The 142,986-nt window shown below is 33.3% G+C and overlaps 16 protein-coding genes, 1 long non-coding RNA gene and 2 pseudogenes across 18 annotated transcripts; 8 read left to right on the forward strand and 11 right to left on the reverse strand.

Annotated features, from left to right (window-relative positions):
* Positions 1–2,180: 2,180 nt before the first annotated feature.
* On the forward strand, positions 2,181–16,921 carry LOC125830421 (probable protein phosphatase 2C 60). 2 transcript variants are annotated; one of them, XM_049509614.1, is made up of 10 exons: positions 2,181–2,814; positions 3,028–3,091; positions 5,785–5,893; positions 6,611–6,764; positions 12,264–12,389; positions 15,181–15,304; positions 15,404–15,480; positions 15,724–15,776; positions 16,230–16,284; positions 16,365–16,921. In XM_049509614.1, the coding sequence occupies exons 1-10, from the start codon at positions 2,686–2,688 to the stop codon at positions 16,572–16,574; spliced, it is 1,101 nt and encodes a 366-aa protein (XP_049365571.1). In that variant the 5' UTR covers positions 2,181–2,685; the 3' UTR covers positions 16,575–16,921. The 2 variants fall into 2 exon arrangements, with proteins under 2 accessions (XP_049365571.1, XP_049365572.1); XM_049509615.1 differs by lacking the exons at positions 16,230–16,284; positions 16,365–16,921 and adding an exon at positions 15,855–16,101.
* A 1,797-nt stretch (positions 16,922–18,718) lies between these two features.
* On the forward strand, positions 18,719–20,102 carry LOC125830440 (lamin-like protein). Its single transcript, XM_049509636.1, has 2 exons — positions 18,719–18,919; positions 19,634–20,102. The coding sequence occupies exons 1-2, from the start codon at positions 18,760–18,762 to the stop codon at positions 19,990–19,992; spliced, it is 519 nt and encodes a 172-aa protein (XP_049365593.1). The 5' UTR covers positions 18,719–18,759; the 3' UTR covers positions 19,993–20,102.
* Positions 20,103–21,182: 1,080 nt separating this feature from the next.
* LOC125830433 (probable WRKY transcription factor 40) lies at positions 21,183–22,943 on the reverse strand (annotated as a pseudogene).
* Positions 22,944–26,559: 3,616 nt separating this feature from the next.
* On the reverse strand, positions 26,560–28,686 carry LOC125830408 (UDP-glycosyltransferase 73C4-like). Its single transcript, XM_049509600.1, has 2 exons — positions 27,940–28,686; positions 26,560–27,537 (listed from the first exon to the last, which is right to left on the reverse strand). Exons 1-2 carry the CDS (start codon positions 28,658–28,660, stop codon positions 26,774–26,776), a joined length of 1,485 nt encoding a protein of 494 aa, XP_049365557.1. The 5' UTR covers positions 28,661–28,686; the 3' UTR covers positions 26,560–26,773.
* Positions 28,687–35,022: 6,336 nt separating this feature from the next.
* Positions 35,023–36,837, forward strand: LOC125830352 (dehydrogenase/reductase SDR family member FEY-like; annotated as a pseudogene).
* A 188-nt stretch (positions 36,838–37,025) lies between these two features.
* On the reverse strand, positions 37,026–39,187 carry LOC125830451 (40S ribosomal protein S12-like). Its single transcript, XM_049509649.1, has 5 exons — positions 39,107–39,187; positions 38,349–38,395; positions 37,661–37,952; positions 37,445–37,510; positions 37,026–37,337 (listed from the first exon to the last, which is right to left on the reverse strand). Exons 2-5 carry the CDS (start codon positions 38,354–38,356, stop codon positions 37,278–37,280), a joined length of 426 nt encoding a protein of 141 aa, XP_049365606.1. The 5' UTR covers positions 38,357–38,395; positions 39,107–39,187; the 3' UTR covers positions 37,026–37,277.
* A 13,995-nt stretch (positions 39,188–53,182) lies between these two features.
* LOC125830413 (F-box/FBD/LRR-repeat protein At1g13570-like) lies at positions 53,183–58,135 on the reverse strand. Its single transcript, XM_049509606.1, has 5 exons — positions 58,051–58,135; positions 54,956–55,047; positions 53,994–54,817; positions 53,748–53,906; positions 53,183–53,658 (listed from the first exon to the last, which is right to left on the reverse strand). The coding sequence occupies exons 2-5, from the start codon at positions 54,963–54,965 to the stop codon at positions 53,392–53,394; spliced, it is 1,260 nt and encodes a 419-aa protein (XP_049365563.1). The 5' UTR covers positions 54,966–55,047; positions 58,051–58,135; the 3' UTR covers positions 53,183–53,391.
* On the forward strand, positions 55,382–59,946 carry LOC125830353 (uncharacterized). Its single transcript, XM_049509541.1, has 3 exons — positions 55,382–56,014; positions 56,246–56,957; positions 59,834–59,946. The coding sequence occupies exons 1-3, from the start codon at positions 55,382–55,384 to the stop codon at positions 59,944–59,946; spliced, it is 1,458 nt and encodes a 485-aa protein (XP_049365498.1).
* Positions 59,947–82,880: 22,934 nt separating this feature from the next.
* LOC125830354 (uncharacterized) lies at positions 82,881–84,330 on the forward strand. Its single transcript, XM_049509542.1, has 3 exons — positions 82,881–82,955; positions 83,736–83,782; positions 83,865–84,330. The coding sequence occupies exons 1-3, from the start codon at positions 82,881–82,883 to the stop codon at positions 84,328–84,330; spliced, it is 588 nt and encodes a 195-aa protein (XP_049365499.1).
* A 3,456-nt stretch (positions 84,331–87,786) lies between these two features.
* LOC125830452 (uncharacterized) lies at positions 87,787–102,969 on the forward strand. The gene is made up of 3 exons (XM_049509650.1): positions 87,787–87,815; positions 102,461–102,867; positions 102,910–102,969. Exon 2 carries the CDS (start codon positions 102,466–102,468, stop codon positions 102,865–102,867), a length of 402 nt encoding a protein of 133 aa, XP_049365607.1. The 5' UTR covers positions 87,787–87,815; positions 102,461–102,465; the 3' UTR covers positions 102,910–102,969.
* Positions 87,795–102,933, forward strand: LOC125830453 (uncharacterized). The gene is made up of 3 exons (XM_049509651.1): positions 87,795–87,815; positions 92,532–92,938; positions 102,910–102,933. The coding sequence occupies exon 2, from the start codon at positions 92,537–92,539 to the stop codon at positions 92,936–92,938; it is 402 nt and encodes a 133-aa protein (XP_049365608.1). The 5' UTR covers positions 87,795–87,815; positions 92,532–92,536; the 3' UTR covers positions 102,910–102,933.
* Positions 92,528–102,829, reverse strand: LOC125830463 (uncharacterized). Its single transcript, XR_007443140.1, has 2 exons — positions 102,602–102,829; positions 92,528–92,672 (listed from the first exon to the last, which is right to left on the reverse strand). It is a non-coding gene; the product is annotated as an uncharacterized LOC125830463 (long non-coding RNA).
* A 6,098-nt stretch (positions 102,970–109,067) lies between the features above and the next one.
* Positions 109,068–109,562, forward strand: LOC125830443 (VQ motif-containing protein 11-like). Its single transcript, XM_049509640.1, has one exon. It carries the CDS (start codon positions 109,068–109,070, stop codon positions 109,560–109,562), a length of 495 nt encoding a protein of 164 aa, XP_049365597.1.
* A 6,189-nt stretch (positions 109,563–115,751) lies between these two features.
* On the reverse strand, positions 115,752–122,285 carry LOC125830458 (signal recognition particle 54 kDa protein 2). Its single transcript, XM_049509657.1, has 9 exons — positions 121,861–122,285; positions 120,614–120,713; positions 120,260–120,413; positions 119,336–119,486; positions 119,114–119,262; positions 118,225–118,325; positions 117,933–118,090; positions 116,454–116,568; positions 115,752–116,364 (listed from the first exon to the last, which is right to left on the reverse strand). The coding sequence occupies exons 1-9, from the start codon at positions 122,089–122,091 to the stop codon at positions 116,024–116,026; spliced, it is 1,500 nt and encodes a 499-aa protein (XP_049365614.1). The 5' UTR covers positions 122,092–122,285; the 3' UTR covers positions 115,752–116,023.
* A 1,924-nt stretch (positions 122,286–124,209) lies between these two features.
* Positions 124,210–126,515, reverse strand: LOC125830447 (uncharacterized). Its single transcript, XM_049509644.1, has 3 exons — positions 126,264–126,515; positions 125,783–125,956; positions 124,210–124,623 (listed from the first exon to the last, which is right to left on the reverse strand). The coding sequence occupies exons 1-3, from the start codon at positions 126,480–126,482 to the stop codon at positions 124,540–124,542; spliced, it is 477 nt and encodes a 158-aa protein (XP_049365601.1). The 5' UTR covers positions 126,483–126,515; the 3' UTR covers positions 124,210–124,539.
* Positions 126,516–127,631: 1,116 nt separating this feature from the next.
* LOC125830355 (uncharacterized) lies at positions 127,632–129,069 on the reverse strand. Its single transcript, XM_049509543.1, has 2 exons — positions 128,902–129,069; positions 127,632–127,796 (listed from the first exon to the last, which is right to left on the reverse strand). The coding sequence occupies exons 1-2, from the start codon at positions 129,067–129,069 to the stop codon at positions 127,632–127,634; spliced, it is 333 nt and encodes a 110-aa protein (XP_049365500.1).
* A 1,629-nt stretch (positions 129,070–130,698) lies between these two features.
* Positions 130,699–132,159, reverse strand: LOC125830409 (protein TOO MANY MOUTHS). Its single transcript, XM_049509602.1, has one exon. It carries the CDS (start codon positions 132,157–132,159, stop codon positions 130,699–130,701), a length of 1,461 nt encoding a protein of 486 aa, XP_049365559.1.
* A 2,024-nt stretch (positions 132,160–134,183) lies between these two features.
* LOC125830430 (protein POST-ILLUMINATION CHLOROPHYLL FLUORESCENCE INCREASE, chloroplastic) lies at positions 134,184–137,038 on the reverse strand. Its single transcript, XM_049509625.1, has 8 exons — positions 136,867–137,038; positions 136,155–136,275; positions 135,855–135,939; positions 135,673–135,751; positions 135,427–135,540; positions 135,214–135,326; positions 134,621–134,731; positions 134,184–134,528 (listed from the first exon to the last, which is right to left on the reverse strand). Exons 1-8 carry the CDS (start codon positions 136,955–136,957, stop codon positions 134,409–134,411), a joined length of 834 nt encoding a protein of 277 aa, XP_049365582.1. The 5' UTR covers positions 136,958–137,038; the 3' UTR covers positions 134,184–134,408.
* A 965-nt stretch (positions 137,039–138,003) lies between these two features.
* Positions 138,004–140,030, reverse strand: LOC125830442 (cucumber peeling cupredoxin-like). Its single transcript, XM_049509639.1, has 2 exons — positions 139,740–140,030; positions 138,004–138,548 (listed from the first exon to the last, which is right to left on the reverse strand). Exons 1-2 carry the CDS (start codon positions 139,909–139,911, stop codon positions 138,220–138,222), a joined length of 501 nt encoding a protein of 166 aa, XP_049365596.1. The 5' UTR covers positions 139,912–140,030; the 3' UTR covers positions 138,004–138,219.
* Positions 140,031–142,986: the final 2,956 nt, after the last annotated feature.

Below are 142,986 nucleotides of genomic sequence, written 5' to 3' on the forward strand. Positions count from 1 at the left end.
GAAAAAAAGATCTCTTTAAACTACAAAGAGAAGCAAAAAAGAAAAACTCAAACAATTTTTTCCAAAAAAACTTCGTGATACATATTATCATGAATTCAAAAATAATAATATTGAATGTATAATTGCAAAAGAGAAAAAGTGATGACTATATTAGGCATATCTAATAGTTTTACCTTGTAAAATCGAACTACACAAAAATGTCTAACAATCTTCATCATAGATATTTCTCCTGCAAAATCAAATGAAAGAAGAAAAAAAATTAACCAACAAAAGAGATAAAAGGTGAAGAATAAGGAAAAATGAAAAAAATAAATAATCATCACATATGTCTCAAAATAGGTTTTTATAAGTGTGATTTTAAGATGACATGAATTTGTATATTAAATTATTTGAAGGTTATGAATATGAAAGGTTAGGAGTTATGAACATTATTAAGGGTAAAATTTATATAATTGAAGAGGTATGAAAATAAAATAATTGAAAGAAATAAGAGAAAAATGCCAAAAAAATCACAAAAAAGATAAATAAGAATCATGCCCTTAGAGAGCGTCACGTCACCATTTTCATATTCACCTTTATTATAATAGTTTTACCTATCTAATAGTTTTACCTTGTAAAATCGAACTACACAAAAATGTCTAACAATCTTCATCATAGATATTTCTCCTGTAAAATCAGATGAAAGAAAACAAAAAATTAACCAACAAAAGAGATAAAAGGTGAAGAATAAGGAAAAATGAAAAAAATAAATAATCATCACATATGTCTCAAAATAGGTTTTTATAAGTGTGATTTTAAGATGACATGAATTTGTATATTAAATTATTTGAAGGTTATGAATATGAAAGGTTAGGAGTTATGAACATTATTAAGGGTAAAATTTATATAATTGAAGAGGTATGAAAATAAAATAATTGAAAGAAATAAGAGAAAAATGCCAAAAAAATCACAAAAAAGATAAATAAGAATCATGCCCTTAGAGAGCGTCACGTCACCATTTTCATATTCACCTTTATTATAATAGTTTTACCTATCTAATAGTTTTACCTTGTAAAATCGAACTACACAAAAATGTCTAACAATCTTCATCATAGATATTTCTCCTGTAAAATCAGATGAAAGAAAACAAAAAATTAACCAACAAAAGAGATAAAAGGTGAAGAATAAGGAAAAATGAAAACAAATAAATAATCATCACATGTCTCAAAATAGATTTTTATAAGCGTGATTTTAAGATGACATAAATTTGTATATTAAATTATTTGAAGGTTATGAATATGAAAGGTTAGGAGTTATGAACATTATTAAGGGTAAAATTTATATAATTGAAGAGGTATGAAAATAAAATAATTGAAAGAAATAAGAGAAAAATGCCAAAAAAATCACAAAAAAAATAAATAAGAATCAAGCCCTTAGAGAACGTCACGTCACCATTATCATATCCAACTTTATTATTATATATAGATTTGATCAAATATAATAATAAATAATAGTAATTCTTTTCTATGGTTCAAAAAATAGATCCAAATAAAATATTTAAGAAGTACATAAGAGAATAGAGATATTTTCTTTTACTTACTATTAAGATTTTTTTTTTCATTATACTGAGCACAAAATCAGTGGGCTACGGCGCTAAAATTTCAAAAACGGTGTGCTTGGACTACAGGATATGTCATATATGTAATAAATATCTCAATACGATAATTTTTCATAACAAATTTAATATAATACTCTCTCCGTTTACTTTTAATTGTCATAATTTCCTTTTTTAGAGTTAAATTATAAGAACTTTGACTAATATTTTTACAATGTATTTTTTCATTATATTGATATGCAAAAAAAATACAATTTATAGTACTTTTCGTATAGTTTTTAAATATCTATTTTTTTTGTTTAAAATATCAGATTAATGTTTTCTAATTTAAATTTGAAAATTAGTCAAATTGACTTTCGAAAAACGTAATATGACAAATAAAAGTAAACAAATGGATTAATAACAACAACAATTATAATAATAAAATATTCAATTATATATATGCAATATTTTACGGATAATAAGGTGAAAAGGAAAAAAAAAAATAGCATGAAAAAGTAGTGTCATGCACCGCCGATTGGCCGCTTCATAGCTAAACGATCTCTAATCATTTCGCCGACTTCGGCATTGGGAGAATAAGTTTTTTCTCAAACCCTAACACACAGTATTCTCTTTTTGATTCACTCCTATTTTTCAATTTTATCGGATCGATCTTTATACTGGTAACAAATTTTGTAATTTTTCAGCTTAATTATAGTACTTGTGAAACTATATAGCAATTTGAATAATCATAATTTAGAATATAGTGGATTTGTCTGCATAACTATGGAAATTTACTTCCATAAAAGTTATTCTTGCAATATGTAATCATTTCTTGTGTAAACAAACCAATTCTGTTGAAATTCTCTGTTTTTGTAGCATTTCTACACTAGATAAAAGGATTATGATACAAAAGAAGGATTAAGTTTGTGTATTTATCCATTTTTCTCCAGTGTATGTGCTTAACAACTCTGTGTATTTACTGTCTTGTGTGATGTATGTGTGTATCAAGTTTGTGTATTTTCTATATTATATATGAGCATTTATTTACTAAGAGGTTAAATTTATAGTGTTAATTCTGGATGTAAATATGTTTATTGTATGGCTTCCATATGCAGGTCAAGATGGGAATATATTTGAGTAGTCCCAAAACTGAAAAAGTGTCAGAGGATGGTGAGAATGACAGACTAAGATATGGCTTGTCATCAATGCAAGGATGGCGTGCAACCATGGAAGATGCTGTAAGTGCATGCATGTGTGCTTCTGTAATCTTTAAACTTCCGTTCGATTTGTTGCAAGATGATTCCTATGCCTTTCATATCGTCATATTCATCCCTTTCAGTCATCGTGCTTTGCCAATTTATTATTTATCTGACATGATGGCGACTCCCAAGTAGCTTTGGCTTCATTTTATTACTCAGTGTCCTAAATTGCTGATTTGATATTTTATGTAGCATGCAGTTTATCCGAGTTTGGACACTTCTGCTTCCTTCTTTGGTGTTTATGATGGCCATGGAGGTAAGCATCTTACACTTCTGATACAGGACTTTATAACTGTCTTTTGCCAACAATGCTGGTCTTTGTTTGAGTATGCATATTAGGTGGCACTTGATATTTGATACTTATGTTTTTAACTCTCGTTCTTTCTCTTTTGGCAACATATGAGCTTTTGGTTTCCATGTTGTTACTTTGACCAAAGTTTTTTCTTGAAGATAATGTTTAGTTCTCTTTTCTACTTCGCTGAAACTTTGAGATCTGGTAATGTTTTAGTTACAGATATGACGAAATTGAGGAACTTCTATCTTTTGACTGCATGTGTCATGTATAGTTGCTTTACATCTTTTTTTCTTTTCCACTTTTCCCTGCATTGAAGTAGGAAGTCACTTTAATGGTTTGTTAAATTTGTTTCCTTGTTGTATTGTAAACATATAATTACATTAGTAGTAGGGCGCAATTGCTTATAGAAATCTCATCTTATCAATGTCATCCAAAACTGGGAAAAGAATATGACCATGTGTGTAAGGGTATTTCAAAGAAGTAAAAAGAAAAGGATAAGAAATTTAAACTTCAGTATCTTTTTATCCTTCACTTTCTCCTCGGAAGTTGGATGTCCTCTCTTTCCATGGTTCTTAAATATCTTAAGAGGGGGTTATTGTCGATTTTTTAACGGCTCTTCAGTTGCCGTATCTTGTCCAAGGACAGTGGTTATATCGTTTTACATTTTCAGTTGCTCAATTCCATTTACTTTCTGTGATCTGCCTTCCCGTTATACATCATGAACCTCTTGTGGAGAACAATCTTTAGCTTGTCATTCTTTCTCCCTCCAAGAGGTCCCCAGCTCCAACAAAGTTATAAAAACATAAAATTGGACATGGATGATAATGCTGTGTAATAGTTACATCTAGCATGTTCATGCTATTCCAAATGAATCAGAACTTTACATGAACGTTCTTCTTATCATAAACTTGACGTTGATTAGAGTGAAGTGTTTTCCCATAGCAACTTGTCCTCAGGCCATTTCCTGGTGTTGAATGCCTTCACCATTATTTCCTATAGTGGACCAGTTCTTATTACTAACTTCTGTTAACTTTATTCACCCAAAAATAGTCCGTTAGGTTTTGTGTCGAAATCCGCACATGCTCTTCTCTCGATGGAGAAAGTTCTCATTAAAGTGAGTCATTTCTTCCTTTTGTTTCAGATAGCTATCGAGTGACTTTTGAAGTATTTCTGTGCAATTTACTGAATGTAATTTTATTGTCTTCTTTTTTATCACTTTCAGTATTGACTTTGAAATCCAAATGAAGTATTATCTATATAGATATTGAGTGTCAACTTTGATTATTTTGAAACAGATTTCTTATTAAGTCGGATATGTTAAGTTCCTTTCCAATTGCAATAATGTCAGTAATCTTAAACTCTCAAATAAGTTTTGAGAGGATAGGGTCTCAATTTGACATGTCTCCGTTCTCTTTCCTCATTTTCTTTTTGGTTGTTTCAGTATGTCCCAAAGCTCTGTATCCATCACAGAAATCTATGTCAGCTGCAAATAGTAGTAGTTTGAGGTCCCTTTCACATTTCTTGCTGCAGCTACAATTTTTTTTTTCTTCAGTGAGTCTTCATAGGCCATGTCTTCCACAGTCCTCTGCAGATTATCATTTTCTTGAACAGGGTCCCTGTCAGGTTATTCTCAATAATTCTTGGTTCTTTCCTTGCATCCAGTTGAGAAACAGCTCAAATTTATGACACAAAATTTTAGATTAATTTTGAGGCAATGAGATCAGGAAATTCTGCGTCTCCTCAAGAGGATGCAGAATAGTAAAAAAGTTAGGAAGATGGCAAAACATCATTAGCTCAATTACAAAAAGACTAAACTAGTACTAGGGAGCTAACAAAGCTCAAAAAGTTCTCAGGGGAATCTATTGGTGAAAGATGCCAACTAACAGATACAAAAAACATCTAGCCCTAAGGGAGTGATTTGGAGTTGATAAACCTTCAAAACATCTGTTGTTCCACTATGACCATACACAGCAAAAGATACTAGCAGGTACCAAAAAAAAGATTGGCTTGAATGCTTGATGGCCTTATCAACTCTCCAATTGCAACTGCAGTCAAAGGCCTCTTTGGTTCTATGTGTCTTTACCTAATTAATACCAAATATAGACAAAAACATATTCCATAAGTCAGCAGTGACTGTATAATGTACAGATAGATGGTTGTTTGACTCAAGGTTCTGTTGGCTCATGTAACATCTATTGGCAATCTGAAATTTTCTTTTCTTAAGGTCATCTTGAGTGAGGCAGGCTTCATGAAGGGCTGTCCAGCTGAAGCATATGATCTTTGTTGGGAGCTTAGTCTCATATCAACTTCCATGACCAGTTATCAAGTTCTTCATTAGGACCATATGAGTTTGCATAGCCTGCTTTCGTTGAGTATTTACCATCCGAGTCTGCGCCAGCTTTACTTGTCTACTTCCTGGATATTTATCACCTGGCCTTCTAGCCTAGAAAGTAGGGGGATCACTTGCAATATATGATTACTTCCTTCAAACAATACTGCTGGATTTCAAAAAAATTTCATCTCCTCATAATTGCAACCTTGTTGAGGGAACAGTTTCCAGTTCCATTCCATTGTTTACTTTATTAAGTAGCTTGCTGTAGTCACATTTTGCTTAGACCCCATATTAACACTTACTAAGGTCTTCCATTTTGTAGGCGATGAAGTTTCTAAATTTTGTGCCAAGTTTCTTCACCAAGAGGTTCTTAATCATGAAGCATACTCAGCTGGGGATATACACACTTCTATTCGGCATGCTTTTCTCAGGTCGCCTCAGTCCTAGTCTTTTCAAATTTAATTTCACTTTTCGTCTTGTGCCGCAATGCATTCATTGACCTAGTCTACACAAGGAAGCAGGAAGGTGTCATTCTCGTGTGATTTTCGTGTTCTCATCAGCCAGAGATTCTGAGAAAGGACAATTGCATATTCAAGTAACTAACCTTTTTAATCTAAGAAAGTATGAGGCATGTTGGGATGGGCTTATATTTTTGTACTTCTATGAGATTTCTTCCGATTAATGATGATGATTAAACTGTCTCCTTGACCAAAATTGAGCATTTTCATTGCTAATAAGGTTTCTAGCATTAGTGTCCCTTTGAGTCCTCCAGATATTGCATGTTAACAATTAGCTGTTTTATTTTTGCACTTGTTAAAACATTTTCTTTTCCACGTTTTTCTTGAGCCGGGGGTTTGTCGGGAACAACCTCTCTACCCTAAAAAGGCAGGGCAGTCTGCTTACACCCCACCCTCCCCAGACACCACAATGTGGGATCATACTGGGTGGGTTGTTGTCGTTAAACAACTAGCTGTTGATCTTGAACTTTTCTACCATAATTTTTCAATATGAGAGTGTTAATGTGGAAATTTATTGTGGCTTTTACTGGAAAAGGGGTTTTCCACGGTATTATCATAGTTTTTTTCAGTGTTATGAGCTTCTTGTCTCTATGTTTATGAGTCTGACCTTATGTATAATTCTCCATTCAGAATGGATGAGATGATGTGTGGCCAAACAGGTCAGAGAGAATTGGCCGCTTTGATGGCAGAAAAGGACCAAGCTAAGGACATGATAGAGGGTTTGATATCTCCTCCCAAATATGGTGAATCCAAGGGGCAAACAGATGGTGGGTCTTCAGAGGAGGTATCTGTCCCGACCTTTATTTTTTGTGTCGACCTATAGCTACAAGTACAAGGTGCATTACACTTGTTTGTTGCTATACACACATTTTTTCTTCTATTAATGAATTTTAGGGTCCTATTCGTCGAAAATAAATTGAAGACTGACGTCAAAATTTTGGAAGAACTTTTCATTTTTTGAGTACTTCAATTTGTAATTTCCTGCATCTTACTCCAGGTTGCCATGCCATAGCATGTCTAAGAGGTATTTGGATTGGCATATTTTAAGTAGCTTTTGGTTTTTAAGTTTTTTTTTGAAGGTGTTTGGGAAAGACAAAAAGAGATTTGAAGCACCTATCTTTAGATAAAAAAAGTACAAAAATAAGCTAAAAGCCAAGAGTTCGGTAAGACCAACTTATGGGTTTTAGCTTTTAGCTTATAGGCTACTTTAAAAAAGCCAATCCAAACACCCCCTAAGTCAGTCATCATGTTCTATTATGAATGTGATTGTATGGAATCATCTAAAAGGGCATAACTGGTCATGACGTTGAAGATTTAGTTGCAAGGCTTTTCTTTTCTTTATCTGCATCTAATATTTGTGAATCGCCGGTTTCCTCTCATGATTATCGTGGTCTGGCCATGGATGTTGTGGAGTATTCTGGCGGTGGTTCTAGGTGGATCTTTTGATGGGAAATATAGTGTTTAAGTTGAAGGATAAGAGAAGAAAAGGCTTGTAGCGAAGGAAGCAAGCCTGACACATGGTCACCCGAGGAGAGGGGAACACAGTTGTGCTCAAAATGTTATCTATGTGGGAAGGATTCAGAAAGTATTTACCATGTATTCCTACATTTTGAGGTAACAGACAGTTACAACAATTTTTTTAAAGCATGAAAGAGATCAAATGCGTCATGCCAAGGACTACTGGAGAACTATTAAAATTCTGGAACAACATGGGAGGGACTGTGGGGCAGAAGACATGGTGGAATGCAATTGCTTCAAGTATCTGGTGGACGATAGGAACAATTTTTTTAAAGCATGAAAGAGATCAAATGCGTCATGCCAATGGCTACTGGAGAACTATTAAAATTCTGGAACAACATGGGAGGGACTGTGAGGCAGAAGACATGGTGGAATGCAATTGCTTCAAGTAACTCTATCCAGAAATTTAAGATGAACTGCCTTTTTTACTTTTCATTTTTGAAGTAAAGAAGAACTCTTATGAGATGTAGTTTCCCTGTTAGATATTATTGGATCCTTGAAATGAAGGATGTATACTTTTGCTTGTTTTGAACTTTTAAATTTGGCTTCCAGTATAGTCTTTGTGCTGAAGATTTATAATACTGTTACCTTTCTCAAAAAATAAAGGAGGAGAAGAAAATGGAGGGCCGGTTGGTGAAGCTTTTCTTCAGTGATGGAGGAAGAAGATGAAGATGTATGCTGTAAAATTGTTGTTTCCTGATGAGAGATCTGACGGTCAGTAGTGAGGAGGAGAATGGAGCAGTTCTGGTTTTTTTCCTCTTGGAGTTCAAGAAGATAGTTTATGGTGAGTAGAGAGGAGAGCTATGGTGGAGGAAGATAAGATGGTATGAAGAGCATGCCTGACACAAGAAGTTTTGAAGAATAAAGGGGCCATCATAGTTTTCAGGTGTTTCTTGTGCAAAGAGACAGATAAAACCAATAGCCATCTGTTTTTACACTGCACATTCACAACACCACTTTGGTCCTTATCCTCAATATCAACAGAGACAAGTTAGGCTATGCCTCTGAGCATACTACAGATTGCTTAGCTGCTGGATGAAAAGAGGAGGTAGCAAAAACCAAATGAAGTGGTGGAGAATTATTCCACAATGCATTGGTGGACAGTTTGGAGAGAAAGAAATGGGAGATGTTTTATAGAAACAATTCCATTCATAAAGTTAAATGGAATTGTATAGGATCTTTCTATTTTTGGTGTAAAGAAGAAGGTTTAGAGGATCTAGATCATTTTGTAGATTTATCAAGATCCCAGTATCTTCTTTTCTCTTTGTTTTTTCTGTATCTAACACTTTTTGATGGTGTACAACATGTCCTTAATGCTGAGGAATACACATTTACCCCTTTGAACAATTTTTGTGTAGTAGGGATTTTGTGAAAAGAAGTTTCAAAGCTATTTTAGTACAAGCTGGGGGGAGGGGATAAATATATATCAATCCTAAAATTATTGTCCATTGAAATAGTGTAACGACAACATTTTTAGGCTAAATTATATGTTTGGACAAAAAATTGAGTTGAACTTGATGAAGACTATGTGAAGTTGAAAAAAAGTTGTAAAAGTTCTGTCATGACTCAAGTTCATAGCACGTATTGTCCACATTGGGCCTAGGCAAAGATGAATTTGTCTTTTGGGCTATGCCACATCGATCCCCAAAAGAGTGTGTATCATGTGAACTTGAGCTATACCTTATAAAACATTTCACTTTCCTCCACCATTTTGATCTGGAAAGATGTCATATGCACCTCATCTTTTGAAGCTTGCCAGTCCTGCCCTTATCAACCAATCCTTTGTTGGGGGCATCACATATACTTCCCTTAGGGACTCAACATACTTCTTAAGGTTTGCCCACACTATCGTATTGACAAAGGACATGCTTTGAATACTATATATGTCACAATCCAAGTCCATGACATGTATTGTTCGCTTTGAGACATTGCCAGCACAGATGGTCCGTCAGGCTACGCTACATCGAACCCCAAAAGTATGCGTACCATGTGAACTTGAGTCATGTCTTCACTGGCCCCCTCCCTTATTCTGACGTCGAACATGGCACCTCAATTCAAAAGCTTGCTAGCCTAAAAACCTGTCGGTCCTACTTGACCTGGCCTCATCAACCCACCTTCATTAGGGGCATCACATATACCCTTCTGAGGGACTCAGCAAGGATGCTGAGGTTTGCCATCATTGTACTGAGGGAGTACAAGCTTTGATACCAGATTTTTCATGAACCAAGTCCATAACACGTAATGGCTGTTTTAGGCTTAGGTCCGCACAAATTTGGCTTGCAGGCTACGCTACATCGAGCCTCAAAAGTACACGTACCATGTGAACTAGAAATATGCCTTATAAAGCTCTTCACTTTCTTCTCTCATTCTATTGTGAGATTCGCTTAAGGTGTCATGTGTACCTCAACTTTAGAAGCTTGCTAGCCTAGAAGCCTAATAGTCCTGCTTGACCCGCCCTTCGTCAGGGGCATCACAAGTTCAAGTTTTGTTTTGATAGGAACTCTTCTTAAAAAAAGTTTGTAAAAATGATGTTATGAATGGAAGTTGAATATTAGATAATTTTCACTTGAAATACACTTTCAGATCATTATTTCAACTTAATATAATATTGCACTTGAAGTTTAAACACACAACACAAATTTCATGGCTAAATGTCAACTTCCAAAAAGTTGAATTAATTATCTACAAGTGAAAGGGGCATCAGAAAGCACATGATAGACTTTGGGTTGAAATATTTTTCAAGGTGAGATGGTACAACCAAATGTTGAATGGTATGTTGGCACGGAGGGAATAGTGAAATAGATGGTACAACCAAACGCTGAATGATACTTTTTGCGTGAGGGAATAGTGAAACAAAGTGTTCTCCTATCAAAATCATGTTTTCCTGAACATTGTTTTACATGAACAAGGTTTTTTCCCTTTATAGAAAAGAGAAGGAATTTTGAGAATGTACTCACTAACTTGGCTCTGATGCTGTGTAGAAAAGAGGAAGAGAAAAGAGAATTGTACCTATTGGTCCTAAATAGTTTGTAAACATGTTCTAAAGGCATACAACAAAGTCCCAAGGGACATTATATGGAGATGCTTGGAGTCGAGAGGCGTACTTGTGGCTTACATTAGAGTGATTAAGGTTATGTACTATTGATCCAAGACCCGAGTAAGAATTGTGGGGGGAACTCGGAACACTTCTCAGTAATGATGGTGTTGCATCAGGGATCCAAGAAAGCGGGAAGATAGATGATGATGTTACACATTGTATTAGAACAACGTAGAAGGAATTGAAGCTCGCATCTGGTGATCTATGTAGTACTAGTGTGTCGCCAATATTTAGAGGAAAGTAAGTTCTACAAAGTAGTTGTTAGACCAACTATTTTGTATGGAGCAAAGTGTTGGCCAGTCAAGTATAAGGATACTTTGATGGATGTGTGGCTATATCATGAGCAATAAGATTAGAAATGAAGATATTTAGAGCAAGGTGAAAATGGTCTCTGTGGTGGATAAGATTAGGAAAGCAAGACTAAGATGGTTCAGTCATGTGAAGATGAGCACAAATGACCCAGTGAAGAAGTGAAGAGGTGCAAGAGGTTGATAGTGATAGGCCTAAGGAGAGTTAGAAGTAGATCGAAGAAGAATTGGGGAGAGGTGAATAGATAGGAGATGGTATATCTTCAACTCATCGAGGACATGACCCTAGATAGGAGAGCATGGTGATCAAGGATTAGGGTAAAAGATTAGCAGGTAGTTGAGCGATTCCTCTCTTTCCGCTTGGAGTACCTTAGTTGCTCCCTCTTCTCCTTTTTAGTATTATCATTATTATTTCAGGTTTATCTTTTTCATCAATTATATCACTATTGTTGTTCTTTTTCTTTGGTTATCTTACTATTTTTGCTACTAATATTTCTCTTTTTTTTTTTTTTGGTTTGTAATTGCATCAGAGCTTCTCTCACCTTGTATTTTTTAAACCTATTTTCAAGTTTTTTCTTTGAGCTGAGGGTGTATCGAAATCATCCACTCTCTACCTCACAAGGTAGGGGTGAAGTTTGTGTACTCCTTGTGGGATCACACTGTGTTTGTCGTTGATTTTTCTGAAAATGCTATACAATGACAGGAATTGAATCTTCTATGTGATTCATAATTAGTTCTTTGACAAGCACCTTTCCCCCCCTCCCCCCACCCCATAGGTGAATGTTATTTGATCTTTTGGTTAATCTAGTATCAATTCCCATTAAATATCGTAATATCTTTATCATTCTAGCAGCATGAACGGAGGTTATTCTACTCTTGCCATTGTCTGACTTCTGTTGAACATTGTACTGAACCATGTTGGTTCATAATTGGGATTGAAGTACTCTAGATTAAAGGAAATCTATTTCCAATCATTTTAAATTCTTGTGCTCGTTTCAAATCCCAACCCCCTACAAATGACGTGATATATTTGCAATAAAAGAAAGTAGAGAAAAAGAAAACATTCAGAAAGAATGAGAAACAAAAGTGTTGAGAATATCTTCAGGTATATTATTTTCAAGTCTTTTTATTCTCAGAGGTGTAAGGTATATTTATCCAAAAATAAAGGGTATAAGACTCACGAAGAGGTTACAGAAAGTATTGTGAACTCCTAGTTTTGCAGTGGTCTGATTACTCCAATAGACTGCTCATAGTTATAAATATTGAGATTCTAAAAATTTATTTTCTAACTATTTTTAAGAGAATCGATATACTGGAGTTCAATTTTTTAACATTTTGCTTCTTTTTTTTTCCAATGTAGGGGGCTAACTCTGATTACCGTGGGCCATCTGCAGGAAGCACAGCTTGTGTAGCAATCATTCAGAATGTTCAACTTCTTGTAGCAAATGCTGGTGATTCTCGCTGTGTCTTATCTCGGAAGGGTCAGGTACCATTTATTTTTGAAGCAGTAAAGTGTTCTGGTCCAGGATTTTTTTTATGATAATGACAAAGAAATAGTATTAGATAAAGGATTAGCATCAAGCAAGTGCAAAAACTGAAGTTACAAATTGTGCAATCTTCAATCATGTCTGACAAAATATCTACATCCTGTACTAAGGTCAACTTGCACCAAAAAAATGCAAAGAAATAGTTCTAAGCTTAAGGCTAAGAATGGATCTATTGTTGCCTTAATGAATCTTGTTGTTCCTTTCTGTCTGTACATTCCACTAAATAGCATGGGGTATGGTATCCCAAATTTTCTGTGACTTTCTGTTGAGTCCGGCCTTGTTCCAGCATGAGAGAAACTCAGTAGTGGAGTTTGGCATTGTCCAGTGTTTGCCAAGAATGTTAAAAAAGAAGCACCACAGTTGAGAAGTGGTCTTGCAGTGAAGGAAGAGGTGATTCACGTCTTCAGATTGGTTTTCACAAAGGGTTAATCTGCCACAAATCTGAAAACCTCTTTTCTGAAGGTTGTTTCGGGTAAGGCAGGCTTCCCTTGCAACTAACCAGGAGAAATATGAGACCATCTGGAGGGGCATTGTTATGCCAGATTTTCTTCCAGGACCATGCCTCGATGCAGTCTTGAGATGTCAACAGGCACTAGCAAGATTTCACAGAAAAAGACCCCTTTCTGACCTTTCCATACATTGGAATCCAGTTTCTGATTATCTATCTAGGGAGATGTTGATGAGCAATGTAAGCAGATCACAAGTTCTTTCCACTTCCCAATCGTTTAAATTCCCTATGGGAAATAAATTCCAGCCCTGTTCAGATAGAAAGTCAGCATTATGGAGGGAGGAAATGCTGTAGCTGTCCTGAAAAAGTTCTTTGAGAGGTGTTGGCCTGACCATGCGTCCTCCCTAAATCTGATTTTTCTACCCATGCCAAGTGAGAAACCAGAATTTTCCATGAATTATGGTCATAAGAGCGAATATGTTTCCAGGTTCCTGTTCCATGCGTGCGTTTGGCTCTTTGGTGAACCAAGAATTTCTCAAAGAGAACTTTTCGATGAATAATCTTCTCCATAAGGCATTTTCCTCCTTGTTGAATCTCCAATGCTGTTTTAACAAGACCTCTGTCATGGCATTTCAAGTTCTTGATCCCAAGACCCCCCTTCTTTCTGTTCTTGGAAACTTTATCCCACTTGACAAGACAAAAGGAGTTGTTAGCATCAAGGAAACTATTGATAAGGGTAATTCCCCCCCCACAAGGATAAATACTGTGGCTTTTAATTTGCCAATTTGTATTAGGAACCTGATTGACTGGGAAAATTGAGCTTTTTGAATAATTGATGTGAAGATCAGAGACGGCCTTGAAAGCATTAAAAATTAGCCGTAGAATCATCATTTGGTGCTCCACGGTATCGCCAAAAAGCAATGTATCATCAGCATACAGAATATGTGAGATATTAACCTCTAAATATGCCGGAAAACCAGAAATCTAGTTTAATTCAGTAGTCCTGTAAATCATAAAAAAGGAGAGAGAGGATCTCCCTATCTTAATCCTCGTTGTGTAAGAAGGAAACCATGAGGTGTGTCATAGATAAAATGAACTTCACAGAAGAGATACAGAACCTGATCCAATTGTTCCATTTAGGACCAAGACCTATTCGGCTCAATAGATTCAGTAAGAAGTTCCAATTTACATGGTCAAAAGCTTTTTCAATATCCAATTTACAAATAATACCCGGGCTTCCCAGTTTTCAGTCTCGAAAACACAGGGAAGAACTGATTGTTTTATGGTGCTGAAGTGATCATTCCATTCGGTAGTGAAAAGAAATCTGTCAATCTTTGAAACCACTGTGCCAGAAAAGTTTCTGGTCCAAGTTTAACTTTCCCCAAATAAAGGAGGAGACAATCGAATCAAGCCTTTTATGATGATGGAGAAATCAATCATCCCCCGCCTATAAGTACAACTGTGCTTTTTTTTCACTCGGTACCTGGTAGTGTTAAAATTCCCCAATAACCCAAGGTCCCTCCAAAAAGCCCCTGGCAGACGCTAACTCGAGCAATAGAAAATTCCGGGCCAGTCTTTTTGTGGAGCATAAACTCCTGTCAGGTTCCAAGAGAAGTTGTCTATCAAATTAGACAGAGAAATGGAGATGGAGTGAAGACCTTTGAGAGCTATATTTCCCCTCGAGATTCCCTATCCTACAGTATAATAATACCCTCAGAGCTGAATGTTACATAACCTGCCCATCTACCAAAGAGTAATTTCCCAGCCAACTAGGAGACCAAACCTCAATTTGTTTCTTGAAGGGAAAGATATATCAATTTCCGCTTGAGTAGGAGGGTTTTGATGAGGTTTGTGAAATCATTCAACCCTCATAACATTCCATTATAGTATTTTAAGGTTCATTTATGAGAAGAAGAAAGTGAGAACTTCCCCTGACCCCTTGGTGACCTGCTCACAAATTTTAGACTGAATACCAGATTCTTGACCTCACTTGCAAATTTTGGACGTGGAGAGGAGGGATCTTTTGCAGAAGAAAACTTTCTGCATGAAACCTTTCTTTCTCAAGGTTTTGCAGAAACTCCATATTCTCTTTTTCTGCCCCAAGATATTTAATTCCCAGCAATTTGCAGGTCTTTGGTGTGTCTTCGTATCCAAGAGGAAAATTTTCTTTCATCAAAATGTTGTGGTCTGGGAATGTTAAAGTGATTTTGCATCATTGTACATGATGCATGTCTTTCTTCTAAGTAGGCACAGTTGTATTAAGAACAAAAAATGTTATGCAGGCATATGATATGTCTAGGGACCATAAGCCTGACCTTCAACCTGAAAAGGAAAGGATTAGAAATGCTGGTGGATATGTTCGGTGTGGACGGGTCAACGGGACTTTAAACATGTCAAGAGCAATCGGTATTTGAAAAATATTGCATTTTCTCAAATATACAATAAATAGCGAGTTTCCTTTTTCCGCTTGTGTTATTCCCGGTCTGACCAATTTGATAATTTCAGGAGACATGGAGCTGAAACAGAACAAATCATTGCCTGCTGAAAAACAAATAGTGACTGCTAATCCTGATATCTGCACTGTAAGTAAATTCAATGGCTTACGAATCTGTATAAATATGTAATGTGTGGAGGAAGATTTTCTACAGTATATTTTGTGTGTACAGTGAGTTGAAAGGTCGTTTCTAAAGAAATGTCTTTTTTTGGAGCATTATTGCTTTTCTTAAATTATTAACTGATCAGAATTGAGAATTTATGTGTTCCTTTCTAGCTGAGGATATGATTTGTGTATTTAACATTTTTTTTTCGAATTTTTCTCAAACCAGGTTGAGCTTTGCAATGATGATGATTTCCTTGTTCTAGCTTGTGATGGCATATGGTAAGAATATTGTATCATTTAATTTTATCTTCCCAGTTTGGTCAACTGTATTTGAAACCATCAGTCGATGATTTTTAGGGGAATACCAGCTTATGTTTCTTCAAGAGTTGTTAGATTGCTGGGATTAGAGTACTTGAATTTGCATACTGTTTGCTAGTAGGTTGACAAGATCCACGAGGAAAAATATTGGTATGGGTTTTTATTGGTCTTTTTGAAGTTAAATGGTTGTTTCCATACCAAAAGAGGAAAAATGATGGAGTCAACCAGGGAAGGTGGAACTTGCATCTTTTCAGTGTAGTTAGAAACTCTCTGCCACATGGTTATTTTCTTGTACTTAGGTCTTCAGTTTACGTTAGATGTGAGTACCTTTTCGAGGCCTGTTTGCACCCCCTTTTTTTGTTATTACTTATATCATAACACTAGAATTTCATATATGTATTTCTTGTGCATTAGGGATTGCATGTCAAGCCAAGAAGTCGTGGACTTTGTCGGGAAACAGTTAAAACATGTGAGTCTTTAATTACTTTGTTCGCTGTTAAAATCATTCTTTTCAGTTTGTAAAAATCAATGGTGTCACTATTTGTGCAGGAAAAAAGGCTCTCGACTGTTTGTGAGACAGTGATGGATAAATGTTTGGCCCCAGCCACGGGTGGAGAAGGATGCGACAACATGACCATGATCTTGGTACAATTCAAGAAACCTTCCACGATCTCCACAGTGATCAAGGAGCAACCACTGGCCTCTAATCAATATTCTGAGTGTAACGGAAGCACAGTAACATCTAACGATATGCCATAGTAGGATCTCACTATAATGATAATGCAGCTAAAAAATCCTGAAACCAATGGCAACACTTATCATCTCCTATACAGGAAGAGTCATGCTGTCGCTGTAAGCTTTTGAAGTTTTGATAGATAAAAGGGTAGCGTTTTAGATAATATCTGAAGATCTGTTCTGTATAGGTTCAAATAGGCCAATAATGTACACGGGACAAAAATGTTTTCAGTTTAGTGGAATTGATGAGTGTAGTATTTTCCCTGTTGTAGAGAGAAGAACCATTAGTTGAAATACTTAAATGTGGATTTTGATTGTTTGCTCTACGGAGAACGCCAATGCACAGTAAGATATCATGCTGTTTTTACAATAACTTTTGTACTGGGAAGTGAGTTGTGTCTTTTGTTCCAATTAACTACGAACTCTTTTGGTATGGAGATTGTAATTTGGTCATGTCAAATCTAACTAGCACATAGGCTTCTTACATCTACTAACTGATTCATCTGATTGAATTGTTTTGTAGGACTAAATTCGTTTTTCTTATAAGCTTTACTCTTTAGTGAATAGTTAAATCATCCTATAAAGACTAGATCATCCCTATTCTGGAATTGTAGTTGTCCCATATTCTTGGATACAGGTCTATTTGTAGACAAAACATCATTATATGTGTGTGACAAAATTCTCGTACAATGAGAAGGGATTGTTACTAATAAAGATTACGTGCCTAGTGGTAGGATTAATTAGATTTAATTTGGTCTGCTACTTTTAGTGTCATCATGAAAATAAAATTGGTGAGTTTTGAGTAGTAGTAATAGAGTAGACCATTTACTTTAGGAGGCAAGGTGATTGAGGCGTGGTTTTCTTTACACATGAGGCGTGCTGCTACATACTCGATTTTCTCATCTTATTTTGTTGTTGTCTCTCCACATGATGTCTAATATCTGTCCCCATAGTAATCCGAATTAGCATCACAAAGTCCTACTTTGGGGCCGTGGCATTTTTGAATGAAGTCTAACCGAACTGAATTAGCACTTCTCAGATCAGGCTAGGCTTCTCTAGCTCTAGATGCTCTAGCGATTGGCACACAGAAATAATTGCTCGGGTTACGGTCGTGATATCTACACTAAATTGTGCTTTAGGCCCATCTAGTGTGCTTCTTTCACAACATGCTATAATATTAGATTCAAGCTCAAGTTAAGGATGGATGAATACTTACTACTCCACTCCGTTTCAGTATTAAAATGGACTTTGCTTTAAACTCACGGTGTATACATGGCTATCATCAATCATGAGCAGTGGATGCACGTACATACTTATAAAGTAATATACTACATATGGTTAATGAACTTTATACAATAATAATGTACGTACATACTTGCAATAAGTGATGCACAATATTGTGAATGAGTAGGACTCAACCATGCATACTCTGCATCTACTAATAAAATTCTTTTCTGGAAACAAATAAATCGTTAGTGCGTGCAACAATATTCATATTTCTTTTAATTCAATATTAATATCTTGGATCCTCTCTATTTAGACTTTTTTTTCTCTAAAATTGTGTCTGCTCAAACAAATTGGGTAGTTGGTTAGAGTTATGCATGTATTAGTAATATAAAAATCAGTTATGGATGAATCTATGTATTATTTTATGCAGATATTAATTAGTTATTTATGTGTTAGTTATATATGTATTAGTTATTTCACTTTCTATCATGCATAAACTAATACATAGATTCTCTCATAACTTATACATGTTTTAGTTATGCGCGTTTCTAAATTGTCAACCTAACATCATATTAATTTTAATATAAATAACTTATTTCCTATCTACCTACCAAACATCATATAAGTTATACAAAACTTAATATATAAAGAACTTATTTCTTATTCACCTACCAAATAACGACATAAAAGAATGAATTTAACTAACAATAGTATCTTCCATTATGAAATTTGTTAGCCACCGTTATACCATAAAACTTTTGGCTAACGTAAAAAGAAAGAAAAAAAATTGTACACCATAGATAGGAGGTGTATGTAAAAGTGAATGATAATTGTTACCTAATAAATATGTACAATCTATAATGATGGTTTATCCAACTTTTTACCTTTGGATTCCTTTATATAAAGGTTGCCATCTAGCCTTTATTTTTAAGGTTAATAAGTAGTAGCAAATTAAAAACAGGACTTAGCTCTGGTCAATTACATGGCTCTTCATGTATTCTTCCTTATCGTCACCACCACCATCGTTGCCACGACCGTCTCCGCCACTGATCACATTGTCGGAGCCAACAAAGGTTGGAATCCCGGCATCAACTACACCATTTGGAGCAACAACCAAACCTTCTACGTTGGTGACTTTATTTGTACGACGTTCTGTTCATATTATCTGTCTTTTATAATTTTACCTAGATAGTTAATAGCATGCTTATAATTTTAGATGGTCTAAATTACCTTTTTATCTTTCCTTAAACGTCTCACTACTTAATACTCCCCAAGTTAGAAGGTAATGGTATGTTTTTTTTTGGGAAAAGACTTAAATTTGCGATCGAACTTTGAGGAAAGACACATTTATGTCATCTGTTAAAAGTTTGATTCATCTATGCCATTTGCGTTTGAGAAAAAGTTCATTCATGTCATTATTTGTTAACTGAAAAAATGACATATATTAGCCAAACTTTTAACGGATGGCATAAATGAGCTTTTTCTGAAAGTTTGGTGACATATTTGAGCCTTTTACCTTTAAAAATGATTTAATTATGACATGACCGAATTATACTAACTGACTACATGTAAAAATTATTTTTTGCACAATCGAAATTGTTTTCAGTTAACAAATGACATGGATGAGCCTTTTTCAAACACATAAATGATATAAATGAACCAAAGTTCTAATGGATAACATAGATAAACCTTTTCTCAAAGTTTGATTTTATATTTGAGCATTTTCCCTTTTTTTATTTAAAGAAATAGTACTACTCTATTTGTCTCAATCCAAGAAAATGGCATACTTTCTTATTTAGAAGTAAGCTTCTCATTTTATCATTAATGAGATGATTTACAAATGCATTTGGTGGCAGCATTTAGGTATCAAAAGGCACAACACAATGTGTTACAAGTGGACAAAGTAGGATACAATAATTGCACAATAGAAGGTGCACTAGGGAATTGGAGTAGTGGAAAAGACTTCATTTTACTTGACAAGTCCAAGAGGTACTACTTCATTTGTGGCATTGGTGGATGCTCTAATGGCATGAAGGTATCTGTTCTTGTTCACTCTATTTCACCTCCTCCTAGGTCAGACGTCGTCTCCGCGGTGCATTCTTCCGAAAAATCTGCTGCTCCGGTGACATTTCGTGGTAATTTTGGGTCGATATTGGTGTTCGTTGGATTATCAATGACCATATGTATGTTGCAGGATTTAATGAGTTTCGGCTAAAAATGTTAAGTAGTTGGATTTTGAAATTGTTTGTTTAAGTCACTAGTACTATTGTGTAATTGTTACTTCGAAATTTGTTTTCAGTTTGAAATATATCTACTGTTATTTTTTCTTTAATTCATGTCCATTTAATAGGCACTCCATTTGTCTTGTTATCGATCTTCTTCTTTTTTTAGCACTCTGAGACTTATTTAAGCATTGTGTCCAAGCTTTTAAAACAGGAGTCTTGCGGTTTCAAAAAGAATGATCTATTTTTTTTTAATCTGTTTAACAAAAATGACAATTTTTTTTTGGTAACACTTTAATTTCAGCTTTCCACGTGGTATGTTTAAGACCACAAGATTAAAGGATATTTTGATAGTATATTTGACATAACTTTAATTTAGAACCACAATATTGAAATGTCTTCTTTATTTTCTTAAACTTTATGTCAAGTCGAACTAAGTTATTTTTTTTAAACAGGAAGTAAAATGTATTAGTTTGATGAAAAAGAACAAAGGATTAGTGAGGTCATTGTATGGTGGTTGACTAATAAGGTTTCCTAGTATGGTTTCTGGCATACTCTGTATTAGTACTAAACTTAGTGGCTGAGACCCCACTTCATCAATAATAATAATAAAAAAAAAAATCAATATAAAACATGTATATATTTACATCTTTACTTGAAAATAGTATATAGTAAACCATCAATTTGGGACAATAATTAAAACTTCAAGCACTCACATACGAATTAAGTAGTAATAATAGAAGGATACCATTGACACTAGATGATTTTAATACTTAAAAGAAAGCAGAAATGAAGGCTATGTATATTAAGAAAAATGTTGTCACATCATGAACTTGCATTTCATAGCATACAAAAAGGGAATTCAAAATTTGGCTGCACTTTGAAAATAAGTCAATTTAATATATCCCATTCTCACTTGAGCCTCCTAGTCCAATTTAACCTTCCAAACACATACTCTCTGCTTTTATCTGATATGACATGTAAGCCTAACTCAACCCCAAAGACTAGTTCATGAGGGGAAGATTGTCCAAGTCCATATAAGTAGACCATTAGTCCATTCCTCAACTAATGTGAGACTTTAAACCCACTCTAACATTGTACGAATAGTTGGTTACATTGTCTTCTCTCGAGTCAACCCTTCTTAATATTGAATAATTGTGTAGCCAACGTAACTACCCTCTATTTATGTGTAAGGATAGTTTTTTCGCGAAGGGCAGCAGCAAGGGCAGCTTTAAATTTGGGATCTCTGGTTAAGGATGACGCCATTTGATCTATCAACAACTTGTTAAACTCTGGCTGCTTGTGACTATGACCAATTGTAGTAGTACTAGAGCCCTCACCAGCCTCTAGTACTACTTTTGAATGGTTATGTTGTCCTTCATATGTTGCTACTATAATGGACTTATCATCAACACTTCTTTGCACCTACAAAAATGTGTACTTATAAGTTAAAACTTGTAACAACTATTTTGACTAATTAGACACAACGTTTATATAATTGTACCTACGCGATCAACATACATATTAGGAAAGACACATCTGAATACCTAAAGACCCCTCTAAACTTGATACGTTTTATTTAGAGTTCTTACCTTTTTCTTAACGGGGCAAGTAGGAGCAAATGAACACTTGAAGTACGCTCTCGGATACGGGTTGTCTCTCGTTATTTTCTGACCGTATTTACGCCACTCGTATCCATCCTTCACTAGCTGCATTATGTCTTATATACATTAGCATATATACATGATATACAAAAAAAAATTACTTTAAAGGGAATGTGTAAATTAAGTTCGAATTGGATTTAACTTGATTAATATACTACATCTTTTTGTTGCTATTGGTGTAAGTTAACTGATTGTACCTAACGAGATATCTGTTTTATTTTCGGGATAGCTAGTGACATATTACATGGACAGTTATCTTTTAGGTAACGTGATAATGCAAATTCATCTTACGAGAGTTGTATGGTCAGATCTTTGAATGTGGTGATGATGTACTAGTACTCTCGATTTGTTGCACGAAGAGTCTTCATCACTTAGTTCCGAATTTACTCTAGAGGTGATTTTTTCAGCTTTTCGTTTTCTTGAGGTTCCACTAGTACTACAATTGTTCATGTATTGTTTTCTCAAAGTATTATAGTTGTCATACATAACACTCAGCACTTCTCGTAGCTTCGTGTTTTCACCACTCAATCTCTTTACTTCCTTTGCCAAATGATCACTTGCAGCCTAAACACACACATTTAGATCAATAGATTTAGTTAGTTAATTAATTATATAAGTTTGATGGTATAAAAAAAGACATAATACATAAATGTGTCCTTTAACTTGACATTGAGTGACATTATATGTCTTCCAACTGCAGGTGTGCTTGTAGGCACCTAAACTATATATCCAAAAGTTGAATAAGTAGACACATATGTCCTATGTGGCATCCTACGTGTGTTATGCCACATATATAAGATGTGTGTGTCTACTTGCTTAACTTTTAAATAGTTTAAGTGTCAATTTTCGTACACCCAAAGCTAAAGGGCATGAATGTCAGTTAATGCCATGTTAAAGAGCACATTTATGTTGATGCCATGTTAAAGAGCACACTAAAACGAAGATTTACAAACCTCATCATTTGATGGTATGCCTCCTCCCAATCCAATTACTTCTTGTTGTTTCTGAAAGCAAAAAAAGTGAAGGAAGATATTAATTAGAGCATATAGTAGTGTAGAAATTCATAGATGGATATATTGAAAAGTTTGGACATACAATTGGTAGTTCATCAAGAGATGTTGTAGAATTCAAACTCAAATCCAAGCAAGTATCAAGCAAAGTGAATTCCATATATATATAGCCTTAATTGTTTCTTCAAATCAAATGTATTAATTAAGTAAAGTAAACTAAACTAATTAATTGAAAGAAGACGAAGCAAAAATTTAATTAAATTTGTATGGAGAAATAAATGAAGAGAAGGAATAATTATAGTACTTATTAGAATGCAAATTTAAGAGGCTGAGATGGGGATTACAGCTTATATTTATATATAATTTATAGTTGATGAATGTAAGCTTCATTAAAAAATATCTTAGTACTAAATTTATTTTCTTGTTGATATGTTGAATTTATTTCCCCTTTTAGTCAAAGTCAAGCCAACCCTTAGAAAACATGTGTGTGTACAAATTAAAAGCCAAAAGGAAAAAGTACTTGCTCCGTTGCTATTATATTAGCCAGCCATTTAGGTTGGTAATGAAGAGCGTGCTAAGGTAAATACGTTTTTTAATTTGGTCCCAACTTATATTTATATTTTTTGATTTTTTTATTGTGTACAAGTAGACACTTAAATTTATATAAAGTGGAACAAGAAGACACACATTTCCTACGCTACATCTTATGTGACAATTTACATCCTACATGGTGTTCTACGTGTAGTATGCCATGTAGGACTCATGTGTTTACTTATTCAACTTTATACAAGTTTAAGTGCATACTTGTGCACACCCAAAGTTGGAAGGCATAAATGTGAAACGAAGTCAAGTTAAGACACAATTAAGTATTATCCCTAAAAAAAAGGTTGAAGAAAATAACAATTTAAAAATAGTATTTCCACCGTTTCAACTTCACATCATTAGTCTTATTGAGTTCAAGTTATATATACTCTGTCAGCAATATTGTCGTTAAGAAAACACTCAAGAATCAAGTAATTCAATTGGATGATAAAAATCAATGACAAGTATAACCTATAATAGCAAAGCAGAGATATTTGAAATTATTAGTCACCCACGCTTACTAATGAATATCGTGCCTTCCTAGTAAAATAGAGCCGTCTTTTGGAGCCTCGATCTCAAAGAAAGGAGACGAAGCACATGTAAATTTGTCCCTTCTAGTCTTAGCTTGATTAGTTTTTTTATTTTTTTTTATTTTCCATTCAGTGTTAGTGTCTGGAGCCCACATTGAAGCCCCCGACTAAATCTAAATCGCGCACTGCAGGGCTCATTCAGGGATGACTCTTCCAACAAAATTTTCTCCATAGTTAGAACTCAAATTCGAGACCTCTGATTAAGGGTGAAGCAATTCCACCAGTGTATCACAACTCACGTTGATTAGCATAATTAGTAGCTTTTCTTCTTGTTGACATTTTATCCCCAATAGTTGGCGGAGGCGGGAATAAGACATAACAATGTTTTACAAGTCAACTAAAGTCGAAAAGGGAAGGGAAGTAATATTTATTTACAGTTGTTATATTGTATTTCTTATTTTTTGATTGATCTTTTAATTAATAAGTAGCACAACTACGAGCGTATTTAGACTTAACATTGATTGAAATAGTTGTTGGAGAGAAGACACTAACTTGCAACTGTCCTATGGGGTGATTTTGAATCATACAATATGTACTGATCTTAGTCTCACATTTAGTGATAGTCAGTTATCCGTCAATTTTATTAATATAATAGATAATCCATCTTATTTTTAAAATTAAGAATCTCACGTTTAAAAGAAAAAAATGTAGATATTCTTTTAATTTACCTAAGAATGTAATTTTTTTATACTATTAACAACAATGTGTAACTTAAACTCTTGCTTAGCTTCTATGTCCTAATTAATTATGCGACAAAGTTATAATTTTAGAGTTGATTAGTTTTTTTTTTTTTTTAAGAATTTCTTTTAAATGGTTAATTATTGTGATTTATAGTATTTTTTAATATAATTTTTAAACATATGAATATATTTTTTTTAAACTTAAAGCTTTTATGCATGGTCGAATATATAATTAAAGTTTAAAATTTTAAATTTCAAAATCTCAGTTATATCACGAGTTAAAAAAATAATATATAATATAGACATTTAAATCACATGATTCAAAACTCAAAAGGTCTTTTTTATATGAATTTCGAAGTCTTGTTTGACCCAATTAATATTATCAGTCACGTTAATTAACAAACTGATTAGCATAAAAAGAATAAGAAAAAATTCACACAGTATATATATATATATATATGTGTGTGTGTATATATGTTTTGTAAGTTTAAAACAACTGAGTTGCCAAAAGACAAAAACAATCTAATATAAATAAAATCCCATCTAATTCTTGATCGAGTCATGGAGTATTTAATTTGTTAATAATAATAATAATAGATAAAAAAAACACATTTTCTCTAAGTAGGGTCAAATTATATTTGTAAAAGTTGACATCACGATAGAAGTGAAATAGAAAATTTTGTTTGAATCGGACTTACTTTTATAATCAAGATAATAAAAGGAATGGCTCTAATTTGATTGGACTGAAAAAAAGAAAAAAGAAAAGAAAAATGTGGACGGTGAGTACATGAGTCACATTGATGGACGGTGATCCAACAACTCTGAAAAGCTATATTTTACAAGTATTCCAAAGATATTTTTTTGAAATGGAAAGTTAAGCATCATAAATATCACTCAACAAAAGATAAGTGATTGTGAGGCTCTATTATATTTTTGACATGAATCCATCAAACTACTTTTGCATATGAAAGAAAATGATCAAGACTTTAAGGAGAAAAAGTGTTCGGACCGAAATAAATAAGTATAATGTAGAAGTTAGTAAAGCAAATCTCGGAAGATCATGAGTAAGAAGACAAATGAAGAATATATCATAAGACATAAAAATTTAATCTGATTCGGTCAATTCACTATATAAAAGAGAATATAAAATATAAAGAAAAATAACTCCACCCAATTCACTGGAATATAAAGAGGTTCATACAAGTGATAAACTATCTCACAAATTCTCCTCCTAGACTAAATTCTCAAAGCCTCTAGGACTACATTGTGAATGTTGATATGTTAGAAGGGACAAACATCTATTTCTAGAGTCTTAAACCTTGGCTACCCAAATATGAAGACTTTTATATTTTCAGAAAAGAAAAACCCATTTATAATAAGAAATCAAGGCAAATACCCAAACAGAAAGAACAATATGTACAATATAGGTGTAGGATTTCTTTTTTAGATTAAATAGCAAAGTAATGAGAGAATAATATTGTAAAATATGTCTAGAGGTTAAAATTTTCAAGTCTTAGTGGGGTAACAAGTGATGAAACATGTCTTAGTTATTACATAAGTTACACCAAAAAATAATGTCTACTTTCATCAGTACCTCATGCAAATTAATATTATTATTTTAATATTAAAATGCATTTTGCTCGAACATATTCCAATGCGTTGTATTTTCTCTGTATCAAAGCAAAGAGTTCACTTTCAATGGGAGACAATATGTTCTAAAATTGCCAAAGTATCTTAATTTGAAATTAAGTTTGGGGAAGAATATTGATCGTCTAAGCTCAGAACAAGTAGAGAATTGTGGATATTATCAGACAAATTAGCCTGAGCATGACGGAGGAATATTGGCTAGCACCACTAATCACGTTCCCAACATTCATTAATTAGTATTTGGTGCTAGTATTTTAAGTATCAAGTGGACCTTATTTTGATTAGTTGGTGCCTCATTCTTGTAACCTATAAATATTTTTTTTCCTTCATTTGTAAAGACATTATCCAAGGCAAACGTCCTCGAACACAACATTCATGGCATCAATATTGAAATTGAAAGCTTCATACAATTCTCTCCTTTATTTATTTATATCATAATATTCAATGGCTAGTAACAAGATCTAACGTGTGAACAAAGTCGTATGTTCTTGACCTCTTACAAATTTAACTGTACCACTAAATCATAATCAGATATTCATAAATCAACATAAGATTTCACATAGATTTTCCAACATTTGCCTGCCTACTTAATCAAGAAACATTAGCTAGACTTAAAACCCCCAATTTTTGCTTGTTGTGTGACATCTTCTATTAGTTTTGTCAAATTAATGTGAGATGAACCTCCTTCTTCCACAGCCCTTATTGCCATTTCGCCAAGCTTTTTAGCTCTTTCTCTTCTCATTTTTGCTTCCTCTTCTCCCCCCATTACTCTTTCAATAACCATCTTAATATCATCTTTCTTCAATTGTGCACACACTTTTTCATCCTCTAAAAACATCACTGGATTCTCCATACCACCCTTCACTCCTGTCTTGAGTACATTCACAATGAGCTTCTCATTACAAAATTGTTCAGCAAATAATGGCCAAGTGATCATTGGGACACCAACCGATATCCCTTCTAAGATCGAGTTCCATCCACAGTGTGTCAGGAATCCTCCTATCGAAGGATGAGATAGTATTAGTACTTGTGGTGCCCAACCATTGATTAAAATCCCTTGTTTTTCAACTCTTTCCTCAAAGTTCTCTTCATTTAGCCATTTTCTAAATCCATTTGATATGTGCCTAATGACCCATACGAAGGGTTGTTTAGATGACTCTAAGCCAAGTGCAAGTTCAATCATTTGTGATGTTGGCAAGTGCGATAGACTCCCAAGACAAACGTAGAGCACGGAGTCTTGTTCCTTAGAATCAAGCCATTTTAGGCAGTGGTGTTCATCAATTGAAGCCTTGTTTCCTCTTTCAACTTTGTCTTGTTTCTCTTTGTTGCATAAGGAAACAGGACCAATTGTCCAAACCTTCTTACCTGTTCAGATATAATATAATTAAGTTAATAAAAAATATGCTCACTATAACAATTCAAGCTTCTAGAGGTAATTGTTTAAGAATCACACTTCCACTCGAAAGCATAACATATTTTCATTCGTACTAACAGTGGCGGATCTAGAATTTTCATTCAGAGGGTACGAAAGACAAAAATGTAGAGTCAAGAAATTGAACTTGGAACGTTAAGTACATTTTAAAAATCCCTTAATCACTGAGTCAGCCTCTAGTCTCATGTTCAAAGTTTCAAAATCTATATATATACCAAGAAGGTTCAGGTGAACACCCTCGCCCCCTCCTAGATCCGCCCTTGCTTACTAAGACATAATATGATGTAACAAACTTTTAAATTTTGAGATAAGATAGTCATGGACTTTAACATTACCTTTAGCCTTTTTCACTCCTTTCACATATTGAGGTTCCAACTCCTCAAAACTATTCACCACAATTCCATAAGCTTGAGCCTCTCCCTCCTTCATTTGGTCTCCGAGTTCTCTCCATTCAGGATTGCTTGGATCCACTAATGCTTTTAGTTGAGCTTTTGTCACTTCAACTTTGTCTGGAAGTCCAGGCACTGAAAAGTATTCGTTCTCAGAACCAACACTCTCCAACAACTTCTCATCTCTCAAATTATGCAAGCACAACAAAGAAAAACTTCCCATCCCATGAAAAACAATCCTAGGTATGCCAATCCTCTTAGCAACATTTGTTGTCCAAGGAAAACACAAATCAGAAATTAGACAATTTGGTTTCAAATCTTGCAACAACACTTCCACTTGTGTCTCAAGCATTTGAGTAGCATTGAAAAACTTATTTATCATGTCAATTGATAAAATCATGTCACAATTTTCACAATCTTTTGGTAACCCTGCCTCTAAACTTGGAAACTCGAGGTGAATTATATGAATATTGAGTCCTTTTTCGACTGCGCGGGCTATGACATTATTGAACCTTATGGCATTTAAAGGTGTCATAAGTATTGTGACAATAACACCTCTTTGTGCTAATAAACGAGCTATGTCTATTATAGGGATTGTATGGCCTTGTGCCATAAAAGGAAGTAACACAAAGTGTGGTGGCTCATCATCATGAGTAAGAATTGTCATTTTGATATGTGTGTTGTGTTACCTATGTTTTAGTATGGCTTGTGTTTTTATATATGAAAATACTAGGCAGCAAGAAAGCCTTGGGGAAAAAGGAAAAAAAATTGTGTTTGTATACTATTATTTTATTTTGGCTACTTGGAGGCCACGCTTGTCTATTATTCAAGAAAGACCGGAATGATCAACATGGGGTTGTGATATAGCGGTGGGACTGTTTCACCCTTTATCAAAGGTCTCGAGTTTGAGCCCTAGATATGGAGAAAATTTTGTTGGGAGCGCCATCTCCAAATGGACCCTGCAGTGTGCGATCCGAATTTAATCAGAACTCCAGTGTAAACTCCAGACACCGTGTAGAAAATTTAAAGACGGGGATGGAAGAAGCAAAAGCACCGCACCTTACTATTTGAAGTAAAATTAAAAAGAATATTTATATTAAAGTGAATTCAATTATTTACATACTCGCTTTAGTCCATATTGAGTGATATTCCAAATTATGTACCTAAAAAATGTTAAAAGTAATCACATAAGACACCAATATGTTCCAAATTGAGTTTGATAGACAGATAGGTGATGTAAGGGCATACATAAGCAAACTGAGAGTTGTACCCTTCTTTGTGTGTGTAGCTGGCAAGTGGCAACAAGCACCAATAATTCATGGATGATTAGTGTCATCTATACTACATTTAAACAAATCATGGAGAATCTTGTAACCAGGGCGGCTCTAATAAATCGGTGGCCTAAAGTCAAATTTGAATGGAAGTCTAAAATTCGAATATATTTTTTTATGAAGTTTATTATAGCTAATTATTTAATCTTTTTTGAGACATAATACTCATAATTTATCAAACTTCTATTAGTTCTTTAGTCTTTTATGAAAAGTCTATATTTTTTACAAATAATACTTAATATTTTTTTAAAAAAAATATGTATAACATATTTATTTATTTTTAAATGAGGCCCCTCAAATTTTGGGGCCTAAGGCAGTTGCTTTTTTTTCAAAGGGGAAGAGCCGCCAAGTTGCAACAGGACAAACTGAAATTAAACTTGTCAGTTTTCCAAGACACGTGGTCAAATTAATTGAAGATATAGAAGATTAAGGGGTTATTTGGTTGGGAGTATTAGGAGAAATAGTTCATATATTATCTATAATATTATCTAGTAGAAATTTAGGTCTATGTATAACTAATTCATGGATTAGTTATACGCCCTACATGATATTATAGGATGTATTAATAAAACCTTTCATTTGGAGGTATTAGTAATACATAGGATTTAATATCATGGGATAAGTCTATGTAAAGACAAAAATATCCCTCAATCATTTTAATTATTTTATTTATTTTCGTGATTTTATGTTTTATATTTGTACTAGTAAATTTATTTAAATAAATTAGCTTACAAATTATTTAGAGAAAGTTATTTGTTACTAAATAAATCCAACACAAATCAATACAATATTTGAATGTGAGTTATTTGACATTTGCTAATTCAAAAGGCAAATATATCATCACATGACGTTTGTGATCTTAATTAAATGTATTATATATATATATATTAAAACTACAACTTACAATTTTTATGTGTAAATGTAGGTGATTTATTCATTTTTATTATTATTTACTGTCTTTTCGATTTTAAAAGTAGATGGTTTATCTTTCTTAAATTCAAATTGATAATTTGTGAGTGATCGGTTTATTAAGACGACAATTATTTGTCCTCAAATAATTCAAGTGAAAAAATAACCAACATGAAAACAAAATTGTTCTTCCCCTGGCTAGTTAGAATTCAATAAAAATATTGTTCGGTAATTATCTATGTTGGCCCAATTACATAATAATTTAAGGGTATAATTGAAAAAAAAACTTTTTATAGAGCTTTAATCTAAACACAAGATGAGGTGGAAATAATGAACCAAACACTTTATATAAATAAACAATGCATTACTAATACTATTAGTAATGCATTGTTTATTTATATCAAGTGTTTGGTTCATTATTTCCACCTAGGGGTGGGCGTTCGGTTCTTCGGTTCGGTTTAATCAAATTTCGGCTCGGTTCTTCGATATTCGGTTTTAGAAAAGTGTGCACCATATTTCACACCAAACTAGATCTGTTCGGTTCCTTTTTTTTCTACTTCGGTTGGGTTTAGTTCGGTGTTTTAAAATTGGTTTTTCGGTGTCAACAAAAATAAAGAGAGAATATGATAAAGTAACAATTGTTATTCACTTCACACTTCAAACTTCAAAGTAACAACTAACCGTCTAACAATAAAAGGTAGGAACATCAATTTGTTGTTCTCACTTCAAAGTAACAACATAAAATGATAAAAAACGTAGAAAGTAGAAACACCAAGTTGCTGCTCAAACTTGAATTAAATTGAGTTTTGTTTAGTTTAGACTTTAGGTCTTTAGGGTTTACTATTTTGTTATTAAGATTTTTGCTATTTAAGTTTAGCATCTAAATATAAAAATTGAAATGGGCCAAGTAAAGTTAAAAATTAAGTAATATAATAAATACTTTTAAATTTATTTAATAAAACTTCGGTTCTTCGGTGCACCGTAGTTTCGGGACCCTTACACCGAACTCCAAACCGAAGAACCGAAGTTCCGAAAAAAACTGACACCGAACCGAAACACCGAAGAACCGACACCGAAGAACCGATTTTTTTTATTCGGTTTAGTTTTTCGGTATTTATGCCCACCCCTAACTAATACATGCGCTACTAGTCTCTGCATTATTAATTTTTGTACCAAACGACCCTTAAAAGTATAGTAGATAGACATTAAAGAAAGCAAGCACTACAATGAAAAATTATTTAAATTGATTGAGTGACTTTCTAAGTGAAATATCAATAGTTGGGTGACTTTCTAAGTGAAACCTCAAGAGTTGAGTGACTTTTGAGTTATAAAACAACGTTGAGTGACTTTCTAAGTAGGAGCGAATTAATGTATTAAAATTGGATCACCGAAATCCATGGTCATCCGACTAAACTCGATATATTACTTGTATAATTATTAAAGAATATATTAAATATAAGCTTGCAGAACCCACCCTCAAAGTGGCTAAATGGTTCACTGGTTTGAGGGCCGAATTTCAACACTAAGATCCCAAGTTTGATCCCAGCCAGGAACTAGGATTGTTTATGGTTATGGTTAAACAACCAAATCGAACCGCAATCCAAATCAAACCTATTAGAAAAAATGATATTTGATTTGGTTTGGTTTTAAATTTTGAAAACTGATACTATTTGATTTGATTTTGGTTTTACTAAAAAATTACCGAAAAAATAACCAAACCGGCCTGATAAATTAGATATATATAAATTTTATAATTATTTATATATTATTCATAAAAAAAAATATAAATATTTTATTAAATTTTAATTAACTTAAGTCTTTAACTTTATCATTTTCTCACGCTCAACACTTAAATTTTAGCCCAACTATTGCAATCCTAGGTCCAAGTCCATCAAAAAAAATTACTTTAGTCTTTACCTACCTTACCTCACATAAGATAGTCACATTTTCTCTTAGTTGAATCACTTTGTTCGTGTAAAATAACTCTAGTATTATTTAATTGAACTGACAATAGCTTTCATGTGGATTGTTCATGTACTAGGTGTTAATGTTTATTGAGATACATGTCCTCAAAAAATTTATTACTTTCAAACAAAAAAAATCAGAAAAACTGAACCAAACCGACAATAACCAAACCAACGGTTATTTTTTTCATTTGGTTTGGTTTTAGAAATTTTAAAACCGACTAGATTGGTTTAGTTTTTATTTAGCCAATAACCTATCCAAATTGAACCACGAACACCCCTACTAGGAACAATTCGCTTCAATCTTTTTTTATTAATTAAAAACATGTTTTCAAAAAAAAAAATGAAATTCTAAAAGCTCTAACGTCAAAAGACTTCAAAAGGTTTCGTTCCTACCCACTTTTCAAGTTCCAACAATATTTTTTCTTCTCTCTTCAAATTTGCCTTTTATTTTTCACACAAAAAATCTAAAAAAATCATCATTGTCAAAGTTTAAGATAAAATTCTTTTTTTTTTTATGATTTTTCTTTTTAATAACAAACTAACAAAATAAAATATATATATGACTTTAATTTTAGAATTTCCATAAAAAAAAATTTGTCATTACTTATAATAGAAATCATCAAGAACTAATGAATTGGTTATCTCAAACTTACATATTTTGCGGATGTAACTTGTAAGAAATGTGTGTTTATATTATATTATTAATTTTGAAGGGTGTGATTCCTTATATTTTTAATGTGAAAGGGGTGTTATTTCCTCCTTCTTTTTTAATGTGCAAGTGGTGTGATTCCTCTTCTTTATTATGAATATGTGATTCCGAATGCAGAAGAGGTATAAGTCCTCTTTTTATTATGAATATGTGATTTTCTTATTGTTAAATGTGAAAGGGGTGTGCTTCATCTATTTTAGTTAGATTTACAAGGATTGTGATTCCTCTATTTTATTTCGACTTGCAAGGGTGTGATTTCTTTATTTTTTTTATTGTGAAAGGTATGCGGTTCTCTTTTATTATTTTAAATTTGCTAGTTAAATTTGTGACTAAATTGAATTGTTATTTGAATTTGTATGAGCATCTATTAGTTCACATGTAGCTCCAGAAGCTCAAAGAGAGACAATTACGTCTTCTTCTTCAAATGTTGATTGTATTCTTTGGGTTGGATCTCTTAAACGGGATCCCAAAGAAAGAAAACTCATATTTGAATATGATTCCAATATTCGAGATGTTGTGAGGAGACATTATATTTTGATGGAGCCTTATCAATCAAAACTTCGTGTATATCGTAAAACAACATTTGGGACTAGGAATCGCCAATTTAATCCTGAGTAGTTTAATGCTCCAAATTTTGCTTGGTTGGAATGCATAAATGATGATGCTATATTTTGTTTGTGTTGTTATCTCTTCAAGAATGAATTTGAAAGTCGTGGCAATGCGGGAAAATCATTTACACAAGATGGTTTTAGAAATTGGAACCATGATTCAGAAATAATTTGATTGCATGTTTGTGAGGTAAAGAGTATTCATAACAAATGTTTGAATATGATGCTTGATTTTGCGAATCAACGTCAGTCAATTCAATCTTCTCTTCACAAGCAAAGTGAAAAAAACAAAAAGTGATTATCGAATTTGTTTAAATGCCTCAATCGATGTGGTAAGGTTTTTCCTAAGAAACGGATTACCATTTCGTGGTCATGACGAGAGTGAAGATTTCAATTACAAAGGTCTTTTTCTTGAACTTTTGAAATATCATGGGATTAATCGTCTGGATGTGGAAAATGTGATAACAACATGCTCCAAATGATATGATGATTTGTTCGACAATTCAAAAAGAGATTATGAATGCTTGTACTAAAGAAACAATTAAAGCTATCATCTAAGACTTGGATGGTGATTATTTTGGGATACTAGTTGATGAGTCAAAGGGCATTTCACATAAAGAGCAAATGACTAGCTTTATGATATGTTAACAAAAATGGAGAGTTGATAGAAAGCTTTTTGGGTATTGTTCATGTGAGTGAATAGTGATACATCCGCAAGATCATTGCAAAAAGTAATTTACTCTTACTTTTGGATCACTCACTATGCCTATCAAGACTCTGTGGACAAGGTAATGATGGAGCTAGTAATATGAAAGGAGAAAAAAATTGCCTAAAGTCTTTGATTTTGCAAGATGCTCCGTATGCATATTAAGTAATGATGTTATTATAGATCGTTTTCAAAATATGAAGTCTCGTCGAGTACAATTATAAACTGATGATATTTTTTGTGGTAATGTATTTTTTTTATTTTTGGCTTGCTTAGTTATTGTTATTATAAATTTTTAGATCTTATCTTTAAAGCAATGGTGCACCCATTTTCTAGAAATCTTGAATTCACCTATGTTCTAAGTGAACAACTTAAAGTTGAGTGCTTTCTAAGTGAACTATTCAAAATTGAGTGGCGAGATATTAACTTAACATCTAACCAAAAGAAAAGGACAATTTAGTTAAAAAGGATATATATGTGATTTTATTGGCTTAGCTCATTAAGTAAAAAAAAATCTGTTCCGGAATCTCTGTCAGTCCATTGCTTCTCTCTATTGATCATTATTTGAACATTTACTCAACAATTAACAAGTTATTATTTCATTCATATATTTTTCCTTGCAATTTTAATTTTGGTCTATTTCTCAATCTCAAGTTCATATTCAGATTTCTTGTTGGTTCATACAGAGTCATTTGTTTCGTTTCTCCAGCAATTTTCTTGATTATAGATCACAATATTGAGACATTGAAAGATTGATTCAAATCGAAAAAAAATATTAATCGTATTTTAAAGAAATACTATGAATTCATCATCGACAGGATTGGAATGGACAGAATGGCTACAAGGATGGCGTCGTTTAACATATGAGACACTTTTTCAGAAAATTCATGCTAAACATTTACAAGACCCTTTGCTTTTGCCTCCTCTCAATGGCCTAAATTGCATTGTCACAGGAGCCACTAGTGGCATTGGACTTGAAATTGCTAAACAATTAGCTGAGTCAGGTGCACATCTTGTTATGGCTGTAAGAAACACAAGTTTTGCTCATCAACTCATTCAGAAATGGCGAAGAAATGAAACTGAATCGAGGCCTTTAAGCATCGATGTTATAGAGCTTGATCTCTTTCATCTCGAATCAGTTGTAAAATTTGCACAAGAATGGAATTCGAGATCAAAACCCCTGCATATTCTCATCAATAATGCTGGAATCTATTCTATAGGACAACCACAAAAATTTACCAAAGATGGATATGAAACACATATACAAGTGAACCATCTTGCCCCTGCATTACTATCTGTTCTGCTTTTTGCCTTCTTTGAAAAGAGGCACTCCGAGCAGGATTATCAATATGAATTCCCTTATGCATGTAATTGGCGTTGTTGATCCTCAAGATATGAATTTCTTAACCAAGAAGAATAAGTTCACAAGTAGAAAGGCATATTCGAGTAGCAAATTGGCTCAACTGAAGTTTAGCAGTATACTTCAAAAATTTCTAATTAATACTAATATTCATGTATTGTGCGTAGAGCCAGGAGCTGTACGCACAAATGTCACCAGAGATCTTCCAAGAATTCTGAACATTCTTTATCAGAAAATGTTCTTTTTCATGTTTGATGCTCAACAGGGTTCAAGAAGTGCACTTTTTGCAGCTACTGATGCTGATATCTTGGATTATTGTGGTGACTTGAAAGCGCAAGAGTGTAATGTTTGTGCCTTCATTGGTTGCCATTGTAGAATTAGTGAACCTAGCAAAGAAGCATATAATGAGAGAACTTCTTTTGAAATATGGAATAAGACGATGGAAATGGTTGGTCTTCCTGCAGGTGGTGTTGACATGATCCTTCAAGGTGAAGAAATTCATTGCCGCTATGGGGCTAATTGGCCTATACAAAAGGTTTTGTTCTGCTAGTATAATTGTTCGATGAAAGAGATTTAATTGAACTCACTTTCTGGAGTAGTATGGCCCGTGTTAGATATGAATATCAGTAAGAAACATATCGAAGATCTGTAGTGATTATTTTGTATGTTGTTTAGTCATACATATTCAAAAATCTTCTAAATGAAACATGTAAACGTATTTTTTTATGAAACAGTTCCTTATGAGATGTAGCTTTATGGACATTAGGTTTTCATATTGATTGATGATATGAAAACATGTATATACGTTTGGTAATAATGCTATATATAGGATGCTTTTCTCAAATTTAAATAAAGAAGCATACTTTAGTAGCAGAGAAGTAATCAAATTAACACGAACAAAGACTATTAAGCTCAAACTCAGATAATTTTGTTGACTCTTGCAAAAAATCGAGTCCATACCTAAACAATCATCAAATGCTTATTGTAACACACCCTACTGTATCACTAATCAAAAGTTACAAGTACTCTGACATCACAACTAATATTTATTTTTTTTAAAAGTTGTAACAAGATTGGAAAACTAAACACTATTCTTACCCTTCTTTGTATTTCCAGGGCTTTCGCAAACTAAGGCAAATAAAGAGTTCTTATTCTCCAGTTCCACCAGCCGGAAGTAAGAAGCTTGCTGCTATACGCAGAAGGCTAATCATTAAGCTCATCTCTAATGAAACACAAAATTCAAACTTACCATAATATTCTATCATAAAGCAGTTTAACTCGTATATTTCCTCATATTGTTACGATTCTGAACATGTGAGATGTGTTAAACATTTATAACAAATATAAAATAACGCCATTATTGTGTTAAACGAAAGTACTTACAGAAACATCAACTGAAATATCGCTACAAAGCTAGTCAAATCATACAAGTGAATTGCATGTAATCAACAACATGATCAAATCCAATTTCAACTCAGTTTCCATGTATCTTGATACAACGTCAGGAGAACAGATTATAATCTCATTGGTTCATTCATAGGGGTCAAAAGACCTATAAAGTTTAAGAAGGCATGCATAACCAGAATCATAAATGACTACAAACTGGAAGTTAAAAAAAACTGGTTTTTAACCATCAAAAATGTTCATATCACAACCAAAAACAAGCTAAACCTCTCTAATTCAACGAGTGTCACTCAGTGAGACTTCACATATTCCTGAACAATGTGGAGCCCTTCGGTTTCCTCTCCAAAATCCTGAAAAAGAAATTTAAAAAAGATATAAATATTGATGAGCAAATTCACTCACAAGAATATTTCTTTTTGAAAATGAATAAATTCACTAGGTTCATCTCAGTCTTTACCTTTACTACAACACAACCGCATCCGACAACTTTCCTTGCTTTGCCTTCAGAATCAATCTTGCACAACTGCAAAAATAAGAAAGCAAGAGAGAAATTAATTCAACATTCACTTTCAAAACTCAGAACAGACTTTCACTACTGATAAATTCTTGAAATAGAAGAGGTAAATGACTGCTTTTGTTTTAACTTTATCAGAATCAATAGCTTGTTACTTACTCCAGCCCATTCACCGAGTGTCTTGGCATTAGGAACAGTGATCAGGCTAACATTGTGATCACCACATAGACCTTTGACCAATTTCACATAGTCTGGTTGGTCACAGTCCTCTGCCAATACGCAAAGTTGGGCAGCATGCTTCTCAATAACCTTAGCAGCCTCATGAAGACCTTTAGCTAAACCACCATGAGCCCGTGATTTCCTGAGGACAAGTTGCAATGCTGTCATGATATCCATGGGCTCCCCAAGAGCAGGAGCGGGAGCTGGAGTCTCAGCAGCAACAGGCTCTTCACTGCATTACAATAAGTCAAGGAATAAATAAAATGACATGGAGGTGACGAGATCTCTTTAAATGTCATCAAGCAAAGATGTTTTATTAAATGGCAAATACAAGACTATCAAAATGTGAAAACAAGGCAAGATCGGTAAGGGCCGTATGAATCTAAATCGTCTCATAGTCTGCAACCCATGGCATCCAAAGCAAAAAAAAACACAACAGTCATTATAAAAGAGAGCTGATGTAACTTGTTCATGCCAACAAATATGAAATTACCAAGTTTAAGAGGACCAAGATAGGTAGGTACTTTTTCAATAAACACTCACCTAAGGTACAAAAATAGTTTTTTCATGCCAGTTGATATCAGTTCATGCTGTTAAAACACATAGAAGTAATACAACAATTACTTACCCAGACATTTTCTCTTCTTGAATGTAATTAGCAGATACAAATTAAACCTGCCATAAGCCATCAAAAATACAATCAAAATCTGAAAATACATGGAGCAAAATAAGCTGAACAACAACCAATCATGAAAAAAGCATGATGTAGTTTAAAAAGATTAGTTATGTGGGCACCAATAGAACTCCTCCATCAAGACCCATTCTTAGTAATGACTTTAAGCAAACAGAGGACTTGAATAAGAGTTGCTTAGGATTCATGGACTAGTAATGTAGGATCATTATACAAAATGAAAATTCCAACCAAACACAAGACGATGAGTAATTCAATTTGACTTTAAACCTTCATTTTATAAGCGCGGTGTGCCTGCTGGTAAGCCTTAGCACATACATGACAGTGGCTATCACATAAAACTTTTACTATCTCTACAGGGATCTGAACCTAACGTAAGTGAAGTGGTTGTTTCCACAGGCGGAGCTAGAAGCCCGAATACGAGTTCCGTCAAATCCAATAACTTTGTATTAAGAAATTTATCAAATATTAAGTTCACAATCCAATTAATAATACTTGAAATCATCGTTATAAAATTCAAAACCAATAAGATTCAACAGATTGCATCCACATTGAAATGTCTGCATAACATGTACCCCTAGAACCCATCTTTTCAGATGTGTACAAATACAAATACGCAAAACAAAAATCAAAATGCAGATGCAGAATACAACATAAGATTCATGGATAAAAAGATTAAGTGAAAAATGACTTACAGAGAGAGCGAAGAGACGATGCGAGAGCAGTGTAGAGATGGTGAGAAGCTTGCGATATTATATTGTAGGCTTCAAAAACCTAAAACCCTAACACTACTCCAAGCCCAAATTCATCTTAATGGACCATGGCCCATAACTCTATTTCATGGATCTAGAGGACAAATTTGTTTCAAAATTTTTAATTTAGAGGATTTTACGTAATAAAATAATGTTAGAAAAAAACATTATGTATTTTTATAATAAAAATTGATATATGAAAAATAGCTAGCTTTAAGTGAAACACTTAACTTTATATAATCAAATAAATGTAACTCTTTTGTTTATTTGTACTCAGAGTTATTTACATGATGGAAGTCTCATCGGCCAATCGTCACTCGATAACTCAAAGCTAATTGGTATAACCTCTTTTTTCGCCAACTAACCTGTATAATTTTCTTCTTTATGAGTAGTAATACGCAGCATACCTCCTTACTGATCATCCACAACCTTATAATCTTTCCTACCTTCTCAAGGATTAATGTTATGTTTGTGACACTTTTGATATTTTTCAATGTAATCATATGGTCTTGAGAATGCTGTTATACACATTTGAAAGAAAGAATAAAGTTAGTATTTTATATTGTTCTCTTCTTCTATATTATTTCTCAAAATTAAAATATGTACTTAATGAAATAAAGAATGGAAATGAAAAGTTAGTAACAAATGTGATGTAATTAATTGAAATTAAACTTATGAATTTCCGATTTTTACTCACAACAGGGAAAATATGATATCAGAAGTCAAGAACTATGCCACATTTATATATATATATATATATATATATATATATATTCCATTAATTATTCTCTAGCAAGACCTGAAAATTTTGGGTAAAACTTATCCGCACCGGGTGTTTACATCAAATCAATACATGCATGTCATGTGTTTAAATTTATAGTTCATTTTACTTCATTAACTCACATAATAATTGAAATCGTATTGGCTTGGTGTAAACACCATGTGCGGGTAAGTTTTTTCCAATTTTAAACACATGTCATTGATAGCCAAGACTTCCATTTTTAGGCAAAAACGTTTAAATTTCGCAGAAAGTGTTACAAGTATAACTATGCTAATAATAATAATAATAATAATAATAATAACAATAATAATAATAAATTGGAGATATTAAAGTTAAAAGTAGAATATTCAATCGTTTTTGACCATCTAGCCATATTAGCTCCAATTTTTTTTGGAAAAGCATTTCATGAAGCATTCCAAAATTTAATTAGATTATTTATTCTTTTAACTCAAGAAGGAAGATGACTTATATTTACAAAACTATTTTAATTCTAATCTTTGTTCATCGAAGAATGATATAGTTGAATTTATAATGAGGTTAAAAATACGCGTCATGATTTATTTCGTTAAATTTGATTATAAACGGTTAAAAATACTCATGAATGAGTTAAATAAAAACATTTAGAAAGATAAAGCGAGTTAAAAGAATAAAAAAAGTGATAGAGCTCTGACAATTAGATCCGGTGATGTTTAAGTGTTCATGGTCCAATCCAGAATTGTTTAGTAAAGCATGAGAAGGCAAGACTTAGTGAAATAAGAAAAGCTTGGAGAACAAAAATATCAATATATTACTTTTTGTATTGTTTTAGAGTCTCATGATTTATAATTGTGTTAAAAACTATTAATTACGCGTTAAAAAAAAAGAGTGATGCTTCAACAAATAGTAAAATTCTACTCTAGTCCTTAAGTACTATGTCCTATGATCATATTGCACATGAAAATATTGTTAACTGTGCTAACTAATATTTCTTTATTGTTGGCAGGATAAGATACGAACATATCTGGTGTATCTATCCTTTTTTTCTTTTATCATGTTACCGGAACACAAACCCTTTATCTTTATACTATGAATTTCAATTTTGTTTTCTCGATGATAATCATTTTGTAATCTCGATAATAAGTAGAAATTGAATATTCACCAAACACTATCTTTCAAATCGATAATTTCCCCAAAACAGTTTCCACGACCATTCTTTACTAATGTCACATGTTCAACCTTCAAATACTATTTTTCTCCAATCTAGCTATTAATATTTTTCACAACTTCGCTAACATAGAAAATAATATTAGATGGAACAACAAAAATTATACTCCTACCAAAGATAGAATTCATCAGAGAAATCTTTAAAAAAAAAATATAAAGTAAACAGCTACCTTAATCCTTAAGATACTTAAAAAGTAGTTCTTAAAATTGATCATAAATAGCAAACTTGGTTTCTGTTATATTTTTTCTTAAACTATTGGTCATTTGGTAAAAAAGATAATACTAACATCATTTATTTTCTTGAATTATTTTTATTTTTTTAGTATTGATTTGACACAATTTTAAAGGAATAGGAGTAATAAATATAACATAATTTCATAATATTACTTTTTAAATATAATAAATTCAAAAAATAACCAAAGTTAATAATAAAGGAAAATTAGAAATTAAATTGTCTTTTCATTTTCCAAAGTAGACAAGTAAAAATATACATTTATTTTCCTAGAATAGTAGACAAGTAAAAATAGGTAGAGATACATTTATCAAATTGTTTTCACTACGTCTCATACTAATTGTCCATATTACCCAAAGAAAAAGACTATCTCAAATTACTTATCACTTTACAAAAATAAAATATAGTTAATTATTTTCTTTGTCGCAATGTATGTGTCGTTATTTCCTTATTAGTCAATTTATAAAAATTATCACTTTTTTATTTGACAGCCATTTAATGACATCATCCTTATTTTACCTTTTTGGCCCTACTTAACATTTTATTGTTAAAGTAATTTCTTTTGAATGTGGGTTCACACCTTCCCTGGTTTTATTTGGAAGAGGCTCCTCTCCAGTGATGATCTCTCCAGTTTTTTCCAGTGCTATCTTGTATAGTTGACATGTGTCTATTTAATTCTTTAATGGACCAGATTAATTTTCTTGACCAAATACCATTAACCATGGTTATTAGTTTCATGGGTTGAATTTTTTTAAATTTTATAACCCAAGTTCAAAGGATGAATTTTGTCTTCTTTTATCACAGTGTGAAAATAATGGAAAGGAAAAGTGATTTGTTATTAACAAAGCAAATTCTTTGCTAATTGAGAAATGTTTGTTGCAGAATTAAGTGAGAAAGAAAGAGAGGAGAGAGGAGAGAGAATTACTAATAACCATGGTTAATGGTATTTGGTCAAGACAATTAATCTGGTCCATTAAAGAATTAAATGGACACATGTCAACTATACAAGATAGCACTTGGGGAAATTGGAGAGATCATTACTGGAGAGGAGCCTCTTCTGTTTTATTTGGCAGGTTGCTGGTGTAGATCTCTCTCGCCTTGCTAGTTCCATCTGCTAGTGAAAATGTTAGTTCCATCTGCTAGTGAAAATGTTACTCCATTTCACTTTATGTGATATATTTTATTTTTCGAGAGTCAAACACTTTAAGTTTGATCAAGAATTTGCGCATGAAATCTTCAATTTTTTGAAATAAAATTTATATATTTGTAAAAAACTATAAGTTACAATAATTAACAATCAGAATATTTAAAAAATATATGGTAAAATTTTATTTATTTAAATTTTGAAATCGAAAGTATTAGCCTAATCATGGTAAGAAGTGAAAAACATTTGTATCACTTTCTTAATTGTTCGCAACATTGTCATATATGCAACCTTTCTGAATACACCTTCTAAAAGGGAATGGGATATCTGGATAGCTTGTCATTACATCTTTTTCTGTTACTTGCTAGCTGATGCGGTCTATTTGTTCATGGGATCCTCGTAAGAGGCCGACGACACTCAATTTCTTTCTTGCAGAGGCGAAGTCAAAATTAGGAGTTTAGGGTTCTAAAAAGAGATTTTTTGCTGGTAATGAGGTTTGAATCTACAACAGTACTAGTGTGAAGAACATTTCCCATGTCCTTCCTTACCACTGATCTATCAATCAAGTTTATTGGAAATTTACAAGTTAATATATATATATATTCTAATCAAAATACAGGATCTACGGAAAAGCTAGTGGATTCGTTCGGACCCACGAACTCCCACCTAGCTCTGCATTTGCTTCCAGGTGGACAACTCCTTCATTTTTTAACTTAATGTACATACTTCAGTATCGTCTCTCTATTATATTAGATGATATCATTTGTGATGTGGCAGAGTTGCTTTTACGTACCTCCTTCACTATGCATCATGGCTACTGTTGCTAAGACTCCTCCTTCTGGTTAGCTAAGAGGGGGATTCGGCTCCTCTCCATTTCTCTTGTCTCCATTTTCCCCAAGTTCTAGCTTGGATTGGAGACATATGTCATGATTTAGAATTAATGGTTGAGATTTAATTGATTAAAGTAAAGTCCTAACCATAGTTATTTACTTCCATATATTTGCTTTTTCAATATTTTTGCAATCCAATAATCCTAGATTTACATTATTTTTTTCCTAAATATATTTAAAAGTTTTTCTTTTCTTAATTACTTGAGTAATTTTATGCTGATTTTTACTTTTTTTCCCTAACGTTTGCCATTTCTCAAATAATATTTGCCAAATAAAAAATTAAAAATTGTGACCTAACTTTTTTTCTAATTTTAAGAGTAAAATAAATTTTGTCACTCAACTTTAAATTCTTTCTTACTCCCTAAATGGAGTCCATATTGCTCTATAGACATTGTAGCTCTTAATACTCTATTAGAATAATAAAAACGTTTTAACTTTATTATAAAAAAATTAAAAATAAAAATATTTAGTAAAAGTTTTATATATGTATGCAGGGTAGTAAAGAATTTTTTTAAATATATTTAGGAAAAATATAATGGATTGCAAAAATATTTAAGGACATATATGGAAGTAAATAACTATGATTAGGACTTTACTTTAATCAGTTAGATCTCAACCATTAATTTTAAACTATGACATGTGTCTTCAATCTAAGCTAGAACTTGGGGAAAATGGAGAGGAGCCAAATCCCTTATATATATATATTACTAGTAAGGAAACTTGGGTTTTATCCCATCTCAATAGGAATTTTCCTGCTATAGAGCCACCATTGTAGCGGCTACCTAACTACTATAGCGGGGTTGACGAGACTAGAACCCAGAAAACATGAATTTTATAAATTGACTCCTCATCTTTAGTGGTAAAATAGATGGGGATTACTCCAAAAAACCTCATTGGCTGCTCCAAGCTTAGGAACATTGGAGAGGAGGGATTCCAATGCAAAAAGATCAAAACCCTTGGATTTCAGGCCTGCTTTTGTCGGGATTCGCCCCAACAAAACAAAAGTTCATGTTCAAATTTTGCCAACAGTCATCTGGCGTCCAAGTAGGCTATGCTTAACTAGGTAGTTAAATATGACTCTGAATACATAAAAAGATTGTCTTGAAGTTTCGTTCAGTTAATAACATGGCAATTGCCCCTATCAATACCGTACATAGTAGAGTGATGTGATATTTCGTGTATAGGCTTTCGGCAAGACATCAGGATGGTTAACTATATTTATTATTATTGTTTAGGGTGGTAAGGTACGTGGTTAGTAATGTTGATCTTATGATAGTATTTCATCCATAGGCCTTCAAACACGGAGTCAAGATAGTTAAATGTGTTGATTATTGTTGTTTAGGATGGTAAGGTACTTGATTAGTAATGTTGGTGTTATGATAGTTGTTGGGTGATATCCTATGATGGTAACATGTGGATGACCTGATTTTGAGCTGGAAAAATTATTTGTGGAGGGTCGTTTAATGTAGGTAATGGTTGAACCATTTTCCAATTTACATTATATGTTCATGTCAACTGTTCCATTAGCAATACTTGTACAGTACATATTCAAGAGTTGAAGGATTAATGTGAAATGATACATTATTTGTTGTTAAATCCCATGCCATGAATCTGTTTTAACTGCTTGTATCTTGGAAGGGTAGTTGTATTCAGTATGGTTGTGTGATTTTTGTGATTGTCGGTTGGCAAGGATACCATGCTTGGTACACCTTATCAATTGGATCGAATATCACACCATATTATCGGTTGGCCCAGGTACCATATTTGGTACATATTATTGATTGGCTCGAATACCACATTTGGTACAGATAGAGCTGTCAATATGGGCTAGCTCACCCCATCCAGGCTAACCCATACAGGCTTTGACATTTTACGGGTCAGGCCGGGCTAGCCCATTTTTGGTGTGGGCCAGAAAACGGTCGGCCCAACCCACAAGTACGTGGGCTACAGACTTGCCGGGCCAGCCCACTTTTTTTAAAATTATATTTTTTTTATAATTATTAAAACAAATTATAAATTATAATTTAAAAATATTATCATAAATATCGACAAAACAATATTACATCATGTTAATGTTACTACTTGTTAATCAAATCCACAAATAAAATTATCTTTATAATATATATTAAGGTTTTTTCAAATAAAAGTATAAATATATAAATAGAAATATTAACCTAATTGTTTTGTCACATTAAAACACAAAAAATGTGACAATATTCCAACCATAAAAAAGTTAAAAATAAACTCCTTAAAAATGAAACTTATGGCGTATCCAACACTTCATGATCATTTTCATCAAGTATATCTGAATCAGCTTGTGGCAAGGTTGTCTTAACATCTTCATTTTCATCTGCAATTTATATGCGGTTTCAATTAGTTAAATATTAAATAGATTTTGAGTTTGGATTCTCTTTAATTTTAAATTTTAATATTATATTATATTTTTTTAATTATTTTTATTTGGCCCACGGGCCGACCCTACCTATATTTCTCAAGCCCCACAAATCAGCAGGCTTATTCAGGCCAGGTTAAAAAACCCTTTTCTTAAATGGGCTACAAAAATCTTAGCCCAGCCCTATTAAATCCCGGGTCAAGCTAGGCTGGCCCAACAAGCCTAGCCCATATTGACGGCTCTAACCTCTAGGTACAGATTATTGATTGACTTGAAACCACGCTGATACAGTTCTATATTGGTTGGTTGGGGTACCATGCCTGGTACATGCTTGATTATTCACTATCTGTGGGTTTTGTGAGTGAATACAATTTATTCTTTATTTGGTATCATCATATGTTGGCCAATGAGTGGCCAGATTTATGTGTTAGATGTAGGATAGTCCTTTTGTTAGATTGGGAATTTCATGTTAAACACTGTAGATTATATTTTAGGAATCCTTGGATGGTTCGAGTTGCTTGAGGGTGTATTGGATTATATGTTATATTAAGTTAAGAGGGATAATCAAGAGTTTCGCGGGCAGTGCACTAAATTAACTAAGGGCTAAGGATCAAGGTATTTCCAAAGGGTCATAGGATAGGGGACTAACCGGTTAATAGAGTTAGTTGGAGATTTAAAGATCGGCAAATGTGCACAAGATTGAGATTCAAAGATTAAAGTTTTTGAATTAATGTAACGACCTCCCTCGTCGTTATGGGCGAACTGTTAGAAAAAGAAAATGAATGATAAAACTTTTGAAGTAATGAGTTAAATTTTTTAAGGTAGGCTAGGATTAGATAAAATCTAAGTGATGTAAGGTCTAGAGAAATTTGGGGAAAGGATTGGGTGGAACGTCTAAGTGAGGTCTACTTTTCTTGTCGCTAAGACAAAGAAGAAGTCCATAGAACTTTTTGGAAGTGAGTTCGGGTGAATAGAACTTCCAATAATAAACTTGACGTGAAGGGGTTTGATTGCAATATTAAGGTTTGAAGGTGTATTACAAAATAGGCTAATTTTGGAGGAGTTTTGAGTCTTTGTCTTGTTCAATGCGCTATAGCGGGTGACAGACAACTATGGTGGTGGATTTAATTCCTGCTATAGCGAGAGATCATGATATAGCATCGTTGCTATAGAGGGATTGGACAACTATAGTGGGATTAATTGCATTTAATACAGAAAATTCCTAAAATTGCTCATTATTTTGCAACCACATTTTTGGGGAAAGAAGGGGTGACCTACGACAAATTTCATCTATCTTCCATCACTATCATCGGTAAAGGCAAGTAAATTTGTCCCCTAGCTTGGTAACTTGATTCTTAGGCCTTAGAATATATAGTGATTACTTTAGTGGGGGGTTTGAGTGCGTATAATGGTGGAAAACCCCCGTTTTGGGTAGAGTTATCATGAAATTAGGCTGAGATTTGGGATTAGGTTATGATCTAGATGTATTTAGGTCATTTGAGTTTGATATATATATATATATATATATATATATGGTATATTGATTGTTTGTAGACCAAGAATAAGCTAGGTATCATAACACGGGGAAATATGAGGTTTAATAGAGAATTTCGGGCTTGATTAACAGTAGGTGATGGTTGTTTGTTTCCTGTTTATGTCATATGTGCTTGTTAACTGCTTCATCAATATTTTATGTATAAGGCTAGGGAATGAAAGGAGTATAAAGTGAAATGTTAGCTTGTGTCAATCTCATGGAATGAATATGTTTGGGTGTACAAGTGTGAACTTATGCTCATGATTGTAATGTGTGATTGTCAGTTGGATTAGGTACCACTTCTAATACTTACTAAAGGTTGACTCAAATATCATGCCTGATACATGATATCTTTTAGTTAGCTTGGGTGCCCTGCTTGGTACATATTAAGTTGCTCATGTATCACACCTAGTACATATTCGATTAGATTGGGTACCACGCCTTGTATGGAATATCTATACGGTTGGATTGGGTACTATGCCGGTACAAATTACTAACGGTTGGCTCGTGTACCATGACCGGTACATGTGATTGTTATGTGTAGGTTCCATGAGTGAATTGAGTTGTCTTTGTTGTAATGTTGTTGATCATGTTCGTTGCGTATGCTATCTATTTTACTAGGTTGTGGTCACATGTTCATATTTCATATAACTAGAACTGACCGATGATCCTACCAGTACATTGTGAATTTTGTGTACTGATACTGTATTTGCTCTTTCTTTGTGGAGTACAAGACATACTTTGGAGGCTACTTCACGACCTAAATTGTAACTCCAACACTTTTTGAAACTAAGGGTGAATCTTACCTTCGGAGATGCTATGGATTCATTTTTTCTCTCTAGCCCATTTTCTGAACATAGGCTCTTATTGTTTTGGGGTTTCATCTCCACATTCTAAATTACATAGATGTTATTGTACACGACTTTTAATTTCTAAGGAGTTACTTTCATAATGTTTGGTGATAATGTTTTTTATTTATGAAACTAGTTTTTAAGTGTTGAAAACTGCTTCCTTTTGTTGTTTAGTTGATGACATGTTAGTAGATAGTTGGCTTCCATCGGGAGTTAGTGTGAGTGTTTCTCACGATGGATTGGATTGTGATACACTTGGAAGAATTGTATCCCACTGAATATTTTCAAGTAGGACTTTCAACAAGGCAGTCAATATGCACATTACATATTTCACTATTGTAGAATTCAATAGTTACAACTACTTATTCAACACTATATTTAATTTTACCCTTCTAAAACGAATATCTTTTTCTTCACTAGAATTTTTTCAACTAGATTTTTCTAGTAAGATTTAATTGAATTAGCCACATTATCTATCAAATAGACATCTAAGGGTGAGTGCTCTTAATATATTTTATGTATTATAGTGAATGCTAAAGATAGTTTCTTTGGAACTACATCCGCTTTTCTCTATAAATACAAGGATTTTCATTCATTGCATTTCATCTCTCAAGAGAAATAATACGTTTTCTCACTTTCTCTCTACCTCACTCTACAAAGTTTTTCTTCTTGATTTTTTATTTATAACAAATATCAAACAAAAATGACTTTTTGAAAATATTAAGACAAGATTTCACATTATGGATCAACTTGGGCTAGATATCAACCAAAATTTTGATGGTTTGAAATGAATTGGACTGAGATAATAAATACGTAAGTCAATAAACAATCTATGTTTGAACGAGTTGTATATGATTTCATGGACTATTTTTGTCACCTTGTTTGACAATTGAGCAAATCCAATTTAAGTATTACTACAATTAGAACTTGTCATTATTTCCAATAACATTAATGTGAAAAAAAATCCTAAATGCCTAAAGATGTAATTTCACTAACTTAGACATTAATTGTGTAATAAAACATAGTTTGACTAAATAAATGAAACATTTTCTCATGAAGGATATATAATCATCCTTTCATCTTGTGAGTATCATGAAATTACATTCTTTAAAAAAAATTCTTTAACATGAATTTTTATATGATCACTAGTTTAGTCTTTTCATTTTTATTTATCTTGTCCTTGAGTGGAGTTGTTGCTACTAATTCTACTAAGTCGCCTCTAGCTCACTATGAAATATGGATTGTTAGTGACCTCCCTATTGGAACAAATCCTTTATTTTTTCGTTGTTGGTCTAGACATAGTGATTTGGGATCTCATTTCCTAAATCCTGATCCTGAGGGCTTTCATTGGCGTTTTCGTCAAGATTTTGGGGAATCAATTAGGTATCAATGTGAATTTGTTTGGGTTACCAAGACCTTGACGTTTTTTGTTTTTGATCAAGACTTATCAGACAAATGTGAAGGGCGTGGTAATATATGTTATTGGTTGGTTAGGGAAAATGGCTTTTATTTTGCAAATTATGTCAACCCTTTCCCAAGTGACTTAAAGCAACTGTATTCATGGTGATATGATCAATGGTAATCATATGATAATGAAAACAAAATACTATTGACTTGTTGGGTGTTATTAATTGTTGTTTTCTCTTGATATATGATGAGTATTAACAAACACTAATAATTTCAACTCAAAAGACTTAAGTGCGATTATATGTTTTTAAATCTAGAATTCTAAAATGTGTCACATAGACGGAGAGTATTAGTCTTATCATGGTAAGAAGTCTAAAAACATTTGTATCACTTTCTTAATTGTTTGCAACATCGTCATATATGCAACCTTCTTGAATACACCTTCTAAACTATTAAAAACTATTGTGTTAAAAACTATTAATTATACATAAAAAAAAAAAGGTGATACTTCAACAAATAGTAAAATTCCACTCGAGTCCTATGTCCAATGACCATATTGCACATGAAATGATTGTTAATTGTGCTAGCTAATATTTCTTTGTTGTTGGCAGGATAAGATACAAACATATCTGGTGTATCTGTCCTTTGTTTTTTTATCATGTTATCGGTACACAAGTTCTCTAACAAGAGTGGTTAAGGTTGTTTCTCTTTGTATTTATTTTCCCAACAAGAGTGGTTGGGTTTATTTGCTTTGATTTATAACCATAAATAAGTTTTCCTTTTAGGAAAAGGTTTTGGTATTTTACTAGTCCTTTTCTTGCAGGAAAGGTTTTAGGACTCTATAAATATAGACTTGTTCCTTCTAACTTAATCAACATTCACAATGTAGTCCTAGGATTTTGAGAGTTGCAGTTATTGGGGAGAATTTTGTGTACCTCCTTGTATTCCGAGTGAATTGGTTGAGGTTGTTTCTCTCTGTATTTTGTACTCTCATATTTATAGTGGATTACTCATCTCTTTTGTAGACGTAGATCGATTGACCGAACCACGTTAAATCTTTGTGTCTTTTGGTATGTTTCTTGTTTGTCTTCTTACTTGTGAAGTCGTGGTCTTTCGAGGTTTGCTTTGCTAGCTTCCGCGTTACACCTGCTTATTTTCGGTCCTAACAAGTGGTATAAGAGCCAGATTCAATGATGTAGCCAGGTTAGAGATGGGTGTTCATCTTGGTGGGTGTAGTTTTAGCCGCAACATTTATGTTAGTAATGAAGATTTGTGTTGGAGAAATTGTTTCATAGAGGTTCTCTGTGTCGAGACGTAGATTTGATGTGGGAGATTATGGAGAGGAGAAGCAAACTGTTGAAGATTATGTAAAGAAGGTGGACGAATTTATTTTGTCAAAAATTCAGGTCAAGGGGGAGATTTGTTGAGTTTAATTTGCGCTGACTTTCTTACCATAAATAGGTTTTCCTTTTAGGAAAAGGTTTTGCAATGACTAGTCCTTTTCTAGTAGGAAAAGGTTTTAGGACTCTATAAATATAGGTTTCTTCCTTCTAACTTAATTAGCATTCACAATGTAGTCCTAGGGTTTTGAGAGTTGCGGTTATGGGGGAGAATTTTGTGTACCTCCTTGTATTCTGAGTGAATTGGTTGAAGTTGTTTTTCTCTATATTTTGTGTTCTCATATTTATAGTGGATTGTTCATCTCTTTTGTGGATGTAAGTCGATTTACCGAACCACGTTAAATCTTTGTGTCTTTTCTTTTGGTGTGTTTCTCGTTTGTCTTCTTACTCGTGGTCTTTCAAGATTTGTTTTGCTAGCTTCCGCATTACAACTACTTATTTCGATCCTAACACAACTTGGGTTAGATATCAACCAAAATTTTGATGGTTTGAAATGAATTGGGCTGAGATAATAAATAAGTAAGTCAATAAACAATCCATGTTTGAACGAGTTGTATATGATTTCATGGACTATTTTTGTCACCTCGTTAGACAATTGATCAAATCCATTTTTAAGTATTTGTATAATTAGAACTTGTCATTATTTCCAATCACATAAATGCGAAAAAATCTTTAATGCTTAAAAATGTTATTTCGCTAACTTGGACATTAATTGTGTAATAAAACATAGTTTGACTAAAATAATGAAACTTTTTCTCAAGAATATACAATTTATCCTTTCATCTTGTGAGTATCATGAAATTACATTCTTTAAAAAAAATTCTTTAACATGAATTTTTATATGATCACTAGTTTAAGCTTTTCATTTTTATTTATCTTGTCCTTGAGTGGAGTTGTTGCTAATAATTCTACTAAGTCAGCTCTAGCTCACTATGAAATATGGATTGTTAGTGACCTCACTATTGGAACAAATCCTTTATTTTTTCGTTGTTGGTCTAGACATAGTGATTTGGGATCTCATTTCCTAAATCCTGATCCTGAGGGCTTTCATTGGCGTTTTCGTCAAGATCTTTGGAAATCAACTAGGTATCAATGTGAATTTGTTTGGATTACCAAGACGTTGACGTTTTATGTTTTTGATCAAGGCTTATCAGACAAATGTGAAGGTCGTGGTAATATATGTTATTGGTTGGTTAGGGAAAATGGCTTTTATTTTGCAAATTATGTCAACCCTTTTCCAAGTGACTTAAAGCAACTGTATTCATGGTGATATGATCAATGGTAATCATATGATAATGAAAACAAAATACTATTGACTTGTTGGGTGTTATTAATTGTTGTTTTCTCTTGATATATGATGAGTATTTATAAACACTAATAATTTCAACTCAAAAGACTTAAGTGCGATTATATGTGTTTAATTTAATAATGTTGTGATCTTATATATAGTGATTCAACTTTATTTTAAAGTTTTAAAGTCATTAAATTAATTTTTGTAATAAAAAAATCTTTTGGATTTGTTCTAAGCATTAAAAGTTACTTTCTTTTTCTTCGTTTGGTTTGCTTGATTTGGAGTATAAGAGTCAAACTAATAATTGTCCACATGTTCATGTGAACTCAAACATAAAGTTTTTATTTTTTTAATAATAAATTTATATATTTAGAAATTACATAAACAAAATTTTATAAATCACAATAGTTAACAAATCAAAATATGTGAAACATTCTTGAACGAATTATTATTAAAGTAAATATTCTTTGATTGATCAAATAGTAACTAAGAAATAAAATACTTCTCTCAGCTTTAACCAACGAATTTGTATCAATTGTGTATGAAAAATAAATTCACTGATAAATTTTTTGTAAAAATCATGGACGAAAGCATGAAAATCAAAGAAAAAATGTGTGTGAAAAATATCAGGAGAAAATGTGAGAGGAATATACAACAAGGAAACATTATTTTAAGGGAATTGGTATCCTTAAATTATGGGATTAAATTGACAAACTTTTACCATGTTTGTAAATAAAATAAAATTACCCTCTTTGTTATATTTTGATAAAATTCTACTACTATGTTCTGAAAAGTGAAAACTCCTGTTAGAACTTACAATACGTAATCTTATATGGTACTATATTTATGTTTTTATCCACAAAAACTAATAGGATATCAAACCCAACAACAACATTCACAAAGTAATCTTACTAGTTGGCCTCATGTATATAGATATAGAGACCAAAACAAGCTCAACTGTCAAAAGATGAAGATTCAGATATATTGGAATATCAGGAATGCCATCAGTCATACTTTCCCAACAGTAAATATGGAAGAAAACTGGATCAACATTTGTGACATATTAGCTAAACTTATCGACAACAATCAGATAATGTATCGATTTAACTTATAACTAGCTCAGCTTTAGGAGAAGCTCTGGGTAAACCACTCAATTCTTTACTGGATTTAGTTCCTATCGGTTGTTCAATGAAAATCCTTAGCAAAGATGGTGCCTGAAAAATGAATAGCATAGCAAAAACCTCTACACAGTTTGGACTTGCAAAACCATAGAAACTCACATACTCTAGCTTGTTGAGTGGTAGTTGCAAGCAGCCAGGCGTCTTCAGACATTTCACAAATGCTTCAACATTATCATCGGTACCTTTGACCTAATGGTATAAGCAAACACCAATAGCTTCAACTTCAAATATACGAAGAGCAAAAAAAAGAACCACCAGATATATTTAACATTTCTTACCCTAATCTCAAGTTCATTCAAATTGGGCGAACACTTAATTAATTGTAGAACGCAAGAAATATGACCCAATTTGCCAAAGTCAACAGAGAGGGACAGCTTCCGTAAACAGTTGAGCATAAAAGGAGGACCAGTTGATAGAACTACGTCTGCACACAAAAGCTTTGGAGGAAATACAATGACTACACTCTCACTTGAATGAAATCACTATAGGAGATATTCAAGTGAAAAAACAAGTTAATGTGTTACCTCAATGAAAAGTGAATCCAACAGGAGTACCTCAAGTGCAGGCAAGCTACCAAGAAGTTTCACCAACGTTGATCTATGATCATGTTTTGGATTAGCAAACACTTTGGAAAACACAAGTCCTAAATCTCTCAAATTCTTGCAGTTCATGAAGCAATTTAGCGCGATATAGGAGTGAGGGTAACAAACATACAAGGACTTCAACACTGGTGAAGCAATGTTTAGGTATTGCATACCATCACAACAGTTCAAGGTCAAATTAGCAAGACGAGGGGCCTTGATAACACAACGCTCTGAAAAGGTTACTGATGCCAACCGAAGGGTTACAAGATTGGGAAAGCCACGAAAAGAACCAGGTGGTTTAAAGGAACATCTAGCAAGTTTCAACTGTGTCAGGGTTGAACAGTGAAATACACAAGGAGGCAGTGTATAGGTACGATCATCAATATTAAAAATTCTAAGGTGTAGCTTCTTGACACTGTTTCTGGTGACATAAAGAACCCATCTATCAATAGCTGTATATGAAGCTAAATCTTCTACTCTAACGTCAATATCAAACTTCACAATCTTGCCCATATGCAGTAACATAATCCCATCTACTACTTCTCTGAATTTGGATTCAGACTCGTCTATTAACTCATCACAAAACTCGTAATCCAGCACCATTTTTGGAAGCTCGCTCCAAACGTATCTCCAGCTTTTGGACAATGTACAGGTTTTTGCAGCTTCTTTAACAGACAAGAGCTCAAGAATACAATCAATAACATTTCTTGGTAGGACACTAATTCTATCTTCTATGTCCCCCTCAACCGCAAGGCTTACTCTATCTGTGAAGAAGAATTTAAATGATCTTATTAAGGGTTAAATTTTTCCTTTATCTGTTAGAGAAAAGTTGATAAATCTCAATAAGGCATCAAGTTTGTAATCCAGGAAGAATCAGACAAAATAAGGGGAAGTGGAAGTACCTTGATTCATGTTTGATTTTCTTTTTCTGATTTGATTTTTTTCCCCACCTTACTAGCAATAATGTAGAATTTGTGCAAAGAGGCGTCTTGATCTGTCAGTGACAAGAAAAGAGGAGAATATTATGATAGTAGATGTCTTTTTATTTTGTTCAATTAAGCTCCCAAAACAGTTAAAGAAATACAATGGTATCCCAAAAAGAGTCAAAAAATTGTCTCTAATTATGAAGCCAAAACATAAGGGGCCATGATAGAAAATGTTAAAACTTTTGCAATCGAAGCCAAATTGCACAAAAATATTACAAAAAAAAATGAGTAAAGAAACAAAAAAAAGAATGAAAATGGACCCTAAATGGAAAGTTTCTTCAATATATTACTGAACCCCCAGAACCTGTACAACAACATTTTTGTTCTCGAAAAGCATATGATATGGTATCTTGGGAGTTTATTGAGGAAGCACTTCATGGATATGGTTTTCCAGAAACCTTCACTAGACTAGTGATGAACTGTGTGACTTCAACAAAATTTTCCATCAAGGTAAATGGCGAAAATTATGGATATTTTAAAGGGAAGAGAGGATTGAGGCAGGGGGATCCAATGTCATCATTGCTATTTATGTTGGTCATGGAGTATCTATCTAGAGCACTACAGAAGGTAGGAGAACTACCAGACTTTAAGTTTCACCCAATGTGTCATAGCACCAAGCTAAACCATCTGATTTTTGCGGATGACTTGATGCTATTTTGCAAAGGGGATCTTAAGTCTATAAGAAGGAAGATAGAGGTGTTGAACCATTTCAGTAGGGTGACAGGCCTTGTGGCAAATCTGGACAAGTCTAATATATTTGTAGCTGGGGTGGATGATGCTATGAAGGAACAAATATTGCAGCTGACAGGATTTACACTAGGTGATCTTCCTATCAGATATTTGGGCTTGCCATTATCATCAAAGAAATGGACAAAGATAGATTGCCATCAACTGATCGACAAGATAACCAACAGGATTACTAGTGCATATTCAAAAACATTGTCATATGCAGGCAGATTGCAGATCATAAATGCTGTACTCTTCTCGCTCTATAACTTTTGGAGCAATGTTTTCATCTTGCCTCAAAGTATTTTGAAAGAGGTTGATAGAAAATGTAGGGATTATCTATGAGGAAATAAGGAGAACAAGCGGAAGGTAGCACTTGTATCATGGGAGAAGATTTGTGTGCCAAAGAAGAATGGTGGACTGAACATCAAGAGCTGCAAATTATGGAATATTGCATCAGTTGGTAAGTTGATGTGGCAGATTGCTAGCAAGGCAGATACACTATGGATAAGATGGGTGCATGGACTAAATATGAAAGACGAGCAAGATTTTTGGACACATACACCCTCTAAGGATAGCAGCTGGTATTGGAGGAGGCTTAACTCCATTAAACTAACCATGGGAATGTGGTATACTAATGGAACCTACTGTCTATTGACCAATGGAGCATATAATGTGAGTTGTAGTTACAACCAATTACTGGGTAGGCAGTTGAAACTACCTGTAGCAGACTTGATATGGAACTCACTCATGCTGCCTAGACACAGGTTTATTATATGGCTAGCAAATCAGGAAAAACAGCTAACGAAAGAGAGGATGATCAGACTGCAAATGCCAATAGAAGATGACAAGTGTTGCCTATGTGGAGAAAGCAAACTGGAGACTCAAGTACATTTATTTGCAGAATGTACCTGGACAACAAAAGTGAAGGAAGCACTGGAGACTTGGTCGGGTATTAAAATACAAAAAACGGAAGTGACAGAATGCCTAAAATGGATAAAAGGAAGACACTGGAAGCAATATAAGAAGGAAATAGCTACAGCTATATGGGGAGCCAGAATCTACCACACTTGGAGAGCAAGTAATTGGAAACTATTCAGAGGGACAATAGTAAATACAGAGATTACAATCACACAGACAAAGAAAGGGATAGTGGAAAGAGTGGATTACCTGAAGGATAGTAGGAAAGCAAGTAAATGTAGATATTTGGTTCAGAAATTTTGTAACTAGATTTGTCTTTGTTTGAGGCTTTAGAGGAAAGGGTACCCTTCCTGGAAGGTGGCTCCTCTACCTAGAGTGCTCTATAGGTGTAAATATTTGGCTGTCAATGGTAATTCTTCACGGTTTACCAAAAAAAAACATTTTTGTTCTCCAAAAGAGCAGAAAAGGAGCAACGGCATCAGGACCTCAACTGAAATTGTCATACACAACCTGAACCACAGAACAACCCAAGCTAGTCGCGACGCCATGAATTTGGTTAAGGATATTCAAGCTTTGAAGCTCGAAATTCAAAAGAATTCAACGAATTGGAACAAACCGATAACATCAAATCACACTACGTAGTAATATATAGCTAACTCATAAACACACTTGATAGAACAAAAAATCTATAAATCAAAACTAACATAAGGAAGACAGCGCAAGGAATTCTACTAATAAAAGCATAATCAAATATAATATGACAATGTCTCTTATAATAGGCTCATTAGAAATAAGAAAACCTCTTCTCTTTCAGGCACTCTGTGAAGCCTTTCATTGTAGGAGAAACTACTTGCTTCGACTAAAACAAAACACTTCAAAACTTAAGAAACAGTTTGATCTTTAGAAAAATGATTTTCAAATCCAAAAAACACAGGTCTGTCTTTCTTCTCAACGATCCAAGTCTTGGTAGATAAAGTTACCTAATACATGTTGCTGGTGGGAAGCGGCACATATCCAGTACAATTAGTTGAGTTGTGCGTAAGCTGGCCCAAACACCAGATCGTAAAAAAAAAATAGAATTCATTTTTTATTCTAGTTGCAAATTCCATCTCTACCAAACAACAATTACATACAGATCAAATCACAAGCTCTCTGTACATGAATAATATAAGCATGAGATTTTTGTATTCTAGTGGAAAATTCCATCTCTACCAGACGATCAAAAACCCATTCATTTCTTAATTTAGGGTTTCATGAAGAATTTCAGTTTCCGCTAAACGGTGATAAATAATAGCTCAAATTTTAGTTTGATTTGGTTTATTTGTTCTTCTATATGAAATAAAAGAGAAGAGAACCGATCAAACCTCAGCGAAGACTGCCGGCGGCGACGGCGGAGAGCGAACCGGAGTGAAATGCTTTTACTATTTAATGTATTTTCGTACTAACATATTTGATTAAAGATTTTAAATGCATGATTTGTGGTATTCTTTACCCTTGTGAAAAATTACCTAATTACTTCATTGAATTGTGGACCTTTTTTGTTTAGTGTTTTTATGTTATGTTTTCCTTTCATTTCACAACATGTTATTAGTATGAGTCTTTAATCAATTGAAATCTGCTTAATTCGAAATTATCTGTTATCTTAAAAGTTAATCAACTCTCCTTTTGATTTAGGTATATATTTATATGTTTATAACATCTCTAATAGAATTTTCGTAAGTCTTCCATCTACAATTTGATTACAGTATGCATGACTTGCTTTAAGAATTGTTATGATACTTTATTGGGTAAGGCAATTGAAATGTTTCATGTTTAAATTATTATGCTATTTATATGCCATTAACTTATAACTCTAAATTATGCAATATGATAGCATGCTAGTTCGAATACTCGAAAATATTTTCTTATCATACATTTATGATTAGTATTTGTGTGACATAAAGAAGAAGAATATTGCATTAAATATGATTTGAAATTCTTACGGAACTTTTGTGTTAATATCTATTGAAATTAATAATAAATTTTGTAGAACAATTAGAAAGTATATTAAATTTACCGTTTCAATACTTCATGAGTTTACATATTTTTGCTTGTTCATACATATAATATATTGTATATTCGTATTATACTTTATTATTTGAAACACTAATTTACCATTTATTATAAAGAAATCAACATCGTGATATTAACTCAATTATTTTATGATAGTTTTCATCATATTGAATTTGTCAAAGCTTGAATTTGTGGTACTTGACATTTAAAAAAATATATTTATCATATGGGTACTTGATGTTGAAATTCACCTTACCGCTAAGGTTCTTGGTGATACTATAATCGAAAAAATAAAACATCAAGTCAAGATAAAGTGAAGTCTATGATTTTCCTTCATCATCAATCATTATCTTGATGGAAGTCTGAAGGTTGAATACTTGACAATGAAAAATCCACTTGGATTGTGGATATGTTTGAAAGGAAGGTACGACCACCTTAAGGTAACAATATTGTCAAGGGCTCATTATGAGTGGTTGCACTTACGGTTTCAAAATTTTAAAATCGTAATTAAGTATAATTATGTTGTGTTTAGAATCACTTCACAATTGAAATTATGTGAGAAACTATAAAAGACGATGACATGTTGGAAAAGACATTAACTATTTTTCATGCCTCAAATGTGTTATTACAAAAGTTATACCGTGAAAATGGTTTTCAGAAATACTTTGAATGGATCTGATGTCTTTTGGTGGTTGAGGAACATAATATTTTTTTAATGAGAATCACGAATTTCGTCCCACTAGAACTGCTCCATTACTAGAATTAAATGTGGTAAAAGCACACAGCCAGTTTAAAATAAGACAAAATAATCAGAGACATGATAATGTGTGTGGGTGTGACGAGGGTAAAATACTATATAATAATCGTCGAGGTGGTGTTCATTATAAAGAGGAGAACAATATGGGTTCTCAAAATAATCCTTGAAGAGGCAAATGCATTGCCATTGTTGTGGCCTGAAAGGTCATTGAAAAAATGAATGTCGGGCACCTGAGCATTATATCAGGTTGTATCAAAATTCCTATAAAAGGAAAGAAAATAAAGGTGATGTCTTTTCTGCCCCTGTAGATGTGACTCTTAAAGGTGATGTTCATGTAGGGCTTTCTCATGAGTATGTCGAGGCAAATTTGAAATTGAAAGATAATGTTTTTGATGGCCTCGATGATATTGCTAATCTAAAAGCTAAGGACTTCTTTGAGGATCGAAATTGAAGATTGATGTAACACCTCGGAAATTGGATATTCAAATTGGAAAGGAAAGATTTCATTTTTTACTATTGCCTCAGTTCTACGAGACTCATCTATGGTTCGTAGAAGACTCTAAGGGTCGTAGATGGCACTCGTAGAAGTTGAGTTGAGTTTTGAGAAAATTCAAGTTTTTGAAGTTGGGTCTACGATTGTTTAGTACGACTTGTAAGATGGTCTACGGATCGTAGGAATTGACCATAAAGTTGATTCAGACTTAGTGAAATATTGGACTCAAAGTTGAGAACTACAGATGGGGTTTATGGACGGTAGAAAGATCGAAGATATGTTAAAAGGGTTTTGTGGAAAGTGGGTTAAATATTGGGTTCCAATACTTGATTCTACAGTTGACTAATAGGGTCCGTAGGTCTCAAACTATAGACCTGTTCCAACAATTTTAATTAAGAGTGTTCTGGTTTTTTTTACCTACCTAACCACTAAATTATATTGTTTTGACCCTATAACTAGATTTAAACCGAATTAACCCTTCAAATTAAACTCATTCTCTCACATTCACTCAAATCCCCAAATTCCCTCCAAGTTCATCCCCTTCAATTCTCTCTTAAGCTCCAAGGTGAAAGCTAGGGTTTCAAGCTTCACGGTCTTATCTTTCTCTGTCTTTGAAAGGATTTGATGCCAAGGTATGTGAGAATTCACCAATGGATCCTTTTCATCCATTAGATTCCAAAAGAACTCCAATCTCTAATGTAATTTCACCCAATTGAGTTAGAGTTTTATGTCAATCTTCATGGTCCTTTTGATTATGATTCAATTGATGTTATTCTTTCTGCATGATTTAACCTAATTACATTATTTATAATTGATTTCATATAGACTCATGCTTTATATTTTGATTTTCACCTATGAACTATGAACTATGAACTATGATCATGAATTGATAAGAGATTTTATGTATATTTAATAAAAGAATGAAGTTATGATTTAAGGATGCTTTTAAGTTAAGTATCAATGATTTGTGAAATATTTTCTCACAATTTGAAAGAAAATCATGATTTTAGAAGCTTAGGAAGGTAAGTGTCTATATGAACTACTTTAAGAAGTCATGGTTTCAAAAGGAGCTACTCTTATACGACCTTATAATTTGGATTAGTATTTTAATTATTGCCCTTCCTAATGTTATGCTTTGATAATTTAATTAATCTATTTCATTGGTATTATACTTAGCTCCGGGAGAACTTTGAGATGGAGGCTCAAATAGGATAATCTCTAGTAGAAATCTGTAGTTCCAAACTTATGTGCCCCTATATGATTGTCTTAACTGACTTAGCTAGTAAATCTACATAGCTTTAATGATATGATATGGAGTTCTACCTTGGCAAGTAGACTCTTCATTTTTGGTGTGAGATTTACATCGAATTTCATATTATAGTTCACGTGGTCTATTATCGGTTTAAGCTAATATTCCACAAAAAGAACTATGATTTTTCCTCAAAGCTTTCATTATGTCCTTTCATTTATGCTTGACCTTGTTTCATGTTTCTAGTGACTTTGCTTTCTAAGCTTTTAAATGTTTTACTTGATCATGCATTACATGTTTTAAGCATACTATGATATCATGTCTACGTTTATGCATATTTCCTCATATTTAGTACATTTCATGTACCAATGCATATGTCACGACTCGAGTCTACATCCTGGACGTGGCCGGCACTCGAGAAACATTGTTGGTCCCAAAGTGAATCATCATCCTGTCTGACTACAAGTGAAAGACTAGCTCGAGCATACATAAACATTAAATTGAAAGAAATGTTTACTGAATCTCAAACTGAATTGAATATACTGAGTATGAAACATGAGTTTTAAATAAAACATCTGAAAATTGAAAGACCCTCCAAAACTGTCTATCTATGAAGCCTCTATTGTATATAGACGAGTGTTGGGACAAGATCCGCGACTACTCAAAACAATTAATTAGAAAATAAATGTGAAGTCCCCGGAATGCAAGGAATCTCACCCAAGTTATTTAAAGTGCAAAGTGATCTCAACGAAATTCATGTTGATGATCCTAAGAATATGTATGTGCATCATTAAAAGATGCAGGTCAAATGACTACAATACACTGAATGTACGAGTATGTAATATAGCTAAATAACGAATAACTGAATAAAAAGACTGCAATAGATATAAATATATACTCAACCGAATATAAAGAAATAAAGGAGTGAAATCATTAAAAAATTACAAAATACTTACTCATCTATGAACTCAACATGTTAAGTGACATAATAAAAATATACTTTTAACTCTATTTGGGAGATTCTCTAACCGACATCATCTCGCCCACGCAGCTAGAATTGTCCTATATCGTGTCGGGATATAGGACACCTCAACTAAGTGGATCCACTAAGCAATAATTATTCATCTAAAAAGTATGATCATGTACCCATGTTGGCAAGACATGGTTTATGACGATTTTGAGTTGTCTGAACTCATCCCCATATCAGTGCTCAATACTACTCTTAGTAATATATATATATATATATATATATATATATATATATATATATATTCATCTAAAAAGTATGATCATGTACCCATGTTGGCAAGACATGGTTTATTTTGAGTTGTCTGAACTCATCCCCATATCAGTGCTCAATACTACTCCTAGTAATATATATATATATATATATATATATATATATATATATAAATCAAATGTATAGAACATACTCTTTCTCTAGTGTTTGAGATATTGCTCAAACTATCCTTTTAAAAGAGGTAACTACTCTGAAATATCTCTGAACTCATTACTCATTTATAAAACAAGGTTTCTCTTTGCTATGTAAAAATACTTTCTCTCGATTGAGATAATAAATCAAAAGGGCATCTTTAAGAGGTAACGACTCTATACTCAATCTTTCAAAAAACTCTTTTACTTTTCTCAAAATAATATTCTCTTTCTTCATGTAAAAATGAAACATTTGAGAAATACTTAGTTCCCTTATACTCTTGCTAAACTCTTGGTTACAATCTTCCTCAAACTTCTTTTTACTTTCTCAAAAACTCAGTTTAAAACAAAAATTTGGCTTTAAGAATTTCTCAAAATTTATAACTCAAGATAGGGTTCAAGCTGAAACATAAATATGAACGAATTAACTCATGGATCTCAATAACAATATAGAAAACTCAATACTCAGAACTCAAGAACTTAGAACTCAACGATACTACTCATCTCAAGAATACTCAATTCATAGGGTTCATGCTGAAATATAGACATGAACAAATCAACCCAAGAAATCATAATGCATAACATATAGCAATTCAATAATTAGGAATAGAATTTCAAAAACCTTGGACATATTCATTAAAGGATATAGCCCATCATATTTATTATCAATAAGTTCTTTATTGCAAAAGAATATTAAAATACAAAGAGAGACAAATTACCCTCCAAAATAAAAGCAAGAAGCTAAATTTATCTCAATCAAATATTGAAATAAATTGTAGAAAGGTTGCTTCTTTAATGAAGACGTTTGGACTTTTAAAGGTTAATCGAATTAAATGAAAATCCAAAGGAAAAAAATTAAAAGTTACAACTTACAATGCAATGTTATTGAGAAATTTGTCAAATAAAAAAAGGTTAGGAGTTAAGTAGCACTAAGTAGCATTATTTATTCGGTTTATCGATTTTTAATTTTGAAATACGCTAAACCAATAACAAATCAATAAGATATTTTTTATTGATTTTTGTTTATTAATTTTTGGTCGTTAGCAATTTAGTTTCCGATTCACCTAATAAAAAAATGCTTATAAAAGGAATAGAGGACATACTTTGGTGAATTGAAAGTTTAAAATGTATCCAAATTCTCCAACGCATCATCAAGCAAGTCAAAATATAAATGAAATACTTGTTGGGAGCTGTGACAGCAATGGGATGAGCACTAGGAGACTGAGTGGATGAGACAGTGAGAGTGACTCCATTACCCGCTATCCCACTCAGGAAGGCTAATAGTTGATAAACAACCTTAGTAGTCATAGGTAGAAGGCCTGCATCCTCAGCTTGTGCAACTATCTCAAGTTCAACACCCTCTTTGAACTCTACCTCCACAGGAACATGGGGTAGGGGAGGGGCTGTTGGCCTTGGTCCAGCCGATGCCTGAGCTTCACCTTAGATGGGTGTTGCTTCCCCCTACCCCTACCCTACCCCTTCCTCTAACTCTACCTCTTCTTTTCCTTTGCACTACCGATTCTGCAATTGGAGCTGGTACTCACTCTTTGTTTCTTATAGATGAGTCATCTGCGAACAAAGAATGGAGGAAGTGAGATACCAATTTGGATCGTCAGATACCAACTAAAATTATGTTATAGCACAAAGGAATGAAAGAAGGGAGATTTCCTAAAGTATTTTAACGTCCTGAAGAAAAGTACAGATGTCTCGGTACCATTCCTCATAACTCTACTAGACCTATTTTGATACGATGAGATCAATGAATCTAGGGCTCTGATATCAATATTTTCATGACCCAACCCATCGTGAGAGACACCCACGCTAACCCTTAGTGGAAGAATCAACAAATTATTAACACACAGTCTATCAAATAATCAAAAGCAAAATAATTTTCAATATTTTTTTAAAAAAACTTTCATAAAACAAAACTAAGTCATAAAACTATTGTAGAATATCCTTTAGAATCTAAAAGTCGCGTACCATAACACATAAGTAGTCTAGAAAAGTAGGGATGCAACCCCGAAACAATCATAGTCTAAGTGTTAAAAATTGACTAGCGAGAGAAAGGAATAACCCATAGAAATCCGAGAGAAGAAGCTCACCCTTGGGTTCAGGAAACATTAGTATCATAGTTGAGGGCGCAAAGCAGCCGCTGAAATATGCCCTGTACTCAACAAAAAAAATAGCAAGTACATGAACAATACATAAATCTACATTGTTCAGGTCAGATCATCAGCTAATTCCATTTATACGAAATATGAACAGGCACCACAATTTAGTAAAACAGATAACATCAAGTATAACTACAATAATGACACAACCCAGATTCCAGTCCTCACCCTGAATTTACATTCTCAATTAACATGAATACCGACATCACAACAAGTCAACCCGGCTCTCTCATGGAACCCACACGCAAATAATCAATGTATCAAACGTGGTACCAGAGTCAACTATTAGTAATTTGAATCAGCATGGTACCCTAGACAATGATATTGATATCCTTGTACCAAGCATGGTACCTGAGCCAATCGTTAGTATGTATCAGACGTGGTACTCGAGTTAACCATGAGATATCATGTACTAACCATGGTACTCGAACGAACCATGGTACCCGAACGAACCATCAATCATAATCACGATCACAATCACTATGAATAACCCTTGTACTCACAAGTAAATACATACATTACATGCGATTGACAATAGTTAACAATTCAGTTTACTTTTATTCCATTTCTCTAACCATACATTATATGTACATGCAATACTAACGAAGCAGTTAACAAGCACATATAATATAAACTATAAACAAACAATCATTACCTACTTTGAATCAATCTCGAAATGTACTAAAGAAATTGAAATATCCCCTTGTTATGATACATAACTTGTTGTTGGTCTACAAATAATCAATATAATACAAAATAAGATCCAAATGACCTAAAACACTCGAATTATGCTTAAATCCCAACCCAAACCAATTTCGTGATAATTACACTTTAAACCAGAGTTTTTCCACCATTATACCAACTCAAATCCTTCCCTAAGGTAACCACCATAGGTTTCAAATCCCAAGAATCAAATAACAAAGTTAAGGGAGTAATTAACTTACCTTCACCAATGATAATGATGAAAGACTGAGAAAATTTACCCTAGGTCACCTTGCTCTTCACCAAAATGAAATTTCCAATAAATGGGCGATTCTGAGAATTTTCTACATTAATGCGACTAACCCCGCTATAGCAGTCCAATCCCATTATAGTGGGTGTGTTGTAGCAGGACATCCCGCTATAGCGAGAATTAATTTCACTGCTATAGCGGTGTGTCACCCTCTATAGTGACTTGCACAAGATAGAAATTTGAAAATCTCCTAAAAAGATCTCATTTCACAACACACCTTCCAACCTTGACATTCTAAACTAAACCCTTCACGCCAAGTTTGATATCTTACCCGAATTCACTTCTGAAAAGTCATATGGACTCCTTAAATGTCTTAGAGACAGGAACATTAAACTTTACTTAGATGTTTCATCCAATCCTTACTTTGTACTACCCTAGACCTCATTACACTCATATTTTATCCAAGCCTACCCTAGCCTGAAATTTTTAACTCATTATTCCAAAAGTTCTCTCTCATTTTATTTCACTAATATCTCACCCATAACGACCAATAGTATTGTGGGTCTATAGTTCAGGGGAATGGAAACATCAATGATAATATCACACACCGTATTGGTGCAACGTGGATGAAGTGTAGACTTGACTCTAGAGTCTTCTGTGATTAAAAGGTACCATCGAAACTCAAAGGTAAGTTTTATAGAGTGGTGGTTCGTTCGACATTGTTGTATGTGACTGAGTGTTGTCCAATCAAGAACCACTACAAGAAAATGCATTTAAAGCTACAAAACACATTGTAGCTAAATATGAAATTTTCCGTAGCTAAACGCTTTAGCCGTAAAATATTTTTTCGTAGCATTCATGGCAAGATGTAGGGTGGCTAAAAGTTAGCTACAAACTTTACATGGTTTGTGGCTAAGGACTAATACTTATAGCTACTAACAAAATTGAGTTGTAGCTATAATAGTACAAAATTCTTGCTACAAAATATATACTTGTAGCAAAATATTTTTAATCTTTTGCCACAACAAATTAAATCTATAGCAAGTTTTATATTGTAGACACAGTATATTCTATTGTAGCAAATGACTTGATTTATTTGCTATGAAAATTTAAAATTTGTGGCTATTTTATATTTTTAATCTTGTGGCAATGATACTTGTATTTAGCTACAAATTTTAAAAAATATAGCTATAAAATTAAAGCATTTGCCACAAATATTTTTTCACAAAGCTAAGATTTGAAACTTTTTGCCATGACATACATAAATTATAGCTAATATTTTTAATTTTGCTATGAAAACTGAAAATGTATCACCTTATTTTTATAATTACATATAGATTTAGTCATAATTACAAAAATTCATTGCCACAAATTGAAGAATAGTGACATAAACATTATTAATCACAAGAATTTTTATAATGTAGCTAAAAAATAAATTTCAACAATTTTGTTACTATAAATTTGAAAGAATTTTCCACAAGCTTTGTTAGTCAAAAAAGATACATAATGTAACCATGAATACATTTTTGAGATTCCAAAATAATTCTCAACTTACATATAATTGCATTCTAAAATTTTGAGAATAGCCATAATATACAATTCTTGTAAGACATCATCTTGTTTGAGTCCAAAGCAACATAGTCTTCACCTATTTTTCTGTAATGACCCTCCAGGTCATTTTTAAATTAAAGAATTCTTTCCCTCGTTTAGAGCATTCTTGTAGCGACCCCAAGTCATTAATGACTTGCTGGCGCTGACTGTTCGGTCGCCTGGTCGTTCGTTTGGGTTTTAGGCCCGTTTCCCTGTTTTAGAGATTTTATAACTTGAAAAGTTGACTTTGGTCAACCTTCTTGAAAGACGTGCTCAGATGAAAATTCTGACAGCTAGGTTAGCTTCGGAATATCGATTTTGGTCTAGAACGAACCTTTGTTCACTTCCCGAGGCTTTAGATGGCAGTTGTGGAATCTGGCTCAAAACGATACCGGGTGTGGGACCCACTTTTCATCGAAGCGATCTCCAAATGGAAATTCCGCCTTCACCGTTGAGTCCGAAATATCATTTTCAATCATATTCCATATATGGTTTGTATTTTTCCGACTCCGAACGAGTCCGGAACATCGAAATTTAAGTTTGAAGGGTTGTAGAATTCTAACACGGCGGTGATGTGGCAGAGCCACGCGACGCCACGTGGCAGCGGATGGAAATCTGGAAATTTCCAGATTTTAGGACGAATTTCGTCCATTATTTCTTTCACATCTTCAACATAAGATTTCTCCTCCATTTTAAGCCCGAATTAAGTGATTCAAAAGGCTAACTTCAAGAGAATTTCGTGGGGAATCTAGAGGTGATCTCAGGAATGCGAGGGAAGGCTTCGTTTGAGGTAAGAAATCAAATTTAGCTACTGCTAGGGTGATTTTCGGAATAAATTGTTGTTGAATTTTGAAATGTGAGATCTTGATCATCTTAGGTCCGTTTTGAGTCATTCTTGAGGCTAACTTGTAGAGTTTTTCGCAAGGATCGTCGTGGTATAATCTGTTTGGGTTGGAAGGGTCTCGTTTTTCCAGAAATGGGTGATCAAGGGGCTTCTAGTGTTAATTGTTGTGGCTGATTTGCTATGTTTTATGCATCTGTTTCTGCTAAATTTTGGGGTATTAGTTTAGTAAGGTATTTGGGACGTTTTCACGGATTCGTTTTCGGGATTCCAATTGTGGGTCCCACAATCCCGTTTTAGACCCGATTTTGGGTCTATCTCTGAAAAATATAATTTTAGTGTCAATATATTCGTAATGACGAAGTGATTAACCTTTTGTTAGTGGGGAAGCATTTGGAGACCGTTCGGAGGGAAAAAGTTCCGGTACCGTGAGTTGAAGCACGCGTGGTCGGCTTTCAGGTAGGCTATGGCTTTCCCTCGTGAGATTGAGCATGTTTAGGCATTTGTTTATTCATTTGCTTAAGTATGGAGGGGTTCGGGTGTCGAGCATGCTAAATTTCTATAATCCCTGCCTTAGACCTTATTTCGGGAAAGCGTTGGATTACGACAGCATGTCTCTTGATATTATTGAACATCCATACCTTGTGGTGTATATGATAATATTGATTTGAAGTATGTTTGGCCTTAGTCTAGGCTTAGACTAGTGTTGCCATAGACTTGCGAGATTTCGGATGTCGTTGAGCAGTAGAACTTTTTCCGACGTCGTTTCAGACGGTCAACTTCTTATAGACTGATATAGCAGACTTGAGTCTGATAGTCTGAGCCTTAGCTAGGCAGTAACTCAGCTTATGACCTTGTATCCATAATGCCCTACTTTTCTATTAGCTACAGTACCCGGTTAGAGTCCGTGGTCCAGCTTACTTATGTCCAGGCTTAGCTACAGTACCCGGTTAGAGTCTGTGGTCCAGCTTACCTGTGATCTGGTTTTGGCTACAGTACCCAGTTAGAGTCCGTGGTCCAGCCCACCCGTGCCCGACCTTTGGCTACAGCACCCGGTTCGAGTCCGTGGTCCAGCCCATATAGGTTGACTCATTAGCTATAGTACCCGGTTCGAGTCCGTGGTCCAGCTTGCACGTGGTGTATTCCCAATTCCTCACTAAAGCTTCAGTTTAGTCTTGATTACTCTCATCTGTAGGTTGAGGTTTTGGAGGTTGGAGAGATTCGATTAAAGTCCGAGACGTAATGAGATCCTGGAATATGATTGGGAATGGTTCAGTTAAAAGTCCGGAAATTGGTAATATTGTGATAGACCTTCTAGCTCTATTATTTTACTTCAACTGCCGGTGCATCTGTCGGGCTTATGGGGGTCCGTGCAGGTGGTTTCTTTTATTGTGCACGAACGTACCCGTCGGGTTTATGGGAGCCCAGCGGAGTTAGTTAGATTACTTGTCTTTGTTGCCTGTACGCTCGTGTACATACCCCCATTTACTACTCTTTGCACTTGATGTGACCCTTTATTTGCATTTCAGTTCACTTTTGCTTATCTTGCTCAGTCGGCCTATGATGCCTACTGGGTACCTGTTGTTTTGGTACTCATGCTACGCTCTGCATCTATTTTGTGATGCAGGTCCGAGCACTAGTAGCCAGCGTTGATCGAGCTTGGAGTAGACTTATCCGGAGACGGGGGTGAGCACACGGCGTTTTGTACTATTTCAGTCTCCATCTGTATATATAGACTTGTCTTTTTCCTTTCGAGACAGTCCAGTCTCTGTTGTCCAGTTTTGGGACTGGTACTCATTTTGTAGTAGCTCTGTACTGGTGACTTCCAGGTTCTGGGAGGGATCTTTATTTGTATATATGTTTTGGGTTGCTTCGCCTGTTTCTGTTGTTATTTCCTACTCTTGTTTAATTTCTACCCTCAGACCCATTACTTGTTGTTCCGGGTTACGGGTTGGCTTACCTGCTGGTGGGTTATAGTAGGTGCTATCATGACTTGATAAAGTATCAGAGCCCAGGTTCGTCGGTCTCACTTGTACGAGCTAACGTCTAGTAGAGTCCTGCAGATTGGTACGGAGACGTCCGTTACTTATCTTCGGGAGGCTACAGATGTCTTTAGGAACGTGTTGCTTTTGTATCACTGTCGTGCATTGTGTGTCTTATCGGTTTCTGAAAATCTTACTTGTACCACTCTTTTATAGGGATGGCTCGCACGCGTGGTAGGGCCCCAACTAGGGGTAGAGGCCGACCTCGAGGTCGTGCCAGAGTTACAGCACCAGCCCAGGACCAAGAGCAAACTCCGGAGCCGGTGATAGAGCCACCAGCAGCTCCAGCACAGCAGCAACCGATGGGCCCGGGACTGGCCCAGTCATTGCCCGAGCCTGTGGCAGCTCCAGATATACAGCGATGCTCGTACAAATACTAGCTGCCATTGGGGGTATGCAGCAGGCCCCAGCTCCAGCCGTTCCAGTACCGCAGGGCCAGCCTACACCAGCGGTACCGGTTGTTCAGCAGCTGCGGCACCGGTTGTTCAGCCTGACGATTTGGAGGGTGTCATGCCACTACGGGAGAGAAGATGCTCGGGGTGTTCCTTAGACTATCACCACCGAGGTTTTCTGGGGCAGTGGGGGAGGATGCCCACGAGTTTCTAGTTACTTGCCGCGAGCGGCTACAGACTTTGGGTTTAGTGGAGTCGAGAGGAGCAGACTTCACCGCTTACCAGTTAGACGGTCCCGCCAGGCAGTGGTGGCGTACATACTTAGAGACCAGGCCAGCTGGGTCTCCACCGGTCACATGGACTGAGTTTTCAGAGGCCTTCTTGGCCGATTTATTCCCAGGAGCATCAGAGATCAGCTCAGAGATCAGTTTGCTCGGTTAGAGCAGGGCTCCATGACAGTATCAGAGTATGAGGCCCGATTCCACGAGCTCTCCAGGCATGCCGCCATGATATTACCTACTGATGAGGAGAGGGTTCGTTGTTTTGTTCGGGGTTTGAGACTACAGTTGCGGATTGAGACTCAGTCTTTAGTCTCAGCGGGCCGCTCATTTCTGGATGTAGTGGACCATGCCCGCACTATCGAGCAGCTCCGTCGCGAGGCCCAAGGGGCAGCGGCAAGAGAGCTAGACAGGAGGATAGCCATGATAGGCGCCGTTTCAGACCCCGGAGTCTTATGATAGATCTCAACAGAGGTTTCAGTCGGGTCAGTCTAGTAGCCCCTTCCAGGCCTCTCTCCAGGCATCGGAGGGTGATCAGCACCGCCATATTGGTTTTAGTGTTGGTCCTAGTCGGGGCCGAGATAGTTCACAGATGGGTTTTTTGGCCGGGGTAGCCGACCTCCAGCTCTCAGTCGACAGTTCCAGGGGTGTTATGAGTGTGGGGAGTTAGATCATTGGGCCCGCGAGTGTCCCCATCGCAGGTTAGCCACCCGCTCCACAGGCAGCTAGGCATGCGCCAGCACCTCCAGCTAGAGGCAGAGGCCAGGGACAGACCGTAGGGGTGGTCACCAGGGTATACGGGGTGGTCCCCGAGGAGGAGGTTAGGGGGCAGAGCCGATACACAGGGTAGGGGAGTCCAGGCCCACTTTTATGCAACTCCAGCTAGAGCAGATGCTGAGACCTCGGACGATGTGATCACAGGTACAGTGTTATTATGCCATCAGCCCGCATCCGCCTTATTTGATCCAGGCTCTACTTATTCCTATATATCTGTTTATTGTGCTCCTCGATTGAGTATGATCCCAGAGCTATTGGTTGAGCCGTTGCGTGTTTAACCCCGGTAGGTGATTCTTTAGTAGTGGATCAAGTATTTAGATCCTGTGTGGTGACTATTCAGAGGCGAGACACTAGGGTTGATCTTATTTTGCTTGATATGGTGGATTTTGATTTGATTTTGGGTGTGGATTGGTTATCTCCCCACCATGTGGTCTTGGATTGCTACGCTAAGACCGTTACTTTAGCCATGCCTGGTATTCCACCAGTGGTGTGGCAGGGCTCTTGTAGTCGCACGCCAGTTGGGGTGATATCTTTTGTTCGGGCCCAGAGGTTGATGGCTAGCGGGTGTTTGGCTTATTTAGCTTATGTTAGAGATGTTAGTGGAGGGTCCTACCGTTGATTCAGTACCTATTGTTCGAGAGTTTACAGATGTGTTTCCTGTCGATCTGCCTAGTCTCCCTCCTGATCGTGACATTGACTTTTCTATTGAAGTAGAGCCGGGCACTAAGCCCATTTCTATACCACCGTACCGTATGGCCCCCGTAGAGCTCAAGGAGCTCAGTGTTCAGATTCAGGATCTCTTAGATAAGGGATTCATTCGGCCTAGTGTATCGCCTTGGGGTGCCCCAGTCCTCTTCGTAAGAAGAAGGACGGTACTATGCGATTGTGCATCACTACAGGCAGTTGAACAAGGTGACGGTGAAGAACCGTTACCCCATGCCTAGGATTGATGATCTATTTGACCAACTTCAGGGTGCCGTGGTATTTTCTAAGATTGATTTAAGATCCGGCTACCACCAGTTGAGGATTAGGGCAGCGGACGTCCCTAAAACTGCATTTAGGACTCGTTACGGCCACTATGAGTTCCTAGTGATGTCTTTTGGGTTGACTAACGCCCCTGCCGCGTTCATGGACTTGATGACTAGGGTGTTTAGGCCGTACTTGGATTTATTTGTCATAGTCTTCATAGATGACATTCTAGTATACTCGCGGAGCCGGGAGGAGCATGAGCAGCATTTGAGGATAGTGCTTCAGACTTTGAGAGGCCAGCGACTTTATGCTAAGTTCTCAAAGTGCGAGTTTTGGCTTGAGTCCGTATCATTCTTGGGGCACGTGGTGTCAAGGATGGCATTATGGTAGATCCCGCTAAGATTGAGGCCATTCGTGATTGGGCCAGGCCCACCTCTGTGACTGAGATTCGTAGCTTCGTCGGATTGGCAGGCTACTATAGGCGTTTTGTTGAGGGATTTTCTACTATAGCAGCGCCTTTGACTCGGTTGACTCGCCAGGATGTTCCGTTTGTGTGGTCGGAGGAGTGTGAGAGGAGCTTTTGAGGCTTAAGGAGTTGCTTACCACCGCTCCTATATTGACTCTTCCAGTTGAGGGCGAGGGGTTTACTGTTTATTGTGACGCATCCGGCATTGGTTTGGGTTGTGTACTGATGCAGCAGGGCCGCGTTATTGCTTATGCGTCGAGGCAGCTTAAGTCGCACGAGCGCAACTACCCCACTCATGACTTAGAGTTGGCGGCGGTGGTTTTTGCGCTTAAGATTTGGAGGCATTACCTGTATGGAGTTCGATGCGAGATCTATACTGATCACAGGAGCCTTCAGTACATTATGAGCCAGAGAGATCTTAATTCGAGACAGCGTCGTTGGATTGAGCTCCTGAAGGACTATGACCTCTCTATTCTCTACCATCCGGGCAAGGCAAATGTAATAGCGGACGCCTTGAGTCGGAAAGCAGTGAGTATGGGTAGTCTAGCTTTTCTTTCTACTACGGAGCGACCATTAGCTTTGGACATCCAGTCCTTAGCTAACCGGATGGTACGGCTTGATATCTCTGATTCCCGTGGTGTACTAGCTTATGTGGATGCTCAGTCATCTCTGCTGGATCGGATTCGCAGCCGGTCAGTTTGAGGATGAGGACTTAGTGGCACTTCGAGATCGAGTTTTGGGAGGTGACACTGGCCTGGCTACCTTAGATTTAGATGGGGTCTTAAGATTTGGTGATCGACTTTGTGTTCCAAGAGTTGGGGGTTTGATTCAGATGATTCTTACCGAGGCCCATGACTCCAAATATTCTATTCATCCGGGCACAGCTAAGATGTATCGGGACTTGAGACAGCACTACTGGTGGAGCGGCATGAGGAGAGATATTGCGGATTATGTATCGCGTTGCTTGAGTTGTCAGCAGGTTAAGGCCGAGCATTTGAGGCTGGTGGTGAGCTTCAGAGATTACCCATTCCTGAGTGGAAATGGGAGAGGATCACCATGGACTTCGTTGTAGATTACCCCGCACTTCCCGTGGTCTTGATAGTATTTGGGTCATCGTGGATCGATTGACCAAGTCAGCACACTTCATTCCTGTCCATACTTCCTACAGTGCTGAGAGGTTAGCCCGTATCTACATTCGAGAGGTGGTTCGTCTTCATGGTGTGCCTGTTTCCATCATCTCAGATCGGGGCCCACAGTTCACATCTAGCTTCTGGAGGACCTTCCAGGATGAGTTGGGTACCCGTGTTGACCTTAGCACAGCTTTCCACCCGCAGACTGATGGTCAGTCGGAGCGCACGATTCAGGTTCTTGAGGACATGTTGCGGGCTTGTGTTATGGATTTTGGGGGTCAGTGGGACCAGTATTTGCCTTTGGCAGAGTTTGCGTATAACAACAGCTACCACTCGAGTATTCAGATGGCCCCATTCGAGGCCTTATATGGTAGGCGTTGTCGCTCTCCAGTTGGTTGGTTTGAGTCTGCAGAGCCCAGGCTGCGCGGTACAGACTTGATGCGAGAGGCTTTAGATCATGTGAGGGTGATTCAAGATAGGCTCAGGACAGCCCAGAGTAGACATCAGAGTTATGCAGACCGTAGGCGTCGACCGTTGAAATTTGTGTTGGTGATAGAGTATTCCTCCGTGTGTCGCCCATGAAGGGTGTAATGAGATTTGGGAGGCGGGGCAAGCTTAGCCCCAGGTATATAGGTCTTTTGAGATATTGAGGACAGTTGGGGAGGTCGCATATGAGTTAGCTTTGCCCCGGCCTTTTCAGCTATTCACCCAGTTTTTCATGTTCGATGTTGCGCCGGTATGTTCCAGATGAGTCCCATGTGATTCAGTATGATGCAGTTGACTTGGATGAAAGTTTGAGATACATTGAGGAGCCAGTTGCTATTTTGGCCAGAGATGTCAGACGGTTGCGTTCCAGAGCCATTCCTGTGGTCAAGGTCCATTGGAGACATCGTCCAGTTGAGGAGGCTACCTGGGAGACCGAGCATGAGATGCGGGCACAGTTCCCTGGCTTATTTGAGCATTCAGGTACTTCTTGACTCTTACTTTCGCGGACGAAAGTTCTTTTAGTAGTGGATATTGTAATGACCCTCCAGGTCATTTTTAAATTAAAGAATTCTTTCCCTCGTATAGATCATTCCTGTAGCGACCCCAAGTCATTTATGACTTGCTGGCACTGACTGTTCGGTCGCCTGGTCGTTCGTTTGGGTTTTAGGCCCGTTTCCCTGTTTTGGAGATTTTATAACTTGAAAAGTTGACTTTGGTCAACCTTCTTGGAAGACGTGCTCAGATGAAAATTCTGATAGCTAGGTTAGCTTCGGAATATCAATTTTGGTCTAGAACGACCCCTTGTTCACTTCCCGAGGCTTTAGATGGCAGTTGTGGAATCTGGCTCAAAACGATACTGGGTGTGGGACCCACTTTTCATCGAAGCGATCTCCAAATGGAAATTCCGCCTTCACCGTTGAGTCCGAAATATCATTTTCAATCAGATTCCATATATGGTTTGTATTTTTCCGACTCCGAACGAGTCCGGAACATCGAAATTTAAGTTTGAAGGGTTGTAGAATTCTAACGCGGCGGTGGCGTGGCAGAGCCACGCGACGCCACGTGGCAGCGGATGGAAATCTGGAAATTTCCAGATTTTAGGACGAATTTCGTCCATTATTTCTTTCACATCTTCAACATAAGATTTCTCCTCCATTTTAAGCCCGAATTAAGTGATTCAAAAGGCTAACTTCAAGAGAATTTCGTGGGGAATCTAGAGGTGATCTCAGGAACGCGAGGGGAGGCTTCGTTTGAGGTAAGAAATCGATTTTAGCTACTGCTAGGGTGATTTTCGGATTGAATTGTTGTTGAATTTTGAAATGTGAGATCTTGATCATCTTAGGTCCGTTTTGAGTCATTCTTGAGGCTAACTTGTAGAGTTTTTTGCAAGGATCGTCGTGGTATAATCTGTTTGGGTTGGAAGGGTCTCGTTTTTCCAGAAATGGGTGATCAAGGGGCTGCTAGTGTTAACTGTTGTGGCTGATTTGCGATGTTTTAGGCATCTGTTTGTGCTAAATTTTGGGGTATTAGTTTAGTAAGGTATTTGGGACGTTTTCACGGATTCGTTTTCGGGATTCCAATTGTGGGTCCCACAATCCCGTTTTAGACCCGATTTTAGGTCCGTCTCCGAAAAATATAATTTTAGTGTCAATATATTCGTAATGACGAGGTGATTAACCTTTTGTTAGTGGGGAAGCATTTGGAGACCGTTCGGAGGGGAAAAGTTCCGGTACCTTGAGTTGGAGCACGCGTGGTCGGCTTTCAGGTAGGCTATGGCTTTCCCTCGTGAGATTGAGCATGTTTAGGCATTTGTTATTGATTTGCTTGAGTATGGAGGGGTTCGGGTGTCGAGCATGCTAAATTTCTATAATCCCTGCCTTAGACCTAATTTCGGGAAAGTGTTGGATTATGACAGCATGTCTCTTGATATTATTGAACATCCATACCTTGTGGTGTATATGATAATATTGATTTGAAGTATGTTTGGCCTTAGTCTAGGCTTAGACTAGTGTTGCCATAGACTTGCGAGATTTCGGATGTCGTTGGGCAGTAGAACTTTTTCCGACGTCGTTTCGGACGGTCAGCTCCTTGTAGACTGATGTAGCAACTTGAGTCTGATAGTCGGTAACTCAGTTTATGACCTTGTATCCATAATGCCCTGCTTTTCTATTAGCTACAGTACCCGGTTAGAGTCCGTGGTCCAGCTTATTATGTCCATGCTTAGCTACAGTACCCGGTTAGAGTCCGTGGTCCAGCTTACCTGTGATCTGGTTTTGGCTACAGTACCCGGTTAGAGTCCGTGGTCCAGCCCACCCGTGCCCGACCTTTGGCTACAGCACCCGGTTCGAGTCCGTGGTCCAGCCCATATAGGTTGACTCATTACCTATAGTACCCGGTTCGAGTCCGTGGTCCAGCTTGCACGTGGTGTATTCCCAATTCCTCACTAAAGCTTCAGTTTAGTCTTGATTACTCTTATCTGTAGGTTGAGGTTTTGGAGGTTGGAGAGATTCCGATTAAAGTCCGGGACGTAATGAGATCCTGGAATATGATTGGGAATGGTTCAGTTAAAAGTTCGGAAATTGGTAATATTGTGATAGACCTTCTAGCTCCATTATTTTACTTCAACTGCCGGTGCATCTGCCGGGCTTATGGGGGTCCGTGCAGTGGTTTCTTTTATTGTGCACGAGCGTACCCGTCGGGTTTATGGGAGCCCGGCGGAGTTAGTTAGATTACTTGTCTTTGTTGCCTGTACGCTCGTGTACATACCCCCATTTACTACTCTTTGCACTTGATGTGACCCTTTATTTGCATTTCAGTTCACTTTTGCTTATCTTGCTCAGTCGGCCTATGATGCCTACTGGGTACCTGTTGTTTTGGTACTCATGCTACGCTCTGCATCTATTTTGTGATGCAGGTCCGAGCACTAGTAGCCAGCGTTGATCGAGCTTGGAGTAGACTTATCCGGAGACGGGGGTGAGCACACGGCATTTTGTACTATTTCAGTCTCCATCTGTATATATAGACTTGTCTTTTTCCTTTCGAGACAGTCCAGTCTCTGTTGTCCAGTTTTGGGACTGGTACTCATTTTGTAGTAGCTCTGTACTGGTGACTTCCAGGTTCTGGGAGAGATCTTTATTTGTATATATGTTTTGGGTTGCTTCCGCCTGTTTATGTTGTTATTTTCCTACTCTTGTTTAATTTCTACCCTCAGACCCATTACTTGTTGTTCCGGGTTACGGGTTGGCTTACCTGCTGGTGGGTTATAGTAGGTGCTATCATGACTTGATAAATCGGGTCGTGACACTTTCCGTCCACAATCTTCAATTGCACCTTGGCTTGATCAACATCGATTCCAATTTGTCATTTATATACCCTTATTCCATAAATATGCTTATCAATAATGGTAAATATTTTAGCACCAAGAATGTAATGATTTAAAATTTCAAGGAAAAAATATAATTGTCTATGATCATTTTTTAACAAAAATGTTTAGCAAATAACAAAAATACAAAGAAAACAAAGGAGCAAGCAAACCTGTAACTTTTAAACTTCTTAAAACCTATAGATATAGATCTCAAATTTTAGTATCAATTATAAAACTCATACCTAATCAGAAAATTTCTTTTACATTAATAAACATATACAATCCATTGTAATACCCATCGACTCAAACTAGGACAATAATCTCTTGCAAAATATAGAATATAATTGTGTATGATAAATTATTTGTGGTTCAATCTTTTCTTGAACCTATACATAATAGAAAATTTAGAGCATACGACTGAGTAAACAAAAACTTCATATTGTGAAAACTTATCTCATCTGCTTGGAGAATGCTATAACCTACAAAAAAAAAAAAAAAAAAACATTAGAAGCAAAAAAATCGAACAAAGGGGGAAGGGGGGCGGACAAGAAGGATATGGGAAGAGTGGAAAGGATATCTAGGTTTTCATTAAATGGGTTTTAAAATTTTGGGGGGAACTTTTGATCTTTTGCAATTTTTAATTTTTTGGGGTAAGAGTTGTTGGATCTAAATGGGAAGAGGGGAGACGGTTGGAGAGTTATTTTGGGTGAAGATTAATGCTTTGCTTTTATAGTTATTATTTTTTGCTTATTTTAAAATTAACAAATACAATATTCTTTTATATATAACAAATACAACAATTGTTACAATAAAATTATTAATTGTTATTGATAATAACAAAGAAAATTATCTCATGAAAATAAAAATAATTAATAATATTAACAGCAATAAAACAAATATATTATCTATTCTTCTTTTCAAAATAAATTTTTAACTTATACTTCTTATGTCTCATATTAATTGTCCAATAACAATAATAATAACATACCTAGTGAAATCTCATAAGTGGGGTCTAAGAAGAATAGAGTGTACCTAGACATTACCACTATCTCGTGAAGGTAGGGAGACCATCGACTCATATTAGTTGTTCACATTAATAAAAATAGTTATCTCAAATTAATTGTCAATTTATGAAAGATAGAAATTAATTATAATGTTTTCAATTTCCCTTACAATTAATTCTTTTTTAAAAGTGTAAACAAGTTTATGAAGTTTTAGATAAAAAAATATTATGGCGTAAAGTAGTAAAAATTATCCTTTTTATTTCTGATTACTTAGCATCGTATTAAAGAAAAAATAGACAACTAATATGGAACAGAGAGAACAATCTTTAGTTAAACTTATGACCACTCTTAATATTGAATTACTATTTTTAGTTTGAATTAAAATATAAAAATGATATGAATTCAAAATATTTTTCTCTACCTCTTAGAGAGGGGCAAATTTGTGTACACTCATGTATCTCAAAATCCCATATATTGTAGAAAGTTCTTCTTATAATGCACTCTCTTCAAATCTCATATTATAGTACTTTACTCAGTATTCATTATTAGATATTCTATGTTTAACTTGACATGCTAATGCATAATATATATATATATATATATATATATATATATATATATATATATATATATATATATATATATTATGCATTAGCATGTCAAGTTAAACATAGAATATGTTAAAATACAATATAACTATCAATATCAGAAAATATATTTAATCTATTTATATAGAATTAGAGAAACAAAATAATATTGTGAAGACAAGTGCCAATTACCGTACAATTCAAGTTTGAAAATTATTTTAATGAAGAATATTCAAAAGAAATAAGAAACTCAATTCAAATTTTTTTTGTATCAATCATTTGAATTCAAATTCAAGTTAAATTGTTTAACTTTAGAGAAACTATACTTCTCCATTGTTTGGTTATTTCAATTTCAATTTAAATAGATATATGAATTTTGGATTGTAGTTTTGTAGTTTTAATTTAAAATACAAAAATTATATGGATTATGAAGTTAAGATTAAAATAAGAAATTCAAAAAAAATTGCCAATAACAGAAAATAAAAAAATTGAATATTAAAATCACTTTCTATGCGTATTAATTATATTCAATAAACAATTGATTTATCTATCTATATTCAAGAATAATTCATATTGCATATTTGAATAATATGACATTATTTAATGATTTGTAAATTGATTATACATGTTTTTTTTTTTGTATAAAAAAAGTCCAATTACATCAAATTAATTAGACATAACTTCTATTTTTTTTATAACTTCTATTTATTTAAATTATACTTAAAACTCTCAAATTAAGATCTTCTAAAATTGAACTGATGGAAAGATTGACATCTCTAATTAAGCCAGCTTGATAAATGCATTGTTTGATAGAAGAGGTCTGAGTCGTATAAAATGAATTCTCAACATAAGATGAAGCACCTCAAGGCTTACGTTTCACCTCGTATTGGATAAAACGTATCACCACAATTGTACTCACATAGTTGTATCATTTTTTCATGACAATTTTTTTAACTATTAAGTTAATTATTGCAACAATTTTTTGCTACTCGGAACATAATATTTATTAAGTTATTATATTTTATTTGAAATGACTTCCTATGTATAAAATATTACGGTTGCTTCAACAAGTTTCAACATGATCGTGAAAAAAACTTATAATTAACTATAAAATTGTATTTAGCAAAAAATTTATGATTATATATTTTTAATATGCCACGACTTTTATAACTTGAAAAAAAACATTTAGCTACAAAAAAAAATTTCAAATAAGTTATTGTGGCTGACAGGTTATTTATTACTATGATAAATTCAAACTTGTGGCAAAAATTAATTATCAGCTATGAATTTTTATTATAGAAGAAAATCTTAATTATTGCCACAATATTTTATAACTTAAAGCTAAATTATTTATTTAGCTATAAATATTTCTTCAAATAATTTATTGTGGCTAATAGGTTATTATTACTACGGTAAATTAAAATTCGTGGCAAAAAATACTCCCTCCGTCCCTTTTTAGTTGTCGACTTTAGAAATGGCACACAAATTAAGACAACAATGATTAGCACAGTGAAGTTACAATTTTACCCTTATGACAACTTTTCACTTCAAAATTACAACCACTTATTTGAATTCAAGTGAAATAAATTGGAGGGAAACAACATACACTTTTACAATTTTCAAGAAGTGTAAATAAGGGTATAATAGGAAAAAATTTGTTGTCCTTTCTTGATTTGTCAAAATGGACAACTAAATAGGGACAACTAAAAAAGGAAATATGGACAAGTAAATAGGGACGGAGGGAGTAGTAATTAGCTACGAAATTTTACTATAGCAAATATTCTATGGCTATATCATATAACTATTGCCACATCTTTTTATAACTTGATGCAAGATTATTTACTTAACCACAATATTTTGTTTCAAATAACTTATTATGGCTAAAGAGTTGCTATTGCTACAATTATTTTTATTGGGTCGCAAAAAAGTTATGATTAGCTACATAATTTTATTGTAGCAATAAAATTGTAGCTATTTAGATAATTATTGCCATGATTGTTAGCAATTATAGCAAATACAAGGATTTTGCTTTGTAAACTTTATATTCGTGACTAAGAAATTTGACGAATTTTTAGATAGCCACGAAATTTGAATTTTTATTGCTATTACTAGGTAATAGATACAATTTTTGAATTCATAACTTAGTTTTCGTAGCAATAAGTATATTTTCTTGTAGTGAACTCTCAAGTCCAAAAGATGCATGTTATGAAGATGAGGATATTGAGGTGAATGTGTGATCATACTAGGAGAGATGAAGATTAAAAATGAGGATATTCAGGATAAGCATGTTGAGGTGGAAATATTATCATTGTTTATAATTGTTTTTAATAATCTATCCTTGTATGATGTTTATGGTGTTTCGACTATCATATGCTTTATTGTTGTTTTGGTTTTCTTTGGTAGACGTTGTCAATTTTATTATTATTTGCTATATTTCTCTTCATTGTCTCCTCCTTCTTTATATCAAGATTTATTGCACTTGAACTGAGAGTCTTTCAGAAATAGTCTATCTACCTCCACGAGGTAGTGATAATGTGTGTGTGCATTCTACTCTCTCTAGACCTCATTTGTAGGATTTCACTGAGTATGTTGTTGTTACCTTTGAATTTAATTAGTAACACAAAATGTATTAATTATAAAATTCCTTCAAAATATATTTTATAATATATTTCCAAGGTATAATTAATATCAATAAATAGCTTTCTTATCTACATTCATATGATAAGGAAAAATACAGTTCAAAGTATGAATATTAAAATATTTAACTTAAGAAAATAAAATGAATTACCATGATATATTTTTTCCTCAAAAAAATTATTTTTGTAAATTGGTCAATCCTTAGAGCTATTACACTTCGAGAAATTTCATCTTCAGAATTTTGTATTTGGAGGGCTTGCCATATGTTTAATTGATTAGACATTGCGACGGATATAAAATGGAATCTTGTAGTACATGAAATATAAGTAACAAAATTATTGGAAATGAGTCAAATGAATTTAATAACATGACTTTTTTGGACTGCCTTTTGCAAATAAAATTAATTTATTTCTCATCTTTGACTGGAGCCTTCATATATATGTATATATATACCACCTCTATTAGTCCCTCTACATTCACTTCAAAACTGAAAACCTCTATTGCTCCGTAGCCTAGAAAATATACAATGAATTCCCAAAGAAGCTCCACCACCAATGTTGCGCTCCAAACGATAATTTCTTCGGCATCTCTGCTATTCATGGTAACATCTTAGTTAATTCATATTTATATGTAGATTTTTTTTCATGTTCTCCACTCCCTTTTTTTTGGTTTCGAGTTTGTATTTTATCTATTTTGTTTCATTAATCAAACGAAGAGGAGCCTCGACATAGATGGTAAAATTATTGCCATCTAATGAGGAGATGACATGTTCAAATCATGAAAATAGCATTTTGCAGTTACGCAGGGCAATGTTGCGTAAAATAGACGCTGCCCCAATTACATAAGTCTACTTTACTGTGTAACATTAATACAAGAGAAAAAGGGTAAATATACCCCTGAACTTTTTGATTTAGAGTAGATATCCCTCATTAAAAAAAATGGTGCATATAAGCCCCTGTCGTCGAATAAATGGTATATATATATATATCTTTTTGATAATAAACCTACATTTTGCAAATTTTAAAAAATTGGTTTTTAATTTTCAAATTAACAAATGAATTTAAAAAAATTGTCACCCATTGTTTTACACATCCATATCTGATCCAAATGAAAAAGAACCCATTACATGTTCTACTTAGTCATAAAAGGGGTTTGGATTAAATCTGAATAAAATAAGAATTGAATTTTTTTAACGAGGATTTGCATGATGACATATATGCATCACTTTTTAAACGAGGATGTTTTTGTTCTAAATTTCAAAATTGAAGAATATATTTATGTCTCTTTTTCCATACAACTATATACACTAGAGACATTTTTTTTCTCGTTTGTTTCTGTTGATGTTTTGCTTCTCTAAACAAATGTTGTTGTTTTTTCTCAGAGTGTGTATCTGTCATTGTTTTTAGACCATATTGGAGAAGAGACAAGGTATAAATATAATTTTTATTTTCTCTATTTAATTTAGTATCTGATACAAGTACATATTTTCATATCTAATACATTGTTGTAGGTTATTTTTTCCTGAGCTTAAAAGATCTATGGAGATGGTTCAAGAATTAAAGCATGGTGTTAATGAAGATTTCTTCTTTTATGAATATATGTCTAGTAGTGATGAGAGTTCTGACAGTGATGGATATGATACCATTACACATGGAGGAACGAGTAATGATGATGACGGATCTTCTAATAACGATGTAGAGAATAACAATAATAGCAATGAACGTGATGATAATGATGATAATAATAATCATAACAACAATAAGAATGAAAAAAATAATGATGATGATAAGGATGAGGTTGACGATGATGATCAGGATGAGGATGAGGATGAGGACGAGGATGCGGACGATCAAGATTGTGATGACAATGACCATGAAGAAGATCAAGAACCAAAAAATAAGAAGCAGAAGTTGGAGAAGGAAAAGGAGATAGAGGGGGAGAAGGTGGATGAGGATGATAAGGGAAAGCAAACATAAAAGGAAAAGGGATAGGATAAGTGTGAAATGAAAATTTATGCTTGATTTAATAAATAAGACTTGTTTCATAGTGCATATTATTGCGTTTTGAAAGATAGTTATTTTGTACTTTTAAGGGGTTGTTTGGTTGGGAACAAATATCTTAGGATAACTTATTCCATCACTATGATATAAATTGTGGGATAAATTATCCCAAAAATGACAACCAAACAAGATACAAAAACTTTATTCCATCACTATTTTCTTATCCCATCACTATTTATTTCTATCCCTCTCACTTTTCCAATACAAATCTTATGGTAGACTCCAAGCGGATATAGCACCATATTACTAGTTTCTAAACACATGACATCATCTCACACTTATCTATGTTCACATCTTTAAATCGCTCAAACTTAAGTAGTTATTGTGTTCTATAATACAACAAATAAAATAAATAAAGATAAATAGATTCATCACGGATTATTTACAATAACTTCTCATACATGGAAAATGTGTTAATTTTATCTCATTATTTTTGCCAACCGAAGTATTTGGAAAACCATAAGTCTTTATTTTAAAAACTATAGTAAATGATAACACGTGATTAAGAGTCACGATTGATGCAAGAATATATCTTATGTCCACTAAGGGGTTGTTTGGTTTGAAAACAAGTGATGTTGGAATTAGTTGTGTTGGATAAGCTATGTTGGGATTAGTTATGCTAGGATAAGTTATGTTGGGATATGTTATGCTAGGATTAGTTATCCTGAGAGTATTTCTTATTGATTGTTTGATTAGTTGTATTCAAAATAATCTACATTGCATAATTTCTAAGAATAAGTTATTTATTTACAAAAATACCCTCCACCTTATCTAGTTTGTTATAATTTCTTTGTAAACTTTCGTTATTCATTCTTAAAAATAAAACTTTCATTTTATATCACTTAAATATTTTTGTGTGTGCATTCTCATGATTGTACCATGTGTGTTTTAAAATAAAACTTTCATTTTATTTAGCTTAAAAATAAAAAAATTCATCTTACATTGGTTAAAGTAAAAGAATATATATTATTTATGTCACTTAATTTAAGCACATATCACTCTTAAATTGTAAAATATTAAAGTTACCTTCATTTTAATTTATATATATATAATATAAAATTTCAAGTGACTAGAAGAATATTTAATTAAAAATATGTAATTCATTAGTAGAGAAATCAAAATATAAATAAGCATAAGAATTACTCAAATAAATTCAACGTATGATATATTCATAAATAAAAATTATATTTATATAATGTAATTTTTTAATAAAAAATACGAAGAATCATCATAAAAATAAGGAGTTGTGAAGGTTGTGAATGTTATTATATACTTAAAAGTAATGTGAATATACATGAATGTGAAAATGATGTATAAAAAGGGTTAAAGGGATACTTTAGTCATTTTACCTTTGTTATCTCGGGATAAGTTCTCCAGGTATTACTATTCCACCAAAAGGTAGAGATAACTTATCTTAATTCTAACTATTAATCTTGAAATAAGTTATTCCAGATTTTGTCACCAAACAAAAGCTTAAAGGCTACTCAAAATTTATCTCGAGATTAGGTCTCCTTATCCATCATGCCAAATAACACCTAAATAAAATAAAATATGAGCTGTTAAGTGAAATCACCCCTTGCTGCTTGCCTAGAAAAAGAAATATTTTAGAAACAATTTTGTACTAAATGAACTAGAAATGTTAAAGTTGTAAGATAATCAAGATTTTTCTTATTGAACTATCAGTTCTATGATAATTTGAGTTTTTTTAACGAACTAATCTATAACCTAATGTAATAAATTATAATTATACCCTTTGACATATAAAGGCCTTCACTTAGGTTTAATTTTATACTTTTACTTCTCACTGTTTCAAACTATTAGTTATGTTGTAAAGTGTTCGTGTTTGCTTCTTAGCTAGATGCATTTTGCCAACTCATATGTATGGTTTATTTGATTTATTACTTTGTTTTCTAAGTGATTTTTATTGAAGAAGAATCTTCATGGGAATTCTAATGGCTAAATTGATAATTGAACCCACACAAATTAAACAACAAAAGCAAACAATAATGTAGGGTATGGACCCGTGCCTTGCACGGGCACAAAAATCCAGTACTAACAATAAGTTGTCGTTTGGTTTGAATGCAAGTTATCTTGAGATTAGTTATGTTGAGATAAGTTATATTGGGAGTAGTTTTTATTGCTTGTTTGGTTTGTCATATTCAAACTTATATCCATTGCATAATTTTTAATAATAAGTTGTTTGTTTACAAAAATACCCTCCACCTTATTTAGTTTTTTTTTTTTTTTTTTTTTTTTTTTTTTACATTTTCTTTGCAAACTTTAGTTATTCATTCTCAAAAATCAAACTTTCATATTATTTAGCTTAAATATTTTTATATGTGCATTTCCATGATTGTGCCGTGTGTTTTTAAATTAAACTTTCATCTTATTTAACTTAAAAATAAAACTTCCGTCTTATTTAACTTAAAAATAAAATTTTCATCTTATTTAGCTTTAAAATTAAACTTTCATCTTATTTAGCTTAAAAATTAAACTTTCATCTTATTTAGCTTAAAAATTAAACTTTCATCTTATTTAGATTAAAAATAAAACTTTCGATCTTATTTAGCTTAAAAATAAAACTTTCATTTTAAGTTTATCAAAGTAAATGAAATTTTATTATTAAAGTTATCTACATTTTAATGGATACATAGAATATAATTTTTAAGTGAGTAATAAACTATGTAATTCAAAATATGTAATTTAGTAGTGGAGTGAATATTTTAAGAGAAATCAAAATATAAATAAACATAAAATTAGTCAAAAAAATCAACTTATAATATATTCATAAATAAAAATTGTATTTATAAAATGTAATTTTTTAATAGAAAAATATATTATGATAAAAACAATGATTAAGTAAGGTTGTGAATGTTATTATAGTTGTTTAAAATTATATTAATATACATGAATGTATAAGTGGTGTATAAAAGAGAGTTTAAGGGGGTAATTTGTTAATTTACATACTTTATCCTAGGATAAGTTATCCTGGAATTACTATTCCACCCTCAAGGAGGAATAACTTATCCCAGTACTATTTGTTAATCCTGGGATAAATTATTCCATCCTGTCTAACCAAACAACGGATTAAGAGACTAAATTTTTATCCCTGGACAACTTTCTCTTATCCATCACACCAAACGACCCCTAAGTACATAGTTATTTATATTCTACTTAGATTGATTTTTGGCTTTTGAGTTACTTTTATTATTTTAATTTAAACTAAAGTGCTTATAAACTTTTTTTTTAATTTACCCAAATACTTAAAAGAAAATGTTTAAAATCTTTTTTTTTTAAAATGTATTTTTGTCCTTCCAAGCCCAGCTAACATTGGAACGCCATTAACAATATTTTTTTACCTCAGATTTGTTGAGCTCTTGTTGTCTCTTCCCAAATCCCAGGTATGTATATATGTATTCTCCTTTCATTTTTTGGTTTTACTTTCTACTCGCTGCTTGCTCTGCTTTTAGGTTTGTTTGATCTCTAGTTGTGTTTCTTCTTTTAATCGATTTTATTTCTATTCTGTGCGATTTGGAATGTATATGAGCTTCGTTTTCTTATGCAGGATATGATATATGGTTGTGTGTTTGTATTGAATTTGGTTCTTTCGGAGCTACAGGGATTTGTAATTTTGAGGGTCTAATTTTATTTTATTTTTAGGGTTGAGCCGCCCTTGTGGCTCATTTGAAATCTGTTTAATAGTCTCAACAAGACGACTGATTTTACTGTAATTTTATAAATGAACCTACTTCAGAATGAGTTGGGGTTGCGCTTGTTTGCTGATTTGTTGTCGAAATACCTATCCGTACATGTTGACTATTTGGTTAAGCACAGATAAGTGTAGTGTAGACCATGCCTTGAGACTTGAACAAACATGTTATGAAGAGGCTGAAGTAGTTTATTAATGCATTGTTTAAGTAGACTACACTGAAAGAATCTTTAACTTCAAGTTTAATTGATTAACATGTTTGAAACTGTTTTCTTTCTTATGAGTAAAACTTCCTGTTCTTCTCGATTAACTTATTTTATGTATCACGCATTTCATTTAGTTATCCAATATTATGCATTCCCTTTTTTTTTTTTTTTTTTGTTTCCCTATTGCTATGAATGCATTAGGCCCTTGTGCTTCTATATTAGCTGAAATTCTTACTTTCCGACTTATTTTAGATCAACAAGGAAAGCCACCAACAGTTAAGTAGTCGCTCCAATGTACATGTATGATTTTGCAAGTAGCTGGAAAAACTAGTCATTTAAGAAAAGTTTTATTTGAACTTCAAACCTAATAGAAAGATATATTTGAAACAACTGAAATGATCAATTTCGCGCTGCACTACTAGAAATGGGACAACTTTGTCCGCCATTTTGTTTTTGCCTAAATTTGGACCGGTTATGATGTACCAAATTAACCAGTTTTATCAGTTCAGTCTTTTTTCTTTTTTTTTTCTTGTGGAAAAAGGAGAGGTGGTGGTTGTTGTAGGGATGTTTTGTTACTTTATATATTGAGAGTTTGTATTAATTTTTATTTGTATAATATTGACATAAGATGAGTTTAAATGGAGTAACATGGTTAGTAAGGATTCATGTCGATAACCACAACTTGTTTGCGACTGAGGTGTAGTTGTAAACAAAATTTGGCTTTGGTCACCTATGTTGTATACTTGAATGTCCCCAGGAGATCTCTGCCATCTTAATTATCATCCAGGAAGTTGCTTTGATAACTGCAAAAGATTTTCTCTTAGCATAAAATATGATAACTTGCTCTTAGAAGGAAATTTGAACTTCTAATTAATTAATTTCATCCGTTTTACAAGTCTTCTAACTCATATCCCTGTGAGATTAGTGTAGTTAGCAAGCATCATCATAGTTGATAGGTCCTGAATGAATGCCCGTGAAATGGTGGTCTTTTCAACTGCTAGATGTTACTTTAAAAGAGAGGAACTGGAGGTGCTTTAAGCACAAATACAATCACATTCAGTGAATAAAGACTATCATTTCTTTTATTTGCTTTTGGTGTAGAATGAAACTTGTTAACAAGCTGAATTTATTTTAGAGCTCCTACTCCTAGAATACCTACAGCTTTAGGCGTGGATGTACTTTTGTTTTCTCACTTTTGCCTCAATAGATCTCCAGCTTTCTTAGTGCTGCTATGAATAAAACATTCTCATTTCACCCAAAAATATAAATACAGTTGCTATTTGCCATTAAGTTTCAACTGTGGAAGCTAGATATTAGAAAATTCTTCAAATCAGTTGGTATTTTCCATTTACAGTGTTATGATAGTGTAGTAGGACACAAACCTTTGGTACCTTAGGTATGATAAAAGTATATATTCATGTGCCAGGGCTAAGGTTGGAGGTAGCCTGTTATCCGCAAAACATGTGACATGCATATATGAGCATCTTTGACTTTGTCTAGTTATTGAACATTAAAATTATCACTGTATGAGAAAGATGGTAAATTAGTATAAATCTTCTGGCATGATGAAACCTGCAGCATTCGTTATATGCTAAGTTGTTATTGTGCTGTTACTTTATTGCTCTGCTGCCTGATTATCTGTTGTATTATCTGAGAAATAGTTCCATCTATGTTATAAATTTGGCATTTAAAAGAAAAGTAATGTGAGGTTTAAGCTTAGTTTCTTGTTCGTAGCTTAACTTTGGGTGGCTATTCCTTTAGGGATTTGTAAAGGGTATCAATGGTTGTAAGCTATTCCTTTAGGGATTTGTAAAAGGTATCAATAGTTTAAGCTGCAGAAATATGCAGAGTTTGCGCCTCGGTACAAACAACAACAAATACTAGTGAAATCCCATAGTGAGGCCGAGGAGTGGGGAGGGTAGCATGTACGCAAACCTTACCCCTACCTATGGGGGTTGTTCCTGGTAGGCCTGGGCATAATATGGCTAAAATCGAAAAAACCGACTGAACCGAATTTGTTTAAATTTTGATTTCGGTTTATCGGTTATTTCGGTCGATTTCGGTTTCAAATTTCAATATTTCGTTTTTTCGGTTTTTTAGCTAAAGAAAATCGGTTAACCGAAAAATCGAAATTATATATATATATATATATATTCTTTACACCCTTAATTAAATTACTTCAGTCAGGATTATCATCAGACATTATATATGATAAGCCTTAAAACACCTTGCGGACATTTTATTAAAGTCCCAAGAAAACATATATATATATATATATAGATATATTCTTTACACCCTTAATTAAATTACTTCAGTCTTCAGCCCATGCTCTAGCCGGCCCATTACCCATAGCCCATAAATGTGGCCCAAATTCCAATCAGAATTGAAATCCCTAAACTGAGAGAGTGAAATCCCTAACTCCCATCTCTCAAATCTCGTCAGTCGTCTCTCAATCTCTCATCTCTCAGCTCGTCGTCCTTCGTCTCTTAAGTTCAGGCCAGCCGCTGCCCGCTGCTCAGTCCTCGCTGAGTGCTCGCAGCAAGCAAGCCGCTTCTCATTGGCCACTGCTCAGTGCTCGCTCGCGAGTCACGCCTCGAAGGTCAGTGCTCATTGCGTCCCAACTCTCATGTTGAATACTTGTATTGAATTAGTCAACCTCACATCATACCTTAAAATACAGACCACAAGACATTTAAAACCAGATCATATTTGAAACTTCATGGAATCTCAAATTTGTTTCTTTTTGCTGCTGTTAATGTATGATAAGTTACATACAAGCGTATGTAGTGATATTCTCAAATGCACATTTATGTACTTACTTTAAAAAGTATGTTATAAAAAAATTATAAAGACAGGGAAGTTAGAGAGAGCAAAACATGAAATTTTCAAGGAACCTAAGTAGCCCTATCATATAAAAAACAATGTCTTCCAGATAATATACAGATCATGGTACTATTAAAGTGCAAACCTTGTCTATCCTAGTTCCTGGGACTGTTTTCAGATTCCCTTCGGTCTTCAAATCCATATTGTCATCTCATGTTACAGCATTGAGGCCGGCCTAGCTGTTGTAATTTGTTCCACATACAAATCATTTGTCCAAGGGACTGGTAAATTAGGATGTGTTGCAGTGTTGGTACATGTATAACTTGTGAGTTCTATTGATGTAATACCAAACATAGGGATACATTATTTGCTATTGCTATGGCCTATGAAGATTCATATTCAGTTGATAGATACATATACATCCTCATCCTTTGGATGTAGTCTGTTAGTGTGTTGTACTGTTGCATTGCTGCTGTTGGTAGGTGTTACTCTTAGTGTGTAATTAGTAATGTGTTGGAAGTTAGCGTAGCTTGTTTGGTGTTATAAGTTATAACTATAATAATGCTCTTTGTTTGTTTTTGGGTTCCTTGTATCTGGACAAAAAAAGTGAGACGTACTTCAAACATAAAAAAGTGAACAAAAGTGATTGAATTTTGAAAATCTACCACTATTTATTAAATTTGGTTAAACCGAAATTGTAATAACCGAACTGAACCGAATTTATTTCAATTTGGTTTGGTTTCACATTTTTGCCAAACCGAAAAGCCGAACCTACCGAACGCCCACCCCTAGTTCCAGGTAGACCATCGGCTCAAAAGAAATGTCTCCGATGCAGGGTTGTAAGTATGATTGAAAATGGACACAAATATCTATTGTTTTTTTATTACACTATTTATAGATTCCTCAAATTGGTTCTGATGCTTTCTTTGTGCTGAAAAGGACCAAGAGCATTTTCTGGTTAAGTTGGTTCCCATAGTTTGTCTTCTGTCTCAGTGATCTTTAGTAAATAGTTTTTGAAATCATAATAGATCCAAGTCCTGCCTTAGTATAAAATGAAGGTGTACAAAGGAGGTGTGTATGGACGCAGTTATACCAAATATTCGAGTTAATATTTTCTTAAGCGGCAACAGGTAGTAGTTTTGATGGTTATTTCAGAGGGGCATCCTATGAGAGGATCTTGCATTTTCAAACTCTTGTTTTATTTCCATTCGCTATATGTTGTGGCACCCACTTACAATCATGGAATAACCTTGGAACTTTCTCTTGATAACCTGCCTAATTTCCATACATCTCATTGTAGTATGCTTGCTAAACTTGCGCGAGTAAAATTCAACTTTGTGAGAAATCTCAAAGAATTTTTTTTACGTATTTGTTTCCAGGACGAATGGCTGGAAAAGCTGTAAAATCTGTAGCAAAAGCAGTTGGGGAATATCAATATCCATGGCAAGAAAAGTTGGTAAAATACAAGGATGAGCTTTCAAAGGGAGTTTGGGGTTACTGGGAGCTTGGAGCCTGGAAACCTCTGGGGATCAGTGCTCGCCATCGAGCTCGTCTCCGCAAGGAAGTTGTTCTTGCTGGACAAGATTGGCCATATGATCCAGCGAGAAAGGAAATGAGAACAAAGCAGAAAGGGCACAAGTGTGACAGAATATCAGCAGAAAAACGGGCAAAGACAGCTGAACTGATGCAAAAAATGCCTGAAATGTTGGCTGATTATAGGAAGAGAAAGTGGGAAAGGAAAATGAAAGCAGAAGAAGATGCTGCCAGAAAATCACTGCAAGAATAGGTTATACATGGGAATGGGATCCTTTCTTTTTCGACAACATAATGGACCAAAGATTTCCTGCTCACTTTTTGTTCTGTATTTTCAAACCGTAGCAATCGGCGATATTTGCCTTGCTATTAGATGTGAGTTAATAACTAGTGTTTTGTTTTTCTTCATATGATCTTATTATGAAAACAAACAAAAAAGATGTTTATGGAGCATATCGAGTAGTTAAGTTGTTGTTAGTCTAATAAGTTTAAATATTAGATTAGATGAGAAAATGAATAAGAAGAAAAAAGAGATGAAGGTCTTAGAACTTGTTTGGATTGATTATTTTAAGTTTTTTTTTAAAAGAGATAAGTGGTTAAAACACACCTAAACTATCCTTTTTTTGAGTTTCATATCCAAATTATTGAAAGTGTGAGAAACACACCTAAACTATTACACTTTAGTTTGAAAAACATACCTCTGGTAAGCCAGTAGCTGATGAGCCTTTTTATGACAGTTCTTATGCCGATAGTTTTGAAAGTGAAAGTGAGGGGGAAAGATCTGATATTTTAAGGGCAAGAAAGAAGGACAAGAGGGTCTCATATGATCCAACATGGAAAAAAGTTGTGTGGCAACTAAATATGGTATTTGAAAATGTGAAAAAATTCAGAGAAGCTTTGAGCAAGTATGCAATTAAGAGAATAAGATCCACAATGATCAAAGAAGGGTCAGGGTAAAATGCATAGCTAGTGGCTGTCCTTGGGATACTTTATACAAGCAAAGATTTCAAATCTTCCAATCCTAGACATAAGTGTTATAGGACCAATACCAACACAATGTGCAGCACTAAGTTTTTGGCCAAGTACTATAAAAGTAGAATTGTTTCTCAACCTTGCATAAAGGGATGGGAAATACAAGACTTGGTCAGGACAGACATGGGATTGTATGTTGGTAAGTTTGTGTGTTTGAAGGCCAGAAAAATGGCGTAGAAAAAGATAATGGGTGATCATGTTGCTGAGTTTAGTAGAATCTATGTCAACAGAGATATGCTTCTTGAATCAAATCCAGGAAGCACTTGTGTGGTGAAAGTGACAAATTGTGATGATGGAAAAAAACTCTTTCATTCCTTTTATATTTGTTTTTCAGCTTTGAAAAAAGGATTCATTGAGGGTTGTAGAAAGTGCATTGGGTTAGATGGCTGCTTTTGAAGGGGATATCTAAAGGCCAGCTACTTGTTGCTATAGCAAAGGATGGGAATAATCAGATGTTCCCAATAGCATGAGATGTTGTTGGAACTGAAAGTAGAGATACTTGGACTTGGTTTTTGAGAATCTTGAAATCTGATTTGGACATTAATGGTGAAGGAGAAGGATTGACTATCATAAGTGATATGCAAAAGGCACGACTTTTAGCCTCTGTTTTCAGTTTTTTAAGCCAATCTTAGCTGTTATTTTCAGCTTTTTTAGCTACTGATTTAACAAGTTTTAGTTAATGTGTTTTAAGTAATTTTAGCTACTCTTTTTAACCTCTGTTTTCAGCTCTTATCATCCAATTTTAACTACTGATTTCATGATTTCTTAGCTGATGTGTTATAAGTAGTTTTTAGCTACTGATTTCAGCATTTTCTAAGGACTTTTTGATAGTTCATAACAACATTCTATCTTGTCCACAAAATTAGTAACTCTAGTGTTTCAACTTGTTTAGCTACTGTTTTGGCTTTTTTTTTTATTAGCTACTATTTTCATCCCTTTTAGCTTTAGTTGTTAAGTGATTTTAGTCTTAGTTGTGCTGACTCTTCACTTTTGATGCCGCACTTGTATTGGATTAATAAAAAATACACTATTTTTGGCTAATACAACATGCCCTCATTGACATTCTTGAAGAGTCCAAGCAACAGAGATTTTAGTTATTGTTTTGAGTGATTTTAACCACAAGTTTTTTCAGGGATTATATTTAGCTGTTCAGGAGTTGGTTCCAGAATGTGTGCAAGACATTAGACATATACTTGCAAATTGGTCAAAACAATGAAAAGGTGTTGAGCGAAGAAAGAGGTTTTGGGCTTGTGCTAGAAAAATATATATATCAACATTTGAAGCTGAACTTGGATAAATTATCACAATTAAGAAGGAACTTGATATATATATATATATATATATTTTTTTTTTTTTTTTTTTTTTTTTTTTTTTAATATATAAATTAGCTGAACTTGATATATACATATTTTAATTAGATTTTTGTTTTTCTTAGAAAATAAGAAGGAAAGGAAGAAAAGAGAAAGCTAGCTCTGTGAGCAAAGAAAGTCTAATGAGAAAGAAAACCAAAAAGAGATAAGGCAAAGAAAAAGAAAACAGCAACAAAGAGTAAAGCTAAGAAACTTAGCTTGTACATACATATCACCAACATTAGGCATAATATGGGAGGAGGGGGTAGAAATTCCTAATATTATTAATATTTACATTACTAGGTCATTTTATAAATAACTTCTTATCAGAACAAATATTAAATGATAATTTTTAAATTGATGAATATTTAGAATTCGAAGTTTAAGAATTTCTATGTTTACAACCTCAAATAAATATACAATAATAACTAAATTTATAGTAAATAAAATTATAAACATTTGTTTTCTACTCTGAACAAAATATATCAGGTTCTCGTTAATTCAATGTTATAGTCTGGATATGTTTGCAAACATATTAAATAATGCAACCAACACGAATTCTATTAGTGTGGGGCTTAATTATGTATTTCTGGTGAGTTTTTAAAATTATCCCAGATTTCAGTCGTCAGATACATATATCTGGTGCATCCCTATATATGTATATCAGATACAAGGGGTCAAAATTAGGTATAATTTATTTCAGATGCATTATATCCAAATGTATTCGCATGTATCCGATTCTCTCACTCACATCTCTCCTATCTTGCTTGCCTCTATCCTATGTCGCTCGCCTCTCTCCCTACGTATTTATATTTTAGAATGTACTAGATACTTCAAATACATGTATCTAGTGGGATTTACATGTATTTGAGTCTCTCGCTCACCTTTCTCCCTGCGTATTTGTATTTCAGAGTGTATCTAGTAGCAAAAATATATGTATTAAGGTGTATCTAACTCAAAATCTGGTATGAAATTATCAACTAATTTGACAGTATGTAATTATTTCAAACAATAGGAAAATCAATTACTCCATCTGTCTCATTTTATGTGACACCCTCTCCTTTTTAAGACGTCCCGAAAAGAATGTCACCTTACTATAATTAGAAACAATTTAACTTCAAAATTCCATTTATCCTTAATGATATGATTCTCAACCACACAAATATTTAAGAATTATTTTAGACCACAAGTTTTAAAAAATCTTCTTTTTTTCTTAAACATCGTACCAAATCATAAATTGCCCCATAAAATAAAACGAAGGAAGTAAATATGATGGAAATATTTATGTAATTAAGTAATTTTTCCTCTTAGATAACCCAGTAAAACTACATTAATATAATATAAAAATCATATTCTTTAAACGGGGTTGTAACATTTTAATAGTCTGGGGGGTAAGAGTAGTATTTTAAGGAAAGTGGTGGTACCATTACATCAAAGAAAACTCAAATAGAAGTAAGACTTACTATTTTATTTTATTTTTCGTTTTTCACCTGGTGTTTGGAGTCTTTATTGAAGTTTTGATTAAATTTGAATCACGCATTGCAAGATCTATTTGAGGATGACACTTCGAATCGAATTTTCTCCATACCCAGAGCTTGATCATGAGACCTCTAATTAAGGATAAAACAATCTCATCACTGTATCACAATTCATGTTGGTAGACTTATTATGTTCACTTGTTTTTCAATGTGTCAAAGTTCCTTTACCTCACGCAATCTAAAGCAGAAACGGAATTCAGATTGCAGAGAAAGATTCCGCGTCTCGACGTGTATCTACTATTTATGTTTACTTCTTTTGTTTTATACCAATAAATAATTTAGTGATACACTTCAAAGTCATTAGTATCATTGATTGTATATCAATCTTTGTGGCCACGAAATATCCAACTTTACATTTTCTACCTTTCGATATAATTCGAAAAATGAATTAAGAAAATTTAATCTCTATTATATTATACGTAAAATAAAAAGTATTATAGTGTTATATATAATTTGATTTTACACAAAAAAAATAAATTGAACAAACCTTTTTGTCTTGCTAATTATCATAGAGAGAAATATTGAAATCATTTTTAAATTTGATACGAAATATAAGTTTTATTTTTGAACTATTGACAGCCTTAAAATTATATTTTTACTTGATTAACTGAACTTAAATACACTCTCGATCATGCAATATTAGTGAAATACACTCTTAAATTCTTGTCAAATTTATGGATGTTTTTAACACTTTTCTTGGTTCTAAGAGTTTCATGCTCCTACAAAAGTTTGAGACAATTTATTATGTCATATACTCATGTTGTATATTAAGACTATCAATAGTTCGGATACGATTTTTTTTTTACCCTCGTATATAGTTAAAAGATCATCATTAAAATATTTCATAGCCAGCTCATTCCCATTTAATTTCTTTGTTTTTTTCCCCACTCCTATTTACACTTCAAATTTCAAACTTTTCAACTCCACACCGTATGCCCCTTGCTAAAATATTTTCTCAAGATCGTCTCAATTTAAATGGAATAATTAAAAATTTGAGAGTCAGATAAAAAATTTTATTGAAACTTTTTTAAATATTTAAATTGTTAATTATTATAATTTATAAAAAAAATTCGGAGATTTTTACGACTATATTCTTTAGTCCATGCGGCAAAGACATTATAACGTGTGGAGTGGAAAATAATAAATCATGGATTATATCAAAAGTCTAACTTCTTAATATTGATGACGGTATAGAAAATATTACCTTATGAACTTGCCTAGAAGATAAGGCAACCGACTAGCCACAACATTTTAAATCATATTGAGAACATTTACTCATCAAGTCAAATTTATATAAGTATGTATTAAAATGGACGGATTGACTGAATTTAAGAAAATCAAAGTAGATTGAATTAATAAATAAACGAGTTATTAACCTGTTTTAAAAGGGTCAAAATTTGTTTGTATGTTTATAAGTATTTAAAATAGTTAATTATTACTCCATTCGTCTCTAATTACTAATCCACTTTTAAATTGACACACCTATTAAGAAAATAATAATTGACATAGTGAATTTACAATGTTACTCTTATTAATTATGAAGTGGATGAATTACAAATTTAAGATGTTCAAGAATTTCACATTTTTCAAAATTAATTAATTGAGGGTATAATAAATAAAACAAAAGTTTGTCATTTCTTGATTTGTCAAATTGAATCAGTATAAAAGAAAAATTGGACAAGTAATTAGGAATAAAATAAGTATGATTCATAATATTTTTTTCCATAGTTTTCATATATATCAAAAAATTATGAAAAAAAACCATAAAGATTGTATATCCAAAAGAATTACTATCAAAATTAAAGTTTAAATTTCATATAAATTTTAAGTCTTCTGATCGACTTAACTCCGCATTTTTATAGTCATGTTGCTGACTTTTTATTTGTTGTAGCTCTTTGTCAATATTTTCTACTTTTGTGCAAAGTAGGTTCATAGCTTTGAGTATTTCTTCTATAGTATTTTCTTTTTCAGTCTGTGTAGCTTTGTCTTGAGATGTAATCTGCAATAACATTCTTGTTAGTACATATTATTTCTATTGTAAATGTAAAATTTAATATATTTAATACTAGTCTTTGTATCTCTTTGGTCGTTACTGAATCTTGTACCTTTCTTGTTATCCACTATTTTACCTGCGTATTATCTGTTCTTACAATAAATTTGTTATATACGATGTATGGTTCAAAGGCTAATAAACATTTATATATTGAATATAATTCTTTTCTATTTATTTCCCATTTTATTTCGGGGTTTGTAAATGTTCCTGAATAATATCTGAAATGATGTTCCACCTTTTCTTTATTATATCTATATTTTAATACTCCTCCGTAGCTTATTTCACTTGCATCTAATTTCACTATATATGTAAATTCTTTATTTTCATCTGGAAAACATAATTTAGGTAAATTTTTACATAATAGTTTTATTTTTTGTATTTATTTTTGGTCTTTATTGTCAAAATGATACTCTACATCTTTCTTTAATTTCTTATGCAAAGGTTTTAAGTTTTCTGCTAAATTAGGTATATATTCTCTTACTTGATTTACTAATCCTAGAAACGATTGTAATTTCTTTTTCGTATCTATTTCTTTGTAACTGTAATCATTATTATCTATTACTGTAACAATTTGTTCAAAGGGATTTTCTATCTTTATTCTATTTATCTTATTTTTTGCTGTTATTTTATGTTTTGTTGTTAGTACATATAGATTTTTACATCTTGCTGTAAATATCTTACTCCCTGGGGCTAACTCTATTCCTGACATTTTCCAATATAATATTAGGGATTTATCTATGTTTCTATCGTTTACTGCTACTGAATAATTGACGCTTATTATAAATTTGAATTTTTGGTATATTAGATTTTCCTTTACTGCACTTATTATACTTTTTTTCTATAGGTTCTACTATTCTGTCGTCTGCTAGGTATATTTCTATTGGTGTATCTATTCCTTCTCTGAAACATGTTTTTATTAATATTTCTGTTCCTCCTAGGTGTACATATTTTATTTGGTCTTTAGCTTTAATTTCTTGTATTTCTTTGTTTATTATTCTTTTATTTATTATTGGTATTTTCGCTTTTCCTCTAGTATATTTAAAATCTATTATGTGTTCTTTTTGGCTTACACGTAATATTCTTCTTTTTATCTTTTAAATAAATTTTTTATTATTGGTACTTTAAATATTTTTTCTACACTTAAGTCTAGTTCTTTTCCTTTTATTTGTTCAAATATTACTTTTTGTTCCGTAGATTCTTCAGTTATATGATCCTCTTGGGTTATTATCTATACGTCTTTTTCAGTCATCTATATTATTATATAAATTATCTTCTTCTTCGTTTACTTCATTCTCGGATAATTCATATATACTATCATCACTTTCTAGTTCATAATCTATATATTTTATTTGTGTATATTCTTCTTCATTATCGATTATTACTTCGAATATTTGCTTTTTCTTAGAATTTTGGGGGTAATTTACAATTTTTAGCTAATATGTCCTAGTTTTTCACAATTATAACAAGTATATTCAGTTATTTTTTTCTTTTGAAAAAGTGGTCTTTTGTTATTATAATTTTTTATGTAGTGTCTTCTTCGAGGTCTCTACCCCTACCTCTACTGATCTTGTCTTCGTTTTCACAATTTAGGTTATTTTGACAAAGACAATTTAGGTTTTTGAAGCCTACAATATAACATCGCAAGCTTCTCACCATCTCTACTCCATCCACACCATCGTCTCTTCGCTCTCTCTGTAAGTCATTCTTCATTTAATCCATGAATCTTATGTTCAATTCTGCATCTGCATTAAATTTTTTGTTTTGTGTATCTGTGTTTGTACACATCCGAAAAGATGGGCTACATGTTATGCAGACATCTCAATGTGGATGCAATTCCAGGGTCTATCTGTTGAATCTTATCGATTTTGAAGTGTTAATAATTGGATTGTGAACTTAATATTTGTACATATTCGATAAATTTCTTAATACAAAGTTATTGGATTTCGTAGTTCATGTTATTTCATGTGATAGGCACTTTTGATATAGTTAAACAGCATAAAAAGAATCTTAAAGACACTCTTGTTCGTCTTCAACTCTGAGATCTGATCTGGCTCATGGAGATTTTGAGACTTGGACTTGGTCCTGAGAAACCGAAACCTTGATTGTTATAGAAGGCTTTGACTTGTAGAAACTCTCTGAACTCTGAGAATTTAGCATCCCAGAGGAGATGGCTGTCTTGCTGTGTGTGTGGTGGTGGTTGGGGGAGGGGGGGGGGGGTAAGCTTGTGTTCAGAGCACCTTTGCCAGATGGGCAGATGTGAAAGTATAGATTGTGCTAGTGTTCAGGAGCGCTATAGGATTAGGCACTCACTGCTGCTGAACTAGTGAAGGTTTGATTCCATAGGATTATGCACTCGCTGCTGCTAAACTAGTGAAGGTTTGATTCTTATGGTATGAATCTTCTTAAAGATTTGTTGAAGGGCAGGACATTGTCCTTCATTGCAGATTTACCACCTCTATTTTGGGGTATTTTACGGCCTTACCCCTGGTTTATTGCCTACTTCTCAAAAAGTGAAGTCATTGGTTTAGATATATCTGTTCGGATCAGACCAGGATGAATAGAATTAGTTTTACCTCTTGCTCAGATGTAACACTCATGCCGCTGATATATGTTATGTGTGAATGGCTATAATTATTCTATTAGGCTATTACCTGGTGTCTGTACTGGGACATCTAAAAGGAAATTAAAGTACATGCTGATATTTTGTTATTGAGGAACAATCTTCAATATAAATATTTATGTACAGCCGTGCCATTTGTTAGTGCCTTTGATAGAAGATGAAGTTAATACACACAGGAGGCATGAGTCCTTGACCTCTTGTAGGACCAATCTGCTGTCTTGATGAAAGTTGCTAGCAAATGAACCTTCTTTTGTGTGTCCTACCTCCTTCTCTGCTCTTATCTGCCAGGGATGATAAGATATCTATTATTTGCGTATTCTACCTTTTTCAGTTGTACTATTCAAGTTTAAGCTACGATTATTTTTCCAGTTTTCTGGAACCATGTCGTGTCTTGGTTTTAACTTTATATTGTGATACAAATGTCATGTCTTGGCAACAAATGAACATGCTCCTTGAATTATCTAAGTAAGAATAACATGAAAGGAGACATTCTCTTGCCAAGAGAATTTCATCTACGCTTTAATTCCATGTAGTTACAGAAGAAATAGTTATCTTGTGCAAATAACTCTAGCATAGTTGAATATATCAACCAACCTGCAGCAAATGCATGCCTTGTTGTATTGGATTTAACTTATATATTCCAACAGTATAAAATACAATTTATTGGTGTATTTTCACTCGTTGTAGGATGACCTGTCTTGTTTTCCAGGTTACGTATCCCACTTGTTATGGACAGTTACTTGTAGTTATCTTTGAGGTGACCGGTGACCTCATAGTAGTCAGGCTTCTAGCTCCGCCTGTGGAAACAAAACCACTTCACTTAGGTTCAGATCCCAGTAGAGATGGAAAAAGTTTTATGTCATGTATGTGCTGTTAGGTAGTAGTATGTACTCGGAGGATTAATTAAATAAATAAAGGTTTAAAGTCAAATTGAATAGTAAATTTGATGGTTGGCTCAAAGGGACTTCCTATGAGAGGATCTTGTATTTTCAAACTCTTATTTTGTTTTCATTCGCTATATGATGTGGCATCCTCTTACAATCATGGAATAACCTTGGAACTTTCTCCTGATAACCTGCCTAATTTCTGTACATCTCATTTTAGTATGCCTTGATGGACTTACATGTCTAAAATTCGACGTTGTCAGAAAGATCAAAGAAAAGTTATATGTATTTGTTTCCAGGATGAATGGCTGGAAAAGCTGTAAAGTCTGTAGCAAAAGCAGTTGGGGAATATCAATATCCATGGCAAGAAAAGTTAGTAAAATACAAGGATGAGCTTTCAAAGGGAGTTTGGGGTTACTGGGAGCTTGGAGCCTGGAAACCTCTGGGGATCAGTGCTCACCATCGAGCTCGTCTCCGCAAGGAAGTTGTTCTTGCTGGACAAGATTGGCCATACGATCCAGCGAGAAAGGAAATGAGAACGAAGCAGAAAGGGCACAAGTGTGACAGAATATCAGCAGAAAAACGGGCAAAGACAGCTGAACTGATGCAAAAAATGCCTGAAATGTTGGCTGATTATAGGAAGAGAAAGTGGGAAAGGAAAATGAAAGCAGAAGAAGATGCTGCCAGAAAATCACTGCAAGAATAGGTTTTACCATCCTTTCTTTTTCAACAACATAATGGACCAAAGATATCCTGCTCACTTGCCTTGTTCTTTTTTTGTTCTGTATTTTCGAACCGTAGCAATCGGCGGGATTCGCCTTGATAGATGTGAGTTCAATAACTAGTGTTTTGTTTTTCTTCCTATGATCTTATTATGAAAACAGACAAAAAGATGTGTTTATGGAGCATATCGAGTAATTAAGTTGTTAAGTCTAATAAGTTTAAACATTAGATTAGATGGACAAATGAATAAGAAGAAAAAAGAGATCAAGGTCTTAGAACTTGTTTGGATTAACTTATTTTAAGTTTTTTTAAACCTAAAATAGCTTTAAAACACTTTTAGAAGTGTTTTATTAAGTTAAAAAGTGCTTGTAAGCACTTGGTTTTGATGCAGACATCAAACTGTGTTTCGTTGTTACATAATTTCATATGTTAACAATTTAGAGAGTAAACTTACAATATTATATTATATTATAAATAAAAATAGAGTATGAATGTATAATTAAAAATGATAAGGATAAAATAAGGTTATTAAATAATAATCAAAAACAAAGATGAGAAAATAATAATAATAATTTAAAAAAATTAAGAAGCAATTACACAAAATCGATTTTTAATAAAACGATGCTTTTCTTTTGGTACATAACAATATTTAATGATATAATATAGTAAAATTTAAGAAATAATTAAATAAAAATTATTTTTAAAATGGAAAAGGGTCAAAATTGCCCCCGAACAATATGAAATAGACTATTTATACCCTTCGTTACATTTTAGGATAAAAAATGCCCCTGTTGTTATCCTAAGAGACCACAAATACCCTCAAGAGTTAACACCCCAAATTTTTGTTGACGTGGCAAGCCACGTGGGACTAATCATTCCACCTAAGCGTTGCCAACTAGGATTCACTACAAAAGAACTAGGCCTTTAGCGGCAACAACAGTCGCCACAAAAGCCCAGAAAATCGTCACTAAAAGTTTTTAACATTAAATTCTAATTTTGTGTTTTTTTCTTCATTGTTTTTAAAAAAACAAATATGATATCGATTAAGTAGGAGTTTGAAGACACTATATGTTTTATTTTTATGTCATATGTAAATGTATAAAATGTACAATGATGTGCATTATATATATATATATATAGTAGGAGATTTGAATCGAGAAGTAATTTTGATTATTTTTCGTAATAATATTGGGTGTTTTTAATATGGATATTGCAAGTTATTTATTTTAGAAAATTAATTATCATATTTTTTTGTTGAAAAAATAGGTTTTACTAGCGAATGGTTGTTGGAGCCTTAGTCGCCACTAAAAATCACTCATAACCTTTAGTGGCAATATTTTGGGATTTTGTGGGGACAAGTTCTTTTGTAGTGAATCTTAGTTGACAATGCTTAGGTGGAGGGATTAGTTCCATGTGACTTGCCACGTCACTAAAAAATTGGGGTGTTAACTCTTGAGGGTATTTGTGGTCTCCTGGGATAACTGCGGGGGTATTTTTGATCCCAAAATGTAATGAAGGGTATAAATAATTTATTTTGCATAGTTCAGGAGCAATTTTGACCCTTTTCCGTTTTTAAAATAATAATATAATATAATACACTAGGAAACAGCCATCCAAACAAGCTGTTTAGTATTTTTCATGTTTCACTGTTTCCTGAATAGAGTTAGAAGCCGTAATATTTTTCATCTCCTTCCTTGTTCTTCAAGGCCTATTTTATTCGATCAAATTTATATCAATGCAAAAATCATTATTTCCAATATAGTGCATATCAAATTCATAAGTTGAGATGAAAATAATAAGTACATTTTTATTCTTAATCAGAGCTTTTGAGTTTGAGTCTTCAATTTTATCCTTAAAGTGAAATTTTTCGATGTGAATCTGAATACGCAGACACTAAAACGATAAAAAAGACAGGATGGAAAACAAAAAAAATAAAATCAAATTCACTATATTTTAATTCCTATAATTATAACAAATCATTTGATCATAAGTTAAATTAAGTGCATATATGTGGATATACCATTGGGGAAAGATTGGATCATGTCATAGATGTCTTGATATATACATATTTTAATTAGATTTTTTTTTTTGTTAAGAAAATAAGAAGGAAAGGAAGAAAAGAGGAGGCTAGTCCCGTGAGCAAAGAAAGTCTAATGAGAAAGAAAACCAAAAAAGATAAAGAGGAAATTTCTTAAATAACCACTAAAAATAATTTAATTATGTTTCATCGCAATAGTTTGCTAATTACGATTCTTAACTACATGTTAGAGGAGGAGAGAGGCAAGCGAGATAGGGAGGAGGAGGAGAGAGGCAAGAGATGTATATGTATATGTATAGGTAAATGTATAATTTGTATTTGTATATGTATAAGAGAGGAGAGAGACAAGAGATGAACAAAGGAGAGAGGCACACATAATTATAGCTAAAAAGAGACTGCAGTTGGTAATTAATTTAAACTATAACTATATTAGTTAATTAACTAATATATATTTATTTATCCGCTTAATTTCCCCAAAAGATAAGGCAATCCCGCAAAGAAATAGAAATCAGCAACAAAGAGTAAAAGCAAAGAAACTTGTACATGCATATATCCCCAACATTAGGCATAATATGGGGGGAGGGGGTAGAAATTCCTGATATAATTAATATTTACATTACTAGGTCATTTTATAAATAACTTCTTATGAGGACAAATATTAAATGATCATTTGAAAATTGATTGAATATTTAGAATTTGAAGTTTAAGAATTTATGTGTTTGCAATCTCAAGTAAATATAATATATAATAACTAAATTTACAGTAAATAAAATTATAAACATTTGTTGTACGCTAAACAAAAATTATTAGGTTCTCATTAATTCAATGTTGTCCAGATATTAAATAGGACAAATAACACAAATTCATTAGTTTAGGGCTTAATTATGTATCTTTCAGTGAGTTCTCAAAATTATCATTCGTCCTAGATTTTGTTCGTCAAATTAAATATATATATCCAGTGCATCCCAATGCATGTATATTTGGTCAAAATTAGGTATAATTTGTTCTAGAAATACTATATCCAAGTGTGTAATCACATGTATCTGACTCTCTCGCCCACCTCTCTCCTATCTTGCTCGCCCCTGTCCTATGTCGCTCGTTTCTCTCCCCTGTATTTCAGAATGTATTTGATATTCCAGATACATGTATCTAGTGTGATTTACATGTATTTGAGTCTCTCAATCACATCTCTCCTATCTTGCTTGCCTCTGTCCTATGTCGCTCGCCTCTCTCCCTATGGATTTGTATTTCATAATGTATTTGATATTTCAGGTACTTTTATCTAGTGTGATTTACATGTATTTGAGTCTCTCGCTCACCTTTATGTATTTGTATTTAAGAGTGTTCTGGTAGCAGAAATATGTGTATCTAACTTAAAATCTAGTATGAAATTATCAACTAATTTGACAATATGTAATTATTTCAAACTATAGGGAAATCAATTACTTTCTCTGTCCCATTTTATGTGACACTCTTTCCTTTTTAGGCCGTTCCCAAAAAAATACTCTCTCCGTCCCATTTTATGTGAGATAGTTTGACTCGGCACAAAGTTTAAGAAAGAAAGGAAGACTTTTAAAATTTGTGGTCCAAAATGAATGATAGAAATTTGTGTGGTTAAGGGTAAAATAGATATTTTATAGTTAAATTGTTACTTAATATATAAATATGTCATTCTTTTTGGGACTGACTAAAAAGGAAAGTAAGTCACATAAATTTAGACAGAGGGAGTATCACTTTACTATAATTAGAAACAATTTAACTTCAAAAATCTCCATTTATCCTTAATGAAATAATTATCAGCCATACAAATATCTAATGATTGTTTTAGACATAAATTTTAAAAATCTTCTTTTTTTCTTAAATTTCGTGTCAAGTCACAGAATGCCACATAAACTGAAACAAAGGAGATAAATATAATAGATATATTTATGTAATTAGACAGTTTTCCTATTAAATAACCCAGTAAAACTACATTAATATATAAAAATCATATTATATAAACGGGGTTGTGACATTTTAATAGTCTAGGGGGTAGGAGTAGTATTTTAAGGAAAGAACTCAAAACTATGTTGTTGTTTTTTTTTTCTTTTTCAAATGTTGTTTGAAGTTCATAATAGAGTTTCGACTAAATTTGAATCGCGCATTGTAGGATTCATTTGAGGATGACACTCCTAATATAATTTTTTCCATATTCATTGCTCAAACCTGAAATCTCTAATTAAGGATAAAACGATCTCACCACTCCACTGCAACCCATATGTGCAGTTTGTTTTTCAATGTGTCAAAGTTCCTTTACCTCACGCAATCTAAAGCAGAAACGGAATTCAGAGTACAGAGAAAGATTCCGCGTCTCGACGTGTATCTACTATTTATGTTTACTTCTTTTGTTTTATACCAATAAATAATTTAGTGATCAAATGATTACACTTCAAAGTCATTAATATCATTGATTGTATATCAATCTTTGTGGCCACGAAATATCCAACTTTACATTTTCTACCTTTCGATATAATTCGAAAAATGAATTAAGAAAATTTAATCTCTATTATATTATACGTAAAATAAAAAGTATTATAGTGTTATATATAATTTGATTTTACGCAAAAAAAAATTTGAACAAACTTTTTTGTCCTGCTAATTATCATAGAGAGAAATATTGAAATCATTTTTAAATTTGATACGAAATATACATTTTATTTTTGAACTATTGACAGCCTTAAAATCATATTTTTACTTGACTAACTGAACTTAAATACACTCCCGATCATGCAATATTAGTGAAATACACTCTTAAATTCTCGTCAAATTTATGGGTGTTTTTAACACTTTTCTTGATTTTAAGAGTTTCATGCTCCTACAAGAGTTTGAGACAATTTATTATGTCATATACTCATGTTGTATATTAAAACTATCAATAATTCGGATACAATTTCTTTTTTACCCTATACTTAAGCTCATCATTAAAATATTTCATAGCCAGCTCATTCCCATTTAATTTCTTTGTTTTTTTCCCCACTCCTATTTACACTTCAAATTTCAAACTTTGCAACTCCATACCGTATGCCCCTTGCTAAAATATTTTCTCAAGATCGTCTCAATTTAAATGGAATAATTAAAATTTTGAGAGTCAGATAAATTTTTTTATTAAAATTTTTTAAAATATTTAAATTGTTAATTATTATAATTTATAAAAAAAAATCGGAGATTTTTACGACTATATTCTTTAGTCCATGCGACAAAGAATTATAACGTGTGGAGTGGAAAATAATAAATCATGGATTATATTAAAAGTCTAACTTCTTAATATTGATGACTCTGTAGAGAATATTACCTTATGAACTTTCTTAGAAGATAAGGCAACCGACTTGCCACAACATTTTAAATCATATTGAGAACATTTACTCATCAAGTCAAATTTATATAAGTATGTATTAAAATGGACGGATTGAACTGAATTTAAGAAAATTAAAGTAGATTGAATTAATAAATAAATGAGTTATTAACCTGTTTTAAAAGGGTCAGAATTTGTTTGTATGTTTTTAAGTATTTAAAATAGTTAATTATTACTCCATCTGTCTCTAATTACTAGTCCACTTTTGAATTGACATATCTATTAAGAAAATAATAATTGACATAGTGAATCTACAATGTTACTCTTATTAATTATGAAGTTGATGAATTACAAATTTAAGATGTTCAAGAATTTCACATTTTTCAAAATTAATTAATTGAGGGTATAATAAGTAAAACAAAAATTTATCCTTTCTTGATTTGTCAAATTGAATCAGTATAAAAGAAAAATTGGACAAGTAATTAGGAATAAAATAAGTATAATTCATAATATTTTTTCCATAGTTTTCATATATATCAAAAAATTCCGAAAAAAACCCATAAAGATTGTATGTCCAAAAGAATTACTATCAAAATTAAAGTTTAAATTTCAAAATTTAAAGTGTGTCATATAAATTAAGACGGATGAAGCAACTCCAACTCAAGTACAACCCTAGGGGAGGGCCATTCAACTATATAAACACCAACACACCAAGCAACTCAATTTCTTCTTTCATTTTCCCCATCTAACTTTCCATCCTTCCCACCCTTTTTCTCATCCTCCTCCATAGATATATATATTTCTTAAAAAAACCATGACTTCAACCTCTAAAAACAACAACCAACACAATAATATTGTGATGAACATCTCATGTAATAACAATAACAATAACAACAATAATAATACAACTTTTGTCCAAGCTGATTCCTCTAACTTCCGTTCCGTGGTCCAAAAACTCACTGGTTTTGAATCCAACAAGCTCCCCATCATCGATCGAGCCCGGTCATCGACCTTCAAGTTACACGAACGGAGGCATAGTACAAGAAATCTTGACTGTATTTTTACAGGTAAGACGACGAATTTGTCGAAAATTAGTAGTAGTTTTCTTGCATCTCCAGTTTCACCTCTTGAAATGCTGACACGTGGAATAAGTCCAAGATCAACCATGGAGGAGGATGAAGAAGAAGAAAAAAGAGCTATAGCTGAGAAAAGATTTTACTTGCATCCTAATACTCCTAGAGCCTCTCAACCACCTCAACTCCTATCTCTATTTCCTCTTCAATCTCCTAAATCCACACATCATTCATAAATTAATAGCGTAACTTTAACTTGACCTCAACTGATAAATAAGTAGCTAGATATTTAAACTTAGCTTCAATAAAGTTGAACAACTAAACATATGTGCTACGTAGGACAATACATGTGGATACTAGTTCAACTTTATAAGTTTAAGTATCAATTTGTGAGCAGTTGAGTCTTATAAGTTAAATGTTTATGTATTATGTTCAAATTAATTGTAGGACGTATTATTCACTTTATTTATTTATTTATATATAGACACAAGTTATATTAATCATGAAGAGTATTTTGTGTTAATTCTGATGTTGTAGTGTTGGGTCAATTTTGGTATTAAATAATATTTGAAGATGTACGCTTCCACTCTTTCTTTTTTAATTTCCCCATTTGTGTTGCACTCTTTTTTTAACGAGGTACAAAATGTGTATCGTCTAACATTTTTTCCTTTCAAAATAGTTATTTTTTTTCTTCTCGTTTTATTTTATTATTTTAATTTTAGCGTTAAGGTGTGAGTGTTTGCATAAGGAGAGGGGTGAATTACAAACATGGACAAATCTAATTGAACTTATCATTTTTATATATCACAAACATTACTTTTCTCGTCTCATATTAATTGTTTATTTTTTTCACACTCCTTTTAAGAAATTCTAAATAAGAATAGCAGTTTACTTAATTAATTGGACATTAACCGATCAACTGTTTGACCAAGCTGCTTAGGAATTGGTATTTAATTACTAGCTATTTAAATTTTAAACCATAAAGAAAAAAGGAATTAAAAGAATATCAAGGCAATATTGAAAACTTTCTTTGTCCTTTTTTTAACGTTTAGTTTTAATTCCCTTTGAACAAGTCTTCTACCAATTTCAGTTATGATTATAGTTTATAACTACTACCAAGAATTTATGAAATCATTAATTAATTGTTATATCACTAACATTTATTCAAACTTAGTAAGTCTATATATCTTTGATTAAGAAGTCAAGTGAAGGTACAAATCAAGGTCCTTAATTGTTTGACTCCTAAACCTTACTTAGAAAAGTTGAATTTGGCTAATACTTGCTGCAAAGGTTAATTACTCATTCAAAACAAATACTTTTTGTACCACTAATAAGTCTTCATTTCACACTCCCATGTTGTACATTTTTACAAGAGGAATTAAATTTTTTTAATTTCTCACTCGGTGTTCAGAAGATCATATTGAAGTTTGACTAAATTTGGATCACGCACTGTAGTGCTCATTTGTGGGTGATATTCCCAACATGATTTTCTCCATACCCAGGACTTCTCAATCCATCTTTTATTTTTTGGTTGTTGTTCATGTTGGCTTAGCACATATCTTAAAAAGTAACTATAAAACAGTAGTAATATTATTATATCAATCTTAATTATTTATTAAATGTTGAGAAATGAATAATACTTCATATTAAAGATAAAACAGGTATAAAATGATACATTTTGTCTTTGATTTTTCAAAGTAGGCATATATTTTTAGTATAACTAATGGACGGAGTATAGTTTATTTTGTTTATCATTTTGCCAATGGACACTATCTGTATTACTCCCCCCCCCCCCCCCCCCCCCCTTTTTTTTTTTTCAATGACAATAAAATATATTACAATATTTCCAATATAGGTACAACAATTTATGTAACACTAGAGCAAGTGTGAATTTAAGTACCAACGGCTACAATCTCCAATTCAACGTTACGTTGGTCTAGTTTTTATTAGTTTTTTCGAATTCAAATCCATTTATTTTACATAAAGATATAGATGAAAGTGGTCCAAATCCAATATGTTGCTATGCCAATTCAAATTAAGTAGTACGTGCATTGAGTTCAATAAATAGCCTCACTATCTACGATAAATTTAAATTTGGTACTTCATCCTATATATATTACAATAGTTACTACGTACATGTTTAGAAATGATATTGCTTTCAAGTAGATCATTATGTTTGTTGAACTATATATAAGTAAAATCCCCTTTAAGTCACTCAAAAAAAAAAAAAAAAAGTAATAACAATATATTCAGTATAATTTCACAAAATAAAGTACATGAAAGAAGGATAAGCATGCAATGAAAATCTTTAGAAAAGAAAAGGTTTTGAGGTTCAAAAAAGGATTACTAATATTCACAATATAGCTTGCCTTGAATGGTCATTTTCTACAACCTCCGTTTCAAAATAGTTTATCTTATATTTTTATTTACATGCTCTTTAAGAAAGAAAACATTAATTCATAATGGTAGCTTTTTGATTATTTTACTGTTAAGAAGTCCCACATCGGTAGAGGAATATGAATTTGATCTCCTTGTACGAACTTGGACAAACCTTATATTATGAGCTAGTTTTTGAGGTTGAGTTAGGCCAGGTGTTATATTTTCACATTTATACTCTTAAAAAGCGTAAAATATTTTATAATAAATGAACTATAAGTATTTTGAGACAAAAAGAATAATTATTGGTGTGCATCGATCGATTTGGTTCGGTTCGATTTTATGTATTATTAGTTTGGTTTATCGGTTTTCAGTTTTTAAATACATCAAATCAGTAAGATATTTTTATCGATTTTTAGTCCTTAACGATTCAATTTTCGGTTTAACCAATAAGAATATGCTCATAAATTATATGCTTCTACAATAATATAATTTGGCGCGACAAAACAATAATGTAACTTTATGGAGTGCTAATAAATTAGAAACAAAATAGTAACTACATACAACGAACTATATAAATGCAACACAAATAAAAGAACTAGGATAATAATGTTAATTTGAAGGCTAAACGGAAAATGTAGTAACCAATACGATATTTATTACTATATTTATTATTTATGTAGGGGTAAAAAAGTAAATTACTATTGTCTTAATAAGTTACCGATTTACCAAATAACTCAATATTAAGAAATTGATATCAAACTTATAACCCGATAATTTTATTTCATAAAACCATTAAAAGCACATTAACTCCATAACAACATCTCAAGAACATATTTTTAATTTAATTTACTGATCGATTCAATTTTTACACGCCTTTAAAAACAGTAACTAGTAATTTTGTGGACATGATATGTAGTTTTGACAAGAATTTAGAGCCCGTTTGGATTGACTTAAAAAAATAGCTTTTAAGTCAAAAATAAAAAAGTCAAACTGAAATGAATTTTAAGTCAAAAAAAAAGAAAGTAAAGGGAGACCTATACTTTTGGTTTTTGACTTATTTTAAGTCATTTTTTACCTTGTCAAACAATTTTCAATTTATTTTAAATTATTTTTTATATTTGCCAAACACTTTCAGAAGTTAAAGACTGACTTGAAAGTATGTTTGACCAGCTTTTAAGTCAATCCAAACACTCACTAGTGGAGAAATGTTTGTTATATTCAAAACGTGTCTTGTAGAAGAGTTACGTAGTCGACTTTAAGAGGACATAAAAAGTAAGAATTTTAACCTTTGGGGAAGACTCTGACAGGTCTTATTTCACACATTGCCATCAAAGTTAGATGACAAATTAGTCTTACAAGAAAAGAACAATATTATATATTATATATATAGTATACTATATAGTTAAATTCTGCAATATATTTTGTCATCCACTTCTGTAATCTTATCTGGTCCCTCACATTGACAAGGGTGTGGGGCAAGTGTTGAAAATAAGAAGAAAATTACAACACAAAATAAAAGAGTCAATTGGAAGTTTTCTAGACTTGTATGAAATTATATTTGCATTGATTTTTTTGTAGAAGGCTCAAAAATGTCCTTAACGTATTAAAAATGATTTAAAATTTTTTTTCTGTCATTTATTAAATTAAATTTATCCCCTTTTTTTTATTTATTGGATCAAAAATGCTTCAAACCTATAGGTTAAGGACATTTAGACCCGACTGTTAGATTTTTCTATATCTAATTAGTGGGAGCTTGACAATTTAAAATAAAGTAGGAGCGGTAAATCTTCGATTTGACGATTATGATGTCATTATTATTGAAAATGTAATTTCCTCGAAAGACGAAAGTTCATGTTATTAGTCTACATTCCGTTAAAGTAATCGGCGGACACTATCGAGAAATCAATACAATTTTTTTTTATGTAATTGAAGGACTTCCAACCATTTTTATTTTTAAAAAAAATAAAATCGACAAACTTTGTCGGTTATTTTACATTTAAAATAGCAATTTTTTTTATTCTAATACCATCTTCGATTTAATTTAATTAATTGATAGAGGCTATCGAAAATATCCAACGGAGTCCATTAATTTTTTTTTTCCCACTACAATCATTCTTGTCCCTCGAAACGCGTTATTGATTAGTAGTGCACTATCTAATGTAAACTTACCATTATTTTTTAGTTAATAAGATTGAATTAAGATCTATATTAAGTTTGAGTATTTTTGGATATGAAATTTCCTTTGTTAGGAAGGGTATTTTGAGGTTTTTTGACGTGAATCTGCATTTAATCAGACTTTAATACGGATCTAGGGACAGAAAACCAAAAGAAAAGAAGAACAAGTTTTTTGGCACAAATTTAGGTAGGTTAGTTGAGAAAAGAAAGATGTCTACAAGACTACAACTTTGTCAAATCATATATTGCTTTCCACCTCATTTTATTATGGTAACATCATACCAGTATATGGAGCATCTCCTTTTCTATAATTTGGTTATATATATAATTCTTTTTAAATTTATGTGATATAATTAAAATTTTAAGAGTTGATCAAATTATTTTTTTACGAAAATTTGTTATTATTTTTAAACTATTAACTGTTTTTACTTGTTAATTATCTTCATTTATAATATTTTTACATTCACAGTCAAAATTAAAAACTCAAATCTCAAAATTTAAATTGTGCCACAAAAATTGAGGATATATATATATGTGGTGATTGATTTTGAATAACATGTATTGAGATGCCTAAAACAGAATAATTCCACTGTGAGTAAGTCAATACTTTCACATCAACTATTTGGGGGTTCCTTCCTTGAAATTAAACATCTGTTTTACGTGCCATTTCTGATGGTCTACGTTGGTTATTATGTCCATATCTCCCAAGAAACTTCTTATATTGTATTTAGCGAGAATAACTGTAAGTAAATCGAAAAAAAGACTTCACTTTAACTCAATCAATGACGTCTGCTTCATAAGTGTCAAGGAAAAATATATCACCAAAAGAAAAAGTGATAGGGGAATCCTAGCCATAACAAGGGTTTTGTGTTTTAAAAAATAAGGGTCTTGTCATTTTTCTATATAGGTGTGCGTAAAGATTTCTTATTTTATTTAGGGAAATTTTCAAAATTATACAATATTATACTTGAAGAAAAGTATTATACATAATGTATAAACCTTAGAATAAATAAGTGTATAATAGTGAAGGAAAGGTATTTATACATAAATATGGGTTAAACCAGATAGCAAACTCAAAATATAGGGTACATGGCAATAAATAAATATTTTCTCCTAGTGTACGCAGAGCACAATTTCCCCTTTTATCATGTAATGGGGTATCTGCGGAAGAAAAGTTTGGACTCGTTTGGTTTTGAAGTTTATCGGTTCGACTTATCGATTAATTATAGATATGATAAATTATTATAGAATCATTAAGATATTGACTTATCAGTTATGATTTATCGATTCAGTTATCGGCTTAATCATTAATATTTGACATAAAAATAAATCATTGAAAATCACTTAGAAATAAGGTGAAAAACTAAATGAAACATGCACGTGAGTGTGTTATATCTTGCTCAAAAGTAATGACACATTGTAGAATAATTGAGAGTTTGAAACAGCAAAAAATAAAAGTATGAAACTAAACCAAAGTCGAGGACTTTATATCCCGAATCGTATAAATATAACTTTAATTTACTAACAGATTAAGGAAAAAACTCAAATGGTTAAGAACCAATAACCTGATAATAAAAATTATTAAAACCATTATCAAAATCATTAAACCGATAATCCATTATCGATAAACTAATAACTTATTTTTCAGTTCAGATTATCAGTGAAAGAGGCACAATATGTGGAAACTACTATTGATTTTCTCTTGTTAACCATGAAGCCCACTAGACCAACTAATCGAACTCGCATCTTGTAGGGGAGATAAAAGGATCATTTTTGAAACCTTTTGTCAAGGGTGAAAGGATCACAACCATTCCATAATACCTTTTGGTACGTGGCGCTCTCCAAAGACAACATGTTGAGGAAAAAATTGACAGGTATAATGCTATACTCAACAACTTGTACTTGTGAAACATCCCGCTACAAAAATACAACAAGAAAATCATCAAGCTACATGAATCATACCAAATCCTTCTATTGACAACTTGACATGATCTGCTTCCTAAAATTTCAAAATCTATGACCACTAATACAAGGAGTAAGAGGAAAGTCTGGGGTTAAGATGTTCTTTACCAGTTAACAAAAACAAGAGATTTGCCCGCCTAAATTAGCCTTGAGTTTTAACTTGTTAATTGTGCTTTCATGTTTACTTGTCCCCACCACCAAACATACCACCCATACCACCCATCATGTCCTTGGCAGAACCCATTTGCTTCATCAAGTTCTGCAACCCACCCATACCGCCTATTTGTTTCAACATCTGGGGAGGTAAGACTTTGCTCATGTGTTGTGCATTCATGTTTCGAGACAAGGCACTCATCTCTCCCTTCTTTGGAATCTTAAGTCCCTTCATCTTACTCCACATCTTAGCCAGTCGTTTGTATTCCTCCATCATATCCATTACCTCATGCACTTGGTGGCCGGACCCCCTAGCTATCCGCATAATTCGGGAGTCGGTCATAAGCTTTGGGTTGGAAGTATCCAATTCTGCAATTGTATTAGAATTTGAAATCGAAACATGAAACTAAATTCAAAAACCAACTAATGCATGAAAATTATGGAATTAGATCACTTGCCTTCATTAGTCATTGAATCCATCATTGTCATGTATCTTTTAATTTTTGCCTGGCTTTCATTTTCACGTCCTTTTGGCATCAACTCTGCACTGAATCCTGGAAGCATGGAGAAGACCTACACCACATAGAAACATCAGCAACATGTAAGAAGATATCAAGTCAACTTCTAGCAGGGGAATGAAACATGCAACTATGAATGAGGGAGAGAGAGAGAGAGAGAGATGGGAAAGAGTGGTTGAGCAAAAGATTTAGGGTTGACAAATCCCTTCCAGTTGTATTCAAGGAACTAGCAAATGATCGTGAGCTTGCTCTACGTTACCAATTTTTATGGTTTATGCACAAATCATACCCAAGAGAGGAAGCTTCAAGTATCTTACGTTCATAATCCAAGGAAACGGAAAATTGATGATGACGTCACACATCGTATTAAAGCGGGGTTGGTGAAATGGAGGCTCACATCTAGGGTACTGTGTGATAAGAATGTCTCGTCAAGGCTTAAAGGTAAGCTCTACAGAGACATGGTTAGACCAACATTATCGCATGGTACAGAGTGATGGCCAGTCAAGAACACCCACGTTCAGAAGATGAATGTAGTAGAGATGAGGATGCTAAGATGAATGTGTGGGCATACTAGGAGAGATATAATTGGGAATTAAGTTATATGGAGTAAGATGAGAGTGGCCTCTATGGCGGACAAGATGAGGGAAGCGAGGCTAAGATGGTTGGGGCATGTGAAGAGGAGGTGCGTAGATGTGTCAGTAAGGAGGTGTGAAAGGTTGGTTGCAGCAGGAGTTAGGAGAGAGAGGGGTAGGCCGAAGAAGAACTGGGGTGCTTAGAGAGGACACAACACAACTTCAGCTTACTGAGGGAATGAGGTATGGCGGTTGATGATTAGGGTAAAAGATTAGTAAATAGGCAAGTGTTGTCGCACTTTATGTGGGAGAGGCAGGGGTCTTTTTTAAAAAAAAAAAGGTAACATAGAGAGGCAGGGGTCTAACTTCCTCTCCTCTCCTTATTAGTAGTAATATTTAGTAGTCGCGTAGTTTCTTATTCTCTAGTGTATTACTGTCTGTTGCTTCATTTGCCTTGTAACTTGCTGGTTTGCTGTCATATTTTCTTGCAACCTTGCTCCAATAACTTCTCTATTGAGTCAAGGGTCTATCGGAAACATTCTTCATACCCCCTTCCTACCCCACAAATGCAGAGGCGATCTGCATACATCCCCTCCCCCCCCCCGACCCCACTTGTGTGATTACACTGGGTAATGTTGTTGTTGGTATCAGAATGAGAAGAATAAAATAGCAAACTAACCTAAGAGATATACAACAAGAATTATAAATGTAATATAAACAATGGCATAAGCGCAACTGATGAAACTTTTCCAACCCGAATGTTAAGGAAGTTGACACCAAAAAGCAAAAACTACCGAAAAATAGAGTTTTCAGGAAATAGAAAATTTAGAGCAAGCAAGTAGCAAACCTGGCCAATAGGGCCCATTTTAAGTATGTTCTGAAATTGCTCATACATTATCCTCAAGGTAAAATGTCCTTCCGATAGCTTCTGAAGAAGTTCAGGCTGTTGATCCATCGGGACAACCTCATGTATCTTGTCCATGAACCCAGACCAGTCACCCATGCCTGGTGGAGAGTGACACAATAGGACAATAGACATCAGCAACATCTAGTACCTCAAATAAGCAGAGATGGTTCGGGGTTAAAAAATCAAATTGCAGTAGAGAGATGAAAATGTATCCAAGCAGAGGGATGCAAACCTAAAAGACGGCTGACAAATGGCTTAACATCAAAAACGTCAAACTCGTCCATGTGTTCACCAGTTCCGATAAAAATGACAGGACTTTTTGTTGCAGCAACTCTGCATAGAAGAGTATCATATAAATATATCTTATTCACTCCCAAAAATAGGTTATAAATTTCATTGCATAAAACTATTTGTTGAAACTAATTCCACTTTAAAAATTTAAAATATGAAAAAGAAGTGTTTGTAAGCGAAAGATGGACATATTGGATCAGGGAAGTTGAATTTGTGGGTTAATTAAGGCTTTAGAAAAAATGCATATATCCTAGACAGAAAACAATAGAAGTTGTGGCTTTAGTGCTATAGGAACCAAATCGAAACCTTGAAATTTCAAGCCTTAACCAACATCTAATTTTTTTTTCCATACAAATTGCATTACTTGTTTGGATCAACTTATCAAATTTGTCACATGACGGAGCTATCAAGCTCAGAGAGCACTACTGGGCAGTGGCTTAACGTCGTCCAGATAATAATCTTTTATTTTTGATGGGTGATAAAGGATATTAATTTTCAACAGGAACATGTTCTATAGCTCAGATGAGCGAGATTATAGAAAGAGATGTTACCTGACAAAAGAAACAAATTAAATTAAATGACTGTGACTGATATGGCAAATAATTTAATCCTTGAAGTTGCCCAGACGTGCTCGAAGGCATATTTAATTTAGTTGCACAAGAGTGCTCATTATCAATAGAAGGCATACTTTATAGGTGCTACATCAATAGGTTGTTGGTGGGAGGTGGCAGGTATCCCGTGAAATTAGTCAAGGTAAGCGCAAGCAGTCCTGGACACCATGGTTTTTCTCAAAAAAAAAAAAGTGCTACAACAGCAGCAAGGGAACTTACGCACTGAGGGCACCACCTCCTTTTGCATGGCCATCCATCTTAGTAACAATTACAGCTCCAACTGCAACACTTTGCTTAAATGCTTGAGCTTGATCAAAGGCAGCTTGACCAATACTGCTATCCATAACAAATATCACAAGATCTGGTTTCTGGGAAACGAAATAGGAAGATTAGCATTTCTTATTCAAGCTAATCATATACCTGGAGCATAGTAAAATATACCGTTGCTTCAGCAACTTGTCGCATCTCTTCAAAAAGAGCAGCTTCTTGTTTGTGGCGTCCACTGGTATCAACAATTATTAGATCACAATTTTCCTTCTTAAATGTTTCAACACCATCAACTGCTATTTTCACAGGGTCTGACTCCGTGTAGCTGTTGCAGAAACATAAATTAAATCAAAATACAACACTACCTATAGTTTTACTTAGAACAGAAATGTAGTTCACCACAACCTAAATGGTTAATTACTAATAGCAGATTACTCAATCCATTCAGAAATATATGAGGATGTTCTTTCTGCTTTTCACGAGGGTTGAAGCAATTAGGAAAACGAGTTAAAAAAAATGTCCATTTCCATTTCAAGAGAGAGAGGGAAATCACTGGTGAGAGCTCTTGAGCAAACTAGCTTAAAGATACCCCAAAAAAACAAAAAAAACAGGTAGCTTAAGGACTTCTGTCCATAGTTGAAAATAAAAATTGAATCGAAATAAATATGCAACCCTAAGCCAAATTAGAAGGAAATATTTCATATTCTTACACATTGCATACTGATCGCGGGTCAGCTGACAGCTATTGACTTTAATCTCTTTGAAAAGTTTTTCTTTTAATATAAATGTTAGATTAGGAATAGGTATATACAATCCTACTTAGAATAGGTATTTCTCACAATAAGTGATCTCTTTGACAAGTCTTGGCAAAGAAAAAACGCAGCTCACACTTTGTCCTTCAATTCTTCATCTAAATTAACTTCAAAATATGTGATCCCTATGCCTGTGATATTGTTTATCAATTGAATTAACTAGACAGTACGTTGAGTGTCTTTAGAAAGTACGATGGAGAACATTCATGATCAACAGATTGTAGCCTCTCAAGCTTCTAAGAATGCAAAGAGAAGGTAACACTAATAGATTGAGAAGAGGAGATACCTCCCATAAAAGGGTATCTTGGCTTTTGTGGCATTCTGCTTCAATTGATCGAAAGCACCAGCTCTAAATGTATCAGCACACACTAAAGCTGGTTTCCAACCTTTTTTCTGGTGGTAATACGCATACTTTGTACATGTTGTTGTTTTTCCAGACCCTACAATAATAAATAATAAATAAATAAGGGCATCCATTTTAAACAGTGAAAAAGAAGAACGAGAAAAATGGAAGGGGATTAGGCTTGTCTTCACTCAAATTCCTATAGCCACTTTGAAAGTGACTTAGCTAAGTGATATTCACCAAATTGCTAAGGTATCATATGATATAAATCTAGAGTACAAAGTTGTATCAACTCACCTTGCAAACCAACAAACATGACAATACTAGGTTTCCCTTTTTTCGGTGTAAAAGAAGGTTTCCCAGGATCCAATATTTTGCAGAGCTCATTAAAAACCGCCTATACATGAGAAATTTCTTATCATAGGTCAATAAAAGAATGTGACAGAGTTGTAAAAAGTAAGTGAGTGTGTATTTGCTGACAGTTCTTTTTTTTTCCCCATTCTTTCTACTTCAAGTTCAAGCTGCTGTGACCATTTTCTTCTTCAGCCTTTTTTCCCTTTTTCTTCTCTTATTTCTTCTTCAGCTTTTATTCTCCTTTTTCTTCTCTTCAATAGAATAAACATGAGATTTCTTTACCTAGTCTTGAAGATGGTCACACGATGAACTTCATGCATCATTAGAGCACCTTAAACTTTTATAAATCTACAGTAAATTTTGTTTGAAGTAATGTTTGGGGGTTACATCTGAAAGTGTATCACATACTAAACAAGCAGAGGCGAATGGAGCTTTAAGGTACTAGATTCATCGAAACACAATACTTTTTGCGGAGCATTAATTTATGTGTCAACATCCACTAAAATTGCAATAAATAGTATATATAAACCTATAACTTTAAGAATATAATGTGTTCAAGATTGAAAACTTTGAAGTTTGAACCTATAAACCTTAAAATTTATATGAATTTGTTGCTGAGAATGACTTGCTAAATTCAGAAGTGTGCAACAGATTCTATGAAAATGTTGCTAAGTTGGTCCATGATATTACTGAGCAAGATATTATAACAAGCATCTTAACTTACAAGAATTTTTCGGAATTTTGCATTGGCTATTGCACAAAGAAAGACTAGGTCACTAGATAAATGAGTGTCTATCTATATAAGTTTAACTTTTAAGTTAATTCTTTATACTTTAGCTTTTGAATATTTTTCTACTTCCAAGTTGAATGGTGGTTCTTTCATTCCATACTTACAACATTTCTGCCATCAAAGTTCTAAGTCTAACTTGTATATCATTCGAATGTGAGAGGAACTGGCAGCATAATTGAACACGTAAGACAGAACTTGCAGCTTGATAGAACATGTAAGATAGAACTAGCAGCGTGATTGAACATGTATGACGAAGATTCAGTATATATAATTACTAAGCAAGGTTTCAATTTACGGCAAGAAAAATGAATCCATAATAAGCAAAGAGTTTCAAATTACTAGAACCAATTCAACAATGGCTTGAAAACCCCCAAACTTAAAATTAAACAAACGAACGAACCTGTTGGATGATCCTACGCTTGTTATGTCCAGCAGCAAGATCGTCAAGATTAACAATTTTCTTAATATTTGTGGTCATATCACGAACAAGCTTAAACTGAACATCAGCTTGAAGAAGGGCACGAGTGATTTCATTGAGGCATTCGTTCAGAACTTTCTCATCAATGATTGTAGCATTGCTCATCTGCTGGAGAGCACGCGATATGCTCCCTCCTAATTCTGCTAACACCATCTTGAATTAACAAATCGATTATCGAATCAAGAATTGGAACAGAACGATCGCTAATTAGGGCTAAGAATTATGAGATAATTTTAGGGTTTTGAATGAACAATTCCCCAAATGATGAATGAGGAAGATAATCTTGGTGAGGATGGAGAGGTTTGGAACTGAAAAATAAAACCCGTTTAACAGAAACAGCTAGTAATATTTTACTATTGACATAATAGTACAAATGCTCGGGTTCGGCTAATATCTACGTTCTTTAATCTAGATGATGCACAAATAAATATTTAAATTTATATATAATTGAAGTATTGAATAAATAGATATACATTCTATATGGTATCCTATTTAACAATATGTGGTCTTATATGACGTTCTACGAGTATTACGTCATTTAGAACATGTGTGTCTACTAGTTCAACTATGTGCACATTCAAAGTTGGAGCGCACGGGTGTTGGTTGAGGCTACGTTAAGGATCACTTTTATGTATTACTCCCTCTTTCTAACAATAGTTGTCCACTGTTAACTTGACACACCACTTAACAAACAATAAATAATAGGGATATTACTATTTTATCATTTGACTATATTAAATTTCATACTTTGAGAAATGTGTTAGATGATAAATAATACTCTCCCACTTCAAATTAATTGAATTATTGAGGTGTTTTACACTATTTAAGAAAAGAAGATTAAGACATAAATTAGGCATAACTTTTCATTTTTACCCTTATTAATTATTATCAAATTTATTATTAAAATAACTAAACATTAATTAATAACTAATTCCAACACTAACTAATGAAGGGTAAAATTGAAAGAACATTCTAAAAATAGTTTTAAAAATTGAACAATTAAGTTAATTTAAAAATGAAAAATGTCTCAACAATTCAATTAATTTGAAATGAAGGGAGTATTTAATAACAAGGGTAAGATAGACACAAAAGATAAATTATCTCTTGATTTTCTAAATTGGACAAGCAAGTATTATTGGGCGACTATTTTTAATAAATGGACAACTATTGTTGGACGGAGGAGGGAGTATGTTTTTATTAATAATTTTATTATTGATGATTCGTAACTAAACTAACTATAATTTGAGTTTGCTATAATGTGTATCAACTATATTTTCCGGTGAATATGACTAAAAATATAAATGTAAACTAACTGAAATTGAGTAAATCGCACAATGTGATATTTTTAAATGTGATAATTGAGTTAAAATCACTTCATAAAATATTCAAATCTTCTGGTTTGAAATGAGATTCTCAAATATTACTGTTGCAATGTTTATTCTGAACATTCAAAATGCAAAGATGAATTTTCTTATACAAAAATAAAAATCAAACAGATTTGCTCAGGTGTTCTTCATCCACAATCATACATGTTTTTACTCTTCAAATTATGCAAATGCATTCTTAAATTTATTGTATTGTGTTTGAATTTTGCATTTATCGATTTGATAAATATGTATTAATTTACAAGCAATGTTTATCATAATTATTGATTTTCAATCTTTGCATACATTGGTTGTCGCATTATCATGACTTATTAACTTTCGTTCGTCATTCATATAAACTTTTGATTTGCTTGTATTTTTTGAATTTTGCAAAATTATATAACAATGACAAGCACACATAAGATATTTAGGGAAATGGAAAGAAGAAGATTGTAATGTTGAATACATGATAGAAGCAATTATGTTAAGGAAATAAATATCATACAGTTAATTGGTTGAGGTAATTGTAAACCAGTTTGATATTGATTTGAGATTAAAATCTATCAAAATGAAAAACAAGATTGAAGATAGTGATACACCTCTAAAAATACACAACGAGATGAGTGGCAGAATATATGTCTAATTAAATAAGTAAACCAGGGAGTTTGGCAAGTATCCATTACACATAATATATTCAATAAGGATATCAAATATATTGTATTCGGTCATACAAACGCTTCAAGGAGAATGAATAGACGTTAATAGATACATTTGATACACAAATACTGGTTAGCATCAACATTCAACAACATCTCTCAGCTAACAGAGGTATGGAGTATCATGCTAGAAGCTGGTTAGCATCAAAACCTTCATTACACAAAAATGCACAACAAATACCTTTTGCCTATTAATAGAAGTAATTCATTGATTTTGCATATATATTATATTGAAGGCAGCGAAAAATTCATACCCAAGGAAACAAGATTATAATATGAACATCAACATTCAGCTTGATGATTTTAGACCTTCATATTGAAAATTTGGATGATGTCCTCGGTGTGCAACGTCATTGAAATCATCAGTACAAGTTGGCATGCCCTAGAAACCTTAAGTACAACTCTCAGATCTGACAACAGATATAATGATACGTTCAGTAAAACATCTGATATCAAGGTTCACAAGTGCCAGAAGGAATGCTCTTTCTAGGCTCCATCTCTTTCTTTGAACATTCGGCACATTAGAACACATCTGATTTGAATCCAAGAAGAGAGTTGCTTTGCTGAGCTTGCCGCAACTGTGTTTTTAAAGCATAATTGTTCATCTGTGAAATGACAATGAAATCAGAAAATCAAGAGTGGAGAAACTTTTATCTTCTTCAATTCCCTAAAACTGAAATGTACCTTTTTTATTTTTTTTACATCAACAGTTGCATAATTGTCAATCTGAAACATTTTTCTAGTAGAATGAAGATTACAAATAGTTTGATATGAAGACATAAAAGTTGCCATGAAACAATAGCAAAAAAGTATTATCAGATGATAAAAAGTCGAGCAAACGGGTACTAAGATATATTACAAATAGTTTGATTTGAAAGGCATTCCATTGATCTACTAGACCTAAATCCTAAAATAGTTATTGCTAACATCTATGTAGTTTTTCATCCCTTCTCTTAAAGGCATTTGATATTAATTTTGATTATTCTGAAAATATACTCAGGTAATTAAGAGGTTTATCCCTCTATCAGTTGTTAGGTTATTTGTTGTTAGCCATATGCCCATATTGGAGGTTAGATTTCCAGCTTTAATAGCATCGATGCTGACGCCTGCATTTAGTTAGGTTCTTTTTTGTTAACAATATGGAGGTTAAGTTTCCAATATTAATAACAATCATGCTAACGTTTGTACTCATTCTTACAGAATTAGGCAAGGGTGCCTAAGTTGCACTTGAGCCGAGGGTCTTTTGTAAATAATCTCACTACCTCGTGTGTATACTCTACCCTCCTCAAACCCCACTTGTGGGATTTCACTTGATATGTTGTTGTTGTTGGGAAGGGTACCGACGCCCTTTTCTCAGTGCAACGTATTTCAGCAACATTCTCTTCCTTCCAATTACTGTCAATCTCTCCATGTCACATTGAAAGGACTACTTCCCTTATTGATGCAAGGAATGCCACACAGATAAATTTAATTTAGCTATACAATTTCCTTTGATAATTCAATACGTACCCGTTTATCCTAGAAATGTCTGCTTAAGAAGACAATTCTAGAGTGCACATGTATATTGTTTAAGCAACTACTAATTTTAATATGAATATTACCAAAAGGGTTTGGACAAGCAATTACACCAAGAAAAGTAATCAGGCCTTCCATTGGTGAAGCAGATCAGCAAAGGATCTCAAAGTATCGTGACAATATAAAGTTCATTGCAATTTGTCGCAAGTCATGGCTAGGAAGAGGAATTTATGAAGGTAGAACATTTACCTCAAGAGTTCTCAATTGCTCTTTACCCTGAGCAATCAGCTGCTTTAATTGCTGCACTTCCTGGCTTCTTTCATCATACTCTTTCTGACGTTCATGTTGAATGACCACTGCCCTCTTGAGAATGGCATCATCTTTACGAAGCACTTCTATTTGCGCTTTCAACATTATATTTTCCTGCTAATTGATGAATAGTCAACACCCAAAGGAACAAATAAATGGAAGTAAATAAACCAGCAGGTCAAATTGTGGCAATTCTCATGAGCTGAAGCACCACAACCTTGCATTGTTGCTGATAAAATCAGGTAAACGAGTCTTGGAATGTATAGAGAACATTACTAACTATTTTCTTACCTAAGATATAGTAGTTATACCCAAAAAATTGTGATCGTGATTTCCTGCCCCTAATCCTTGGCAAGAAATTCATTTTCTAGACACCTAGAACTCATGGATTAAAATGGAAACATGCATTAACAGTACCAACCTTGTGAAAATTTTGAGCTGCCTCTGCACCTACACGTGAGCTAATGCATTTCTCTAAGCTCTCCAACAGTCTAGCAGCTCGAGCCCTGGCATCATCTATGCTTGTAGCAGTCATCATTTCCCGCACAAAACAATCCACCCATTCTGCACCATCGGCAGGAAAATTGTTTTCAGCTGAAGGATCTTCTGACTGAGCAGCCGGCCCAGTGGTAGGCTTCATACCTGTCAATTTTTCATGAAAATAAGAATCTTTCAATTGAAAATATTTGGAAATCACCTTCCTGATTAATCAAGGATTAACATAATGATACTACAATATACCCCTCCCCCCCCCAAATCCCACCAAGAGAAACGCAAATGCAAAATTTCAACTTCTTAACTGTAAATTTGAGAAGTGGTAAGTTAGTGATAGCTAGTAAGGCACCAGAAAGACAGAAAAACACTAGTTAACTTTCAATACGTAGATGTATACAAACAATTGCATGCACGTGAATGGACAGTTTTCATACACATGCAAATGACCTTCAGATTAAAAGGTGTCAAGTGGTGGATAGGGTCAACCTTGGACAAATTAAAACAAGTTGAGTACATGCCGTCCAACGTTTGATTAGGTCAAGATGAATTGATAAACGGGACATAACCAAAACTACCAAGCTCAAGTTCGAGGTTGGACAGGTTAAAATTTTACGAGCTAAAACTGAAAACTCCAAGGTGTCAAATAAATGGGTCAAATTTGGGGGTTAAAGCAGGTTGGAATTACTATAAACGTTACACTCCAACCCGCCCTAATGTTGATTTGGTCAATTTGGATTGATGTCATATCACAACCAGCCGTATTACGTTTTTGATGGGTTGCACTTTTATGGACCAAATTTGACACCCCCAACTCAAGTGAACTTATATCTGTAACAAATGATAATTGCCAATTACAAATTTCAGTATCTGTTTCTGACCAATTGGATGAGCACTATCATATCCTTCCAAAAAACCTTTAAGTAGTGTTTTTTCTTTGCGGGGGTGGGGTGGGCAATATGAGATCCTTAATAAGTATGACAGGAAACAGTCCTACATGCCACTGATATATTCACCAACTGGATATACATCTTTTCGTTCATTAATAATGGCACATATTTCTGTCAAGGATGATACAATTGTACTTCTCACAGACCAATTTTGCACTATTATGCAACTTAAGAGACAATTAATAAGAATAAGGTGGACATATACTTGATCTTAGCCAAAAAGCCTAGAAAGGTATACATTATTGTGTATATGTGCGTGCATATATATGTTTTTCCAATTTAACATAATTAGGATTCATCAACTTGTGTTGCACGGAGTAACTATGAAAAAACAAAACTTTTGAACATCACTTCAACCAGCAACCTGATGAAGGGATTGTGTGATTATACGTACCATTTCTGATCTCTTTTGTATTCGACTTTCCATCTGAATATCTGAGGCATAGCTCATGCAGGCTCCTAATAGCAGCATCCAGGTCATTGCCAGATTCTTCCAATGCTTTCTCAAGTAGCTGACAGTATTGAAAGCAAAATAATTGTTTTGATGACTCATTAGACAAAATACACCACAAGGTGTTTAACAGACTAAGTAATCAAATAAATCTCTATACCTGTATGTTATAAGAATGGCAACTTGGTGATTCTTACTATTTCTCATACCAGAACCTTTTTCAAGATTCAAAAGCATTGAAAATTCATAGAAAAAGCAGGTTAATACTGGATACGGTACAAAAAGAGGATTTTTTTTTCTTGGGGAAACCCGGTGCACTAAAGCTCCCGCTATGCGCAAGGTCCGAGGAAGGGCCCGACCACAAGGCCTATATTGTACGCATCCTTACCTTGCAGAAATGCAAGAGACTATTTTCAAGGCTTCAACCCGTAACCTCCTGGTCCCATGAGGCAACTTTACCAGTTACTCCAAGCTCCCTTCCCTTTGGTTACATAGTGTATACTTTATACTAATATGCATATATTATATGTATGTATACATATAATATACATATATTATACATACTACTCCCTAAGGAAGGAAGACTTTTAAAACTTGTGGTCTAACATGAATGATATAAATTTGTGTAGTTATAAATTATTTCATTAAGGGTAAAATGAATATTTCAAAGTTAAATTGTTACTTAATCTACAAATGTGTCATTCTTTTTTACACTAACTAAAAAGGAAAGTAAATGATATAAATTGAGACAGAGGGACCGGGTGGATATGTAGTCCATTTGAGAATATAATCAAATAATAAAAGTATGCTCTAAGCTTTTAAATGAGATGACACACACTCCAATATGATATAGAGCAGGCAGAGGTCCTGAGATCGTTTCCATGTGCTTGACCAATGAAAAAGAATCAAGCCCACACGTGAGGGGGTGTGTTAAGAATATAATCAAATAATAAACTTGTGCTCTCTCTCTCTCTCAAAGTTTAAGTTTTTAGATTTCAGCCATTTTTGATAAACTAGATGCCTCTATGTTGGTAACTATCCCAAAATAAGTAATAAACAGTATTATCACATTCTACTACTACTACTACGTCAACAATTAAAGAGTAACTACAACCATCAGGAACCAAGTGAAATTTATGAATGGAGAGATGAGAAAAGAACAATACCTGACAATCAATATCAGGAAATAAAGCTCTCAGCTGATCGAAGTGAATTGGAGAGATGCTGTAGGAAGAAGAACGAAGCTTCTTCAAAACCGGTGATGATGCTGAAATCGGCGATGGCGATTGTAAATCTTCGAAAAAGGATCTCTTGCGGCAAATAATTGCAGCCATTGATTAATCTCCCTTACAGTGATTGAGATATTGATTGTTTGATCGGGGATTTAAGGAGTAGGTCGGTAGGTTTAGGGGATTTGAAGCTTTTCTTGAGCTGTACTCCGCCTGGAGGAGGTGAGTCCCTTTATATAAGAAGGATTTTGTGGGCTGTTGAAAGCGGTGAACGTTGGCAAAAAGGATTTTCGAAAATATGTAAATGTTGTCAAGAAAGAAATAAAGGAATCCAATCCACTAGTGGGGTGATTACAAGTCAAATCGTAAAGTCAAACAGAATTGATAAATCAAATCAGATCGAAAAATAATAATTTGTGGTTTGGTTTGATTGGTTTGACGGTTGAAAAAAAACCGACCACTCTTGATTTGGTTTGGTTTGGTATTAAAAGAAAAAAAATCAAATCGAAATCAAACCAAACCGACATAATATATATAAAATTTTATTTTATTTATAGATAAAAAATATTATTTATAATCTACTTTGTTAATATTTTTAGTTAGTTTATAGTTTTCAATGTTTATATATTTTATTTCAAATTTGGGCTTGTAAAATTTGTAAATATTTTATTTTATATTAAGATCTGAAGTTACAATTATATTGTTATAGTTTTTCAAATTCGAAGTTAACAATTTACTTTGTAAATATTTTGTTTTGTATTCAGTTTGCATGTAGCCTTTTAATCTTATTAATTTCACATAATGAACGTTGATATTTCAAAAAAAATAATTTGTACTCTTGTGAATTTTACCGTCTTTTCGAAAATTTCTATTCATTTAACATTTTTTAAGTTTAGCTTATCACACAGATAAGTGAAAATATATTTAATCTCTTTTTCAAATACCGTATAGTTGTAAAAAAATGAAAAAATCGAAAAATAAAAAATAACCGAAAAAACCACCTTTATGTGGTTTTATTTGATTTTTAGATTTAATAAACAAACATAATTGGTTTAGTTTTTTTTTAATGAAAAAACAAATCAAACCGGCCTATGTACACCCCTAATTAGTACTTATAATAATGAAAGAATATAAGAAAAATTAGAGTACTAACTCCTTTATTTGGGATGGATTAAACCTAGAAAATAATTGGAAATGAGAGGTTATATTCTTTTTGAACTTTAAAAATTCTTAATGCCAACTAGTTTTGTAGTGTCAACTTCATCAGTAATGTAGTTATAATTGAATTCTAAGACTTGGGCAATAATTTACAATTGCCATTCAAGTTCCCCAAAAGATCTAAAGAATTAAAGTAGTAACACTCCTCCTATTTTTAATACTAGGCATAATAGTACGTAAATATATCCTTTTAACTCATATTTATGCTCTTTAACTTTAGGTGTGCACATGTAGACATCATACTTATATAAAGTTGAACAAATAGATACTACATGGAAATTTCCGTCGTACATGGTGTCCTATGTGTATTATGCTACATATGACGTATATGTCTACTTGTTTAACTTTATACAAGTTTAAGTGTCTACTTGTGTACACCCAAAGTTAAAACGTATAAATATAAAATGAATTCAAATTAAAAGGTACATTTATGTATTATGCTAATAGTGTTAAGTTTTGTTACATTTAAAACAGAAAGGAGAAAAAAAAACTGTACCAAAATCTCTAAACACTCACTTACAACAAACAAACTACAACAAAAACTAAAGCTGACCAAAGCAAACATCCAAGAGATGATAATAATTTGTAGCTATTTGATCTTACAAAACTTGCTCTGTTGAGTGTTGAAATGTGTTGTACTGTTTTTATTGGCTCTGTTTTAGAGTCCCCACAATGTCCAATCCCTGAATCCAACAATGTCTCTAAATCATCTCCAAGCCCATTTTCTTTATTGTAACAAAGCCCTTCATTATTTGAAAGCTTCATTTTCCTTCTCATTCTCCAAACCATTTCTCTTTTAAATGGAATAGGACCACTCAACATGTTATTGTTTAGCCTAAGCTCACTTATGTTATTTAAATTACCAAAACTCGATGGGATCGAACCATTTAACTTGTTCCCATCGAGATGAAGGACTCGTAGCTTAGGTAATCGGCCTAGAGAATTTGGTATTGGACCTTGAAGGTTCATGTTTGATAATCCTAAAATCATTAAGTCGTTGAAACCATCGAATACGTTATCCGGTAGATTAGCTGAGTCCATTGGATTTCCATTGAGGACTAAGGTTTGTAGAGAATTCAATTTCTTGAGTAACATTGGGAATGGGCTTGTTAGACTATTGTAGCTTAAATCCAAAAGGATGAGGTTGTTTAAGTTGTGGATCGAGTCAGGTATTGAACCAGAGAGGCGATTACGGCTCAGGTCTAGCTTTATAAGCGAATGACAGCTCATGAGTGTGGATGGAATTGAACCCGTAAGGTGATTTTGGTTGAGGTCCATGATATTTAACTGAGCAAAAGTCAAACTCGGAATTGAACTGGCTAGTTTGTTGTCACTCAAATCTAGTGACCTCAAACCGGTGATCCGGCCCAGAGAGATTGGTATTGAACCGTTAAGATTGTTTTTGTGAAGATCTAGAACTCTCAAATGAGTTAGGTTACCCAATTCATTAGGAATGGGCCCTGTGAACCCATTTTCCCTTAAAACTAGTGTTTGCAAAGTGGGCCCTAATTGGGCTAGAAATGCTGGAATGGGCTGAGGATTGTTACTAAAGCAACGATAGAAGAATAAAGTCCGAAGGTGTGGAAGTTTCCTAACTGAAGGTGAAATGAACGAATGACTCGAGTAACACGTAGGAAATGCTGTGTCATCAGACAATGCGCCGAAGGAAAGTGACACAACATGGTACACATTGTCATTATCCGGCATGCACTCAATACCATGCCATCGACCACGACAAACATCAAGGATATCGGTGGCCCAATCGTTCCCCGTAGCCCTCATAATGTCGTAAACGGCTTCTTGCTCATGAGGATCGGTTCGTGCACGATTATTATTCATCGAGAAGCCAGTTTGTGGAGCATCAACTAGAGCTGAAGGTGCACCGGAATCCGACATTATAACGGTGAATGACAATCCTAGAGGAAAGAAGAAAAAAGATAGTAGTAGTGTTATTTGTATTGAGAGAAAAAGGGCCATTTTGGACTATGAATGAAGTGACAAACTTGGTTGTATTTTTAGGGGTGTTTTATAAGTGACATAATATAAATATTTATGGCAATGACCAGGTTGGGGAGTGTGACAAGTGAATGAAAATTGGTGGGTGCATAAATTAAAGTAGGATAATAATGGATTCACGAGTATGAGGAGGAGATGAAATAAATGCATGAGTTTATGTTGTTAATGAACATTTAATACTATCACGGGGTTTGAGCCTGCTTCTACGTCAGTTAATCTAGGCCCACATACAAGTAGGCTTGCTTGGGTTCCATCTAAGGATCATAAATTTTGGGCCGAAACTCTCAACTCGAAATGATGTGTGGCGTTTTTAGAAGTGTTCGATCTTAAATTTTTGTCTTTGCTTAATAGATTATTTAGAAAATATTTTTAATTTTAAAAAATTCGCTAGAAAGAGTTTATGTTGCTTATTAGAAATAAATTCTAGCTTTTACCTATAAGAAAGAACTTATGGTTGATTGAGCAGGTTCATTGTCTTAAAATACCTAAAAATTTTGATAGAGAAAACTAATTTATGTTCACAACTTATGCCCAAACATTGTCTAGTGGTTTTTTTTCCAAGCCAAGACTATTTATATTAAATCCGTTAAGCATGATAAAAAATATCAAGACCATCCCTTTTTAAGGCCATTTGTGAACTTAATCCCTTGTCAAGTCTATTAAAATGAAATGTTTAAGAAAGAATAGAAAGAATAAGGGCCATTCATACAAATGCCCCTATTTTAGGTGGTATTCAATTTTTTATTTTTAAATTTTATTCTACGACATTTTAAGTTTATGTCGAGCGATTTAGGTCTGAATAAATAAATATTATGGTCAATAAATTTCCGTTAAATAAACTGTATAAACAAAACTTAAAGACCATCAAATTTTAAAATAAATGTTATAGACCACTCTAAAATAAAACTTCAAAAATGATGCAGAGTCTATAAGATTGAAAATTAGAATTAGTCTCAAGTCTCAATAGATGTCTAATCGCCTCTATTTTCGTTTTTAAATAAAGGAAAAGACGAACTTAAATCTTAGATTTTTTTGGGGGGAAATTTGGCAAAATTGATTTGTCCATAAAACTTGTCAAGTTTTGGCCGAAATTCAATTGGCAAAAACCCAAGATCCTAAATTCTAAAAAAGAAAGAAAGAAGAGAACAAGTGATTTTGAGAAAAAAAATAATCTAATTTTTGGATTGTTTTAAAATTTACCTTAAATTTTTATATTTTATATATAAAAGGGGGGGGGGGGGAAAATTATCTAAATACTCAACTTATTTTACCATATTCTTTAAAATTTCATACCGTTTGAGAAAATTACAAAAATCCTACTCTCTCCTATTCTCAGATACATCACTTTACGCGATATATCAGGACATTCGCTGAGTGATGTATTGGAAACCGAGGCGATGTATCAGGACGTGGAGGGATGTATCCGAAACCGGGACGCGATGTATCGGGACGTTTTGGGATGTACCCTACTCTCTCATATTCTCGGATACATCACTTTACACGATGAATCGTTCGATACATCATTTTACGCGATGTATCAGTTGGATACATCACTTTACACTATGTATCGGGACATGGAGTGATGTATCCGAAACACAGACGCGATGTATCGGGACATTGAGTGATGTATCCAAAACAGAGACGCAATGTATCGGGACGTTGAGATGTATTCAAAACTGGAATGCGATGTATCCGAATTTAAGGGATTTTTGTAATTTGAAAAAGAGCAGGATACTCATCAAAATGCATTCTTACTAAAGAAATTATTCATAGAATATGAGAAAATTCTACTGAAGAATAATAAATTACTATCGTTTTTATTATTTAATTTTTGCATCGATGGATCATTGCAGCTAATTGTAATAACAGTAATTTTATTATGGTTTTTGGATCTAGATTGTTGAAATTGAACTCACTTTGAACTAGGTGTAAATATTCAAAATACGGAGTTTTATCAAGAGCTTGTTTTTGCTGCATGCCAAAAGTGAATTATAAAAATTCTATACAAACCAACCAGTAGAGACACCATAACTAAATACTTCACAGTATAAGGTTGGAGATTCAAGTGTTTCCTTTTAGTAATTCTAGACATTTTCTTTATCACAAAGGTAATTAATAGTGGAAATCGAATCCACACACGTGTGAAAGACTTCCATCGATAACACTAAACTATAAACATCAGTCGTATATATATATATATGTACTGAAAATTATTCCTCAGAATCTGAATATGGTGGACAAGATCCATCATCTACATTGGCTAGTGGATTATACTCGGGAGAATTTGGATCAATGCATCCCGGTACTAGATCAAGATTGCAACGATCACCCTGCAATAGAATCGTGTCCCTTCTAATCAAATACATACTAGCTTTGAAATGAAACTCGAAACATAAAGATAGAGAAAGATGATTCTACTTACTCCATCCACATTCAAGTTACCAACCATCGCACATCTTGTGATCAAGATACTCGAGTCCGGGAAGATTGCCCTGTCACAGGCACCATCCTGGCTCAACTCCCGTGCAAGACCCTGCATAACAAAATAATTCCTCAATCATGATGACACATCACTCTTCAAAAGATTTACAATGCTAATTAAGTTTTATAGAGCAATACAAGCATCATACAACTATGCTATGCTGCACCCTAGATGGCAAAAGTCCAGTGGCCGATAGCATCACTAGCTTAGGCTCTGACACCCTAGTATATGACGGTAACAAGGAATCCCTTGTGAACCAGTAAGGACTACCTTGTTCATATTTTTTTTTCCCTCAAGCACAAGAGTAACATCGATAAGTAATAAAGAAATAAAGAGACCAAATTACCATCCCACAAACGACGTGGACTCCAACAATAAGTCCATACCAAAATTTGTATTGCAATTCATCGCGCTTGCAGCACAATTCAAGAACCAAACTTTAGGCAATCAGTGCCATATAAAGAGGTCAAACTCGTTCATAATACAAGTACCTCAGTTTGTTAACTAAAAGACTAGAACTGAATGTTTGCTACCTCAGTGAAGAATTCAGTTGGTTTATTTCTCCAAGCCTTGGGGACTTGAAATTGTAGTCTATAGGGACCATCCCATTCGGTTCCATTTGTGAACGAGAAGATCAAACTAAGAGCTGCAAACAAATAAATACAATGTAAAAATAGGAGACAGAGATTTATTCTTCTAAAATGCAACTTAAAGGGAAGTTTCTTAAATAAAAGTTTAAAACTCACCATGCTTGGGAATACATAACTGAATCGTATAAATAGGAGGATCGGCTTTTCCTCTGATTTTCTGGAGCATTATCCTAGGTTCACCACCGCACATGATAGGCTGGTTGAAACCTCCTGAATTCGAGTCTCAAGAATTCAGCATTTTGGTTCTAATTTTAGAGTGTGTAGCAGAATGAAGAAAATTGCAAATAGGAACGAAACCTGTTGAATATGTTATATGTGAATTTGAAATAGACATGAACTTACCATTAAAAGCGATTCCAAAATCTTCATTAGGAACCATATTGTTTGCAGCTGGATTGTAAAAAAGCTTCAGTCTCTCTCCCTGTCAAAAAGAAAATAAGCAACATTTAGGACCTCGATTAATAGGCATTCAGAAACATTATGTTAAAAAAGATATATTCATTTATTCGGATATTTGAACATACTGCAGTTGGGGGAAGACCATTCATTGTTTTCCAATATACTGGTGATTTTCCAAGGTCAAATTTAGCCCATGAAGGAAGAGCATATCTGTAACACGAACGTTTGGCGATTGTTAAACTTCCATAGTTCTATATCATGTATACATAGAAGAATATGCTAACTTTCTATGCATACAGAAAGTTATAGAGCAATTACTTTCGTTACACTTTCAACATATATTAAGTTACTTCATCCAATTTGATGCTAACAAAATTCAGTATGTCTCATTAGAAGGCGGAAGACAAGAGAACGGAGGAGCTTACTCTTTGATTTCCTCTGCAGGGGAAGTTGCAACGGCCGCAGCAACTATACCCTTACTAATCCTTACTAGTTTCCTTGTAGCTGGATGATATCTTCTCATGTGCGCGCCCATAAAACTTGTAGCTGCATTTTGAATAGACAGATACATTAGAGAAATGAAATTATGCCAATGAAATGGCATTAACACAAGTATTATAGAAGATAGACATCTTAAAAGATATGGAAGAGCTCAAAGAGAATTTGGCTGACTATATGAATCCTCTGTACTCATTGTACTATATTTTGGTTCTTATTCATTCCAATACAAAAGAAGAGTCCATGCATACATAATATCCTAGGTTTTTATTAGGATTGTAATAACAGGTAAAGTGATCTTCAAAAAATTATCCAAATTACAACATATTAAAGTAAATATATGCAGATCAAGAAAAAAAAAAAAAAGGACAAGGCAACAAGGTGCACAAAGCATCTCGCATTAGCAAAGTTCGGGGAAGGGCCGCATCCGGCTCAAGAGATGTGATGTAGACATGAGCCTACCCTAATTGCAAGTATTAGTGACTGTTCTCAGGGATCAAACCCGTGACCTACAGTTCACACAGAGACAACTTTGTTGTTGCTCCAACGCACCTCTTATCACATATCAAGAAAGTTCTATAATAATGGTTGAAAAAAGTTGAGACAGAAAAAAATTGGTACAAAAATTATGTATCTTACCATATATATTTGAAACAGAGGGACTTGCATTGGTATTAGAAGCAGAACGAGTTGCAGAAAATAAAGAGGGACTTGTTGATGCTGCAGCCATTTTGGAAGCTGTAGGATGAGAAAGATAGAAATTGGTCCAAATAAATAAAGGAGGATAACATATTGTAAGGTATAAATTGGCAACCACACAAAATACAAACTTTTTTTTTTTTCCTCTTAAATAAAATATCTCTTAGCCCCAAAACAAGACAAATCACTTCATTTTCACACTTTAGCATGAATCTTCCAACTCCCAAAAAATCTTCGTCTTAAAATCAACTAATTCAATTATCACCTAAAGTCTAAAGATTGAGATTTAAATGCTCAGATATTTTTCCTGATTATATTGTAGACATAGAGAAATACGCTATTAAAAATTCTCAAATTATAGAAAAAATTCAGAGAGAACAAACACAATTGCACCCACATTGTTTATCAATAAAATTATGTTTCTTATATTTTATTTGTTGTTGGTTATATTCCATACATTAAAATTTGTTATAAGCAAATTGACATGCCCAGTTAGGAGTGGTCATAATATGGTATATGTCGAATTACTATATCATATCAAAAATTTTGATATCGTGATTTTGGTATTATGATATTTGGTATGGTATATGATATACATTTTAAATTTTTTGGTATTTGATACGATATCTGATATTTAGAAACAACATACGGAAATACCAAATTACCATACCGAAGTATATAGTTACATAAATAACATATATATATATATATATATATATATATATATATATATATATATATATATAATACTACTTAACAAATATACAACCAAGTATTAGTATAAATAAAATATTTAGAAGTTAAAACTTTGACTACTCTATTTTGATTGAAATATATTTAAATACTAATTTTGAATAATTTATTTATTATTTTAATTATGAATATGACATAAAAACTAATTTATTTTATCATGTCAAAATTTTTTAATGATAAATTTAGTTGAGTGATTTTATTAATGCAAAGGTCTAAGTTGAGTGATTTTATTGATACAAAACAAAGTCCAATGCCTTTGTTAGATAAATTCTAAAAATTGATCAGTAATCTTTTAAGATATTAACTCGTCGTGTTCATGTATCTAATTTCAAATTACAGACAGTTGATTCAAGATTGAATATTAATCAGTATATATATATCTTTGTCTCTAAATTATTACACACTTAATTAGCATTACAAGTAGTGTGCAGAAGATTTGGCAAAAATCTTCAAAATAGTAGAATTTAACCCAAACTGAATCAAAATTATGTGTACTATACAGCATGTCATCAGGTTGAGCATAAACCTATATAAATCTGCTTAGAGAAAAATGGCGAGTGCAATTGAAGATAAACTTATCAGAAAACTCGCAAACACGACAGTTGAGGAAGATGGAGGAGGTGGAGTGGTGTCTGCCGGAGTATTTGAGGCTGAGGAATTAGAGCTTGAAACTTTAATTGCCATTTTTTGACCAGCTAAACAGTGCTCACCAACTGTGCAAATGTAATAATGATCCCCAAGAGTTTGCATAGTGATTTTTGCAGGCCCTTTCTTGATTGCTTCACCTATAGAATTTTGTGTATTGCACTCTTCATATGAACTTCTTGATACTTCTTGTACGTCATGGTTTCCTTCCGTAAATTTGAAAACTGGTCGACAATTCGAAACGAAAAAATAAAAAACAAGAAATGATATGTATTATGTATATATCACGTTTGAATACTTTTCATCGAAAAATTGTATGATTAGAATGTATAAACCAAATATTTCAAGCATGACTAGTTTAAGGGTAAAGGAAAATGAATATTTATACAAAGTGTTGATTTCTTAACTGTTGCATAAAAATCAGCAAATCAACATGTGGAGCGTCCATAACAGTTTAATTACTACCCCCTCTATTCACTTTTAAATGTCATGTTGCGCTTTTCAAAAATTAAATTGATTAATTTTCAAAGTTAAATTAGATTACATTAATTTGATTTTTTAAACAAAAAAAAATTAGATATTCAAAAATTATACGAAAAATACTATAAATTGCAACTTTTTTCATATCAATATGATGAAAAAATACATCACAAAATATTAGTCAAAATTTTTATCGTTTGACTCTAAAAAAGGAAACTATGAAAATTAAAAATGGACGGAGGTAGTATATTATAGTATCAATTATTCATATTTTTTTTGTGAAGCATATTTCTTAAAGTTCAAAATAATCGCAAATGGTGATTCTAACCTCTTCCTATTTAAGCGTTTTTATTCAAAGAGTTTATAGTTTTAATGTTAAAAGAGTTTTTAAAAAGTGGTCGAATATATCATTTTTTGAAATAAGTGATTTGTTAAGTGAATTAACAAAAACTTAGCACCATTCTAATACATGAGAAAGAAAAGTAACTTTTTGATGGAGTGGTACGCACTATTTCATCTTTCATCAAGAGGTTTCGGGTTCGAGTTCCCTTGGGTATGAAGTCGCCTTTGTTAGGACGGTCTACCCCTCAATGTGAAACTTTTCGGCGTGAATTTAAATTTAGTCGGATTCCAATGTGGGTACCGAACACTAGGTGAGAAACCAAAAATTAAAAAAAAAACTAAAAAATAAGTGATCTTTAATTTTAAATCAAAAGAAGGGATGATTTTGTTCACTTATTTACTTTAAATGTGTTTGACCTATTTTTTTTGTTCATTTCGAAATGAATTCTTTTCCTTTTTAGTAATTCTTCAATTCTAACTTTCCACCTACATGTTTTAACACCATTCAATTAAAGAACATTTTTATAATATCTTTTATTTTAAATCATCATATAAAAAAAATAAAATCAAATGACTTGAAACAGAAAGAGTACCTAAGGTGTCACCAATTTTGATTGTATTTGCATCAGCCCACATTGTGTAAGCTGCAGCGCCATTAATTGGTATAGACCAACCAAAGCTATCCCCAACTATATGATCTGTTTGTGCTATTGTAACTTGTAGCAAAATTGCCATAGTTAAAGCACCACAAACAAATTTCTCCATCTTCTCTCTCTTTTTTTTTTTTTGTTTTTTATTTGGGATAGAAAATGCTCTAGTTTTTTGCAACCAAAATAAAATAAAAATGATTGTAGGTTACTAGAGATATCCTATCTGAGACCTATACTAATTTTGTTATGCAAAATTTGCTTTATATATATAATGAAAGAATTTTTAATTGGTCTCAACTTTATGTTAATGGAAATCCACTACATTAGCAGCAAGTACGCGCAGCCACTACTTTCCATCTAGAACAATATATGTATGTGGCATATTTTAAATGATTATATTCGAATAAATTGGTCAGATGATCACTCAATTTAATTGAATAATTATGTAGTAAAATAATTTATCTTATTCTTGTATTTTGTAAATCACTCAATTTTTTGTAAATTAATCTTATCCAAAAACAGTCTATCTACCCAAATACTAACTTGAATAGATGGTGGTGAAAATATTTGTGATCCAGTCAAGATCCAATCGTTCCAATACCAAATAAAATGGCCTAATCTTAACTATAAAAATAATTTTTGATCTATATGAACTACAATTTTAATATATATAATTTAATTTTTCGATACAGAGAGTTTTCGATTGGTTGAGAGTATTGACTTCAAGATACATGCAAAGCACAAACACTGATCTCTGTATAAGATTTCTTGTTTTCATTTTCTTTATACTCATCAGCTTGAAATTAAGAGCCTCAAAAAAATAATTACTCTCTCAGACTCAATTTATGTAATATTTTTTTTATTGTTTGAGAGTCAAACAATTTAAGTTTGAAAGGAATTTATACATGACATCTTCAATTTTTTTGAAATGAAATTTATATATTTGTAAACTTCATAAAAAATATATTATAAGTCACAATAATTGACAATTTCAAATATTTAAAAGATATATGAAAAATTTACAGTCAAAGGTAAACTTGTTTGAATATTGAAATTTGAAAAGTGACACATAAATTGAGACGGGGGGAGTAATACTTTTTTAAAAAGTGCATATTAAAAAAGAATTGGTGACTCACATCACCTCCCCACCAGTAGGGGTGGGCATGGTATGATATAAACCGAATTATCATACCATCCCGAAATTCTTAATATCGTGGTTTTGGTATTATGGTATTTGATGTGGTATATGGTATTCATTTTTATTTTTTTAGTATTCAGTACGGTATTTGATATTTAGAAATAATATATTGAAATACCTAATAACATACCGAAGTATATAGTTACATAAATAACACACACACACACACACACACACACATATATATATATATATATATATATATATATATATATTATTATTATTATTATTATTAACAAATATGCAACCTAGTATTATATTAGTATAAACTAAATGTTTAGAAGTTAAAACTTTGACTACTCTATTTTGATTGAAATGTATTTGAATTGTAATTGATTAACAAAGGAGTTGTTTGTACTTTATTTTGCATGTACATTTCTACATGTGTAATGTGTTAGTATGATATAAAGTAGGACGTGAATATATTAAGTGTGTAATGTAAAATTTGTTCAAACATCCTGCACTCTTCTTATCGTCCACATTCACATTTACTTCATGTCTTATGAAGAAAATAATTACCTTTCCAGTAAAATCAAATCTAAAAATACCTTAAGCTACTGACTCTATTGTTTTGATACATGAAACACCAATTAGGAAAAAATGAAAAGATTTCTCCTACCAACATGGATAAGCAACAAATCACACTTTAATTTCAAAGTGATAATCACAGTTTATCTACAAATCTTAGTTTAATTTATCTGGGGTCTCCTTTCTCGCGCTGAGCATGTTATACACAGTTCTATATCAAAGCAAAATTAGCATTGCTATCTGGATCCCCATCTAATAATTTTCTACAATACTTCGTAGGAGTCACATCACGCCAAATATCCCTAGTTGCTCCATTCTCAAATGATAACATTAACGTCATGGTTCAAGTGAAGGAATAATAGCACCTCCAATGCATAGTAAAACTAATTATCGGCAAAACATTGAGACTTCTTAATCATTTGGCAAATTTAAATATTACTTTCCAACATTAACTGTCTAATACAAACAAATGCATGATGTAGCTTGTATTTGTTTCTCTCTTTTTTAAATAAAGATTGGAACCTCAATTCCTGCAAAATCAACAATAACAGTAACAGAAAACTCTTAATGCCAATTCTTTTTCTTTTAATGTCCTATAAGTTTCAGCTCTTCTAATAAAGCGTAAAAGTGTTTTCTCCTAGACTCCTCAATTCCCCATTATGACGGGATATTGGAACGAAAGAGTTACTAAATATAGAAAGTGACATCCATTTTAAATGGACTAAAATGAAAAGTAAAATATGTAAATTAAAACAAGGCATTAATTCTCACTTCAGGCCCTCCGGCAGTGCCACTCTCGGCTGCATTATCATTGTTTGAACTGCTAGTAGTATTAGTTGCAAGAACCTTGGGGAATTTAGTACGAAAATTATATTGTTTTTTGTTGGTAAGTGTAATATGGGAAGGGATAGTTAGGATTGAAGCGAATGTTGCTGTACATTTCTCTATTTTAAAATACGACATCTACCACCACTGACCACATCATTAATATAAGTTAGCCGGATCCGTTGAATGCCAACCGTTATTGAAATTATAGTATAATATTTGGATTAAATTAGAAGGGTATGAAGCGAGTTGGAAACTTTTTTAGTCTTTTAGTTTGTGGTGCTAAAGTAGCATAATTGCTTAGCCGTTTTTCCTCTTACGTATTACACTGTCTTTAGTGGAAAACAGACTGTTATAAACTCTCCCCATCCCTATGGTACTATGAGTGTACAACTACAATACCCTATGAAGATATTTTTCACTCTTCAAAGGGGTTGTGGGTTACTGTACTCTATATATAATTGACAATGTTAGAAATGTAATCAACTCTAACTTGCTGTGTGATTCCTTTGACTACCAACCTAGATTTGTACCTTTCCACACTTCATCTGACTTATGTTTGATTTTGTACACCCATTTACATCCAATAGATTTTTTGCCTATTGGTAGATGAACCAACTCCCATGTATCATTTGCATA

The sequence above is a fragment of the Solanum verrucosum genome, unplaced genomic scaffold (genome assembly GCF_900185275.1).
Source record: "Solanum verrucosum unplaced genomic scaffold, falcon-dt-bn FXZP01000228.1, whole genome shotgun sequence".
Lineage (NCBI taxonomy): Eukaryota > Viridiplantae > Streptophyta > Magnoliopsida > Solanales > Solanaceae > Solanum > Solanum verrucosum.

What these genes read in the sequence shown, in the direction of transcription:
- LOC125830451 (XM_049509649.1), bottom strand. An exon ending in CACTCGGTGAATGGGCTGGA is followed by an intron (nt 37,511 to 37,660) that starts GTAAGTAACAAG and finishes TTATTTTTGCAG; the next exon opens with TTGTGCAAGATTGATTCTGA. An exon ending in GCGGTTGTGTTGTAGTAAAG is followed by an intron (nt 37,338 to 37,444) that starts GTAAAGACTGAG and finishes TTTCTTTTTCAG; the next exon opens with GATTTTGGAGAGGAAACCGA.
- LOC125830430 (XM_049509625.1), bottom strand. Translation starts at nt 136,957, where the DNA reads ATGGCTGCAGCATCAACAAGTCCCTCTTTATTTTCTGCAACTCGTTCT. An exon ending in CCTGCAGAGGAAATCAAAGA is followed by an intron (nt 135,940 to 136,154) that starts GTAAGCTCCTCC and finishes TTCGTGTTACAG; the next exon opens with ATATGCTCTTCCTTCATGGG. An exon ending in CAACTGAATTCTTCACTGAG is followed by an intron (nt 134,732 to 135,213) that starts GTAGCAAACATT and finishes TTTGTTATGCAG; the next exon opens with GGTCTTGCACGGGAGTTGAG.
- LOC125830453 (XM_049509651.1), top strand. Translation starts at nt 92,537, where the DNA reads ATGGCTGGAAAAGCTGTAAAATCTGTAGCAAAAGCAGTTGGGGAATAT.
- LOC125830447 (XM_049509644.1), bottom strand. Translation starts at nt 126,482, where the DNA reads ATGAAGCCTACCACTGGGCCGGCTGCTCAGTCAGAAGATCCTTCAGCT. An exon ending in CAGCTCAAAATTTTCACAAG is followed by an intron (nt 125,957 to 126,263) that starts GTTGGTACTGTT and finishes ATCAATTAGCAG; the next exon opens with GAAAATATAATGTTGAAAGC. An exon ending in AGCAATTGAGAACTCTTGAG is followed by an intron (nt 124,624 to 125,782) that starts GTAAATGTTCTA and finishes GTCATTTCACAG; the next exon opens with ATGAACAATTATGCTTTAAA.
- LOC125830353 (XM_049509541.1), top strand. Translation starts at nt 55,382, where the DNA reads ATGGTATCTTGGGAGTTTATTGAGGAAGCACTTCATGGATATGGTTTT. An exon ending in GATTGCAGATCATAAATGCT is followed by an intron (nt 56,015 to 56,245) that starts GTACTCTTCTCG and finishes TTGATGTGGCAG; the next exon opens with ATTGCTAGCAAGGCAGATAC. An exon ending in GAAGGATAGTAGGAAAGCAA is followed by an intron (nt 56,958 to 59,833) that starts GTAAATGTAGAT and finishes ATGTTCATGTAG; the next exon opens with GGCTTTCTCATGAGTATGTC.
- LOC125830442 (XM_049509639.1), bottom strand. Translation starts at nt 139,911, where the DNA reads ATGGAGAAATTTGTTTGTGGTGCTTTAACTATGGCAATTTTGCTACAA. An exon ending in CAAAATTGGTGACACCTTAG is followed by an intron (nt 138,549 to 139,739) that starts GTACTCTTTCTG and finishes ATTGTCGACCAG; the next exon opens with TTTTCAAATTTACGGAAGGA.
- LOC125830354 (XM_049509542.1), top strand. Translation starts at nt 82,881, where the DNA reads ATGAATTCCCAAAGAAGCTCCACCACCAATGTTGCGCTCCAAACGATA. An exon ending in CGGCATCTCTGCTATTCATG is followed by an intron (nt 82,956 to 83,735) that starts GTAACATCTTAG and finishes GTTTTTTCTCAG; the next exon opens with AGTGTGTATCTGTCATTGTT. An exon ending in CATATTGGAGAAGAGACAAG is followed by an intron (nt 83,783 to 83,864) that starts GTATAAATATAA and finishes ACATTGTTGTAG; the next exon opens with GTTATTTTTTCCTGAGCTTA.
- LOC125830440 (XM_049509636.1), top strand. Translation starts at nt 18,760, where the DNA reads ATGGCTCTTCATGTATTCTTCCTTATCGTCACCACCACCATCGTTGCC. An exon ending in CTACGTTGGTGACTTTATTT is followed by an intron (nt 18,920 to 19,633) that starts GTACGACGTTCT and finishes ATTTGGTGGCAG; the next exon opens with CATTTAGGTATCAAAAGGCA.
- LOC125830452 (XM_049509650.1), top strand. Translation starts at nt 102,466, where the DNA reads ATGGCTGGAAAAGCTGTAAAGTCTGTAGCAAAAGCAGTTGGGGAATAT.
- LOC125830421 (XM_049509614.1), top strand. Translation starts at nt 2,686, where the DNA reads ATGCAGGTCAAGATGGGAATATATTTGAGTAGTCCCAAAACTGAAAAA. An exon ending in TCTTATCTCGGAAGGGTCAG is followed by an intron (nt 12,390 to 15,180) that starts GTACCATTTATT and finishes AATGTTATGCAG; the next exon opens with GCATATGATATGTCTAGGGA. An exon ending in AAACATGTCAAGAGCAATCG is followed by an intron (nt 15,305 to 15,403) that starts GTATTTGAAAAA and finishes TGATAATTTCAG; the next exon opens with GAGACATGGAGCTGAAACAG.
- LOC125830408 (XM_049509600.1), bottom strand. Translation starts at nt 28,660, where the DNA reads ATGACAATTCTTACTCATGATGATGAGCCACCACACTTTGTGTTACTT. An exon ending in AGGAGTGAAAAAGGCTAAAG is followed by an intron (nt 27,538 to 27,939) that starts GTAATGTTAAAG and finishes ATATCTGAACAG; the next exon opens with GTAAGAAGGTTTGGACAATT.
- LOC125830409 (XM_049509602.1), bottom strand. Translation starts at nt 132,159, where the DNA reads ATGGCCCTTTTTCTCTCAATACAAATAACACTACTACTATCTTTTTTC.
- LOC125830458 (XM_049509657.1), bottom strand. Translation starts at nt 122,091, where the DNA reads ATGGTGTTAGCAGAATTAGGAGGGAGCATATCGCGTGCTCTCCAGCAG. An exon ending in ATTTGTCAGCCGTCTTTTAG is followed by an intron (nt 118,091 to 118,224) that starts GTTTGCATCCCT and finishes ACTCTCCACCAG; the next exon opens with GCATGGGTGACTGGTCTGGG. An exon ending in AAATGGGCCCTATTGGCCAG is followed by an intron (nt 116,569 to 117,932) that starts GTTTGCTACTTG and finishes TATGTGGTGTAG; the next exon opens with GTCTTCTCCATGCTTCCAGG.
- LOC125830443 (XM_049509640.1), top strand. Translation starts at nt 109,068, where the DNA reads ATGACTTCAACCTCTAAAAACAACAACCAACACAATAATATTGTGATG.
- LOC125830355 (XM_049509543.1), bottom strand. Translation starts at nt 129,069, where the DNA reads ATGGCTGCAATTATTTGCCGCAAGAGATCCTTTTTCGAAGATTTACAA. An exon ending in TTCCTGATATTGATTGTCAG is followed by an intron (nt 127,797 to 128,901) that starts GTATTGTTCTTT and finishes CAATACTGTCAG; the next exon opens with CTACTTGAGAAAGCATTGGA.
- LOC125830413 (XM_049509606.1), bottom strand. An exon ending in TGGATTCACTTTTCATTGAG is followed by an intron (nt 53,907 to 53,993) that starts GTAACACATTAA and finishes TTTCCTCCAAAG; the next exon opens with CTTTTGTGTGCAGACGTAGT. An exon ending in TGAATGAACTTGAGATTAGG is followed by an intron (nt 53,659 to 53,747) that starts GTAAGAAATGTT and finishes TTATACCATTAG; the next exon opens with GTCAAAGGTACCGATGATAA.